Genomic DNA, 142,732 nt, shown 5'->3' on the forward strand with positions numbered 1-142,732 from the left:
GCGATAAAGGAAGAGAAAAAACAGCTTCTCATGTCCTAAGTGTTTCGTTTCTCACACACGGGCCATCTCGTCGCTCAGCTGCATGAGACGACTTATTAAACAGCCCCAAAAGGCTGACGGGAAACAATGTCATTCATTATGAAAGAAAGAAAATTAGATTTAATGAGATTCTCTCGCAAAACATCTGCTCAGGCTGTGATTAGGCATCCCCATACCACTGCATTTTTAATGTCGGTGTAAAATATTGACGCTTTCAGAAAAAGCTGTGAGTTGACGAAGCAATTAGATATTGAACAGATCGACGAGGGTGGGTGCATTTGGTATTCTTCATGGCTCGCCCCTCTCCCCTGAGACTCGTTTTTTTCAGGTGGAACCGAGGGGAGTTATGAGGGGGTGAGGGTGCAGATCCATCTGAATCAATGGGTGCTTGAAGAGAGTCACGACGAGGAGGAGTTCTGGAGGGAAAAAGTTTGCATCGTTTGCAGCAGGTCACCCAAAGTGCGAGACAGAGCCGCCGTTATTCCGTAAAATACATTTAAGGGGAAGGTTCTCTGTCAAAGCCGATCAAAGCGCACATCAGGAGACCAGTAGCCTACGTGTAGACTGAGGACGTGCACTTCAACACCAATGTGTTTCACGCCGTTGCTCGAACGGGCCCGGAGGTGTGTGAAGCTCATTGAGGGGCGCACCTGCAAAAGGTCAAAGCCAAAAGTGACACGCAAACTGAATCGGAGACGATGGGTGTGTGAGCGGGCGTGCTACAAGAGCTAACTCTGTAACTAGAAAGAAATGAAAGAAACGACAGAGGGGGAAAATGAGCACCTTTGTAAAACTATTTAAACTCAGCACCTCACAAAATCGCTCGTATAACTTTTATAGTTTTGTACAGTATATAACTAATAACTATGGAGACACTGGCAGATACCCAAATTACACAAATACATCCGCTAAAATTGCGTTTTAATTGCTTGTGTGCTGGCGGATTCTAATTCATTTAACGTCCGAAAGTGCACTCAGCCGTTAGAACGGCACAGAGAGGGAACACACAGAGACCAGGCTCCCCTTGTGCTTCTTTAATTCCGTCCACACTTTTATGTATGCACCAGACAAACCCTTACTCTCCAGAAGGCCACATCAGTTCACCATCGGTCAATGATACCGACATCCTTTCGAAGGAAGATGAATGATGTCGGGGCGAGGGGGGAGGGGAGGAGGGGGAGGAGGGGGGGGTGGAAGCAATTAACTTGGCTGCACTCCAAATTTCGGCTCGCTCTGGAAATTACAGTGAAGTGTCATCCCCTTTATCACCCTGGCAATAAGGAGCCTGAAGTGGGGGGGGGGGGGGGGGGGGGGGGTTAGAATGGAGAAATAGCATGGGAGCGACGGGAAGACGATACGGGCGGCTATTCTCCGTCTCTCTCCCCTCTCGCCGTGGAGCTCCGAGGAGAAGAAAGACAGACACTGCCCGACAATGGGGGGCGTTTAACCCCGGCTCAGCTGCGTCTGAGATGGGATCAGGAGGAGGAAGGCAGCTCAGGGCGGGTCCATTACAGACCTATTACACCTGGGTTCTACAATTTTCTTTTTTTAATGAATACACGATTCCTTACTTGGGAAGGGGAGGGGGGGAGGTGTTCGACTAGACCTTTGAAAAAAGTTTCCTTTGTCAGTTAAACCCATGCAAGCATGTGGATTTGGTTCAGCAATAGCTTGAAATAATTTTCCTTTTCGGCTTTGAATTTTTTCAGCCAACCCTACACCTTGCACCTTGCAGCTCTAGGCCGCGTGATCTATATGTAGGTATCCATTTTTATTTATGCTTCCCACTATAACACTTACGTGCACTCGCTAGGCAACAGCAGAAAAGGCCAGTGACACCGGTGGCTAATTAGTAGCTCGCCTCATTACCCGCTTGCTCTCCATATCTGGCCCTTGCAATTATCCTTCTGCCTCCTTCACCCTCCGCACCCTGCCACCCCCCCCCCCCCCCCCCCCCCCCATCGCCTAAACACCTCAACCGCCCACACACTACAGCACCCACTACCACAATCACATTCAATTCTGATCCGTTGCCCTTCTATTCTGAATCTCTCTCTTTCTCGTTCTCTCGTTCTCTCTCTCTCTCTACCTCCCGCTCTGTACCTCTCTCTCTCTGTACCGCTCTCTCAATCTAACATAGCACAGATATTTAGGTGGATTTATGGTGGATTTGTTTGTTTTGGTTTTTCTCTGAGTCTGTTTAATATTAACTCAATTAGAAAACACAACACAAAAGTGTGTTGTTCTTAAATAAATCGTTGTTTTACTGTATTTAATACATTTTGCACCTCTGCAGACTTATGGATAATAGTGGATTTGGTTAAACCTGTGTGGGAGGGCAGTGAGCCATCAAATCTTTTTGTTATTTTTGCTTTATGTTTTATGTTGAGCCTTTAATCAAACTCCAAAGTCCTGTAAATCGTTCTTTGAACAAGGCTTGTCTGGCAGGTTTTAATATTTACCGTCTACGATAAGACCTGACAATCTAACAAGTGTATTTGCAGCACTCCAACTTTTGCATTAGTTATAACAGTGCAGCAGTTGCTATAATAGGCTTACTATGTCTCTCCATATTGATTGACAGCAAGCTCAGTGTCTGCATTAAAGTTGTAAATTCATATTTGATGTTGCTATTCCTTTTCTATTGATCTACTTCATATGGTTTGGAGCAGATCAATATCGGTGCAATACGTAAATGCTTTTTGGTTGCATACATTTTAATGTTGTATTGACAACAATTATATTCCCAGTCCATATCTATATTAAAAGTATACTAGACTAGTGTGTGTGTGTGTGTGTGTGTGTGTGTGTGTGCTTCTGGTGTGTGTGTGTGTGTGTGTTTGTGGGTATGCATGCGTGTGTGTTTGTTTGTGTTCTGATTAGTTGAACATATGCATACAAGCATAAATCCAATCATTCATATAGATTATTACATGTTTAGAGGTTTTGTTTGGAGTGAATATTCACATTTGCACACAGTGGTCTGACTCACTCTCATCATTTCACTGCAGTTCACAAGCCCTTGCATGCATGTCAGAGTGCTGATTTATCACAGATACACCAAAACCACCCCGCACATCAGGAGATATCTGATAGCCTTAGCCAGGTTGCATGCATGCTTGGGGGCCTGTGTGTGTGTGTGTGTGTGTGTGTGTGTGTGTGTGTGTGTGTGTGTGTGTGTGTGTGTGTGTGTGTGTGTGTGTGTTCACTGAGTTTTTAAAGGCTCTGGGGAGTCCATCTCAAAGAATTTTGACGAAAAACTAAAACTAGGTTTTAGGTTTTTAGTTGTATTTTTTAACTGCCATCTTATCTGCCATTTCTATCTGCCTCCTTTCAGTTAACATGCGTCAAAATAACAAAACAGTCAGTTCAAATAGAATGCGCATCATCACACATCTTCATAAGTGGGGGGGGGGGGGGGGGTACAAAAAAATCAAATTCAATGAAATAAAAACAAAACACAAACATGTTAGATGTACAAAATGGTGTGAGATTGATGAAATACAACGCAAAGCGTCGCCGCAGCTACGTGGGTAATTGCTATTTTGTAGGAAGAGATTTCCCTATAAGGCAGTGATCACTGGGAGGAATCCCAGCTGTGCCATTACATATGTGGGCTGTCACTTTATAGGAAGATGATTAATCGCTTCAACAGTTTACTCGCTTTTAAATGCATCCCTAATGCCTTATTCTCCCTCTGAGGCTATACATCAACTTACTATGCTTCTCATGCTTGTTGATAAAATAAACTTTCTTTCACACCCCCCCACTCCCACACACACACCACAACATCAGGCCAAGCATGCCCCATGGATCAAGTAACTGGGGGTCCGGGGGGTGTGCATGTCATCGTGTTGGGGGGTCCGACTAACAGGCTTGATGATGACCAAGGGGTCAGTGTTGGACCTGGAGATCACCGCCCAGCATGCAGTCAACGTCCCGACGCAGTGTGCGTCGTCAACAAGCTGCCTCCTCTACACACACACACACACACACACACACACACACACACACACAGATACACACGTAACTCTGACTTCTCTATTCTCTTTCATAATTCAGAGACAACTTTGCACTCCTTTCCTGTTCCCCTTTATTTCTTGGAAGGTGGAGGACGTACTTTTCCTGCCACTCACTTTCACTCCCTTGCCTTGGTGAGCTGTGTATTGCTCTCTGCAGCTCATAAAACCCCAAAACCAAGAAAACAATATCATCCCATTTGCCTCTCCAGCTCTCTCCATCTCTCTCTCTATGACAAGGTGGATTAAGGTGAACACTAAGCTTCACTTGCACACATACATACACCCACTCACACTTTGATACACACACACACACACACACACACACACTTTGACACACACACACACACACACACACACACACACACACACACACACACACACACACTCACTTGGGATCACGGCTGCTTATGTGGGCTTGTTGGAGATTAGGGGAAGTCCCGGTGCCATCCCTGGGCTCCGACATGGAGGAAATGAGAAAAGCGTCCGAGCCGCCGCCGATGTCAGCCCGTGTTTACACAGGTGTTGTGTTCACTACTGCATTGAGTTACTCATACATGAGTAACTCATTTATGTTCAGTTGAATTGTACAGCCTCTAGGTGGCGTAGTAACGCAGACTGTATGAGATAGATGCTAGAAGAGGAGAGAAGAAGAATGTAATGGAGGTTGATACAAGAACGGAGATAAAGATGTTTGCTGGAAAGTAACGCGTTCGTGTTGGTTATTACTACACACCGACATAACAAGTGGCGACGAGGATAAAGAAACAAAAATGGCTTTACTCGGCTTACAACCACCCTCTGCATTCCTGGAGTGCCCGGGAGAACCGAAGATTACGTTTGAGGCTTGGAGAAAGCTATTTGACAACTACTTGCTAGCAATCGGAGGTCAAGAATTTTCCGCGAAGAGGAAAAGAGCACTGCTGATTCACTGTCTGGGAACAGAAGGACAAAGGTTGTACAATACCTTGCCACTTACTGAGGATACCTATGGTGGTAGCTTGCTGGATTTGCAAACCTTTTTCACCCCGAAAGTCAACGAGCTATGGGTGAGTCAATGGATCACTATGTGGCAGCGCTGCGTGAACTAGTGAAAACGTGCAATTTCAGTGCAATGGAAAATTATATGCTACGTGATCAGATAGTAGAGAAAACGTGTTTGTCTCGTATACGTGAAAGACTGTTGTTGGAACCTGAACTAACTCTTGACAAGGCACTTACCTGAGCCAGACGAATTGAAATCGCTGTTGCTGACGCAAAAACGTTCACTGAGAGTGGAACGAAACTAGTCTCTGCAGTCTACAGACAGGGAAATAAGAAGGCAGGAAACCCCAAAATGAAGCATAAGCAAAAAACGGAAAAACTGAATGATTCCAGTCAACAATGCTACAGATGTGGCTCTGCTGATCACCTTGCTAATGACCAGTCATGCCCAGCTAAAGAAGGTAAATGCAAAACATGTGGGAAGATAGGCCACTATTCCAGAGTGTGCAAATCCTCTGCTAAGTCAGTCAATGAAGTGAGTTTGCCTGAAGTGACTGTCCTCAATGTTGGCAAGAAGACTGATGTGCAAGGAAAACTAATTGGAACCTTCACTCTGGCTACATCACCTACAAGTACACATACAAGTGACATGTTAGTTGACACAGGATCTGGTGTTTCAATACTACCTGAAAAACTGTACAGAGAAAACTTCAGCACAAGTAAATTAAGCCCACCTACAGTAAAACTGTTGACATACTCAAGACAGAACCTAAAAGTATTTGGACGTCTTAAAACGACAGTAACATACCAACAGAGGACTGCAACTGGATTTTTCAACATTGTGAAGTCTGGTACACCTCTCATTGGGCTGGATCTATGTGAAGACCTCAACATAGAGATTAAAGGAGGAAAGTTGGTGGAACCAACAGTGGACTGTGCCATGCTTTCACAGTCACCTAAGCCCCCTGAAACTACAACCACTTTGACATTGGACATGCCAAAGGCTTTGTGCATAAAGTGCAGATACGCACAGATGTTAAACCAGTGCAACAAAAACTCAGATGCCTGCCGCTTTCTGTACGTGATACCGTCACTGCAGAGCTGAACGGACTGGAAAAGCAGGGAATCATAGAGGGAGTTGATTCATCTGAATGGGTTTCCCCTATTGTAGTCACTAGGAGGAAGAACGGAAAAATCTTCATGTGTGTGGATATGAGAGAACATAACAAGGCAGTGGTCCCCGACAGCCACCCATTACCACTGATCGAGGACGTACTAGCTGAGCTGCGTGGGTCAAAGATGTACTCTACCTCGGATCTGAAAAGCGCCTACCATCAACTGGAACTGCATGAGGAGAGCAGAGGTCTCACTGCTTTCATTACACATGAAGGATTGTACAGATACCGCAGAGTTCCTCATGGACTAAGTTCAGCCCCTGCAGCATTCCAGAAAATTATGACAAAAATACTCTATGGGCCCTCACAGGAAGAACATGACACTAACCTGAAAGCTGTAATGAAGCATATCCAGGAAGCAGGTCTGCAGCTCAACAAGGAAAAATGCCTCTTCAGTCAGACTACACTGACATTCCTGGGCCACAGACTCTCACCTGAAGGCTTACGCCTCGTACCCACTGTACACGTCCGTCGAAGGATCTCATTGACTTTACATGGGACGCTCCCGAAATGCATTGTGGGTCCATCCATCAAATCGGCTCCGTCTCTTGTGTCCAAAAGTTGAGAAAAGTTTAACTTTTCAGGCAGCGATGGATCCGTTGGCCAATCAGATCGCGTTGTACGCATGTTATACGCAGATCGTGTTTTACCCCATGCGTCGGACACGCCCACTCTCTTCCGTCGACAGACGTGTACAGTGGGTAAGAGGTGTTACAGCCAAGCAATGGCCATGTGACTGCAATCCTGAATGCGCCTGCTCCTACTGATGCAGCCACCCCGCGTTCATTCCTGGGCTTAAGTGCATGGTATAGCAAATTCATACCTAACTACGCCAGCCTGGTCGAGTCAATGAGAGCTCTGTTGCGGAAGAATACGACGTTCAAGTGGAATGATGCAGCACAAGAGAGCTTTGATCAAGTCAAAAACATGGTGGTCAACAGCCCAGCACTGAAACTGTTTGACCCAAACAAACCAACAGTGGTCTCAACTGACGCTTCTGATTACGGACTTGGAGCTGTTTTGACACAGGTGAATGAGGCCCGGAGAGGAAGACACAATCGCTTTCACCTCCCGCAGTTTATCAGATGCTGAAAGAAAGTACTCGATAGTTGAAAAAGAGGCTCTTGCATGCGTCTGGGCTGCTGAAAAGTGGCGTGTGTGGCTCTGGGGAAGGAAGTTCCTGTTACGCACCAATCATCGAGCTCTAACTACACTCCTGACTACCAAGGGAAATAATCGAGCTGGACTTCGGGTAGCCCGGTGGTCTGCTCGCCTAATGGAGTTTGATTATGAGGTCCAGTACAGAGCTGGAACACTGAACAACATTGCCGACTGCTTATCCAGACTACCACTTCCTGCGACAGACATGGATTATACTGAGACCGTGGAGTCAGTCGCAACAATACTGGACGACATTCAAGCTCAGTCACTCAGGCAGACTTCAAAGTGGAGAGTAACTCCTGCCCTGTGCTGACCAAACTTCGCACACAGCTACAAAAGCCTTGGCCAAAACAAAAAAAAGTGCTTGACCATGACTTACAGCCATATTACCTGATATGTGATGAACTGGCAATTTTGGATGACTGTGTGGTCAGAGGCACTCACCGTCTTGTGGTTCCAGGGTCACTGCAGAAAAGGCTCATAGACATTGCACATGAGACTCATCAGGGCATTGTCAGAACAAAACAACGCCTCAGAGAACTTTACTGGTGGCCTAAAATGGACGCACAAGTTGAATCACTCATCAAAGACTGTACTACATGCAGACAAAATGACAAGTCAGTTACTACCTACAATGCTCCACTCCAACCTGTGCCTTTGCCTGACGCCGTGTGGGAAAAAGTGTCAATCAACATAGTTGATCCTTTTGAATCTGCACCAAGAGACTGCAGATATGCCATAACGCTTGTGGACTACTTCAGCAAATGGCCGAAAGTAGCTTTTGTGGCATAGATTGATACTGCAACAATCATTCAGTTCCTCATAGCAACCTTTTCACGGGAAGGTAATCCAAAAGAGTTAGTGAGTGACAATGGTACTCAGTTCACATCAGCTGAATTCAGAAATTTCCTAAAACAAAGAGGAATCGTGCACCTGAAATCATCTCTATATTATCCCAGTGCAAATGGAGAAGTTGAAAGGTTCAACAGAGTGCTTAAAGACTGCCTCCAGACTGCTTCAATCCAAGGGACACCCTGGAAGCCATTCAAAAGGTCCTGCCTTATGGATTACAGAGCTACTCCACACTCAACCACTGGAGTGAGCCCCTCACAGCTGCTTCATGGAAGACAAATGAGAACAAAACTCCAAATCATGGATATGACTCCTGTCCACGTAAACGAGAATGTGGTGCGTGAACGAGTTAGAAAGATACAGGAAAACTCAAAACAGTACACAGACAGGAAGAGGAGTGCAAGGAAGACATCCTTCAACCCCAGTGATCAGGTTAGGATTCGGAAGCCATGGAAGGTAAAGAAAGGGGAACAAAAGTTCACAAAGCCAAGAACTGTGGTGCGGAAGAAAAGCCCATACACCTACCTGTTGGATGATGTTAGAATCTGGAACGCATCACATCTTTCTGTACTACCATAAATGAACACTATGGACAATGACTCTGAACAAACCAAACCTCAACGAGAGACAAATGTGGACAGTAGACCTGAGAGGTTTAGGCAACTGCCTACCTGGGCTAAGGACTATGTCCTGTACTAAAGAAGCTGCATAAATATGCCTTTTGTTGGTTGTTAAAGAAAAGAAAAGTAACACGTTCATGTTGGTTATTACCATAGATATATATAGAACACTAGATGTCTCGTCCGCGCTGCTGGCCAATGAAGTCGAACGTCCGCACTGGCGGCCATCTTGCCCTGGTAAGCTCGCTCACCCATAACGTGTTGGTAGTGGTACATGTACTTTTTAAATAACCATAACTTGCTCAATTTTCAACCGATTTTCAAATGGTTTGGTTAGTTATAAACGTCAGAGATGTAGTTATGACACTGCATACTTATTAATAATTATGTTATGTCTAAGTAGTAGTTTGTAAGAAACCAAACCGTTTGAAAATCGGTTGAAAATTTAACAAGTTATGGTTATTTAAAAAGTAGGCAACATGTAGCACTACCAACACAATGTTATGGGTGAGCGAGCTTACAGGGGCAAGATGGCCGCCAGTGCGGACGTTCTAGACTCCGCCGTAAGAAAAAAAAAAATAATAATCTAGTGTTCTATATATATCTATGGTTATTACTGCACACCCGACATAACAACAGGCTGCAGCTTGGCTGTGCCACACCTGCCGACAGTGCGATGCAAGCTCGGTTCACTTGTTATCCCAATGATCTCCAGTTCAGGCACATCAGTGAAGTGGCTCTCGGAAATAAAGTTTGGGTGTCAGGGTTATTAATATGCCCGCATCGGCATCCCATCTCAATTTGTGGTTATAGATGTCTGCGCACGTATACAAGTATAGTGACCGCATTAGCCGCAGGCATTTAGGCGTACGAATGCGTGATTGTTTTTATTTTTTATTTTTTTACATCCATCCATCAATGAATCAATCCTTTTTGTCTTACATCCATCTGCGTGTGCACGTGCATCACCTACATTCCTCAGCGGACACATCCCATCATTGAACTCTCATTTGCATAAACCATTACTCCGTGCCTTCGCCGACCAGCCGATAAATCCTGGAAAGTATTCGTGCATGGCTGCAAGTTTGCAAATGGTCTGGCAATTTATACGAGGGGAGGGGGGAGGGAGGATTTATGTGTTTGACAAATGCAGATTGAGCGAACGATGGAGGGACTTCTGATTGGTTAAACCCAATGCTGCAAAGCCGCAAGGCTTTTTTGTTGTTGATAAGTCGCTGTGTCAGAGTGTGCTTTTTGGGGAGCGCCCCTCGCTCGCACCTTATTCATCTCAACAAGCCAACATTTAATATTGATGACTTGGTACGTCATCGTTTGCACCATTGTTTTCCTACTTTTTATTTTTTTATGACAGTGAGTGTTCTGCGTTAAATGTTAAACTATATAATTGACATCCTCCATGTCGTCCCGCCGAACAATGGTGTGTTATTGAACACATCCTCCCATCTGCCAGTTCCAATTACAGCCAAATGTTTGCTCTGCAGAAGCACATGGGCATCATCAATAAACACAAAGAAATGGGGGGGGGGGAGACATAGATTTCCCTACACTTGCTGAAGTTTGTGTTCCCACACAGCTGGAGCTGGGCCATGCTAATTTACACTGTGTGTGCGTGAGAGTGTGTGCGTGTTTGCATGCCGCATCAGGCAGCTGAGTTGACATTCTCGGGTGATAGATTCCAAGGAAAGGACAACACAGGCGGGGGAGTGAAAACGTCCGGTTTCTCTCAGAATAAAACACAGGTGAGACAAATGAAAACCGAAGCATGCTGCCATCTGCACAGCAGCACCTTGACGATGGCCAGGATAGGAACCATGCCAAGTCCTCTCCCGTAATGAAACGAGGATACTGTGCATTCTGCCACCTCCCCCCCCCCTGAGGAAACAACATGATAGTAACCGTTTGTCTTAACGGCCATGAGTAATATCACTGACTAGAGTCATAAATCTTTTAAAAACTCCCACCTCGCTTGTGCGCCTACTTAATGATATCGCCTGACAAATCAAGCTCCCCAGGTGGGTCTCCTTACCGCCAAAGGTCACGCGATGTTATCAAAGCCCCCCACCCCGCACCACCCCGGGTATTTGCCATTTGAACCCCCTCTTGTCACCAAGAAGTGAATTTGCCTCGCATTCCAAGTTTGGATTTAGCTTCCACACCACAGGGGCTCTCTATCTGTAACTGGCAGCTTTGTTTGAATAGTCGGGCAAATCCTGCCAGAGCTGAGCCAAACGAATTGCATAAATCGTCAAGCCGTCTAATTAAGGAGCACTCAGCGGCGCATGCCGATGAGAAGGAGGAGCGGCGTGTACATGTCTGGATTGACAGTCATTATCGCTCCCGCTGCAGCGGAGGCGCACACATAGACACAGACAGACGCACACAGACAGACAGACGCACATAGACAGATGCGCACACACAGACAAAGACAGACAGATGCGCACACTGACACAGAAGGCACACAGACAGACACACACACACACACACACACACACACACACACACACACACACACACCCCATGTAGTAGCAGGCCTTCTCTACTCAAGGTTTCACACCATCATGTACAAACTTGATTGGGACTTAGAACAGCATCCCTCCATTTAGGAGACTAACCCCTCTCTCTGCTGATCCCCCTCTCAACACTTCTATAATGAAGGCTATTATCTCCAGCACACATCTTTCTGCTTAATTTAAGACACCTCTCTGGGTATCCATCACTGAGCCACCTCTGCTGCGGTCTTCTTGGTGAAACCCAGCCTTCCCCTCTTGCACACACCGGTGATTTATTTCAATACCGAGTCGCGTATAGTCCGCGTCTCCTCGCTGTAGCTGCAGGATAAGAAGGCACCTTGAACATTTTCTATCCCCCACCTTTTCATTTTAATTAAGGCGCCACCGTTTGAAAGTTCATCAGTCCAGAGTGCCTGTCAGCCGGCGTGATTGGACAGAAGTTGAAGAGGGGGGGGGGAGGCTCTGTGGTTAGAGGGAGGGAAGGGGGTGGTGGGGTTCATTATTTAGATTTCATGAGGGCATGTTAATAGGCTACAAAAATAAGGTCAACGTGTGTGTGTGTGTGTGTGTGTGTGTGTGTGTGTATGTGTGTGTGTGTGTGTGTGTGTGAGGGAGAGAGAGAGAGTGCGTGTGATACATTTCCTTCCACCGGTCTAAAGAATGAAAAATAACTCTTCTGCACTAATTGTGTTCAGCAGGGTCTGGTTGTCCGGACGACACTCATCGCTTGTGTTGCGGCACACTTCCTAATTCCCATCATTCATCTCGTGGACACGAGCGACAAAGTAGAGCGCAGTAGTTCCGGGCTAAGTGGGAGCCATGCGTCTTGATGAGGTGACACAGGGCTAACAACATCCACCAATCTCTATCACCTCTTCGGATCGCTCTGGGGGCAACCGGCGCTGTTCCCCAAGACCTGGGGAGGAAAGCGAACGACAAAGAGAGATTGAGGGTAAAAGCAGCAAGGGCAAAGGGTGTGAGAGAGCAGCCCGTTGTGGAACGACCAGGTTATTCATTCTCAGCTGGTACGTGTGCGCCGTTCAGTTGGACCACCGGCCGGGTTAGGGGGGGATCCATCCCCCCCCATAGACCTCTGAAGAATAAGTCCCGCCTCCGAGGCTCCGGTTCCCTCGGTCAAATGTCAATGGGAAATAACATGGGGTTTATGAATGATCGTACATAACAAACTCTGTAGGTGGCGAAGAAGTAAAAGCTGCGTCACGTTTTGAACTACACACCTGGGTGAGTCATGACGTCCTGCGCAGATCCGCATTAGCATAATGCTTCTTCATAATAGATTACTACTTTAACGGCACAACAGTCCAAAGCTTCAGTGGAAACTAGATGGGAAAAGTGTGTAGTTCAAAACGTGATGCAGTTTTTATTTCTTCGCCACCTACAGAGCTTGTTATGTACAATCATTCATAAACCCCATGTTATTTCCCATTGACATTTGACCGAGGGAACCGGGAGCCTTGGAGGCGGGACTTCAGAGGTCTATGCTAAGAATATATATGCGTACACTCGTGGTATTCACGGTGATGTTGAGCCTTTTTTGGATAGAAGTGCTGAACAAATGCTGTGTGTTATATATTACATGTAGGCCTACTGCAGTCAATGGTTCTCTCTGACTTTAAGAGGTTTGGTTGTCCGTCAGGAGCAGTGTATTGAGTAAAACATCATTCACAGCCCTGTTGGATGACAGGGTAAAGCGTGTTTTTCTCTCACTCCTTCTTACAAGAAGACCTTCTAAATGCTGAATGAGATTCCAGGAAGGGGCTGTCCGGGACTCTGTGTACTGCAGCGGCGGAGAGAGAGCAAGCCTGCCACGGCTTTCTCTGGCGACCAAGGTCACCTTGAACAACACGATGATCTCCAAACTGATTTAGGCTGCTAAAGTGATGCTTGATGGCAGGTTATTAATCCTAAATATCAGCCTTGTTTCTTTTAGCACGCTTCGGAGGGGAAATAGTCGGAGGGGAAAAAAAAAATTATAGCAGACGTTGAAATCCAGGGGAACAGACCTTTTACTTACTCTCAATTTATATTTATTTAGACCAATCACGATGCTGGCAGCAGGTAATTGGCTAACCGCAAACACAAACTTGGCCGGCAGTAGTTTACTTTAGTGGGTGGTTAGACAAACTAAAACATTGTCAGGACTCCAACGTTGAGGAACAGGAAACAAGGCGTAACGCCACTGTGGCGTGTGGGCTGTGTTCCAAAACACTTTTTATTTTTACTTTAGTACATACCGCATACTGTGTGCAACAGTACGTACTTTGTAAGGGTAGCTGCAGCACAAGTACGTAACGTCGACACCCTTACAAAGTGTGTACTGTTGCACACAGTATGCATATAATTGGGACAAACTACAGGGGAGTTCACTGATCAACACACCTGTCGTGGCCATCTCCTGCTGCACAGAGGATTGGGGGGAAGAATAGCCCAAAGAGCATGCTGGCTTACATACTGCGATATGCGACCAGATGTAGTACAAAATCCTGGTCATCTTTGGCATATTCCAGGTTCCCATACTAATGTATTGGGACATACTAAAATAGATTTCTGGCATACTGAATAGTACGGCAGCATGGGAATTGGAATGCAGCCTCACCTGGCCGAGTCTGGTTGGACTCTGGGGCTGGGTGAGGCTGCCCACCTGTTGCTCATCGAGTGCACAGGCTGAACCAGCCGTCACCACACACATGCAGTCCGAGAGAGATCTCCTGCGTGGCAACATGGAGCACCAGTGCAATGAATCATTATCTGCAAACCGTACAATAAACAGACTTCGTACGTCACCAGCCTGTGCCCTTTGTCTGGGGGAGCCCATTAAAAGCCAACGAGATGGAGTGTAGCAATCGACAGCTCTACATCCACACCTTGCAGTCTTAAGTTTCCAAACTCTGCGCTCTCCCCCCCCCAGAAGTTCAGCTGTATAGTAGGACGGCTGGTTCTGAGAATATTGGAGAAACAACACACTTTTTTTCATATGATCATCATTCCGTTTACAAAGACACAGCAGGGCACAGTTGCATTTCATTACACTGGTTTATTTGCTGGTGTGGAGAGGTTAGTTTGAGAAAACACCCATTGTTTCCATAGCAGCTCCCTGCAGTAACGGAACCTAAAGTAATAAACTGTTATATTAATAGTCCTGATATCACTTCTGTCCACACTGACAACAATGTAATAATGTAAAATTAAAACATGCATTTCATTTAAAGTGAGATAGTATTGGGATTGTATTGTTGGTACAAATAGACTTCACATCAAGTTCAGTGTTATACCAAATACTGAGATGTAGCTTGCTGTTAGTGTGGCAGTGATGCATAGAAAAAAATTAAGTAAAGAGAAAATAGACTGCTGATAACCTAAAAATGTGACGTAATTCGATACCGGTAAGTAACAACTTCCAACATTTTCTTTTGGTGGTGTTGGTAAAGGAGCCACAGATTGGGGAGATGGGGGGGGGCTGTTCACCATCCAAACCACCAGCAAAATCCACTTTCAGTCTACTCCTCACAATGAGAAGGCGAGATTGGGCTGGAGTAAATGCCTTTCCCCAGAACAGAGAAAAGTGTGGGGGCCTCATCATCCACACTAAAAGCCTTTTATAGGCCTGGCACGGCGGAACCAGCACCCAAGGTCATTCCTTCCTCCCAGCGTACGGACCGAGGTGGCCTGGTGGAGAGATGTCTCTGGGCCAGTGCACAACATACTCCCATACCAGAAAAAAAGTGAAACAATAAGTAACGGCACTACTTTTTTTTTATTTACCCCCCACAATTGCCATGGTTACGTCTGGACTCAATTATGGGGGGGGACAGAGGGAAAGAAGGGGTTCCAAGCGCTCTCTCCCTGAAACTCCCCTTCCCATCACCATCACCATCAACTCCTCCCCCTCCTCCCCCTCCTGATCCTCCTCCACCTCCTCCGTCCCGGTCAGCCCCAGATGTCCTGCAGGTAGCGTTTCTGCTCCCTCAGGGTGGCCAGTGTCTTCATGGCGTCCAGCTGGTCCAGCTGAAGCTCCGCCCTGATCATCTCCATCAGCGTGTCGTTCACGTCCTTCGCCATGTTCTTTGCATCGCTGATGAACAACGGAGAGGTGAGGTCATCGTAGGTGGGGAGGTCTTATAGCACTTGCTTACCTTTTTACGTCTGGAAACGCCAATGCTGTTTTTTTTTCTCTTTTAGTTTTCCTTGAAGTGGTACATCGGAGCCTCCGATGTACCACTCACTTTCAGGTCCAAAAAAAAAAAAAACATTGGTTTTTCCTGATCTAAAAAGGTAAGTGAGTGTGGTAAATGTACCCCTAGAGAAAATAACAGGTCAAAATGTTCCCCGATATAATCCCCCCATTCCATTTCCTCACCATGGACATCATCATGATCCAGATAATCAGAAGCTCACTATCACCTCCACCTCTTCATTGCCATCATCATCCTCCTCCACACGTTCATCGTCATCAGCTTCATCTTCCTCCTCCATATCTTCATTATCTTCATCCTCCTCCACACATCTATCATCATCAGCCATATCTTCCTCCTCATCTGTACCACTATCTTCGTCCCCCTCCACATCTTTATAAACCTCATCCTCCTCATCACAATCATCACCCCCCCTCCACCACTCTATCACTATTCTCACCGGCATCCTCCTCCTCCACACCTTTATCACCATCATCATCATCCTCCTCCTCCACACCTTTATCACCATCATCATCATCCTCCTCCTCCACACCTTTATCACCATCATCACCCTCCTCCTCCACATCTTTATCACCATCATCATCCTCCTCCTCCACACCTTTATCACCATCATCACCCTCCTCCTCCACACCTTTATCACCATCCTCCTCCTCCACATCTTTATCACCATCATCATCCTCCTCCTCCACACCTTTATCACCATCATCATCATCATCCTCCTCCTCCTCCACACCTTTATCACCATCATCATCCTCCTCCTCCACATCTTTATCACCATCATCATCCTCCTCCTCCACACCTTTATCACCATCATCATCCTCCTCCTCCACATCTTTATCACCATCCTCCTCCTCCACACCTTTATCACCATCATCATCCTCCTCCTCCACACCTTTATCACCATCATCATCCTCCTCCTCCACATCTTTATCACCATCACCATCCTCCTCCTCCACACCTTTATCACATCTACATCCTCCTCCACCATACCTTTATCACCATCATCATCATCCTCCTCCTCCACACCTTTATCACCATCATCATCATCATCCTCCTCCTCCTCCACACCTTTTCCACCTTCATCATCATCATCATCCTCCTTGTGATGCCGCGGCTATTGGTGCATCCTCACACGTCCGTATTGTGGCCGCACCAAACATTTCCCTAGTCTTTCCCTAGCTCTAAAATATGGATCAAAGCTAAAGTCGTATGGCCGCTGTATAATGTCTGTTTAGGAGATATGTGATGGCCGCAATGTGTTTGCTTATTCACTGTTATACAGTATAAACTTCTCACTGCTGTATCAGCTGCTCTTTCCCAGCTGCTCCTAGGGAGCGCGCTCCCGCCCACAGACAGCTATATGGTCCCGGGTGCGCGCAAACGAAGCAGTCGCGTCTCCGGCAAATCAATTATATTTATTTTGACATTTACTTTGTATGTAGTGGCATGTGTCCATGCATGAATGTTCACTGTAAGGCTTGATGAAGCGATATTTGTTATAGGTACCTTTTTATCACTGTTTGACGCATATTTATAGGTTGATAGGTAAACATTCCCGTGTGTGTTCAGTATATTGGTATGTACCAATTTGGGGTGGGTCTGGCCAACATATATAAGTGATGTGTGATAGTTGGGCGAGGGGAACGAGAGGGACCGAAACTATGATGTACTGTCCTAGTCCCTCAGTTGCGTGAGGTATGGTGTCGGCCATTATTACCAAAGGCCTTTGGTTTGGCTGAATTGTAGCCTAGCCTTTGCTTCTTGTAATTTTTTCTAGTATTTTCCTTTCCCTTTTTGCCGTTTTCCTTTATTTTTGGATTGAAGACCTCCTTATGCCTGGTGATGTAAAAATAAAAATATCACCGCGTCATTTTTGCCTCTCTGCTGCTTATTGTGCCGACACTTAAGACCCTCGACACTCTACCCTTAACACTCCTCCTCCACACCTTTATCACAATCATCATCATCCTCCACACCTTTATCACCATCATCATCCTTCTCTTCTCCTTAACACCATCATCATCATCATCATCACTCTTCTCCACAGCTTCACCACCGTCATCATCATCCTCCTCCTCTACTCCTCGGGTCCGGCCGTGCTCACCCGCAGACGTAGAGACAGGCGTTGTGCTGCAGCAGGAGCTGGCTGACACGCTGGCTGTGGAGCAGCAGGTTGTGTTGGACGTATCTGGGGCACGCCGGTGGCGGCTGCGAGACGGTGGGCACCGCCTCCTCCTCCGCCGCCGCGGCATCTCTGGAGAAGCACAGCTTGAGATGCGTCAGAGTCCCGCTGGACACAAAGCCCTCCAGCTCCTCTCTGGGGGCCCGGGGAAAAGGGAAGGGAAGGCACAACGAGACAAGCAGGGAAAGGTGTTCAGCGGTTGAGGCAACAGCATCCACAACACGTACACATTTTTTGTTACAATCATGACCATGAGTGGGACTGAAGTGAGCGAACGTGGGTGAGGAGGTGCTTTAATTAAGGCTGCGCCGTCGGCCTTAAGTGCCGCTCACTTTGTCTGGAGCGCTGCTTTGACGACGTCGTTACGCATCATCAATCTGTAAGCTCTACTTTCCTGGTGAGACGCAGTCTGCGACGGAAGCATTTGGCTATCAAGCGAGGTTCGTGGAGATGCCCCGCAGCGCATTTGAAGGTACTTGAAGGTACATAACCGCCCCACCGCCCCCCCCCCCCCCCCGCCCCCCCCATCAAAAAAAAAAAGGGTCAAAGCAAACTGCTCCGGCACCCACCGACGTTTCGTTATAAAACACAACGGAGGGTTGCAATCACTTAAATACGAAAATACAAAATCAAACCAGGTTGCGTCACAGTAACATTTTTTTAATCGTTCCAGGCCTGTAACCTTTAGTGCCCAGCGGGGTGCTGGTCTGCCAACATGAACTCCCTGGTGGGTGTTCACCAGCGCTTTGCTTGCTGCTGATTCAGAAGTGGGGAGGAAACGACAAAGGAGGAGAGCGAGAGAGCAAAGTTTGTGGAGCCTTAGTTAAAGAAGCAGCTGGGAACGACACACACACACACACACACACGCACGCACTCATCTCAGAGTGCCGACAGACAGACAGACAGACAGACACCAAGGATTCGCCTTAGGAGTATGTTTTGAAGCAATCCTCAGACACTTTTGTTTTAGCACTGTTTGGAGGCCGCAGTCTAAACACCGGGTTGCGTTTGCTCTCCAACAGGTCTTTATGTCGGCAGAGAGAAACACTGAACAAGAGATAACTTGAAAATCTAAAGTTTTTGAGTCACCTCACGTTTCACTGCACGAAAAAAAACACAAGATGAGTGTCGAATGAAGAGGATTAGGAGAGACAGGCGCCGTGAACCACCAGCACGAGAGGAGTGGAGTGGGGTCGCCGACGCCAGCCTTCCCTGAGAGGGACACGGTGGGACTAATGATGCGCTTTTACAAAACCATAACAGTTTCAGGGGGAGCTCTGGAAGGGAGCCTGCCAGGTATCCCGGTGATGTGTTTATACAGAGAACAGCGCTTGGCAATATGGCTAGACTGCTAATGAAGGAGATCTCATGCCGCCTCATTTTCCTGGCAGCCTGAAAATACAAGTCCATGGAGCGAGGGAGGAAAAACTAGAAATAAACCCTGCACAGGGGAGAGGGTCACAGAGAGACGGAGGGACATGGAGACTATTTTGGAGCGGAGGGTAATATTTGAGCAAGCTTTCAACTACAGATGTTAAATACAGAGGGAGGTGGGGGTGAATGGGGTTGATTTTAACTTGACACTTTTTTACTTTTGGTTTGGAAACACAAGAGGGTTCATTACATCCTGTCTCACGAGTCCGTCTTGGCGACTGCACCCTATTTATAACCTGGTTGAAATTCAACGGCCGACTTATTCCCCACTGGTGAGTTTTTTATTTGTAAGGATATGGATATGGGGACAATGAATAATGGCACACAAGTATGCAGGAACGTACGCATACACAACCCCACCCCTCCACCCCCCCCGGATGATGTCTTCCTGGAAGTTGGAAGCTGGAACTTCTCACAGCATGGGCATTACAATGTCTTTGGTCAACACTGGGATGGGGGTGTGCGTTTGATGGGACAACATTTGTGTGGTGGTGGGTGAGGCCCTAAAGAACAATTAACAGGAAACGTACTGAAATGTTGTGGTGTTTCAGCCGTTCAGTTTAATTCAAGGCCTGATTTGATTGCAGCAAATGTGGTGATTGGGTTGGGGCGGTGCCCGCCGTGTGTCAAGCTGTTCCTTATTATTAATGCCAAATCACAATAATGGCATTTGATTGTGTCTTCTGCCAAACAATCAGGAACCTACTTTGCTCTACCAAGGTCATGCAAGGCGTATTAACACCCAGTCATGAATAAAAACTTATTTGGAGGCAAATCCAAGTGGCTTATGACCACATTGTGGATGCACAGCGTGAATTAAAACATGTCCCTGAGCAGACTTCGGGGCACAAACTTCAGTGACATCATCTTCTGAATGTCCCTCCTCGCCATAGAAATACACAACATCACTCTCCCCAACATATCCAACAACAATGCCTGTGTTTGTACAAAGCCTGAACCAAGCAATCCTTCATTCTGAAAGTAAAGTCCCATTTGTACGCGTCTGTGTTGATAAATGAGGCAATGTGTAACAATTTGGAGGAGGCATTGTTACGTACATGGAGTGAAAAGTGCTGTGAGGCGTGCGGTGTCATTAAAAAGATGAGGTCTAGATGTAATCCCCATAATCACCACCAAACCCAATTTGTCACTACTTAACATCTTTACTCATGGAAACATAAGCGTGCCTTGCGCACTCGAGGCAGGAGAACCATTTATTACTTATGTAGAAGTATAAATACCTTTATAAGAAAACAGCACTGCTTCAGTTAGGTAAAAGCTAACCCACACCGGAACCAGTGTACAGTGGTCCAGTTAGAATTGTCCCATTTCAAACTAGTTTCCACTTCAAACTTAATGCATGCATGTCGTTCATAAACTACATACATTACAACGAATGAATGTGTCAAGAAAATATATTAGGAAATACATCAATTTTCAGAGGAATGCTGTGGGAAAGTCAAAAATGTCCAGCAACGAAAAAAGAATAAATATAAAAAAAGTATCGCAGCAGGATTCTCCCCCTGCAGCCTTTGCCCTGGCAGGAGGAATTCCACTCCGCCGAGCACACATCGGTTGATTTCGGCGTTTCATCAAAAATGGAAATAAAAGGAAAAAGATCAAAACTCTTTGGCCGCTTTACGAGGGCTGCCACAATGAATAAATCCATAAAGAGACAGGGCATTACAGCTTTGTCCACACCCCACCCCCCGCCCACCAAAATACTCTCATCGCTATGTGTATGTCGTAGGCTCTATGCAAATGTGTGTGGGTCCCAAACAGCCCGTTTAAAACACTGTGCCAATCAATCTCACCTGAATAGGTAATCTCCGTCTTTGTGGCGGCAGCCAAAGAAGAGCCAGGTCTCGCCAAACGCAGCGTCGGGGCTGTCTCGCCTCTCAATTTCCCTAGGAAAAAGATAGGTATAACTATAAGGAACAATGGGTTCTAGGGGATAATCAATGCAGACAGAGGGGCTGTAGAGAGTAAACGGGAGCAGCGCTGCCATTAATTGTCTGTAATAAGAATGAAGGGAACGCTGGCAATTAGCAGATGAATCACGCTCGCTGTGTGTGTGTGGGGCAATGAGAACATTAACACCACGTCGTTAACGCGCACCCAAACAACAACAACAAAGGAGGCTGTCCCCCGCCAGCGGCTTGAGGGAGATGACACTTGGGAGGCCAGTCCACAGTGTGTGTGTACGTGCACGTGTGTGTCTGTGTGTGTGGTGCACGTGTGTGTGTGTGTGCATGCCTGTGTGTGTGTGCACATGTGCATACACGTACCTGTGTGTGTGTGTGTGTGTGTGTGTGTGTGCCCGAGTTTGTGCATGCACGTTTGTGTGCACGCGTGAAGCCGAACACTTGAAAAAAAGAGGGAAAAAAGGACGACTCAAATGTCGAATGGAAACGTGATTCCTTCCGTCATTGTGTGAGGATGCGTGTGTGAATTTGGCAACTCTCCCAGAGTGCTTTGCAGCAAGTAACGCCGGCGTGATGACACAGTGGGGCCTTTTATGAAGCAATCAGTCACATGACCCTTTAATGGTGGGATGGCTTTAACTGATACCCTATATCTGGGGAGGAGGATGGAGGGGGGAAAGAGAGGGAGCTGATGGGAGGAGAGACTAAGGCGGGGGGATCTGCCTCCCTGGAGAGACATGGAGATTAGGCTCCTTATGTTGGGCCGCTGCGTCTCCTGAATAAGCTACTGCGCCCTCCGTCGGGGGTGGCGCCCGGGGCCGCTCACCCGGAGATAGAGCACCACTTTGTTTGCTTTTTACTTCAACAGCGCTTTCTTTGCGCTCATAAAAACACCCAAACGGATATTGTTTAGAATGGAGCTGTATGCGCCCCCTCATCCCCGCCCCCGCTGTAAATAAAACCACCACCGCTGATCCACTGGTAATAGTGAAGAGTAGATGAGACTGAATCATTTGATTAGTAGGAATGTTAAGGCAGAGGAAGTTTGTTATTCACCTAGGGGTGGGGAAAGGTGAGAGGGGGGTAGGGGGGGGGACAGGGGGTATGGGGGGCAGAGCTCACTCCAGTCCAGACCCCTCCAACCATTAGCATCAGGGAAGAGTTGCCTCTGATCTACAAACAGCCTGGAGTAAACTAATTTCTGTTAGGCACCTCTGCCCCATCACCCCCCCCCCCCCCCCCCCACTCCCTCTCTCTCTCTCTACCCGACTCCCTCTCTTCAACTCTCTCGCCTGCCCTGGAGGGATCAATACCAATATGAAAAACCTGGATCCCATTCTGAGCAGACCACTCTGGCCTCCCTCCCTGCATACAAATCAGATCGCGATGCAAACCCATGGTGGAAATACAAAACACACACACACAGACACACTAAATTAGAATGTACCAGCGACACCAGGGGAAGAGCCGAATATGCGGTGGAACTCTATTTGGTGTCAGGTCCCGGGGGGCGTTTGCCTCTCAGCATCATTCAGATGAACGCCGGGCGGTACAGGGAAGGGAGAGCGGGATGCATGCTGGGCCCCGAGGACGAGGCAAACGCAGTGATTATCGCGTGTGATCTCGCGTCCACCATGAGTGGCATGAAAGAAGCTTCCAGCTCAGCGTGAAGAAGATTCACTCTTCGAAGGCACGGAGGAAGAAAAACAACAACTACTGAACCGAAGGCAAACGAAAAAACAACGCAAGTTGCCAAACAACGCTACTCCGGGCTTAATCAGCGGCTTGTGTTACCGCAAAATGATTACTCCCATTTACAAGCTTTTGCTCCCGCATGTTGAAATTCAATCACATTCAGCCGAATACAGGCGCAGCAACACGGGCTACAATTGTAATCAGCTGTCTGGTTGGAATGATAAATGGAGACCTGGTGTTTGTTTATGCTGATTCACACTGCGATATTGAACGTGCTAAGCCCTGCACCTGAGCTGACTTAAACAATGTTATGCAAGAGTCACGTTTCTTAGGAAGCTTGTTAGTAAGACAGTGCAACGCCTTACCCCCTTTTTTTTTATCTGTTCCCAGATTTCTACATCTGGGCCTTAAAAAAATGATCACTAGGATATTATTTTCTGCACGTTCCATTCCTCAGCCTTCGATAGAGGCTATACCAAAGTAATCGATGCCAGACGGTCCCAGAGTGCACTAAAAGCATCACAGGTGCCACCAAGGGTGGCTCTGATCACATGCCAAGCCTCCTATTGCACTTGATGCCGGTGGTACGACAGAGTTTTGAAAACAGCGGCATCGATTAGCAGAGGGAGATGGTGGAGGCTGTGCTACGGGTTTCTAGAGGACAGGATCGAAACCGTGCCGCGTGTTGTCCTCTTGCTGACCAGCCTTGAGGCGTGTGTACAGCATCCCACTGACAAGATGGCGATTGTTCTTGTCCCCCAGTGACAGGTCCTCACTGACAGCCATTGCTACAAGAGCGAGAGCGAGAGAGAGAGAGAGAGAGAGAGAGAGAGAGAGAGAGAGAGAGAGAGAGAGAGAGAGAGAGAGAGAGAGAGAGAGAGAGAGAGAGAGAGAGAAAAGCTGCTTTCACATATGACCTCCGTCTTTTCTCCGCATTTGTGGAGCAGGAGGTTCGACCGTGAGGGTCATTCACACTTATTCACACTTGATGCCCGATATGCGGAGATCGGTGTCAGTAGAATCTCCGGCTGCTTAAGGGGGGGGCGGGCTTGCAAGGGACGGCATATGACGTAAGGTCGCAAGAGGCGGGATCGGGTTTGTTTTGGTTTGACCGCAGACAGCACGCAGGCATAACGGGCAGAACTCATCGCGATCATGTTAAATGTTGCTGCAGCGATGCATATATTCCGTTGCATCCACAACATCCGCATCGATCGATGAAAGATTGGAGCATGAGTTACAGACAAATAGAAGAAATGGCGAACAAGAAAGGTGTCACAAACGACTGCGTTACCGGAGGAAGAGAGCGTCTTTTTTGGCTTCATTTCACATCTAACCAACACTGGGACAAATGTAGTTGATTTCTGTGTTTAACTGAGAAAACAGGGAGTGGAAGGACGGGACCCTATAATGTTCAGCTAACTTGTCAATAATAATTGTTACGAGAGTAGCGCATGTGTGTGCGCAAGAATGGCAGTGTGTGTGTGTGTCAGTGCACGAGTGAGGAGAGCGAGCGGTAGCGTGTGACTGTAAAGTTAGTGAAACTAAGAATAAAGTACACAGCCTGTCAATAATCGGTGGCCGCTTCATTCCGACCATATTCAAACCTATAAGCAGACCCACTGCCGGTCAAAGTCAAGGGTGTTACTCCCGAGAGAATCGACATAGCGGAACGTCACGTCTGTGCTCCTCGACTATGGTCTGGGAGCCGACAGCAGGAAAGGTGTAACATAATAATAAAAATATTTTTTAACTCGACACGTCGTCATCAACACGCCCACTCAACTGATGCAAAATGCCGACATCCTACTGCTCATTCACATATAAGGTAATTAGCATTTCCTCCGGAGAACATACTACTTCGGGGATAGCATTTTTTCAGGAGGTAGGTCCAATGTCAGGATATGTCATTCACATACACGGCACATCCGTAGAATAGATGGAGAACAGACGGATGCACGTCCATATATGAAAGCAGCGAGAGAGAGAGAGAGAGAGAGAGAGAGAGAGAGAGAGAGAGAGAGAGAGAGAGAGAGAGAGAGAGAGAGAGAGAGAGAGAGAGAGAGAGAGAGAGAGAGAGAGAGAGAGAGAGAGAGAGAGAGAGAGAGAGAGAGAGAGAGAGATACAGACCCGCTTTAAGTGGGCCTGTATAGCATAGCGGAGAACCCTTATTACATTGCCTGCATATGCTCAAGCTTGATGTACCTCTCTCCATCAAGCCTACCTGTTGTTCAGCATGTGCCAACTGTGTAGCAGCTTGCATTTTATGACCAAGAAATTGTTGATTTTTTGCCAGTATAATACCTTCTGTTAGACAACAATATAGATCAGCAGCTGCAAGCATTAAATGCTACAGGACATTTGGTTTATTTAAATACAACAACTCATCTTTATGTTTGCATCGGAAAAACATCTCACCCCTCCCTTCAGGCATATCCCATACGCTATCTATCATATATGCGGTTTCAGGAACAGTACACTGCGTAAACACACGTGAACACGTGTTCATACATACTCAAATGCCCCAGCTTCCCTGTGATGTGCCACTGAAGATGTCATTGTGAATTAAATCAGTCATTGTAGATAAGGAACAAACCGAATCTTCTGGATTTCACCAACAGGATATATCACAGCCAAAGTGTCATATACAAAGTGTCATATACCTTTATTTCAGTCTCTCCATCATCCCTAGTGCTAACCAACAAGGCAGAGCAACTGCAGTGCTGTGGGCATTGAGTACCGTGCGTCTGATCCGCTCAAAGCCACAGCTGGCCTCGCCGCCAGCTCAGCCTGCCAGCCCGGCTTCACCATAGGAGCCGCCTGCACACTGCACCAGATGCCCTAGCCTACAGTCAAGCTCCAGTAGACAGCCACCACTCCCACCACTCCTCCCCTGCTGGTCAGCCACTAGCATCACACCAGCAAGACTCGGCTCAGCTTCTGCCTATATTCCCCCTGACCGGGCCACAGACAGTTCTAGCTCCGGCTGCAGGCTACCGGCAACCCATTAGGAAATCTGGGCCACAGCCAGCTGTCCCCCTTGCCCGGTTTAACCACCAAGTAATGGCAACAGCCTCTATTTCTGCTCCCCGACAATGGTTGCTGGAGCAGCAACAACCAGCCAGAGTTGCTGTCAAGCAGTGTCTCCTGCTTGACAGCAACTCCATCCTATGACCCTGCATCAGCTTTCCCCCCAGTCTGCACCTTGCTACCCTCAGGTCAGACAACCAAATTGTCCACTGGGACCAGGTAACCTTACCATTCCCAGCATGGAAAGGGCTTTTGACATCAGCCTACGGTATTACTTTGCCTAAACAACTTCAGCTTCAGGAAGGAGAACAGGACGATGCTTAAGAAAGGATTAGACAGCCTTCTTAGCCCATATAGGGATTTATTGGAGGACTACAAATACCAGTTATTGTTTGATTACCTTAGGCCAGGCCTATTCAACTGGCAGATGATTTATTAGAACAATCAGAATACATTTCCCCTGAAAAAAGCGGTTTCTGAGCAAGATGGAGCGCCTGTTAAATTTCCTCCAACAGGAAAGTGTTTTATCTGCTTTGTCCCTCCCCTATGACCCGCCCTTTGTTATCCACGTTGAAAAGGTGCAAAGTAGACGTAGGTATGGATTTGACTTCAAAATATATATTTTTGTAAATTGGGACCAAAGACCATATGTTTGATCTGCAATGAGGCCATCGCAGTAACACAATAATATACTGAGGAGCGCAGCATCACTCAACTTCAAGGGAACTTATCCAAAGGGTTCAGATGCTCTTTGAATCAAAGTGCAGAGCCTCGCTGTGAATTACCAACAGAGAGTACAGGTCGTGTTCGCAACAAGAGGTGTAACATAGCATCCCTCCGTGATGCAGGGATTCTTGGTTAGAAAAAGAAACCCTTTTTTTGTCCCATTCTGAAACAGTGCTGTCCTTGAAGATGTAGTGACTGATAAAGTGAAGAACATAATTCTGTCTAAGGAATACAAATGTCTGATCACACTTGTTACTGAATTGATTTATGGCTGATTCCATTTATTTTGATTGTTCAATTGAATAATATGAATTGAATTAACAATTGACAATGATTTTTACAATGATAAAATAGGTTCAATGTATTTCGATTTCAGGCACGTTTCATCGTGACCAGGGTGTCACACATAGCACATCGATTGCAGGTACTTAATAATAGGTTGGCTTTGTTATGGCATCTTCCTCTCTACTAGTATTTTTTTTTTTTTTTTTTTAATAAAGCCCAAAAATAGTTTTTCAATGTTATTCCACCACCAAGGACATACATAATTACTGGCCTTTGTTAAGAAAAAAAGTTACACTTGGCTAGGTTGGAATATTTTATCCATGCTAAAATGAGAAAAATTCAAAAAACTTTTAATGAGAAAAGTCGGTCTATCAGATTTGGACAGTAATATATGGGTACCGGTGTGATGACCAAGAGCTATACCGGTATCAGTCCGCACCACTCCCATGTCCACCCAGGTACAGTGTCCCTGTGGCACATCTTTGATCTCTGCCACAGATTGTGGCTGATAGGTACTCCAGCAGCATGACCGGGTCACTTCCTGATCGTGTCAGCGGTGGCACAGGATATTGCCCGGCAGCCACGGCTCCAAGCGCTCTCTCCTGACCCTGAGATGACCAGACAGCTCCTACTGGTAAGTGAGCAAGTGAGTGAGTGGAGAGCTTTCCGCCGTGTGCAATTCCCTGCTGGCGTCACGGTCGTCACCAGGTAGGCATGATCGCTCTTTCGATGACATGCGCAAACACGTGTCAAGAGCTTCACAACGGGGTCACAAGAATTCACTTTTTAGAAGCGAAGAGGATTTTTTTCTCGGAGAGAAAAAAGTGGTCAAGCTACCTGACCTCATGCGATACTGGCCGATATCAGTTTCCAACACGGTCTGTGGTTAAGATGTCAACCTCTGCACACGTTATGAAACAATATGAAGTAATCCAACGTACTGGAACACATATCAAGTCATCCAACAGCCGACATCTCAGTCAGATGAGGCCGCGACCTAGTTAAATAGGAGGTGGGGGGGGGGGGGGGGGGGTGCAGCCCACAGTCGATACGCTCGCTCAAACTCCTCCACAATTACTGGTAATGATTTACATTAACCGCTTGCCTCGCCGCCTGCTGAAGTCTTTACGTTAGAATCAATATTCATCTGTGCTCAAGTTTGACCCGCGCTCCGACCACTGCTCTGAAGCCCCAACACCGGAATTGATGGAGGAGGTGATCCTGGGTTTATTCCCATAGAGGAGAAGCGGAGCTTCTGAAACCATCCCTGACGTGATCGTAGCCGCGGCGGGCAGATTAACCGGTGGAACCTACTTGACCTAGACGTGTTTGCTTTTTTGTACTCGCCGCTATGCAAGACTGCCTGTGATGGAAGAAGGCTTAAGAACAACAATCTGCACTTAAGGGCCCGCTTCAGTGTTTGGATGTTCAAGTTGTCATCCAATGATATTGGATTTCACGCTGGAATAATTTGCTTTCATTCTGGTGCTTGCTCACCGTCCACCCTCACACGGTAAACTTTTGAATGCCTGCTCTCAGCTGAAAATGTTGTCTACTGCGTCGGTTCATTATAAAGAAAACCAAACCTACCAGATCGGCAGCTAACTATCGTATCCTTCTGTTAATTAAGTGGACAACTTTTCATGTACTTAATGTGGAACAAAAATAAGCCCACACAGACTTAAAAAAAAAAAAGGAGAGACTGAGAAATTAACAAACATAACAACCCTCACCACAGGGTTGTTATGTTTGTGTGCAACTACTTCTATCTTCTGGGACAGCATTATTTTTGTCGAGCCATTTTATTTGATGGTTTTGTTGATTTGCACATTGCCCGTGTGCTTATGTGTGCTGCTGTTATGCCTTCATTTCCCCTGGGGGATAGAAAAATAACCTCTATCCATTGATCGAGTGTGTAGTGTGTAGAGTGGGGAGTGAGTTGAGGTACCTTTGCTGCAGGAAGCCGATGAAGGGGGCTACCCCTGTCCCTGGTCCCACCATGATGAGGGGCGCGCTGGGGTCCGTGGGGGCGTGGAAGGTCCCGCTCGGTCGTATTCTCATGTGGATCTACGGTCGGAGGTCATTGGAGAGTGTTTAGACTAATGAGACCCATTACCGTGATCTTCCAGAATCCATACTATTCCATTAATGCAAAGCCTTTACTAATGGTTTAGCTGACCAACATCGACGGCAAACCTAGAACCAAAACGTTTGGTTCACACTGCTTTTTATTATTCAACCATGCAAACAACAACTTAGATTCCCCTTTGGAATGATGGGTGAGGAGAAAATCTTGAGGGTTTTTCTTCACAAAGAAAGTTAAGCCGCTGAAATGAAGGCAAAGACAAAAGCGATGGCATTTTCCTTATTCTTTTGCCATTTGCTTAGGCATTTCGTTAGACGTTTTTGGGTTGATGACATGTATTTGGGTTCACTAGAAATACCACTAACCACCCAATGTTGGCTATTCTGCAGACATACTTCACCAGAGGGCCTCTTAAGAATGGCATTAATGGAAGACAACACAATCTAAAAACTGCTTGTATTTGTATTTTTCCGACCTGGCCGGTAGACTAGAGCTAGGGCTGAAGAGAAAGTGAGAGAGATGGAGAAAAGAACAATGTCCAGAATCTGCCAGCCAAGGCTCTGCAGTAAAAGCAACCAAGCGTCTGGTTTTAGATTGCATGGGGCTTTAAAGGGATAGTTCAGGATTTTGGACATCGGGTTTCATTTCCAAGTGAGCCAGTGTGTTATTTATCATTGGAGACCGTTTTCAACACTTTTCATTCAGTCCTTCTAGTTGCAGAAATCGCTGGTGCTAGGCTAGCGCAACTCGAGGGGAACTGCTAGCCTGCCAATAAAAACAGTTTTACCCACTCCCAAGGCAAACCAATTATAATGCCAGACTATCAATGTAAATGTCTGTGTTGATAGAATAGTGTTAGAATAGTATAGTGTTAGTGTTATGTTTCGCATTGCATTTAGTTTATAATCCCTGTAGTTGGAAGCAAGCTACGGCAGCGGCGGACTGATATTACCTGGAGTGTGCTTCTCTGTTTACCTTCTGCTGTAGTGAATTGGTTGCTACACCGGAGCAAAGTGAAATTCCGCCGCTGCTGAGAAAGTAGTCCCCCAAAATGTAATGTGATCATTGCGATACAAGGATAGTTTTATTTCTAATATTATTCTATCAACACAGACATTTACATTGATAGTCAGGCATTATAATTGGTTTGCATCGGGTGTACTTTGGAGTGGGTAAAACTGTTTTTATTGGCAGCCTAGCAGTTCCCCTCGACTTGCGCTAGCCTAGCACCAGCGATTTCTGCAACTAGAAGGACTGAATGAAAAGTGTTGAAAATGGTCTCCAATGATAAATAACACACTGGCTCACTTGGAAATGAGACCCGATGTCCAAAATCCTGAACTATCCCTTTAAGCCAAAAGCCCCACTGACGTTAACAACCTCTCTGGGCCCTCTGCATCCACCCAATCTGCCTACATGGAAATAAGGTCCCGGGCCGGTGATGTGTCATGCACTGAATGCCAATGAACACGCTCAGTCCTACGCGCTTCTGCCTCTGTCGTTTCGCTACCTTTGGTGGCAGGGCTTGGCCGCGCGATGACTCGGCGGTCCCCGGACGCACCGGGAGAGGGGTGACCAGGTCCGACAGCCAGCCGCTGCACAGACCCTGGCGCCCCTCGGGTCGCCCCGGACATGCTGGGAGCTCCACCACGGTGAAGATGAAACGCAGCCTCCCGGGGTGCCTGAGAGTGGAGCTAAATCAGACAGAGAGAATCGATGTCACCAGGTGTGTGTTATAGGTGACATGTACACATTTAAAAGAATCACACACATACACAAGTGACATCACCTAGCTGAGCCGTACAGAAGGTAGCCAAGAGATTCTGTCGTCCAGTGAGGAACGACAGACAACAGGATGGCGGCCGGCACCAGACGATACTTCCAAAACAAACGCCTGTCGATTTGTTCCCACTTAAGAGATACAACTGGTCCGGCCCTCCCGCTCTCCTCCCCACCTTCCTTCTCTGTCTCTCCCAACGTCTCCCTGCCTCTCTCGCCCAGGTTCTCATTACAAGAGGAAGCACTCACGAGCACCCTCATCCCTCACTCTCAGAGTTCCACTGGGGGCGTCCATTGACCACAGCATCAATAATGCAGGCCCAGTGTCTCACCATCTGATCTGATAAACTACGAGTCACCACCATCCCTCCCCTTGAATCTCTGCTACCGCTCTCTAAAATACGAGAGCGAGCTAATGAGCAGCGCTGGGAGAATTTTGACAGTGCTTTGGATGCACTTAAGATGCGCGTGATGCGATACTTTTTTCAAAGCCAACGTAAAAGGTGGAACCGGTGTACCACAACCGCTGCACCGCAAATCAAAGCAGACCCCCTCGTATTCATAGTGCCTTCAATCATGCTTAGTTTTGGAAAGCATAAAATCAAAAAAAGAAAACACGGCATTACAAATGGATGCCCATCATCAACTTACCTGGCTGCTGAATACGGTCTAGACTGCAGTTTTGGAAGATGCTCTGAAATATGAAGCACAAGCCCCGCATACATCATCATGAGTCGTTAGGCTACATCAAATAATTAATAACAGACAGAGAGCACCAAGAACAAATTCAACCTCACTCCCGACCAGCAGCCATCACCCTGAGGTGCATTTGGAGGACACACTTCTATATTTACAACAGGGCTACTGAATCCCAAGTGTTCATATGTCCGTCCCCTGGGTAATAGACCTTTTTGCAATGTCGAACCGTGTAGGTGGCCTGTTTCTCAGCAGCATTCAGTCGGTGCTGCATACATATAGAAATGGCAGCACACGAGAACTTTGTATAATCCCCGCACCGCTCGCTCCCCTGCATTAAAGACACATTCAAGGGAGTCAAAGTCAATTGCGAGAAAAACTGTCTTATCCAATTTGTTATGCTCTGTCTGCTAATAATTACTCAATGATAAACAAAACTGTTTATAGTAAAGTCATGCCATATGTTTAAAGCTAGCTCTTTTTCGGTTCGCTAAGGCCTTTAGGAAGACTGCCAGCTGCATTAAATCACTTCTCTCTTTCACTGACACCTAAACAGTTCAGGGCTTTACAGGGGGAGATACCCACTTTGACACGTGAAGCCCACATTCTTTCTTGCCCTCTTGCAAGATGTGTTTAATAAATGGTGGATTTGGGCCACATTTTAGGGGAAGGTTTTAAACGAAAGGTGTATAATGGTAGGCAAGATAAGAGTTCCCAGGGGGGGGTCGTAGGATACAGGATAGTTCATTTTACACTACAGGAGAAAGTGTCAAAAGTTCACAGCAGTGTGATGCTTCTGTATTTTTACTTGAACTTTCATTCCCTAATTGGACAAGTTCCCTGGTGGGTGACTAACCCATCCGTCTCTCACTTTTGGAAAGGGAGGGCTTCAACTGTTTATACCAAGATCCAAGGTAACATAAGAGTGTAGAAAAACACACAGAAGGTCATCGGCTCCGAAGGCCCGCAAGGTATGGATCAACAACAAGCGAAAAAAACATTCTTTGTATTTCTAATCCAACTTTCAAGACCACTCATTTACTTATAATGTGTGATCAATGTTTTGTTATAAAAACACAAACAGGGCATCAAGGCATCTTGAAAGTAACAAAATCTCTCTGGACAACCAAACCCACCATCGTCCAGAATAGTGCTACAGGGTAAAAACACACACTTCTGCAGAGCAGCTGGCCACGTGGCGTGCATGTTAACTTAATACACAGAATGTAAACCAGCAACTCCATTTCACTGAGCAACGCAAAGTAATGGCGAGCCATCCATCACCAGTTCACATCACCGAAACAGGGATCAGTAGGATGAAACCGCCGGTAAGCGCAACGCAGGCCCCCGAAGAACACTAGTTATAGACGCTGGTCACAGAGTCAGACTATATTCCAAGACATAAAGTGGCAATCATTTGAAATCACCCATTTGGGACATTCCACGTGGTATTCATTTTGACTGCAAAACATGAGCACGGTTTTTCGTTCTACAACTGAATACCTACGATTTAGTAATAACTTCACGCTGACGAATCTACACATCTATCTATCTCTATATATATAGATTTATATCTTTATTTTCACACACACACACACACACACACACACACACACACACACACACACACACACACACACACACACACACACACACACACACACACACACACACTTTCCAGATGGTGCATTATTCCTTCATCTAAAAAGAATAGTACTATAAAGGATTTGAACTAGTCCAAAGGCAGTGTCATCAAAGCCTCTGTTGGGAGAAGAAGTGAAAAGCATGAGCTTGAAAGAATACTTGGTTCCCCAGCGATGGGTACGTGAACACTGACCACATTTTTATGTGACAAAACTCCATGAAACATCACAACGCGGCGGTGGGTGCAGATCCCGGGCAAAGCAGATATTTAATCCCTATCTCACACCTAACGCTTTTCCCGTTCACACCTGACTGGCATCTGGCCGTGGACATCTGGATGTGCACACCTCCTCCCCCTCACTATTTACGGTTGGGTTGGGATTGGAGGTGAGGGTGGGGGGGGCGGGGGGGGGGGCATATACCTGAGTGAACACTAGTGAGCGAAAATACCCTGTGCCTTACGGCTCAGGCTAATGAAGCACAAATGCACCCGGTGACGCGCTAATGTACCGCAATGGTGACACGCAGGGTCAGGCCTGGCCATTAACCTACGCCGCCTGGACGACCCTCCGTGCTTGGTGTCCTTGGGAAAGCGAGCCTGCCGCCCGAGGAGAAGTCAGCCCGGCTCGGGCGCCACCCGCTATACCCCGACGTCAGCCTTGCACCCAACAGCTGTTGCCCTGCGGAGCCCTGCAGCAGAGGATGAGGATGTCCTGAACGCGACTTCTGCATCGGTTCACCTCTGTGATAGGACAATGGAAAGGGGGGAGGGTGGAGGAGGGGGGGGTTGGAGGAAGGCGCTGCAGTGTGCAAGTGAGGTGACAGAGGTCATCCAGCATCGGGAAGGCCTAGTAGTGTGACACGGCTCTTTTTTTTGTTTTTTTAATAATTGAACTTCTACATAGAAGTATCCAGCTAATTTCACTGTCTAGTAGTTCTCGGTCTGAGCGTATTAGATCCATACTGGATGACTGGCCAACTATCCAATGAAGTGATGGAAACCTTTGTCGCCCCGTACATAAATATTTGAGTTGGAGGGTTGAAGTTGCGATGAGACTAATGATGCACGGTACCGAGGTAAGCTCAAGAGTCCAACCATATGTACTAGCTTGAAGTGGCGACAAGAACAAACTCCCCTCATACTATACAGCGCTTTTCAAACCACCGGGACACGGAGAGTGCTTTGCCAGCTCTGCTTTACAATCCCACTATACATACTCAGCCACCCACAGTGGTATCAACCACCCAACAAGGTGCCAATAGACACAGCATCGTCAGCATTGTCGGGAGATAGTGGAGCATAGAACGAGCAATCGTGTTGATGGTTGAAGGGTTTCAACTCCCCTCTGCAGTCTGTGATCAAACTTTACATGGGGAGGGGTTTAAATACTGAATACAATGTTTTAAGCCCTTTATTACAACTATCTCATTATAGATCCCTAATAAAAGATAGGCCCAAGAGTCAAACAAACATAAAACTCTTAAGTCCAACACTAAAACCGGCATTGATCTGCAAGTGACATTTCTTTGAAACCACTGACATAAAAATGGTCCATGAATTTTATGTAACAAAATGCCCATAAACACACACACACACACACACACACACACACACACACACACACACACACACACACACACACACACACACACACACACACACACACACACACACACACACACACACACACACACACACACACACACACACACAACTAGAGATAGGCTGACCCCTAGTGGACACAGACAGTATTAAATAATGTGCGCTAGGACTTAATTGACATAACCTGGGGGACATGCAAGGTACATCATGATGTATAACTAACACCATCAATACCCTACACCCAGGCGTCCTCCTGGCCAAAAGCCATTATCGATGACACCTTCCACCCATGTCAATCATAATTATCAGTAAAGACACTTGCGTTCGACAAACTGCGTGTTATAAGCTTAAGGCAGGAACCCTGACTATAAATAAGACTGGTCACTAAATAATTCAAGAACTTCCTGATGCTGTGCGGTGCTGGCTCGTCCTTCCCAAATCCACTACCAGCTCCGTAAAGCCTGAACTGAGATGTTTTCCAGAGCAAGGTATTCGGGAAAGGCCCTCTGTGTTGCTTTCATTTGTTCCCACTACTGCTGTACAAGAGTGGAGGTGGAACAGCCGCGACTACACCGGATGAAGACAAAGAGCGGGGAGGCGAGGAAACTCCGCCGAAAAATTACAAACTGACTGAGTATTAATCCATCAAATTCGCTTTCTAAAGAAACCATGGCAGTTTCATCCACATTGAGTCTACTTTCTTGTTGTAATCATCTCAGCGGGTGGGTTGGGTTAATTAAATTAACTTTCCAGTATCACATCTTTCCCCATCAACATGCATAATGTATTATGTATTCACCACACACACACACACACACACACACACACACACACACACACACACACACACACACACACACACACACACACACACACACACACACACACACACACACACACACACACACACACCTTAAATCCCTATTGGGAGACTATCAAACATGACAATGTTTAATATGGTACGAGGGGACTGATGGAGGGCTATCTCACCTATGAGGAGGCTCAGAGGCGGCGTGCAGCAGGAGAACTCCTTCAGCAGCTCCACCAGACACAGGGATGAGTCTCTGATGAACCTGTTGTAGTCTGCAGAGCCCTGCTTGCTGCATAGCTCCTGTAGCCTCCTCTTCTGCACACTGTCCCCTGTGCAGTCCACCAGGGCCCGCAGAAATGCCTATTCATAGGCAGTCAAGCATTAAATTGAATATATTTAGATGGAGATATGTTTTAGATTACAAATATATTCTGTTTTCTAAAGATAAACTGACATTCAGCACATTGAAGGTACAAAATAGATAAAAATCACTACATACAATTACAAAATGTGTAGAAAATTAGCTATAGAATTCAGTAAGGCCTAAAAGTAACGATATTTTGGCCATTGAAATCTTATCCCAAAATCAAGCTCCTGCTTGATTAAAGCAAGCGAACAATTTCTCCCCATTCATTGGGATATAAGATATTTTACTATATCTGACAAATCTTTCAATTTGTGCGATTCAGCATTTAACCATTTCAAAGCAAAAGCATATTGTATATCATGATCAGTTTTGAACATGAAGGTTGGATGAATATTTACATTGTTAAGAACCAAAACTAAATAATATGAGTAACATAATCGTTGAAATTGAAAGTAGCTATGTGTTTGGCCAAAGAAGGGAGCTTAACTAACCTTCTTGGGAACACTTCTGATTTCCAGGCACCACATGAGCAGGTATTGCACAGTACAGTTATCAGGAATGTGCGGTGGTAGCTGAGCACCTGCAGCCAAGGAATGAAGAAGTAAAAAAAGATGCAGCACAAGATAGAAGCTAATGTTCACCGGCATATGAATATATAAACCACAAGGTTGGACATTCATTTGAATGCAGTTTGAATTCAAGATGTGGTCACTGGGAGGAAGGCATGTATTAAAAATCTTGAAAAGCCAGCGGCTGGTGCATGAGATGGGGATGAGAGATTTGGAGCAGGACAAGATAAGTGTCAGAGGACACATGGAATGGAACCCAGAGCCCATCTCGCCTCCTTAATGGGCCACAGTTCCAAGAACTGGACATTGGGGCTGGGGAAAATTATGTGATTGGATGGCTGGTGGGAGTTGCTTACTGCTTAGTTTCAAAATAGAGCAGGCCCCAGCAGTTTAACGATTGGTCATAATGTTAGGCTGGCACACTTAGTTATACAATAGCTTTAATTAAAGAGATGGTAAAAGCGAATAACAAACAACAAAAATATGACATTTCATTTTTGTGTTGTCTTAAACCACAGAACAGGAGGTGTTAATTCTGTGCGACATGATTGGCACTAAGAGAATAACCCAGACCCAGATTATACTGTCAGACAGAAAATATTAAACCAAAAGCGTTATTTTCACAAGATATTAAATTGATGGGGGGGGGGGGAGGAATATGTGTGACATTTTATGAATCAAGTCAATACATTCATCCACCAATTTTCCAATTACATACACTTTAATAAAAAGGCTGTGATTTACCTCTTTTCTTGGTGTCTCTCCGCACAGCTAGCTGAACGCGGTGCTGTCTCTGGTCTTGCATGCCCAACCTGAGGAGGACTGCGTCCACCTCAGAAGCTCTGTTTGGACATAGGACGTCAAACGAGTCCCCCGGCATGTAGGACATCGTCGAATGGGCCTTAAGAAAATATAAAAAAATTACTATTAATGTTTTAAAAACACACTTAGCCTTTATTCCTGTAAAGTTTCTCTCTATTTTTAAGGGAATCGTCTTTTTTGAAGTAAGAATACACATTTGTGCATACTAGTGCACTTCCTTCATTATACAACTTGATGACATTATCAGAGTTCACTCAAGTTAACGAAATAAACAAAACTTCATGATGGGGGTGGAGGAGGTGCAGCAGTTGCCATGCAACAGCTGTAGAGTGTCGGCTTGACAGCTCAAAAGGAAAACGTACCAACACTTATTAGTAATTGGAATATGATTGAATATGACTGAGTAGGTACAGGCAATCATTCTTTGTTTCAAACCGCTACACCGTTTTTAATTACCTCCAAAAATGTTGTCACTTTACTTTAATGAAGCCACACCATAATAATAAAAAAAAAACATCTGCACACAAAAAAAGGAGCCAGATACATCATTTGCATATATTTAGCACTACTTTAGGAACAGAGTTATACTTACAGAGATGTCCAACTCTAGCAATAGAGCCTTCTTAACTGAATTTCCTCTGGTCATCTGAACGGCGTTGGTTACAGGCACTTCATAAAACGTCTCGGTATGCAACGATGAATTAAACTGTAAGGTTTAAACGAAAAAAGGACAGGTAAACGATGAGACAGGGGAGACCTCGTTTGTTCAAGGCTTGTGAAATGCCTAAAAGACTAGAACAGAAAGAAAGAAGAAAGAAAGAAAGATAGAAAGAACAATCTGAAGGACAGATCACCTGGTAGTCGGACAGTTTATTGAACAGAACTACTTACCGTCTCTTCTGTGTCTTCCGGCAGCAATGTGACCTCCAGGTAGGGAGGGGGCAGAGCGGGAACGTTGAGGGAGGACTGTGAGAGTGGCGGCAGGGAACATGTCAACGAGGGTTCAGCTACCACATGCTCCTCTCCGGCCTGGTCGGTCTGTGCTTCCTGCGCCGATTTAGCAGCAGCCACGTCCGACTCAGAGCTCAACCCTGTGACCTCCATGGACGGCAAACCGCCTAATGTCAATTTAGAGTCTGAGTCCAACGGCGCTTTGATTGAGTCAGAGGTCTGGTTGTCAGCAAGACTCAGGCGATTCAGTTCCACATCTGGTGGAGATGTGGGGGTGGGGTTTTCCTTTGCCATGTCTCTGAGGCTTTCTTTGAGTGGCGGATGAGTGGTGGATGACATCTTTGATACGGCTGCTTTGATCGCGTCCCACACTCCTTCTATCCAGGGATCCAACACAACCTCCAGCCTTTAACAGACGCCACAAGCAGCGACAACTAATCAAAACATGCAGAGGCCGGCTTGGCCACTAGAGCCGGTGGACTTGTAACCAGAAGGTTGCTAGTGCGACCCCCAGCACCCCCTAGCTGTGTCAAGGTGTCCCTAAGTATGGTTGACTCCCGCTGTTGGTGTCCCGCTGTATGGTTGACTCCGCTGTCAATGTGTGAATGTGTGTATGACCCGTTGTAAGTCACTTTGAATAACAGTGTATGCTAAATGCCCTGAATGTAGATGTAGAGACGTGACCAGGAATCAGCGGTATACATAAGTAATCAGTCACTTGCCCTTTTCTCCACAACTTACCCTGTGCCGTCATCTGCGTGTCCAGTTGCATAGAAATGATTGGCTCCGAGTTCCTGTAGCCGCTTGTCAATGGTCTTCCCGCAGTTGCAGAAATTTGCATAGTTTGTGTCTCCTAAAGCTACAGTGGGCAGGGGCAAAAAATAGGAGACTTAAACATGGAGAGGGATACACATGTGTAGAGTGGTTTTTGATAGATACATGATGGCAGTGAACAGAATTTGCCACATACATTTGAGGGAACACTATTTTATAACTTAATCTGATGGCTACTGAAACCTAATGTATAAAGTATGTGTAAACATTTGCTTGTTAAAGACGGGCATAATCTCTGGTAATGGCAATAACTCACAATTACATTCATGTGGTCCTGTGAGCCAAATATTAGATTGAAAGTGCATCTATCTATCTATCTATCTATCTATCTAGATAGATAACCACATACACTTGAATTAACATAGTGAAGGTAGAAATTTCAGCTCTGCATATATTTGTCTTTACCTAAGAGTGCATAGTGAAGGTTTTTAAGGTAGTCACTGGGCAGGGTCTTCGTCCTGATGGTCTTCACAAATTTAAGTGTGGTGTCAGGTGGCTCTCCATCTCCTGTAGTAGACACTATGAAGACCACAGGAGCACTCTCCCTCTCCAAACTGTACTGTCAAAAGGATGTATCTGATCAGTGATCAGGTGAACTTGTAAATGCAGCTGTATTGTCATACACTATGTTTGGCTCAGTAGGGCAGATTGTGACCGATTGATATTTTCTCTTGGGATGGTATGCTTACACACTCTAAGGCCATTGCATCTTTCAACACAAACCATATCCAATGTGTTTTTGTTGTTGTTTTTAGATTTCCTTGCATGTGTATGCTTGAGTATTACAAAAAAAGTTTCACACATTAATACATGAATTTCATTGCATTATATTTTCATATTCAAGATATGCTAGTAACATTAAGGAAAGCATGCATGCAGAGGGAGGCAGGCAGTGTGTTGGTTACTTACCTTTTCATGCTGACTTAAGCAGCTGATTTCAGCCACCAGCCCATGCTCAGCTGCCTCATCGGCTATCCCCTCAGCAATGGACTGAGCTTGCCCCTTCTGAGAACCGTAAAGAATCAAGAACCGGGGCTTCTTTTCACATGGCATTCTGGGAAAAAAGATAAAGACAAACCTTGTTAGCCTTTTTTGAAGTTTGCTTTGCATTTTAGCCTATGGTCCAATTCCTTGTAGGGTTTAACGTGTGGTCCGTTGGAATGCGTTCCGTTGCTACGTTTGGCTCACAAAATATACTAAAATACAATACTAAGATACTATTTACACTACTAAAGCTATTATAAACTCCTAATCCATCCGAGCTGTTAACCACATCAGTTGAGTGTTATTTCCAGGTAAAGGGGTAGTAGGCTACTAGAAAGATCAAACAAATTTACACAAATACTATAATAATGTGTGAAATTATAACGAAGGAATAAATTAAATCTTGACGTTCAGAGTCGATGTCAACGTTACACGTGATTGTTGCTTGAAGGGGCTGGACTTAGCAGCATAAACTGTCCAAAATAAAAACATACATAATAAAAATGTAGAGATATATACACACATGTAGTCCCCTCACCAAAATAATGTTCAAACCAGAAAGTCATCTAAAAAACGAGTTGATAACGTTGCAAAGCATCCTTGTTTGACATCACAGCCACTCTCTGCCCGGATATTACATCAGTCGCAGAACACGTGAGCTCGGAGAGCCGAGAAACTTGTCTACATTAATTAGTATTGGAGGACTTAATAAAAGTCACGTTTTCTAGAGTATAATGGTTAACCTGACAAAATAAAAATGTATGGCTTAAAAAAGAAAATGGAAGTGTCGAAGGCAATACCGATCTACACTATCCGCTAATGGGATCATCATTGATCTGAGGCGAAATGCATTTGTAAACATCGATTACGATACGTTTATCCACAGAAGGTTCAAAGCAAATAGGAAAATGTGACAATGTACCTGTCAAAGGATACTGCCGGTTTTCAGTAACTTTCAGTCAATTCCAGAATTCCCAGGGAGTTGTTTAGATGTTGATAGGTTTGCGAGACTGTGATTAAAGATCGCGATAGCACGATATTGGACGCAACCACATTGTACAAATACAATATTACAATATATTTACCGAACGGGTTTCAAAATAAACACATAATTAATTAATATCCGGAAATACATCACATACAATTTCAATTCAGACATAGGTATTTTAAAAGTCCAATCTTTTTACATGTCTTAGGGATTTGTCTCCACGAATCCACTTGGTCTCGCCCTCCCCGCCCCTAGATCCTTCCAGAAGTCGCCGGCAAACCCGTGTGACTTGCAGCCAAGCCACGCTCTACTTTTTCCTCTTAAAAATCATAATCTGTATTTTCCACGACTCCATCGGGGTCTCAGTCCTTCAGCAACATGTCGAGCTTAGGGACTCTGGCGTTTGATGACTATGGAAGGCCATTTATCATCATCAAGGACCAGGACAAGAAGACGCGGCTCTCGGGCCTTGACGCGTTGAAGGTACAATGGGCTAGCTAGCTTTACACACTGGGCTATGTCGTTCTCTGCTTCTTAGGGTTATTTGCGGAAAGTAGCCTAGTTCGTTTCATGACATATCCGTTTATATGATTCATCTCAAGTAATACGCAAACCCCGGCCATCTACATGGTTTCAGCCAGCTCCAGCGAATGTTAGTTCGGGGATTAATGGATGCTAACCCATCCGCCCATGTGCTTTTCAAGATGCTTTCCCCCACGTCTGGACCGTGCTGCTCTGCGGCGTTGCGTGTTTCTTGGTCTTAAAATGCATATTTAATTCACTTGCTGACATGATTCAGCCCAATGCATTCCGACTTTGTTGGTACCCAACCACAAACTGCCATGACCATGCAGGATGTCAAGTCTTTGGGGTACCGCTAATGCTAATTGACACATTGGCGTTGTTTTGCAGTCTCACATCATGGCAGCCAAGGCTGTGGCTTCCACCCTCAAGACGTCCCTTGGCCCCAACGGTGAGTACAACTTGAGGCCTATTTATATTAAGAAAGAAGATACTTATTCCTGTGGATATTTGCAAGAAACCAGGCTCGTTACAATGGCCGCGCCTAATTCAATGCAGACGCATTGACATTAAACATTTTCTCTATCAAACATAAATAATCCCTTACACAATTTACACATGATTAAACAATCTGCTTCGATTAGGACTTGACAAGATGATGGTCGACCGTGATGGAGAAGTGACTGTGACCAACGACGGCGCCACCATTCTCGGCATGATGGATGTAGACCACCAGATCGCCAAGCTCATGGTTGAGCTATCCAAATCACAGGATGATGAGATTGGTGATGGAACAACTGGAGTTGTTGGTAAGGGATACAAATGTGTAAAAAATTCAGGCCCCTCAAATTTCTAGTAGAACATTTCGCAGTAGAACACCTCCAATATGTACAAAGCATCTGACATTAGGACGATAATTCCATGTTTTTGATGGATATGCTTAGAAGAAAAAAATGTTTCAGTAAGTGAATAAAAAAAACTTACTTCAGCTCACTTGCCAGTAGCAAATAAAGGTGACATATTATGCCACCAGGTGTGATTAGCTGTTACAAGACATTTTACCGGCTCATCACTCATACCTGATGGTACAATATGTCACCTTTAACAATGCATGCGACACTAGCCAGCATTCGCATGACCAGCAGATAGCAATACATTTAGGGGCCTGCCACCTGATCTCAGCCAATGCAGGAGCCAGTAGTCCTCCATACTGGGGTATTGATTCATATATGTCCCTGACCTACACAGTGCTGGCTGGGGCTCTCCTTGAGCAGGCTGAGCTTCTCCTGGACCGGGGGATCCACCCCATTCGTATCTCCGATGGATACGATCAGGCGGCAGCCATTGCAATTAAGCAGCTGGAAAAGATTGGCGAGACCTTCCCCTTTGATCCCAACAACAGAGAACCACTCATCCAGACTGCCATGACCACTCTAGGATCTAAAGTGTGAGTTCCCTGTACATGGTGGATTTGGCCATTTGCTTGATTTAAAAAAAAAAAAAGATATGATTTGCGGGCTTTGAAAAGGGTTCCTAGATTTGTTTTTTCTTAATAATATGAAATATATATATATGTGAAATGACAGGATAATGATCTGCTGTTGTATTCCAGGATCAATCGGTGCCACAGACAGATGGCTGAGATTGCAGTGAATGCCGTCCTCACTGTGGCCAGCATGGACAGAAAGGATGTCGACTTTGAGCTCATTAAGATGGAGGGCAAAGTGGGAGGGAAACTAGAGGACACGCAGCTCATCAAGGGGGTCATTATGGACAAAGAGTTCAGCCACCCGCAGATGCCAAAGGTACAAAGAATCACCCATGCTGACTGAGATGCCGTTTCCATCATGTGACTAAAATGATAATTGCTGGTCATCTCTGCTTTCAGGTTCTGAACGACACAAAAATCGCTATCCTCACCTGTCCGTTTGAACCCCCAAAGCCCAAGACTAAGCATAAGTTGGATGTTACCTCTGTGGAGGACTACAGAGCACTTCAGAAGTATGAGAAGGAGAAGTTCTTGGAGATGATCAAGCAGGTCAGTGTGGCTACATCGACGACCTCCCAACATAAGTGTATAATGGAGTGACTGCTACGTTTGGCTGAGCGTCCCACCATCTGAACTGACTTTGAATGTTTTGGGGTTGTATAGGTGAAGGATAATGGCGCCACCTTGGCTATCTGTCAGTGGGGCTTTGATGACGAGGCGAACCATCTGCTACTGCAGAATGAGCTGCCTGCGGTGCGCTGGGTCGGAGGGCCTGAGATTGAGGTAAAGGAAAAGATCCAACTTTGTTGTTTTTTTTACCTGCTTAAAGGGGCTGAAACCGAGTACCCGTATTGTGCCCCAGTCTTAACTATTATCGAGTCACAATCCTTTAATTGTTTTTGTTTCTGCAGCTCATTGCCATCGCCACCGGTGGGCGTATCGTTCCGCGTTTCAGTGAGTTGACACCCGAGAAGCTAGGAGCGGCCGGTGTGGTGAAGGAGATCTGCTTCGGCACCACCAAGGACCGCATGCTGGTCATCGAGGAGTGCAAGAACTCCCGGGCAGTGACCATCTTCATTCGCGGGGGCAACAAGATGGTGGGCATTTTTTAATTTTGTTCCTTATTTCTTTACTTGGGGATCGTGAAACAAAGCATTTATACTTCCACTGTGTGGATTTTTCTATTTTTCCCCTATCAGATCATCGAGGAAGCCAAGCGCGCACTCCACGATGCTCTGTGCGTGATCCGCAACTTGGTCAGAGACAACCGCATCGTGTATGGAGGTGGAGCATCCGAAATTGCATGTGCCCTGGCCGTCAACAAGGCTGCTGATAAGGTATTGCATTGTGTTGCACATTAATTAATCCCAATGCTTTTTTGGTATATTGCAATCAAGTGTTAAAAGTCCAGTGTGGTTTATCCGGAGGCACCACACCCTCTAACTTGTGTGCCAAACCTCTGCCCCTCAGTGTCCGTCTTTGGAGCAGTATGCCATGAGGGCCTTTGCGGATGCCCTCGAGGTCATCCCTATGGCCCTAGCAGAGAACAGTGGGATGAACCCCATCCAGACCATGACAGAGGTCCGAGCCAAACAGGTCTCCGAGAACAAGCCCCACCTTGGCATTGACTGCATGCACGTTAACACCAACGGTAAGATAGCCGGTTCATCCGTCTTATTTTTTTCACAATTGCCAATTATAGATGACACAAACTGAAACTAAATCCAAACTTGTTCCTCCTCAGACATGAAGCAGCAACACGTGATTGAGACACTGATTGGCAAGAAGCAGCAGATCTCTCTGGCCACTCAGGTGGTTAAGATGATCCTGAAGATTGATGACATCCGAAGCCCAGGCGAGGTTGAGGAATAAAGGCCAGGCCCAGGGGTGCGAGAAGTCTTGGCAGGTTTCTAGATCCCCCCCCCCCCCCCACACCACCACTCACCACCGTTCTAAGATGCTCTAGAACTGTCTCTGGCACTTCCCGAGCACTATGTTCAAACCGTACTGCGTACCGCTATTTATCATTTGATATGAAATACTGTTGTCGCTCTGCAGTCACCATTAAAGTTTGTTTCCAAAATCTTATGGATGATTGTGATTGTCCCTTGATTTTAAAATAAAAACACAAATAAAAGAAAATCATTATGCCTAGATCGCTCAATACATGGTAAGTACAACAGTACACAATTATACTAGTTTTAGACATGCATGGCTGTGCTTTTAAGCCTGATCATGTAGAATGCATTTTCAGCATCCCTACTGTCCATCTCAAAGCATGTATTAGCCATTTGCTGTTATCTTACAAATTACCAGTTGTATAGCTCACTTTAATTTGGATTTACTATGGGATGGTTGAGGGAATTTAGCCACATTGTGTAGCAAGAAATATTGCTGGCCAACAGTGGAATTTTAACATGGTGGCAAAATGTTTTCAAATAAACAAACCAATGTTAGTGGTTCAGCCATTCATGCATTGAATTAGCACTAGTGGTGAACCCTTAAGATGGGGAGTTGATGCAGAGTTGCTCTGAATTGCCACCTCTTTGCGGCAAAGGGTCCCAAGAGTTACCCCAAGCCTGGCCTGACAAGCGATTGATATACTGACACCATTGAATCATTTTGCCGGTGTCATCTTATTTTTGGTGCAAAAAAATGCTTGTTGGTATAATGCTGGTTTTGAGCAGCTGTGACCATGTTAGTTTGAGGGTTTTTCTCATTTGAAAGCTTCAAAGTTGGCTCTATATATAAATGAGCTGGGATGAGTCAAATCAAATGTATGGGGAACTTTTATTACAGCCAGGTAAAAACACATTAGATCCATAATAAATACATACCAGACAGGATACACTACAATGCAGGATAAATTCACATTTAAAATACAAGACCAAAACACAATCAAAACAACTAACAACAAAAATCAAATCAACAACAAAAATCACTTTGGGGTGGTCCACAGTGGGCTCAGAGCAGCAGCCCTTGGGGTAGTCCACAATGGGCTCAGGGCCCTTGGGGTGGTCTACAGTGGACTCAGGGCCCTTGGGGTGGTCTACAGTGGGCTCAGGGCAGCAGCCCTTGGGGTAGTCCACAGTGGGCTCAGGGCCCTTGGGGTAGTCCACAGTGGGCTCAGGGCCCTTGGGGTAGTCCACAATGGGCTCAGGGCCCTTGGGGTAGTCCACAGTGGGCTCAGGGCCCTTGGGGTGGTCTACAGTGGGCTCAGGGCCCTTGGGGTAGTCTACAGTGGGCTCAGGGCCCTTGGGGTGGTCCACAGTGGGCTCAGGGCAGCTGCTGGTCCAGGCTGCGTTCAGGGCAGCAACTGTTGGGGTGGTCCACACTTGGCTCAGGCCAGCAGCTGCTGTTGGGCTGGTCCATGTGTGAACCAGGTAGTTAGTAGTTAGTTAGTCCAGGTCCCCATGGGCAAAGCAACAGCAGCAGAAGGACGTCAACACTGACTTGAAGAACCTCTTTACTCTGCCCTGTTTCTTCTTCTGCTTTTGGGTGACATCTAAAAATTACACCAAAACAGGAAATTGACGTCTTAGTTTAAAATACAAACATGCGTAGACTAAGGCTTTAGACTTCTGACAAACCTAGTGGGATGTCTGCTATGGCTGGCAGGACCCCCAGTCTCCGTGGCAACCCCATAGGAAGCGGAAGGTATGGATGCAGTGCTGTCAAATCAAAAATCAAGAGAAAATATTTTGAATATATCGTAATTTCATCAACAAATCCTGATAAAAAAGACAATAAAGCAGTGCATGAGCCCAGGGCCCCGTTTCCCGATAACGATGGATCCACGCTCGTACGATCCATCGTACGATGGATCTCACGCAGCATCGTTAATTTTAGGGGAGCGTTTCCCGAAACTCATCTTAACAAGAACGCGCGTGCTCTGCTCTTACGACGTCGTAGGATTGTAGCTGTCTACTCACACGGTGCTGAAATTGGCTCCGTAGGAGGGGGACACGCAGGAATGTTGTTGGATTAAACTATATTTTGTGGCAGCAAAAAAATATCTCCCCATCAAGGCCAACAGCAGAGTAGCCTACGAAAAGAATAGACTAATATGAATACTACAAATATTAAAACACAATTGATTTGGTCTAGGCCGACATATGCTATATCAGTCCTAATCCCGAACGCACCGTGCGTACATTGTTTCACGGCATTTTCTCCCCTGAAATAATTCCATATTAAAAAAATATATATATATCATGTGTCTGTGTGACAACTAGGCCTATAGCATTTATTTAAATGTGCTGATTTCTGAAACATGCTTTGCGCCGCAAAGAGGGCAGACTTTCTCTGATTCCTGCATTCCGTTTCATTCAGTCATTCATTCAGTGATTGACGCGCCGCGCACTCTCCAGAAACTTTGAGTTAACATTAAAAATGCAACGTTCCATTCATTCATTATCATTCAAACGCAGCAGTCTACGTACAGAAAACCACGCTCTCAACTTGGCGATTGTGCACTCCACTAAGGTCAGGGAGTTCGTAACTGTCTAGACACGGTCCAATAAATAGTGAACTTCATCACAGCCTCACCGACGCGCCTACAGTGCTTTATGTCAAACAATCGCAACAAAAAACGCCTGCAGAAATTATCCGACACCCGCTGGTTTCAGCATGATTCATATACAGTATGTCTTCTGTCATTGATCAATATGAGGACATTTTAACCAGGATGGTTGAATTAAAATCAGAGGGAGACAGCAAGTGCCGCTCGCAAGCGACCTCCCACACAAGCAACGGAATCATTTGATTTTATTATATGCCTTGTGATAGGGTGCCTTGTGACGTGGCGTTTCATCGGTACATTTATTTTTGGAATTTTAAATTGCTGCAATAAATTATATTTGTGTTGACTTCTAACATGTCTCTGTCTTTGCTGTTTAAATCTAACAGTAGTCTACGAGTAATATATATGCGGGAACCACTGTTTTTGGGCTATTGCGAAATAGCGCCAGCTGGATAATCAGTGGTATTGGATGACGTGTTTTAATAAAACACATCCAATACACGGAATGTCCAGCTGGTGACTCCACTGAGGCTATAGTAACGATGCATCCTAGTGCTTAACGAGTACCCCTGTAGGCGTCGTTAGCTACGAGGGTTTTAACGACGTCGTTACGTAACGATGCTTTCGGGAAACGGTCCGAAAATTCTGCGATGATCGTACGACGGTGTTAACGACGTCGTTAGGCTAACGATGCTTTCGGGAAACGGGGCCCAGGACCACATGAATGTTGACAAGTACAATATTAGGAAGCAACTCAATAGCGGATCTAGGAAGCATTAGAGAGCGAATGGCACACCTACCCTTTGCCACTGTCTGTGGTGTCTACTGGGGCCTCCTTCTGTTCCTCTGACACAGAAGGTGTGTGGCTCCCAGGTAGGCTGCAGGGCTGGTCCACAACGGGCTCAGTCCAGCTTCTGCAGGACTGGGCCACAATGGGCTCAGGGCAGCTGCTGTGAGGCTGGACCACATTGGGCTCATGGCAGCTGCTGTGAGGCTGGACCACATTGGGCTCATGGCAGCTGCTGTGAGGCTGGACCACATTGGGCTCATGGCAGCTGCTGCAGGGCTGGACCACATTGGGCTCATGGCAGCTGCTGCAGGGCTGGATCACACTGGGCTCAGGCCAGCTGCTGTGAGGCTGGACCACACCGGGCTCAGGGCAGCTGCTGCAGGGCTGGACCATAGCTGGACCTTCATCGGGGAATCTAATGAAGGGATTCTCCAGCAGTGAGCATGGTGTGAGGCGCTGGTTACAATCCAGATGGAGCATCCTTTCCAACAGGTCTGTGAGGTCCTTTGGTTATTTTGCAAACTAACTCAGGCTTTGTTCTTACTTGTTTGCGAGTGATAATAAAGTCTTTATCTTTCATACTTCAGACTTCTAGAACTCTCTTATTTTGTTAAAGTGTTTAATACGGTTTACAGGGGTGCAAACTGGTGATGGCCCCCAAAAAAGTTGACGGAAGTGTGTAGCTCCACCTTTTCGGCACCCTTTCACCCGACTTGGTACCCGGTAAGGAGCATCCTTTAACCCTCCTTTAGCATAGGTCACTCCTGACCAACCTTTACGAAAGGAAAGTAGATATTGGTATCCCATAATCCTTTACGGTGGCAATATTTAAATAAACAGGCCACAGACAAAGTTTACAGACTCTACGCAAATATGCATTAGAGACGCGGTAAAGCAAAAGAAGAAAAGAGAAGAAAATACAATTGATAATAATGGATACCGATTCCAGAAACGTATTATTTGAATCAAAATGAATTTATTGATTGCTGGTTTGTAAGCACACAATATACACCATAAGAAAATAAAATAAAATATTCCCGTTGGCCAAATCTGATGTGTGATTCTCACTGTTGGCGATAACCTTATTGAAATCAATTCAAGAAGAACGCATGGATCAAAAGAGCACTTGTAGTCCCATCTTTGGAAAATTGTAATTCCATGCTAGAGACGCTAGAGGTCAGCAATACCCGCCGTCACGCAATGACGTTGGTTAGGAAAAGGGGAGTCGAATTCATTTTAAAGGTCTCATTCCACCGTTTTTTCATTAATTTTGCTGTGGTCAATAAATGCCCTGTGAGTCGGTTTTGCTGAAAATAATGCTCTGGTGCTCCTGTTTCACACTGTTCTAGTGTGGTAGTGGAGGTGGGCGGGGAAGAACGACCCGATTTTGGCTCTTATTCATGAGATGCAAATGCTGACGTCAGTTGGTGAGGCTTTTTGTGTGTCTATTTTCTTACATTTGCTAATGCAGGCAATCGAGGTAGGAGAACGTTTTCACGTTCAGCATGCATATCTAACTCCGAGTGACCTATCGTATTTCAAAAGGAGGAGTAATAAACGGTTTTCGGTGGAATGAGACCTTTAAGCAGTGTGATGGGAAAATCTACATGTTGTTTGTTTTTATAACTTAAGCCTTGTTCTTTCCTTTCGCGTATTGTCTTGCCAACCTGCCTTTCTCCAGAGTCGACTATTCATTGACCTTTGTGCTTGAGTAAACGGGTCACAAAGGAGAAGACATCCCCTTAGGCACTCTCCTTGATAAAAACACAGGCACCTCTGTGTCTTGGGTAAACATCACTTGAGTTGATTATTGACATCTACAATATGGGGAGGGGTATGCATGCATTAAACCTAGGATAGTTGCTTTTCAATGAAAAAAAAGAAAAGAAAAATAGTTGCTTTCCAATGTATTGTGTGCTTTTTTGCAGTGGGTATCTCATCTGGCCTAGACGCAATCTCTGTTAAAGGGAAATGCCATGGCAGCAGCAACTACGTACATGTATTAGCACTAGCTCAATAATCTCGACTCTAGTGATGGGTCGTTCGCGAATGAGTCGGCTCAAAGAGCCGGCTCTTTTAAGTGAACGATGGGAGTCGGCTCCTGAACGCGAGCCGTTGTCTTTTTTGTTCTCCCGCTCTACGGGTGCTACATGCATTCATTATACTATGTGCTATGCGTGTCACGGCGCATGCATGGCAGCCATGTCAATCATGAGAACAAGCAGCGAGGGGCGGGGGATTTCGATGCGCGATACACGTTGCCTGTGACTGACAGGAGGAAAAGAGGAGAGAGCGTGTGAGTACAAGATGAATGAGACAAGGAAAAGAAGCAGCATTTGGATGCATTTTGATCAGTGTGAGAGCACAAAGGTCAACACGCGCGCACGTGTCAAAATGAGTGTCGGAATTACGGCATGGCACCATTATAAAAGGTATACAGTAAGCGTTAATATGAAGAGCCGCTTGGGAGCCAAAAGAGCTCTTTTGAGAGCCAAGAGCCAGCTCTTTTGGCTCAGCTCTTTTTCCAGCTCTCTCAGTTGGTGAGCCGTTCCAAGAGATCTGGCTCACTAAAAAGAGCTGAAATTCCCATCACTACTCGACTCCTTCAGAATTTCTGTGGGTGGTTACGAACCAACCAAGTGGGCAGGCCCATGAATAATAATTTGACAACGCTACGTAGCAGTGTCACCTTATCCAGATTGGCTAATTTTTTCAGCCTTTTTCCTTTCATTGGCTATTGCATACAGCAGACAAACTGCATAGATTTCAAACTTACCACAGGTCACAAACTTATTCTGACCTATTTTATTTAACCAACAATAGGAAAAATGGGATTTTAATGGCATGGGCTCTTTAAGTGCGGTCTTTTCCTATGTTCGGAAGGAAGCGCCTTTCCATCTCTCCTTGACCCGATGACGTTTTCCACAAAGGTTAAGGAAAGGAGGCATGAAGGTTAGGAGATTTGACTATTCGTAAAGGCCCCAGGTCTCCTTTGGACACTAGAGAGAGAGAGAGAGAGAGAGAGAGAGAGAGAGAGAGAGAGAGAGAGAGAGAGAGAGAGAGAGAGAGAGAGGAATTAGAAAAGCCTATATTTACATGATCGTCTTCTGATCGTCTTTTCTTGTAAACATAATAACATAATAACATAATGCGAATGGAAGCCCATTCCCGCTAGTAAAAAAATAAATTAAAAATATGAAAAAAATCCCCATTGTATGTCATAATTATGAGATAATAAAGTCAAAAGAATGAGATAAAAAGTCATAATTATGAGATAGAAAGTCGAAATGATGAGATAAAAAGTCATAATAATTAGATAAAAATGTATAATTCTGAGATTAAAAGTCATAATTATGAGATAAAAAGTCGCAATTATGAGATAAAAAGTCATAATAATGTGACATGCGCTCCAGTAGCGCTGCATGTTTTCAAAGGTCCCTTCATCGTCACCATCATCGCTGGCATTCCCAACCATGCTTAAATTAACTAAACAAATTAGATCTCTGTTCGTGTAGCTTTGACTACACGAACAGAGATCTAATTTGTTTAGTTGTAATGGTGTGGCTACTTATTGAAAGATTTTAACAAAAGTAACCATAGCTGTAATTCTTACCTTATTCAGGGTTGCTTGTCTTTTGCATGGTTCGGGATGCCAGCGATGATGTAGTGACGCACTTTATATCTCATAATTATGATTTTTTTTATCTCACCATTTCGACTTTTTATCTCATAATTATGACTTTTTATCTCATCATTTCGACTTTTTATCTCATAATGATGACTCACAATGGGGATTTTTTTCATCTTTTCATCTTTTTTTTTTTTTACTGGCGGGAATGGGCTTGCATACGCATTAGTGTTTCACTCCCATTGTAAAATATCTCGGCAATTTGAAAACATTCCGTTTAACGTTCCGGTTTAAACGCCAATTCATCATACCGGGATAACACTAAAATGGTTCTAGGAGGTTCTTCCAAGGGAACACACATTTCGACGATTTGTGTCTTAGCAGAGCCACCATCGGGTGAGAAAAAGACACGCATGTTCAATGTCGAGACGAGCTCCCTGTTGTGAGGGAATATCTCTGTCATCCAGAAAGGATGCCGAGTTTTGAAACACAAACTATTTCTTTCGATTCATTTATCTACTGCAACTCATATCGAAATTGAACGCGTCTTTCTCTGACCTGAAAGTGTTCAGCCGAAAGCGCTCTCGGAAGACCCAAGCGTTCACAGCGGTACACCAAAAATATAGCCTACTGTTCTGCACAGAGCTGGGAACTCTTGTCCATATTCTCACTACGAAAAAGTTGAAAGTTGGTTTGCAATATCTCTCTTTTTCAAGAATGCTGCTCTCTCTCTCTCAAATGTTTTCTCTGCACAGCACAAGATATCGCTTAGGAAACAAATTGTGACGTCATAATTGGAAATGCATCATTCAATGCATGTTGATTGGTTGCCAAGAAAACTACTATCAATAGAAAAAACTGCCAACTGATGAACAAAAAGGCCCCAGGCCCCATCATTCTCCCACAGTCTTGGATTATTCATGCAAGACATGCGATGTGAAATGTAAAATAAAATACATTTTACATAATATTGAATGAGCTATGGGGATGATTTGAACATTAACTATGTTGGTTTTCTGTCAGATTGACTAATTCTCAACTGTTTTATACATCATTGAATTTTGGGATTCCAGACATTTTAAACCCCATATATAATATAAACCATGTTATGTACAGAGGGATCATGGTACCCGTTTTTTCATTCACAAGGGGGATTCTGTTCTACATCAGTTCAAAAAGCGAATAATAATACAAAAAAAAAGAAAGCACGCGAAAATACATTTCTTGACAAGAAAATAAACACATCCAACAATTCAAAAATGTTTATCACCACAAATATGATTAGGGAATGGGAACGTCACCCAACAGTCTCTGATGGAGTTAATGTGTTCTGTAATATACATTTTGTATATACCTAACAAAGTCTTGGAGAAATGGGGAAGTTTGTAATAACATTCTGTAACGGGAATGCACTTGTAGTGGGACTGCATTGTAACAACACACATAAAAACAGAAGTATCCTCTCTATTCAATAAGGGTCCAAGGATCCATATCTGGGTCGGGCCATTAACCAGCTTACCGGAAGGTTGCAGACAATATTCCACTCTCCTGTCTTTCCTCTGCAGTCAGACCAATGTGTTTTACATCTGAAGGCTACTAATCTCACCTCCAAGCAGTTAATTGGTATCCAACTGTTTGAGTCATACGGTCAGGGCACATCAAACAGTCGAGGGGGGTCTCCTGGTTGCATTATTTATAATAATAATAATAATAATAATAATAATACATCTTATTTTCATCCGAAGACCTCAAAGGGCTACAGGTTTAAAAAGAAAAAACAAAGAGAAAAAAAAACATCTCATTTTAGGGAAAGCAAAATAAAAAAATAACTAGTTTTGTTAAAAATAAAAAGGTTTAAAAAAAAACATCTAAGAGGGGGAATCAAAAGTTTTGCTAAAAAGAATTGTCTTAAGATCTTTTTTAAAGAGTCAGTGGATTGTGGTGCCCTGTGTGTGTGTGTCAGGGAGGGCATTCCACAGGTGTGGTCCTGAGTTGTGTCTTGGGTATGTGGAGGAGGTTTGAGTGAGTGGAGCGGAGGGGGCGAGTTGTGTTTTGTGGGTTGAGATTGAAGTTCTTCAAGGTAGGGGGGCATGTCCATTGATACATTGCTGTGTGAGGAGGGAAACCTTATTCTCAATCCTGGTGGAAACGGGAAGCCAGTGGAGTGAGTGGAGGATGGGGGTCATTTGGTCATGTTTGCAGGACCAGGATCAGGATCCTAGCTGCAGAGTTTTGGATGTATTGGAGCCTCTGCAGGCTCTTGGGATCCCAATGAGAAGTGTGTTGCAATAGTCCAGTCTGGAGGAGATAAAGGCATGGACCAGTTTTATTATATATACTTATGGGTGGACCACTTAGTGGCCACTAGATGGAGCCTGAGGGCAGGCATGGCAATCCTCTGATTCCATGAACCATCCCTCAATTATTTTACCATGTCCCCACCATCCATCAAAAATAGTCCGATGTGTTTTGCTGTTGAAACCAAAGTATTGGGAAAAAACACCTTACTTGACTAACTAGTTCCCAGAGATGTAATTCGTACGGTTGCAGTACCAAAAGCACTGTTTCGTGGGCTCAAATTGGGGCAGATACCTGGACTACGGCGTCTGCGGGGAGACAAAAAGGAACCATGCAAGCCATTGGCAGTTCTGTGACGGGGCGGAGTGAATGCTTGAGCAAAATACAAAAAGCAAGTGTCCGACATCTCTATGGTTCCAAGTCGCGAATAGTTTGCATGCAAGGACTGACTGTATAGTGGAAGGGTCGAATTGAGGTTGAGATTGTTTTTTGGAAAGAACCTCCTGCATTCACAAAAAAAAACGGGCAGAGAGGTACGTGTGACAAACCAGGCAAAATACTGTCTTATGATGATTCTGGAGTTGTAAGAGTGTCTTATGCTAAATACAAGCTACAGATATGACCAGCCTGAGTTAACAGGGTTTGAACCCCAACACAATCCTATGAATGTACGTATTGCATTTCTGGTTAATTATAGCTGTCCTGCACCGTAACACTTTAACACGTGAACCTTGCTCGCAGCCCTTTTTCGCTTTAATTTACGATAAACAACCACTTATATGTTGTGTCTCGACTCTCAACTCTTTGGTTTGGAACATTACGGGATTTTAATTGCCTGAGGAAAAAACACCGGTTGAAGGTCAGGAAGTGTAGGCTTACAATTGCAGAATGAAATTGTATCCTTCAAAGGTGAAGAACGGCATGTCCCTTCTGTTTTATACATCTCCCGCTCTGACTCTTTCTATTTGAAACCCAACATTTTTAGAGTTTTATCATTCAGAGCTTGAAATATCTACATCCACAACTTCATATATAACTACTACTTTATATCAGCTCTTCATCAGGGCCCCATACACCCTGTAAATATATATATATATATATATATATATAATAACTGCTTTTTATGTTTTAACATTATTTGTGATTGTGCCTGAATATAGTTAGATTTGCGTTGCAGTTGTGTAGTTTATATGTTTGCATAAATTTATACTTGCAAAACACAAAATGAGTGCCATTAAACAATAGTATTTCAAACTGTCATGTAATTTCCATTCAATATGCATTTTATAACCACCGGAACTGCATGTGTTTCAGCTTGGATCCAGCTTTTCACTCATTTAGGAACAGCGTTCCCTGTCGAGTCAAGATGGCTGAAACTGAAGGGAAGTTCGACTTTGCCATTGACCGAGGTGGCACCTTCACCGATGTGTTTGCCAGGCTTCCAGATGGTCGCGAGCGGGTCCTCAAACTTCTGTCTCGTGACCCCCAGAACTACAAGGATGCTCCCACAGAGGGGATTCGCAGAGTATTGGAGGAGGTGAGCTGAACAAGAAGCTGTACTAGTATGGGTGTGTGAGTAGTGGAAATGGCTTAGATTTGACCCTCTTGGCAGTGATTCTTGTTTGTCAGAGCCGTGAATAACCTGTAAACCAATAGAGGATACAAGGACATAAGCATGGCATGTTAAGGTGCGTGTGTGTGTGTGTGTGTGTGTGTGTGTGTGTGTGTGTGTGTGTGTCTGTGTCTGTGTCAGTGGGTCTATCCCTGTCTGTCTATTGAACCTTTTAAAATGTGCTTGCATGCTTAAACCTGCATATATTTAAAAATTTTCAATTCTCAATTGGACTGTTACCATACTTTTTACGTTTTTGTTGTTGTTTTGGTGTCTGTTTTGGACAGGAAACTGGCAAGCTTTTCCCACGGGAGCAGCCAGTGGACACCTCTCTGATTGGCTGGATCAGAATGGGCACCACAGTGGCGACCAATGCGCTGCTGGAAAGAGAAGGAGAAAGGACCGCCCTCCTGGTTACGAAGGGCTTTAAGGATCTGCTGCACATCGGCACACAGGCCAGGCCCAAGCTTTTTGATCTGGTTAGCAGTAACTGCTCATTTTCTCTCTTATTTCTCTCTTAGTCAAGTTTTCAACAGGAAGCATTCAAGCAATCCATACATGCTAGCATCATCATCGATTACTACAGATCTTTTATCAGTACTGATAAATAAGGTTATGGCACTGTGTTGTTAGGAAACACTGTGTTGAAACCATTTGACATCAATCATTCACTTCATAATCTTATGATTTATTATGAAAATCACTTCCATGGGACACAATCAGAGATAATTCATGGATAGGTTACTACCGATCTGGGACAGGGCCAATGATTATCAGCAGGGTGTTATAAATTGTATAATAAAGTGAAGTTAAGAATGTAAAGATTACATAACATACGTTGTCCAAAAAACAATATTAAGTTATTATCCCTTTTTATTATGCCGCAGTAATGTAGTACTATGAGTTCAGCATTGGGGCCGACAATTATTTATGTTTACAGACTGACTCAAACCAAAGGAATGCAGGGTTTGGACTGTTTTCTCAGTAGGCATGCTGGTGTGGTCCAATAGCTAATGTGTTGAAGAGAGTTGAAGTGCTGCTGGAGTTTGCTCCCAAGACCGGTTTTCCATTAGTGGATTCTGTGGTCACTTATCAATCCTGGTCTCAGCTGTTATATCTGTAAATGATGTATTGTCTATGCAGCTAAAGCATTGACCCCCTGTGGAAACATGTACACATTACTCTGAATGTGTACATTCAGAGTATGAATTTGTTTGTCAGAGCACAAGATACCGTCCACAATAGTTGTTTTTTTACACTACAACTGTAAAGAAATGTACATCCTTAATCTATTCTTAGAACTCCCGCTAACACTGTTCTGGTCGCGTGTGTAAGTCCTTTTAAGCCACATTTCATAACATTTAAACAGCGCTTAACATTCTCAGGGGGATGTGAATGTAAGCATACGAACAGTGCGTGCAGCTTTAAACCTGTGTTTTAAACATGACATAACAGGAGATGTCCATGCCTGACGTGCTCTACGAGGAAGTCATCGAGGTGGACGAGCGGGTCGTCCTCAAACAGGATGGCTGCCAGCTCCCTAGGAAAGACCCCAAGCGTACCGTCACAGGTATACTACCTGTGCTTAGCTGCTTCTGATCGGAAAACATTTATACTAGTCCCCGACCGATTTATTTTTACCCAATATATAGTGTAAAGGCCAATATTGGCCTATCACAGATATATCGGTATCGGTGTGTGTTTATGTGTTTACCGATATAAAAGGAGTGGTGTCAATTTATTAACGCAATCACCGCTTTATAAATCCTCTAAAACCCCTGAACAGAGATCATCCGTGGAAACACTCCAAACACTAACAGTTTTACATTATGTTCTGTGTGAAGGTTAAAGGCCGATATATCTATATTTAGATATCGGCAGATATATTGATATCGGCATCGATATCGGCCCCTAAAAAACAGTATTGCTTTAATTTCTGCCTTTAGTGAATGGCGCTCACTGTGTTCTCTGTGCTGTGTTCTCTTCAGGCAGCACAGGGGATTCTCTGGAGGTGTGGAGAGAGCTGGATTTGAAGAGCGTTGAAAAGGCCCTGAAAGGAGTTTTGTCTCGTGGTATCACCAGCCTGGCCGTCCTCCTGTTACACTCGTATACGTCAGTATGACTTGCATATAACTTGTATATAAACATTGAAAAATGTGCTTTCTTCCCTGCGTTTCACTCCTGGACGCTGTATCTCACTCTCACTCACTCTATTCCTATCACTTTCTCTTACGCACAATTTTTGACATGCACACCTTTATACCTTTCTCTTATCTACCTTTGAGCCTTATCGATGAGAAATATATTTTCCTTATCATGCTACTGAGTTACTTGAGTAACTGGTTCCCTCTCGCCCTATCTCTTGCACTCACACTGGTATTTTTTTTTGTCTATATCTTTTGCTGTTGCATAGAATTGTTGAGTGCTGTGTGTTAATTTGTGAACTATTTCTCATCATATAGTTCACAGGCAGGCGGAGGCTCATGGAAAAATACCTGATCATTTTCAGCCTGCTGTGTTTGCTCACAAAAAACCCATTCACCTTTCACCTGTTTCACAATGTTTTAAGAAGCTTCAAAGTATGAAGGAGAAGTATCAAAAGTATTGAAAATGCTTCTTGGGATAAAGGCTCAGCTTACCATTAATACTTGGCCACATTATATAGACAAGTGAAAGGTTGGATACAAGCATCTATAGATAACGTGAAAAGGTGGATGGGGGCAGTGGGAAAGATAACCGGTACGCCCCCCTATGGGGAGCAGGCCGTGTACGTCAACACTGTTACATAAGAATCACATGTTTGACAGGCAAGCACACATCTCTCTGAACCACTTTTCCTTTGTTTGTTTGTTTGTTTGTTTCCTTCTTTCCTTCTTTCTTTCTTTTTTCTTTCTCTCTTACTTACTTACTTTCTTTCTTTCTCTCTTTCTTTCTCTCTTTCTCTCTTTCTTTCTTTCTCTCTTTCTTTCTTTCTCTCTTTCTTTCTTTCCCCCGGTCCTCCCCCCTCTCCCTCCCTCTCTCCCCCACCAGATGGTCGGCCCATGAGAAGGCGGTGGGGGGGTTGGCGCGGCGGCTGGGCTTCTCCCAGGTGTCCCTGTCCAGTGAGGTCATGCCCATGGTGCGGGCCGTGCCCCGCGGCTACACCGTGTGCGCCGACGCCTACCTCACGCCCAAGATCCGCCAGTACCTCAAGGGCTTCACGTCGGGCTTCCAGGGAGGCCTGAAGGTCAGCTTGACCTCTGCTTGTAGACCTGTGTGTGTGTGTGTGTGTGTGTGTGTGTGTGTGTGTGTGTGTGTGTGTGTGTGTGTGTGTGTGTGTGTGTGTGTGTGTGTGTGTGTGTGTGTGTGTGTGGCGCTCTTGCGGGACAAATGTCAAACAACGATAAGGTTCATGCTCACACCTGACATTGCCTGCCCTTCAGCTATAATGACCCTGCAATTCAACCTTTTAATTCGCTTGTATAAAATAAAAGGTTTTTATACATAAGGTTATAAAAACCTTATGTATAATAAGGTTTAAGGTTTAAGAAGTACCTAAACTATGTACAAATAATGCTGGAAATCATTTTGATTCAAAGTGTACCCAAACTGAAATTCAGCATTTAAAAAGCTTTACACAAGTTAACCTTTGACCCCCCCCCCCCCCCCCCCCCCACCCGGCAGGACGTGGACGTGCTGTTCATGCAGTCCGACGGGGGCCTGACCCCCATGGAGCAGTTCTGCGGCTCGCGGGCCGTGCTGTCGGGCCCCGCGGGGGGCGTGGTGGGTTACGCCATCACCTCGTACAGCCAGGCGGAGCAGAAGGCCGTCATCGGGTTCGACATGGGAGGTGGGTGGGAGGGGAGACCGTTAGTGAAAAACATTCTCTACCACTTCACAGAACCATTGATCTGAAAATGGGAAACCTAAAGGCATCCCTGCCACATAAATATACAGATTGTGTGGTCATATACTGAACATATGATTCGAGTTAAATACAGCAGATATAAACCATTATTGAAAGAGGTTGAGGTAAAAAAAATTCTTTGCTACTTATATCTATTTTTATATATATTTTTGACTATGGACAAAAGTAAATATGTCAACACGTGCAGTCCTATGCTGCATATCATTCCCCTCTCTCTTTCATCCCTTACCTATCTGTCCTCATTGTCTCCACAGTAAAAGCAAGTTTAAAGAAAAGACTGATACAGATCCGCCAAATCTAAGCATGAAAAACCAATTATAATGTAATTCCTTCTCTCTGTTTCGTCGGACTTTCCTCTCCTTCTTCACCATCCTGCCCATAATATCAAACAAGTCAAATGAGCAGTAATACGGCGCGTAACAACCAGGCAGAACCAGGTCCCCCTCGGACCCCAGTGTGAACCCCCTTCATGTGGGCCCCCTCCAGGCACATCCACGGACGTGAGTCGCTACGCGGGGCAGTACGAGCACGTGTTCGAGGCCACCACGGCGGGCGTGACGCTGCAGGCGCCCCAGCTGGACATCAACACGGTGGCGGCCGGCGGTGGATCCCGCCTCTTCTTTAGGTCAGCCGAGCTGAACGCAGAGGACAAGACGCTCGGACACGGAGCTAACCCTATCCTGAGGAGCATGTCGTTATGGCATCGTGTCCCGTCGCAGGCCTTTCTGTTTGTAGTGATGTGTTATATTAATACAGTGACAGGTGTTGTTTTATTAGTTGTGGTGGGAGTCTGACATTCACAAATATGCTTTATGTAATTCAAGAACATGTGATGCATGTTTAATTGTAAAAGCCAAAGGGTGTGAGATGACAAGATTTAATGGGCTTTGTTGGCATGGAAAATGACATTGCAAAAGCATTAAAAGTTAAAACAATAATAAAATACAAAAATGCAATTATCTCTCTACAAGATAGTGAAATACTCTCTCTCTCTCAGGTCAGGGATGTTTGTGGTGGGGCCAGAGTCTGCAGGGGCGCATCCCGGGCCCTCCTGCTACAGAAAAGGTAACCTTTGACCTTTTATCTCTTACCTTGGTTCTTCATTCAACCTCCCTCCCTCCCTCCCTGTTCAGCTCTTGAACAGGGAGGGAGGGAGCTTTCACAGTTAAACGTATTCTTCTGTTTTGCAGAAGTTCTCCCAACTAGAATCTATAAACTATTAGTTTACCGGTACTGGGAAATGTTTGGAAAGTTTTAGTACTTGGACAGCTCCAAGTTACCAGTACTGGGACAGCATTTCCCAGTAGCGGTAATATTAATAGTCTAGATGTGCTCTTGTGGTTCTCCTAGGCGGTCCTTTAACTGTGACAGACGCTAATCTGGTCCTGGGCCGTTTGATGCCAAGCTTCTTCCCCCGGATCTTCGGCCCGGGGGAGGATCAGCCCCTGTCCCTGGAGGAGTCCCTGAAGCACTTCCGTAGCCTTGCCAAGGACATCAACCACTTCCTGTCTTCCAGCCAATCACAGGTGTCTTGATTGATTTTTTGTTAGTTTCTTAACACATTATTTTCTGCCCATGTGTACTAATCACATGGGCAGAAAATTAAGACTCAAGAATAATCCACGGGTCAATCCACCTAGGGAATCTTTCTCTGTAAACTGTTTTATTCTGATCCACTTTTGCCACCCCACTAAAATTGTAAAGCTGTAACTGTAGTTACAAATCAAACCACTAGAGGCTGCTAATGAGACACTTTTAAAGTGTTCTCACTTCATAGTATTAATGAGAACATTTATAAAGTGTTGTCATTAGGCTGATAATGAGTTACACACTTACAAATTAATTACATTTATTAAAAGAAATAAATTATTTATTCAATGAAAAATGATTGAATGAATAATTATTTAATGTTTAAATGTGTAATAATATCCCATTTCAGTCCAATAGCAGTGAGAGCGGCAAAAGAAAGTGTCCAGATAGCAAGTCTGTGATGACGGTGGAGGAGGTCGCCATGGGATTCATCCGAGTGGCTAATGAGGCAATGTGCCGGCCAATCAGAGCCCTGACGCAGGTAGAGGGGGTGTTCTTTTATGCATTTGCTAGTCGAGAGAATGTTCATTGTGATTGTCGAAAAAGTCAAATTTTTAGTGTATTGAAGCATCTGTGTGTCTTTGCTTGAATTTTTGGTGTATTTATTCGCACAATACAATCAAATATTAGCTGATTGACATCTGACTGTCCCATCACAGGCTAAAGGTCACGACACGTCCCAACACGTCCTGGCGTGTTTCGGCGGTGCGGGCGGGCAGCACGCCTGTGCCATCGCCAGAGCGCTTGGCATGAAGAGGGTCTTCATACACAAGTAAGGCCAGAGACTAGTTTGTGTATGAGTGTGTAGAAACTGTTGTATAGTAGGGACGGTTTTCCTGGGAAAATGAAACGCGACCCTCAAAACCAAACTTCAAGCACACACGGATGATAAATGGATGATTCCATTCATAAATGAACAGAAGACCCCTATTTCTGCACTCAGAGTACACCTAAACTAAAGAAGAATGCATAGATATTGGTTTGTTTTACATTTTTGAACAAACCATGTTCTATTTACTCTTCAGGGGGCTGGGGTTGTGTGTTTATTTCTGCGTTTTTGTTTCTCCTGTACAAATCCCACACGCGACAGTGCAGCAATAGGTCGCCCCGTGTCTGACCCCCCCCGCCCCCCCCCCGCCCCCCTGTGTGTCCCAGATACAGCGGGGTGCTCTCGGCCTACGGCCTGGCCCTGGCCGACGTGGTGGAGGAGGTGCAGGAGCCCTGCTCGCTGCAGTACAGCCAGGCCTCCTACAAGGAGCTGGACCGCAGGGTGGAGCAACTCACCCGGCGCTGCAGAGACACACTCGGCTCACGGAGCTTTGGCAGGTCAGCCTCCACGTGGTTTACAGTAAACACACACCCGCATGGCCCGCACATATGAAGAGATGTGTACGTCACGCATGATGGAGATCAGAACAAACGTTGAGCTGCAGGTAGTGGGAGAATGCAATGCATTGATTTACCGTTTTAATACTGCTTTATATGTATACCTCATTAAGCTCTGAGGGGGAATTGAACCTGTGAGATTAGATAAATATTTGATTGGATAAAACAGGAGATATTTATAAAATAAATGAGTGAAAAGTATTAAACACAAAAACAAATGAAGGCAATTGGGAAATATCTCTGAAATGTATGTATGTGTGTGTTTTGACCTGAATTGTATTCATTGAGTATTTCTCTCTGGATTGGATTGTTGATTGACACTCACATTGTGTTGAGTTGAAGGCGCCGTTCTCCTCTCCTCCCCTCCAGCGGTCAGATCGACATGGAGGTGTTCCTCCACCTGCGCTACCAGGGCACCGACTGCGCACTCATGGTGTCCGCCGACGGTTACCCTGGCAACGCCCAGTCCTGTCGCTCGGGCGACTTCCGAAGTGGCTTCACCAAGCGGTACTTTATTCACCAGTGTTGTGTTTCATGTTTGGATGAATTTCAATGAACTCATCGGGGAGCAGTAGGGGTTGGGCATCTTGCTCGTGACTAGGACATGGATCGGGGGAACCGAATGTTGTACCTTCCGGCGGCAGTAGCTGAGGAGGTAGAGTGGGGTGACCGTAGGGTTGCTAGTTCGATCCCCAGCGTGTCGAGGTGTCCCTGAGCCTCAAGCCTCACCCTGACTGCTCCTGACGAGTTGGCTGCTGTCGCCCTGCATTGTTGACTCCGTCGTCAGTGTGTGAATGTGTGTATGAATGGTTGTAAGTCGCTTTGGACAAAAAAATCGCCTAAATGTACCTTTCGGCTAGGAGTCAAACACTCTAGCCACGAGTCACGACCCTATCCTCTTTTAATAATGTCGCTAAACTATCGCACCTGGTCTCTCTCTCGTTTTCTCTCTCTCTGTCTCTCTCTCTGAAGCTATCTGAAGGAGTTTGGCTTCACGATCCCAGACCGACCAATCATGGTCGACGACATCAGAGTGAGGGGTTCTGGGAAATCGGGCATCCAATCTGTGGTCAGGACGAAGACGGGCGACGGAAAAGCGAAGCCTGTCACGGTACACAAACGTGCACACTCAACATTCATTCACAAAAATATGTGTGAATGAAATCAATTATTTATGAATGAAACAAGGAAAATGTCAACATATTAGGACTCTGAAAACAATAAGGAGGCTGTTTAAAAGAGGTCAGAAGACAGCTATATTTACCGTAGTGACTTGATCAATAGATGTATTTGCTGATGTATTTACCATTACTATTCACTTAGCAAAACATGTCCTGTGTTTTGTGTGTCCAATCAGACGGCCAAGTGCTACTTTGAGGGCGGTTACCTGGACACCAGCGTGTATCTGTGGGAGGAGCTACCGTGCAGCCACAGTATCCAGGGACCAGCCGTCATCATTGACAAGAACAGGTGGGCCTGAGTGTTGTTTGTTGTTGTCTTTGTTTTTCACCATGGTTCAACTTGGAGCCATCGTGCACGGCTGTCTCTGACACGGCTCTGAGTTCACAGGGTTTTCAAAATCACTGAAAATAATGTGTAATATGTGATAGCCGTTGTGTTGTGTAATATGTTTGTATCCTTCGTGTGTGTGTGTGTGTGTGTGTGTGTGTGTGTGTGTGTGTGTGTGTGTGTGTGTGTGTGTGTGTGTGTGTGTGTGTGTGTGTGTGTGTGTGTGCGTGTGCTCCAGTACCATCCTGGTGGAGCCCTGCTGCGAGGCCCAGCTGACCGAGGGGGGAGATGTGTGTGTAACGGTGGGCTCAGACCCCCACTGTGCGCTGGGAACCGAACTGAACACGGTGCAGCTCTCCATCTTCTCCCATCGCTTCATGAGCATCGCTGGTGAGCCAGGGTCAAGGAAGGAGAGCAGTCTTAATGGTTGGGTTGGTTGACTCCCAGCCAAAAGGTTCTGGGTTTGAATCCCACTGTCCATAGTCTACATGTAGGCTTCCTTGAGCAAGAGAACCTAACCCCTTACCTGCACGGATGTACTGCATGTATCTGGAATTCACTGTAAGTTGCTCTGGATAAAAATGGCTGCAGAGTGAGCGAATAGTGTGGAGGAAGATTTAAAAAAAAAAAACGTGTCTTTCTTCGCTGAATCTCGTCCCCCTGACGAACGCTCCGTTACCCGCAGAGCAAATGGGCCGGGTCCTCCAGAGAACCTCCATCTCCACCAACATCAAGGAGCGCCTGGACTTCTCCTGCGCCGTGTTCGGGCCCGACGGGGGGCTGGTGTCCAACGCCCCCCACATCCCCGTGCACCTGGGGGCCATGCAGGAGACGGTCCAGTACCAGGTGAGCTGTGTGTGTCGGTGTGTGTGTTTTTCCCCAATGAGGCCGTCCAAGCTAAGAGTGTATGCATCCACAGTATGGGAAGAGGCTGAAATAAAACAAACACATGGGGTAGATATTGTTCCATGTCAGATGTTGCGTGTCCGTGTAAAAGACCCTGAAACCCAGAAAAGTACCGGCTCTCTCTGGATCCACAGATCCGAGCGCTGGGTGATGACCTTAAAGAAGGAGATGTGATCCTGAGTAACAACCCCTGTGCCGGGGGCAGCCATCTTCCCGACCTCACCGTCATCACCCCAGTCAGTGCATCGCTTCACCACTTGTTTATTTGTTCTCTCTGTCTGTTGTTGTCTGTTTGTTCCTTTTGTTTGTCTGCCATTTTGTTGTTATACCCCATTTTCTTTCCTGATGTTGTCTCCTCTCCTCCGCCCCAGGTGTTTAGGAGAGGCGTGAGCGGGCCGGTGTTCTTTGTGGCCAGCAGGGGGCACCACGCAGACATCGGAGGCATCACCCCAGGCTCCATGCCCCCCAACTCCACCTCCCTCCAGCAGGAAGGGGCCGTCTTCACCTCCTTCAAACTGGTCACCGGGGGGGTCTTCCAAGAAGAGGGTAAGGGAGGGAGAGAGAGAGCGGGGGAGAGAGATAGTGTGGTAACTGGAAGAAGAAAAACATCGGAGGCTACTAAAATATTTGAGGGGGGGGAGGGTCTGTTAAAGAAACACATCATGAAATGAATAATATTAGTGTAGTAGGTTACTCAAAGTTATACTTGAGACCATGGGGTAGCAAGGTTGAAAAACCACAGGAAAGGTTCTGTATGTTCCACCGTCAATACGTCAAACCTTATTGACCCTTATCGTCAATAAGGTTTTTATCTCTTTAGGCATTTTGGAATACAATGATTATATTTTTAATTGGTGGAGTTACAGGAATTTCTGGCATTTATCAGGAATGCCTCCAAAACATAGCACATTCCAACAACCAGATACAGGACAAAAACATGGAGACAATACCTTTTATAAATGCCATCTTACTGTGTTACTCCCTTTTATTTCCATCCTGTTTTTGCATTTTTTCCCACCAGCCGTGACTGAAGCGCTCATGGCTCCAGCCAAGTACCCAGACTGCTCTGGGACTCGTAATCTCCATGACAACCTGTCGGATCTGCGCGCTCAGGTGGCGGCCAATCAGAGAGGCAGCCAGCTGGTGGCCGAGTTGATTGACGGCTACGGGCTAGCTGTGGTCCAGGCCTACATGGGCTACATCCAGGTAGCGTGATCAGCAACACTGCCTAGATCACACACACACACACACACACACACACACACACACACACACACACACACACACCCCTCTTACCGTGTCAGTAGCTGTACTGCCATGTTAAACAACTTATAAATGACTGAAATAGTCGAGGAATAAAACAGTTGTTGTGGCGTGTGTGTGTGTGTGTGTGTGTGTGTGTCACAGAGTAACGCCGAGCTGGCGGTCAGAGACATGCTGAAGGAGTTTGCGCTGAAGAGGCGGCAGGAGACGGGCTGCCTGGAGGTGGAGGCAGAGGACTTCATGGACGACGGAACGCCCATCATGCTGCGGGTCCAGATCAACGAGGAAGAGGTGACCCACGCTGAGGGTTTACTCTCTGCCCATGGACATGTTCTACTGTCCATGGTTCTACGTTCTTTTGTCTCTGTGGGCAAGAAAGATGGCTTGATCTCATACTCTTGCTAGCTGGCGAAAAAGTACAAATGAAGGATTTTTTCCATTAACGTATAAAGGATAATTGGGGTAAATGTTACTTCTACCATCTATATAATTATTAGATTATAACTTGGATATGATAACAATAGTAGGTAGATATGTATAGAATTTGAACTGGAATATAATTGTTATGCCTCATTTTCATAACACTGTGATTCCCTTAATCCCTGATGGTATTCCAGACGTACCCCTGATGTTCACTATAGTGATAAATCACCAAGGTCTACTTTAAACGTTTCACACTCACATGGTGTTAATAAACTGCTCCCCCCCCCCACCTGCAGGGCAGTGCCGTGTTTGACTTCACGGGCACGGGGACAGAGGTGTGGGGGAACTGCAACGCCCCGCGCGCCATCACCCTCTCAGCCCTCATCTACTGTCTGCGCTGCATGGTGGGCCAGGACATCCCCCTCAATCAGGTACGGCCACCTCCTCTTCACCCTGGCTTCATTTCTTCAAGACTTCATTTATCCCCATTTGCTTCTCCTCTTCATCTTCTTTCTCTTCATTGTTCCTCCTCCTCCACTTCATCTTCTTCCATCTCCTCCTCCTCCTCCTCCTCCTCCTCCTCCTCCTCACCTCAGCTCTTCTGGACTTTATTATTTTATCTCCCCAGAGTTGACAATGCTTTGAAAATAATTGGCAAGAGCCGCTGAGCGACATGTTGGTTGAGCATAACAGCTTTATTCACCCCGTCGGTTATTATATTGTCTTTTTATTCCTTTTGCTTTGCCTTTTCCATTGAAGGGAAAATTACAGGTTTCTAAACAAGGATAGAAATAATTGGGACCCTTTTTAGATTCCAGTCTTCCCATTGATGTTGTTGGTTTCAGGACTGCTGCATTTGTGTTCCCTGTTTACACAGCCTTTTGTGCTGCTTGCTCTGACATTTTCGACAAGATGTAGGAGTCATCAAACGGTGGTCCAAATGTAAAATAATCAAGTTTGAATGGTCCACTTACGGAGAGTGTGTGCAAGAAGAAATGAATAGAACAAAATCTGTAGACTGCAACAGAATTGAGACTCTGTTCAACTGTTTCCTCCTCCCCTTCCTCCTCCTCTTCCTCCCCTGCTGCAGGGCTGCCTGACGCCCATCAGCGTGGTCATCCCACCCGGGTCCATCCTGCAGCCTTCCCAGAATGCAGCTGTGGTGGGGGGGAACGTCCTCACGTCACAGCGGGTCGTTGACGTCATCTTCAGAGCGTTTGAGGTGTGCGCCGCCTCACAGGTGAGTGCCATGACAACATCCTGATGACCTGTGTGTGTGTGTGTGTGTGTCCTCTCAGAGATCTGTCTCACACACCCCTATGAGTCACTCCTCTGTCCCCATCAAAGGGCTGCATGAACAACATCTCTTTCGGCAACGAGACGAGTGGTTACTACGAGACGGTTGCCGGGGGAGCGGGGGCGGGGCCCAGCTGGAATGGGCGGAGCGGGGTCCACAGTCACATGACCAACACAAGGATCACCGACCCGGAGATTCTGGAGAAGAGGTGGGCGGGTGATGTCACTTCCTTTGTAGAAATCATGGACCAAAATCTTTTAAATGTCAATTTAAACTATTTGTAATTAATTGTTGTAAATACCAACAAAAATACATACATATGTATAAATATATATGAATATGTAGGACTAACACGTTTGTTAGTCTGTTCTGTTTAGTTGAACGTGTGAAATTTATAAATGAATGGCTTTTGATTTTGTAAACCATAGAATTTGAATTTCATATCAACGTACTTATTGTAAGTCGCTTTGGATAAAAGCTTCTGATAAAATCCCATTAACACATTTTTTAAATTCCAAACATTCGAACCCCCATTTTTCCAACCGTGCTGTGCCCGCCTGCTCCGGGCCCAGGTACCCCGTGGTGTTGGAGCAGTTCTCCCTGCGCGCCGGTTCGGGCGGAGCGGGGAAGCACAGCGGTGGGGAGGGGGTGATCCGCAAGCTGCTCTTCAGGGAGAGGGTGGTGCTGTCGGTGCTGACGGAGAGACGCTCCACCCGGCCGTACGGGATCATGGGTAACCTTTCACCTTGCTCCACCACGACAACAGAATCACTGAGCTTTTAATTCAGCACTTCATGGTTCTCACCTGAATGTATTTTGTTTAAAATACAAACCGCTGTCCCCACTTTCACTATGAAAGCTTAGGGGTTTACTCTTATTATGTATTTGTGATGGTATAGTATACAAAACAACAGACTAATAAACCTAGATGATGCGATATTCCTCCTCCTCTTCATCTTCCTCCTCCTCCATCTTTTTCTTGTTCTTCTTCTTCTTCTTCCTCTTCATCTTGCTGAACTGGCTAATAGACCTAGATGGTTTACTAGCTACAACGTTCTTGCTTAACTCATAACCTAGCAAACTAAATACAAGGTAGGTGTGTTTTCTACACCAACTGTGTTTTTTGTTCGGCTTATTTGCCTTGTTTGTAGTGAATCCTGTCTTGTGTGTGTTCTGGTTGCGCTCCAGGGGGGAAGAGTGCGGCTTCTGGGCTGAACCAGCTCCACAGAGCTGACGGCAGAGTGCTCAACCTGGGGGCCAAGACCTCCGTGGCGCTAGAACCTGGGGTGAGGCTTCACATTTTAATTTGACATATCTTCATAATATTCTTCATTTCTGTTCAAAGTTATATTGTATTTGATGTTATATTATTTGATTCTATTTTTATTTGATTCTATTTTTATTTTTTTAAGCACAGAAAATACAGAGTATGTCACACAAACATTTCACTGCACATCCTGTATAAGTATGTGACAAATAAAAACATTTGAATGTTGAATCTTGAATCTAATGACGCTATCAAGTAGTGTTATCCAGTAGGCACACAGTGTACTGGTCTTGAAGGACTTATCAACTGAGGCCTTGGATTAACCTCACTCTGTCTCCCCCTACAGGACATGTTCTGCCTCTACACGCCTGGGGGAGGGGGCTATGGGGAGGAGGAAGACGGGCAGGAAGACGGTGCAAAGTCTGAGAGCAAGCGCAGACGCTTGAACAAAACCTTCCCAGAGAGAGGCAGTGTGTTTGAGTATCGGATGGCCCAGGAAGGCGTGTGAAAAGGACAATTGGATGCATTAATTTCCATGGATTGGAAGATAAATAGAAAAAGTTAATGAAACAATCATTCCAACCAATGTTCATGTAGAAGTCAGCTACCTCTTACATTTGCCACCACTATTAGAAGAAGAATAGGAATTGTTGTCCACAGTTTAAGATTAGTGTGTTTTCAGTTTTACATCTTCATGTAATACCACCAATTTGCATGCATTGACTTAAATAAATAAGGTGGTATATGTCTAACAGTACAAACTGGAAATACTTGAAATCTGACTTTTTGGGCCAAGCAATGATGTTTCATGTCTGTTCTGCAAGATAAGCTTAGTTCTGATATGACTGAGTATTTAAAGGAATTCAACATTTACTTCAATCAATCATGTTGTTAGGGCTGTGAGTACACATTACGGTAGACGTTTTGACTTTAGGGACTTATTCATAACCCAGAGTATATTTTATAACCAAACAAATAAAACTCCTTTCAAATATATACAGTATAAGTGAATATTATTTATTTTCTAGTTAGTAAATGAAAATATTACCTTTTTAATGATTCATTATTACTCTTAAAATAAAAGAGCAGCAATATTGGACATTATATTGGCAACTAGAGGGATTGTAGTAGTCAAAACAATTATTTTCAGCTTTCAACTAGCTTAATGTAAGCAAAACATAATTTCACTTGAAAATCTGTTTCTCCAAGTGCTTGGGAGTTTTGGTCTAGCCTACGAAATTGGCCATGCAAATAGTTTCTTCCACCAATATTTTGGGCAGGATGTTTTGTCCCCTCTGTTTTACAAAGTGAATACTAACCCTGTATCTACCCCTTCAAGCTTACACCAGCGGGCCGTCATGTGTGCAAAAAGCCCTGTGTTGTACCACCAAACCTTTCTGTCGGTCATCTCTAATCATGATATTGATTAGACGGCAAACCTTATACCCAGTTCATATAAATTCCTGAGTTTACACTAAAGGCCGGTTTAAAGATAGAGCCCAGCAGGGGGGTATGTGCAGGCATGCATGAGTCTTGATTGCACGTGGGGGGGGGGGGTGGGTAGGGTGGGGTGACGGCTCTGGTGAAAGGGTGCCCTCCCAGCCCATCAGGAATGAGGGGGGGTGGGGGGGAGAAGGAGTGCAGGCATGCAAGGGGCAGCTGATAAAGAGATAGGGGTCTTTGCAGCGGACACAGCAGGAGGCTGACGGCTGGGGAACTGGTGATGTAAATCAGCTTTGCACGCCTGTGTGTGTGTGTGTGTGTGTGTGTGTGTGTGTGTGTGTGTGTGTGTGTGTGTGTGTGTGTGTGTGTGTGTGTGTGTGTGTGTGTGTGTGTGTCCATGAAAACAAAGCTTACATCTTTTTAAAATTGTTTGTTTAAACCATTTTTCGGATTGGAATGGAAGTGAAATCATCAGTAGATAATTTGTCTTTATTCACGGAATATTTAAGACTTAATACACTTCAAATGTATGCCACCAAATGATAATGTATCATTTTTCAACATTAACATTACAATTTGTGTGCTGTGGCACACTGATCAATCCAAATTAATACAACGTGGCCAGGAGCCAACGTAATTTTTAAAAGCCTGGGTGGAACAACTGTAAAACTTCAGGAATACAAATGTGCCATCATTCATAGTCAAGTATAAAAAAAGACAAAAAGGGATAGAAAACAGCAGTACCATCGATTCACTGCCAAGCACAACCACCCTTGGCATAGCCTGATATGTGTGCGAGGATTTGAAAACTGAACAAACATGGGGGAAAACATTATGTAGGACGATAATACATGAACTGTAAACATTAAAATAGTGCAAAAACCATGAACACTTGCAGTGTATATTGTCCAAACTAACATAGTCCTTTCCGTTCAGAGACTGAGGTAGATATTGATTAAATTGTATATAAAGTGTCTCCAATGATTGCGACTTTATTTTTCGGACATGCAAGGTAAGATTTGAGTAAAAGAATTACCCCCATATATTTATCTTTTCCTCCTGCCTAATGTAAAAAAGGACACCTCTTTATGATGTCTCTTTGTGTGAAAGATCAGAATTTAAACATTCACCCGTCAGAGGTAGGTTCGACAACAGAAACACACAGACACATTCTCTCATTACAATACCCTGATTTAAAATAATAGTGCAAATAACAGCCCCAGTGCAACTGTAGGTTTAACTCCCAGGGTCTTGACCAGTCCCCCAGTTGTTCTTCAGACTAATACTGACACAAACAAGTCTTTTAATTCTCAGAAGAAACACATGCTCCTCTCCGGATGATAACACTCCTCTTCCCAACTCGTCACATCCTGTGTCCATAAAACGTCTCTTTGAGTGGCATCACATACGAGTACAGGCCTGTCAGTACTGGGGGTACCTGTTGAGAGGAGGTCTGTTCTGTAGTGTGTACTGACCCAGCGGTGGGTGGTGCGGGTGCATGTGCGGGTGCGGGTGCGGGTGTGGGTGCGAGCTCTGACTCGCCGGCACCAGCACGTCGAACACGCTCTTGTTGGGGGGCACCGACTGCAGCATGCTGTCCAGGTCCATGAGGATGGCAGGGGGCTGGATGGAGATGCGGCCGCTGGGCAGGATGGGCCAGTAGGTGTGTCCCAGGAAGTGACCGGGCCCCATGGGCGACGCCCCGTAGCTGTACAGAGGCAGCCCTCCGTGCAGCGGGATGAGCGGGCCCCCGTTGAAACGCATGCTGGGCGGGGCCACTGTGTTGGGAGGGGTGTACTTGGCGTAGGAGGTGGGCAGCTCCCAGGGTGCCGGTGCCCCGTCCCGCCGCGCCGACTTGTGCTGCGGGGGCCGGCAGTCGTCGCAGTCATCTGAGCCGGCCTCGCCCCCCGCCGACGTGCGCTGCCCGCCCCGGGCCGGCGGCGGTCGCCAGTCCTCCTCCGACAGGGAGGAGGCAGGGCTGGCCGAGCTGGCCGAGGCGCTGCGCACGGAGGAGGTGTAGCGTGGCCGTGGGGAGGGCCGGAGGTGGAGGTGGTGCTGCTGCTGCTGCTGCTGCTGCTTGGCTTCCCCCCCCCAGCCGTCTCCGGCGTGGGCCCGGCCGTCCGCCTCGCCCGTGCTCGGGGGCCGCAGGCTGTGCAGCAGGGAGTCGATGGCGAAGGAGGAGTCCAGCTTGGGGCGGTACAGGTCCTCCCGTGGGGGAGAGGGGTAGGAGGAGGCGGAGGAGGAGGAGGAGGAGGAGGAGGTGGAAGAGGAGGGCAGGGATGTGACGTTGTTTTCCCGTTGAGGGGGAGGGGATGGCTCGTCTGCGGGCTTGTGGGTGTGGCTGTGGAGGATGTAGGGGGCCAGGTCCTTGGCGAAGATGGTCTCGTCCTGCCGCGACACGGCCGTGTTCTGCCTCTTGAGGAGCTCCAGGGGCACGCGGCACAGCTCCACGGCCCAGAAGTTGCCCTTGCCCTGGGGCTTCCCGGGGTCCTTCAGCACCTACACGCAGAGAACGGAGGAGAGGGTGTAGTGAGTCTCAAGAGAAATACAACCCGGCTTCGCTTTGCACCAAGCAAACACCGCCACAGAGTAAACAAACACACACTTATTTGATGAATGCTTCCGCCCAACCCCGCCCCGCCCCCCACTCCCCTTCCCTCTCTTACAGTGTACCCACAGTATATAAAGCAACAGTGGGTGCGAAGACAAGTCTAAAAGACACCAACCTTCACAAAGCAGTCGTATGAGGAGAGGTTGTGTCTCACTGAGTCCCGCCATCCCTTGTAGTTTCCTTTGAAGAATGGGAAGAGAGTACTGATCTCCTTCAGGATCTAGACAACAAAAAGGAGAAGATAAATGATTATGCTGTTACTTTTAGAACTAGGAAATATGCTTCAAGCATTTGAAAACTTAGGCTGACACAAACATACACATAAACACTCGTTAAACATAAACATAAACACTTTTCATTTGTAATCTGTTACCTATAATATACAATATAATAGTTACTAAATACAACCAAATGTCCTAGACAATGGTTTAATTTAGATTATCTACACTCCTTATCAGAACACAAACCGGTGCCTGGTTTATCTAAAGGTACGGTCTTATCAAACTTAATCGGTGTCATTGAAATGTCACCCAGTTACTGTTCAGTGTCACCACAGGAAAAGCATAGTGATGCGTCATTGGTCTATAATAGTTAAACCAAACAAAAAACAACAACTGTCCATCCCGAAAAAAATATAACATTTTAAATATTTTAGGACTTAATACGATGTGAGCGGCTTTTGGAGTCAAAAACGCCATGCGTAAAATCATGATCGCAGGGCGCAACTCCAATGCGTAACCGTGTCCACCTTGCCCGGTATTAATGTTTACGCAAACACCCATATGGACCTAGTGTTTGACATTTACCTCTGATAACGTCAGTTTCTTCTCCGGGGAGTTTTGAATCACCATGGAGATCATAGCGAGGTATGAGTATGGAGGTTTCGGATACCGCTGATAGTTCTTCTTCCTACTGCACCCGGAGTTCTTCTCCACGTCAACATCCATCGCTTCACGCCTTGCGTCTGTGACCTCCATCCTGGCGTGAGGCGTCAGGTACGGAGGGGACCCAGACAGTAAACAGTTCTCAGGTAGCATAGTTGTATCCATAGTGGCTGTCGCACCGGTAGACCTACGTGGCTTGGGGTTTCCTCCTAGCGACTCCAACCGGTGCGCCTCTTTGTCAAACACATGGGACGAGCGGTATCCTCCAAAGCCGTGTTTGGATGAAGAAGAGCTGCGGGCTACACTGCGGTGTGAAGGGTTATCATTCCTCGTGTACTCGTTCACACTGTGGGAGTCAAGGTGAGGGTCTCGGTGTGTCTGGAGGTAGGGCCGCGCGGTGGGTGCTAAGCCCCTCTGTTCCATCCACGGCTGCTTTGTCATGCTGATCAGCAGTCCGTGGTTGGACGGGTTGTCGGGGAGGGGGTGGGTGGGTGGTGGTGGTGGTCAAACAGGACAACTGAGGGGGGTAGGGCGAGAGAGGGAGAGTCGGTCCTTAACTTCTGGCTGGCAGACTAGCCTACTGGCTCCAAGCGGACTCTATTTGAAGAGCAAACAATTAACGGTTTCATGTAAATCCCGCTGCGTAATCGAGGAGAGAATGGAGCATTTAGAATGACTGGTCGCCACGGGGGGTGGGAGTGGGGTGGAGGTGGGTGAATGAGTGTGTGGGGGGGGGGGGGGGGGGGGGATTTATGATTTTAAAAAAAATCAACAGCACTCCTACATGTTTGCTATAGGGAGATTTTATATGGGAGAATTTGAAAAGAGTATAAAATAAAATCCAAGTTAAATCCAACTGCTTCCGACTTTAATTGCCAAGTTAGGCCTACACATTCCAACAAAATTGGAATAATTGTCAACCAAAACGGTACACATTTGTGTAGAATAGTATGCATTTGTAAACGTAACCCATTAAAAGAAGTCGGGTGGAGTAGGCTATAATGCATTTGAAAAAACTATTAGTCAAACACGCAATCAACACTTTTTAAGGTAGCAAAGCAATATACATTAGGTATGCTAATATACAAAACTGATGTGGGTTGAACATGTAGTGAGAGAATGCAAGACCCTTTTGCACGAATAAGGACGCATTTATCTCCAAATCATGCTTCTCTTTTGAGTCCTAATGACACGTCTATTTGTGTGTGTACGTCTTAACTCTCTGGAGACAGGCCTTCTATTATAACCCATATAAAAAAAAATGCATTAAAGTGGACAGGGCATTACAGCTCAAGCATGTGTGGCGCCATTAGGAAACTGTGAATATTCCTATTTAAATATGAGATGTACGTCTAAGTGCCCACGACAGCCAACATCAGCTGGGGGTGCATTACGCACACCGGGGTCTCCACGCCACTATACAGAACTTCATTCACAGTGAAATAATAAGTTTCGGGAATGCACGTCGTTCTTTGTTCGGGTTAATGTAGTGCTAATGTCTAAACCCTTGCTTCCCAGCAAGATAGTGAAAACAAGTTGGATTAGAATGACTCCCATTGGCAAACCAGAGACAAGTTTCTTCCAGAGAGGTACCGTTTAGCATATGCGGGAAACACAGGGGCAATTAAACAACATGTGTGGCTTGTATACCGACAAGCTTCTACATGTCCTGGTTGGGACTTGATTAATCCGATCAACCAAAAGAGATATATATGTGCTAAATTATCAATGTGGGAATTAGCCTCCATCCACATCCAATAAACATAGCACTTGACTTCACACAATCCACATAAACATGCTGCTGTTTCAACTAGTGCAAACAACGCTATAAGCCCTTGGCATTGAGTTGAAACAAGTGTGTATCATGTAAATTAAAGTGAATGCATCTGCGATTCTTTTTTAGGTCGTTTGTTGTTAAGGAACAAACTTGCAGTTCATCAAGTAGCCCACATTTCTTCCTTAACCCCAATTTGATCTTACCATGAACAGGGCAGCCAATGCGGTTGAGATGGGGTTTCACTCCTAACGAATCTGCGTTTTAATAAACGAATGTGTGTTTATACGACGACCTTTCAGGAAGTCTGAACGAACTTGGAAGTGGCCCACCTCCTCCACTTGCAGTTTCGGTAGTGAGTTGAGATAAAGGTAATCGTTTCGCCCTCTGTGTGTTACATTTTAGCATCATTCAAAAAACGTTGGTATAAATGTGTTAAAGGCTGTGTGCAAAAAGTGTTCAAATATGCAAGGTCAATTAAACGTGTTTAAGATCAACTATTATGCTGCATAAACCGAGGTAGGCCATTGGATCGCATGTAAAAATCTGCACACACCTATTAGATATATCCAGGACATGTTTCCTTAATATGTAGCTTAGGCCATTCCCTTTTAACAACCAACCTAATACACATTCCCATGTTATCAGCAAAGAGAAGGCCAATGCACCCCCAGTCGCTGCTTCTGGTTTCAGTGAAGCTCCAAAACATAATTTGTATCTGTGCTATATTGCTCAAGATAAGGGTTTCAGTAGATTGCTTTACCTGCCTTTATTGCCTATATGCATTTGATATTCATATATATTTATGAATAGGAAGTATCTTGTCACGTTAACCCCTCAATGAGGCCAAAGGTATGGTGACAATGATCTCCAAACAACCCTTATCAGAAATGTCCACATATATCAGTAGGCCTACCTTTAGAAAAGCCATGTGTGCAACTTGTCCTAACACTTGATTAGACCCTATTTGTGCGGCCTGTAAACACAGTGACAACGACCCATGCAAAACAAATGATTTGAATACCACCACACAGTCTATCCCTTCCTCTCTACCATAGAGCTGGTTAATAGATTTTGGGTGGATTAGTGACATGAATGGTGGACCAAATGAATAGGATGCCATCACAGGACATGTGTACTGATTGTGTCTGGTCAAATCCTACTTCCTAAGCTGTCTTAAGATGTCACCCGGACTAGAGGAAAGTCAAGCTGAGAAGGTGAAAAGAAGATCACTCACTCGTTGGCCCAATCTCTCTCTCTCTCTCTCTCTCTCTCTCTCTCTCTCTCTCTCTCTCTCTCTCTCTCTCTCTCTCTCTCTCTCTCTCTCTCTCTCACACACCCAGCCAACCACCCACAGACACACAGACGCTCAGACGCTCAAAACATCCGTTTTCACATTCACACACACACACACACACACACACACACACAACGATATCTTAAAGCTTCCAAAATCAGCTACAATAACATGACCATAGCTAATGTTGTTTCTTCTGCCTTTATACTTCCAACTAGAACATGTCTGCATAGACTGACTTTTATTAATGAATATTTAATATTTCCATCCACCATCCAATCAACTGGAAAGTCAATAAGTGCTGTGTTATTCTTTCATGGTAGCAAATGTACAGTATTATGTCTCCTCTCCCTATATAGTTACTCTATGTTGCTCACCCAGAGGAAAAGATGGACTGCACTAGATGCTCACTGATGGTGTGGCTTTTCCTCTGGCCATCAGGGCTCTGTCGAGTGTCACTGCTGCGTTGACTTGCCAGGTCATTGAAGGGGTCAACAGATTAAGGAGTCAAATCATTGTCTAACTGGGAATTGTGTGTGTGTGTGTGTGTGTGTGTGTGTGTGTGTGTGTGTGTGTGTGTGTGTGTGTGTGTGTGTGTGTGTGTGTGTGTGTGTGTGTGTGTGTGTGTGTGTGTGTGTGTGTGTGTGTGAAAATGTGAAAACGGATGTTGTTTGGTGTTTCTGGCGAATTTCAAAAACAGTTTCCTGACTTTGCAAATTGATTGCAGGATAGCACTTTTTGTTGTTGCAACTTATCATCACGGCCAAACATGTTCCTATATTACTCATCCATTGCACAATGTGGCCCTCTAGTGGACGTGGGAGCGGCAGAACGCGGTGGCCGAGCGGCGGCGGTTGTTATGGTGAAGCGTTTCCCCTGAGGGTCGGCGACGGCAGCACCTGATTCAGTTTCAGAGAACCACCAGCCTACGAAGGAGGGTGACAGTCAACACGAACTCCACAGGTACGTTGAAATGTGACCTTCGTTTCATGGTTCATTCCCGTACGCGACGGGTACTGTTTCCACATTGAACAAAGTATTTCGTTTAGTTTAGTACCACGGCTTTTATAATGTTTGTTATCCATTTCACTCAAGGAGTGCAACGCGATTTGCTCCTCCGACGGAGGCTAGCTGTGAAGCCAAGCTAATCCGGCGCCCGCCACACCACACAATAACGCACTTTTACGGAAGAAATACGTCTCAATTCGACGGTTCGTTTATTTGGGGCAGTTCTTTACTTAGTTACTATTAGTTTGGTGGGTTTACAACACTTGTCAGAGAGCGCGTGGCTCCTCCAGAGAGACGCCGTGTGGATGAATGGATCCAGGTGGTGGCGGCGGCGGCTACCTGTCAGATCACCGACCACCTGTCGGTGCTGCTGGTCCATCGCCTCGGTGTCACCCCTACACACACTACACCGTGAAGGGGACGAGGGGGCTACGATGACATTCACACCAGGTCCAGACTATTAGGGGGTTGATCAGGACGGCCGAGGGTCGTATGTAAAGGATCATTTCCCGTAGGGTTTCACCTTTTCATTACCAACCCTGTTAGAGGGGATGCAGAATACAGGGTTGTGGACGGCGTTTATATTAGTACCGTGTTATTCCGGTCCCGAATGGTTAGATGTCGTGTGCGTGTTGATTTGGACACAATGGAGTTGTAGGCCTATCCAATGTAGGCCAAAAACAAAAGAAGATCAGATAAAAAGCGTGTCATGCTTTCTTGGTAGATCTGTGGTCAAAGTGCTTCTTGATCGTATGGACGCTGTAAAAGGTTGGGGGACTTTAGCTCTTTAAATCTCCTTGTGTATAGGCTTCTACGCCCTACACATGATTTCTTCCAATAGATTATCATTAGCCGATTGCCTATTGCCTATGGTACATAGACCAAAGTCCGTTTGTAAACAGCTCACTCCCATTATGACAATCCCAGATGTGTTTCAATGAGCGTTTTGGTAAAAATAGAAATGCATATCTACTAGCTCTAACGTTAATACGTACACAATAAAAATAAATAAATGAAAATGGAAGATAATTCTAAATGTTTATCTACTAGTACAGAGTTTCAAATGAGTCATTGTAACTCACACCTATCACAAAAACGTAAACTCACACATCTAATTCTCGGGTCAAGGCAAAAAAAGAAAATCTGAGTAGGCGTTGTCAAAGATTTTTTCAAATCCTAGGCCTTGAACTTGGTCAACAGCAGTGTTTCGGTCTTTTGGATCAAGAGCAAAAGCAACAGTTTATTCGTCATGTCATCCTCTTAAAGAATCAGCCGCCCTATTTTTCTCTGTGGCTCTGTGCTTGTACAGGACATGGCCCAGGCTTCCTGCGTAGACACAGTACGTAGAGCCGTAGTACTCACTCTGTCACCTCCCCATCCTTCCTCCCACGTCTTTACACTCTATCTTGGGTGCAGTCTTGCCTCCACATCCTCTTCCCCCCCCTTTATTTATATATATATATATATATATATATATATAAGCATGCCTTCTACTAAAAATGTGTTTCTCTACTAGAGTTCCTGTATCTTCCTCCTCTGTTGCTCTGGCCTTGTGTTGTGGCTTTACATTTTTCTGTGATTACTAAGGCAGGCTAGCTCTACCTACTGGCAACAGGATTTAGGGCCATTTTTGCAGTTTCTGATTGACCTCCCACTTCACAAAACAAGATGTTTTGTTGAAGCCCCCCCCCACCCCCCCCGGGGTGTCTCACACTGGTATTTCAGATAAAGATTGAGGAGAGGGAGCTTGTTACATATTTGGCTTGTTGTGCTGATTCAGTTTGGCAAGCAGGATCATTCTCGATTCACAGCTCTGCATCGAGTCAGCAGGGAAATTGCTCATTGTTTAATGGCTCATGGCTCATGCAGGTCATGTCAAATGGCCCAGTGGACTGAAACAGTGTTTTCGCAGTTTGGTTTCCTGAGTCACTGAAACTGTTTTTCTACTCATTCTTTCCCACTTAAAATGTTGTTTTATGGGTTTTTTGAATCTAGATATCCAGAATCCTTGTCTGGTATCACTCCAGTAGTGTCTAACTGTACGTTATCTTTTGAATATACATGTGTTCCTTAGGTTTATGTACAACCGGGCCGGTGAATGTACAACCATGTGTAAACATATGGGTCCACAGTCATCCGTAGATGACTGTGGACGAAGTACCTGACAGCTGAAAGGTGTGGTTCAGGTGGTAATTTGCAGTTTCTTGCCTTAAAGGTCCAATGTGTGTGAGTTAGTAGCAACCTCACCCCTCCATTTCCAAACACTACGATGGCCTGTGGCTTCATTGGTGCCACTGCCAACAGGTATTGCTGTTTTGTGGAGAAAAAAAGTGTTTTTATTCACACAGCTCTAGCCTGTGTATAAATCAGGTTAACCAATCGCATTCTGGTATCTTTGTCATAGTTACCGTGTTCAGTGTACATATTGTGGGATAGGGCTGATGTAGCAGCCTATTTACATTTCTCCCACTCACTCCTCCTATTGCCTCCACAGTAGTAAACTAGCACAATGCCACAGTGTGTGTGGGGCTCTATCTCACCTGTCCGTGTCAAAAAGAGGGTTAAGCTTCTAGGACTTCTAGGATGTATATATCTAAACACAATAAATAATGTATAAATTAATACCGTAGCTTACATTTACACCTTTACCTTAGTTAACATGAACAACATTTGTAAACACAACATTAGTAAATGATGACTAGACCATTAGTTCACTGCTATTTAACTGTTTAACGCAGTAATAACCATTTAGTAATAATTGAGTAATGTTGATTAATAGTTAATGATGGTTTCTTTATTGTTAAGTGTTCCCACCAGTACGATGATCTGCTATTGGCCAGACTTGACTCGACTTTTTCTGCATCTGAGCAGTGCGCACATCCAGCAAGCTAGCTTTGGCAACTTTGGCATAACTCATCAAATCAAATTCCTCTCAGGATTTCTCCAGTGCTAATTGCTTGTTTAACTTGGAAATCAGAAGTAACATGCACTATGTCACATTGACTTTAGCCTTATGGGAAAGACAGATAACTGCTTCATTAGGATTATCCCATGACTGGTGAGTCAGAGAGTTGACAGCGGGCCGTGCTGTCTCCATGACTCATCGTCCTGTGGTCTGATAGGACAAAATAGCTTATAGGTGTATAATGCAACTCCCATTCATGTATATTTTGATAACTTGCAGGCCTTTTGAAGTCAGTTAGATGTTCTGCTGCATTTGATTTGAAATACTTTTGTCTGAAAACAGGTTAGTCTGGTCCACTAATATTGACTCTGTAATAAAACTCTGACTGATGTTGTGCAAGCTTAGCTTAAGCTATGTTCACAATCATAGGAGTTAATGCTTGTGTGGCCTTGGCTTGCCTGCGATTTCACAGGTCTCCCGGGAGTGTGAACCTACGGCCTGAATCTGAGGAAATCCTTACATTGTGGGCAAGGAAAGATATATGAATAGCAAGAAGATAATACAACAGCAGTTTTGGCTCGTCTAGTCTACTTATTTTAATTAAATACATGACTTATGATACAAAATTATAATAAAGAGAATAGGATAATGTCATCCTTGATCCCTGTCTAGTTTTATCTCTTCCATCAACTCCCTAAAATAGTTTCTATAAAAGCCCCCCCCCCCCCCAAAACAATAGCTTTGAATCTTGAGAAGAACTCTCCCCTCCACCACATCCTATTAGTAGTCACACACACACACGCATACACTAGGGGTGTAATGATACACAAAAGACACGATTCGGTACGTACCTCAGTTTTTAAGTCACTGTTCGCTATGTTTTTCGGTACAGCAGTTTTTATTATTTTAGATTTATTAAACAACGTGTCTGTGACACACACGAGTGTGTGATAATCAATAAAATAAACAAAACAAAACAAAAAATATATATATATATATATAATTTTTTGTTTTGTCTTTCGGTACCAGAATTGAAACGTGCATCGAACCGTTAGACCCGTACCGAAAACTTTTGGTGCGTATCGTTACACACACACACACACACACACACACACACACACACACACACACACACACACACACACACACACACACACCGCCCCCCCCCCCCCCCCCCCCCTTCCGTCAACGTGGCGCGAGCATGCTAATGCTGCAGCGCACCGCGTTCACTCTCCCTATCTGTGTGAGTGCCTCCAGTTGACCTTCCTCCCTGCGCTCGCTCCACTAAATAATGGAAGAGGTGCATGGAAGGAGCAGAGCCCGCGAGACGTGTAACCCCGTACCGGTGGAGGACTGCCCCATGCCGACAGAGGGGCCGACCGTCACGCTTGGATCCTCCCCCAAACATAAAACCCATCATTGCAGGCTAGAATGCTGGGCTATTAGGCTGCTCCTTGTAGCTGACTCCCCACGCCACTCACCCGCAGCTGCTGTGTACACTCAAAGGTGAACATGGCCGCCATGCAGCAGGAGCGTGTCTTGGACGGCGGGGTGTGTCAATCATTAATGAAAAACGTCCCCGTGTCTCGGGTTTCCTCAGGGATAGAGGCGGGAGAGGATGGGAGCGGGAGGGGAGGGTTGGAGGGAGCTCAGGGGTTAAAGATAACAGGAATAGGAGTGCTGAGCGTGTACGGGCGATGGTAACCTACACTCAACAACACACACTCCCCTTCTTCCTATCCCACTCACCGTCGCTCTCGTTCTCTCCATCCACAGGTGAACACACCCAAAGGCGAAGGCCACTGTGGTGAAGCGGCCCCTGGCTTAGCCGTGGTCTGCCGGGGCGACCCGTTAGACGTTCACAGTGGGCCACAAACACAAACACTCACCCTGGGATTACAACCTCCCCTGCTCCACTCCGACAACACCGACTCCCTCACCTTGTGGTTGTATGAGGCCTTGTGCAATGTTAAACCCCCCCGTGAATGTGCCTTTTCATTCTCTGGCGGCTGGAAACCTTTTTTTTCCCTTCTGACTCCTAGGAATGTGTGAGCCGGTTCCTCAGCTGTAGCTTTATTTTGCAACCATGGCCTCCTATGACGCCCCCGTTGGATGTACACGCTGCCCTGGCCCGTCTCTCTCTGAGCGGGTTGGAGGGTAACCTCGCCGACTCCCCTCGTTGCAGAGAGCTAGCCTGACTCTGGTCGTGTTTCACTCTCACTCTACATCGTGTTTTCTACGTGCCCGTGCTCTCCCCCCTGTTTTTTCTTCCGATTTTTGGACAGCCGCATGGACTACGATCTTTTGAACTTGACCCTACTGGGAGTTACGCTGATGTTGGAACTGTTGGATTGTTTATTTTTTGTATGACTTGGAGGTGAATAAAGAGGACCCGGGGTTAAAGAAGATGGTGAGCCCGACCTGGCTGCCGTCAGCATGTCTCTGACGTCATGAAGCCACCTTAAATCCACCTTGCTCGCCTGATTCTGGTTTGGGATTCTGGAGTTTGGATGGAAACAAGCAATTGTGCTTACCGGTATTTCAACCAGAGCTAAACCTCACCTCCGCATCGCAGGAAGGCCCGTTTCCATGGGGCCAACCGGATAGGGCTCGGAGCAGGTAGACACTGGAATCAACCATAAAAGTATCTTTAAACCCCAGCAACAACAAAGACAACAACAACAACAACAACAGGAAGAGGCCAGGGTAGGGTAGGGGAGAGGGGCCGGGCCAGGGGGCGGTGGCGGTGGCATGGCAGCAGAGCACGGCGAGCTGCTGGGAGAGATGGCCACGGTGGTCCGCCTGAGCGCCACGGAGCGGCTGAAGCACGCCCAGAAGCGCCGCGCGCAGCAGCTAAAGGGCTGGGCGCAGATGGAGAAGGACTCTACCCGGGGCTCCCGGGCTAAGGCGGACAGGAAGAAGGCCCGCACCAGGAGGGTGACGTTCCCCGACACCATCACCCTGCTGGAGGCCGCCTCGCGCAACGATGTGGAGGAGGGTAGGTGACACGCACATGAACAAATGCATTGACAGACAGACACACACACAGGCATACACAGACACACACGCGCACAAGCACAAAAACAAATGCATTGGCAGACAGACAGACAGACACACACAGATGGACAGAGATGCACACGCACACACAGACAGGGACAGATGGACGTACAGATAGAAAGAAACAGACAAATACACACACGTACATAGACACACAGACAAAAAAAACACACACACACACATGGAACCCAAAGCAGTTTGTTAGTGGTATTTGACTCCCAGCCATATATAGCAGGCAGGACAGCCTGGTAGTTATGGGGTTCTACTCCAAAAAAAAGTGTGCTGGGTCGATCCCCATGTCGAAGCTGCTTCCTTCATTCCTTCACCCCTACCTGCTCTTGTATTGACCTGCATCTCAATTCACTAAGTTATTATGGGTAAGAATGTCTGCTAAATGACTAAATTGTGAATCGTAATACAAAATCGTAAAGCATATATATTTATATATATAAATGACAGCAAAATGCATACATTACTTTCCACTGTTAAAAGCGTAGTTTGTGCCACTGCAAGGTAAGGGCTTGAAGGGATAGGTCAGTTTTCATTTAACTACAGGGAAATGATGTAGATTTGATTGGAATTGCCAAAGACACTGCCTAGGAAACTCTTACAAGCACTTGAAGTCGATGCCACCATAGAGTCACTGCAATGTAAGACCGCAATAAGGGAAGGGGACCACTTGACTATCTCAGACTGTAGGACCTTGTGAGCAAGCTTCTCTAAAATGGAGGGTTAATTACTAGGGGTCAGGATATTCGCCCTAGTGAGTCAGAAGAAGCATGACCCACTATAAAGTTCAGGCTGATGAATATTGAATACTTGGTTATTTTTAAAGGCAAGGCATGCTCTCTCTCTCATTTGTTTGTTTTTTATTTATTTATTGAGACACACACACACACACACACACACACACACAAACCTGATATCCTGATATCCCTAAATGCCGGGACTAATTATGTTTCTACCAAAGGGACTCTGTCAAGTGAGTCAGTCATTGTGTGTGTGTGTGTCTCTGCAGTCAGGGAGCTGGTGAAGAGTGGAGTCAGTCCGGACCTGTTCAACGAGGATGGACTCACAGCCATGCATCAGGTGAACACACACACGCACACCTCCAATGTCCCCAATGAACTCATTTATTTATTAACAGCAAGTTGACTCACCGTAGTTATGGCATGTACAATGGACTTATTGTGGAGGCACGACAGATTTTATCAGAGGGCCTTTGAGGTTCAAACACCTGCCTAGTGCCTACACATTACACCTGGCTTGCTTATGTATTTGCACATACGCACGGATGCACAACCTCTACCTCCTGGCAGTGGCTCAGGAGGTAGAGCAAGTTGCCTGGGAACTGGAAGGTTGCTGCTTCGAGGTATGAGACATGGTTTGAGAAGTGAGACACCTCGTACGTGTAAAGACACCTAACCCTAACTGCTCCTGACGAGCTGGCCTTTAGCTTGCATGGTTGACACCGCCGTTGGTGTATGAATGTGTGAATGAATGAATGAATGAATGAATGAGGTAATAATTGTAAAGCGCTGGCCAAAGGTATGTAAGCGCCATATAAATGCAGTCTCTTCACCATATACATTCACACTATGGTTGCAGTTTTTTGTGGCTTACTCTATAATCATTTCCTAACAGCGAGGTCGGTCTCCTCTTCGGTCTGTTTGTTAACGTTTTGCTCAGTCCCAAGCAGCTCACCAGCCACGGTTTGCATTCTATTTAGTCTGGCCTGTAACATTTCTGCTAGTGTACTCAGTAAAGGTTGGCTTATGTTTAAAAAAAATCTGACATTAACTCTAAAAATCCCAGATTCTGACTCAGCCACTGGATGTGGAGATAAGGCCAAAGATAGAATGTAGCATCAAGCCTGGGATCCTTTTTTGGACCTTTTTTAAGGAGTAGTTTGAGGCATATCTGTCTGGTATGTTGGTGTTTGGCAACATGCAGCCAAAATACAGACACTGGATCTAGAAATAATAATAATGACATCCAGCTAAGCAGAGCCCTATGTCTTTTCCCTTATTGTTGTTCTCTCTCTACCGGTCTTCGGATTCTAGCGCAAGCAATCATGTCCACTGATTTATTGTTTGACTTCATTGAACAAAGCCATTAAACAATAAACTGAGTTATAATAGTTTTCGATAATGGATGATCAAAGAAATAAAAGTATGTTCTCCACCGTGGTTTGACTGGTTACAGTGGGGGCGATAATCCACGCTACACGACTGGAATACATTTAAAACCAAATGGCCCACTGGGCTAACAACCTCATTAGTTATATAAACACACCTATCTCTACAATCTTTATCTGCTACAAGCTGCTTTGGCACAGCAGTGGGCACACCATTGATTTACAATGGTGCAGTCAAGATTATTAATAAGTTAATAAACCCCTCTCTGTTCCTCCCCCCTGCAGTGCTGCATTGACGACTTCACCGACATGGTGCAGTGTCTGCTGGACGCGGGCGCCAGCGTCAACGCGTGCGACAGCGAGCTGTGGACACCATTGCACGCCGCCGCCACCTGTGGCCATACGGGGCTGGTGCAGCTCCTGGTGCAGGCGTGAGTCTCACTCGCTGTTTGCATCGTGGGTTTTTATGTGGTGCATGTTTTCCCTTTTAATGCACACCTAGATCACCAGGTCTCCATAGGCAAACACACATGAACACACACACAAACAAACGCGTAGAAACACACGCATAAAGAGAGAGACACACAAAACAAACGCGTAGAATCTCAAACACACACACACACACACACACACAGCTCTTTGTGTCACTCTCACTCTCTCTGTCAGTAGGACGGGGAGACATTGGAGAGTAACTAGGCCAGTAGAGACCACACACACACAAAGACAAACAACAAGACACTCTGAGTGCAAAACCGTAGCAATTGAGAGACACACGCCAAGCTTCCCTCTGCCCCTGAGTCACAGCGTTGTTTAGATGGATTTAACTGCAAGGCTCACAATTTCCTTCCAGCGAGTTTCCCATCTTGAATGATCCTTCCATTGATATAATGTTGTGCTGAAAACATCTGGGTTTGACAAGTGTTTTTACTGAACTAGTTACTGTGGTAACTCCTCCTGAATGCAATACATACAATGCATCACTTCTATTGTTATTTTGTCTTAATGTGCATCTATTATTTTCATGGCAAATAGTTTCAAACGCGCCATGCTTTCAATCCAGACAGTCCAATACAGATCATTGCCTGTGGTGTTGAATTGTAAACAGCTGAGTGCGGGAATTTTTTCTAATTAATTTGTGCCTCAAAAGTAGTTGGAAGGATTCCCTGAGATCCAAAAAACTGATTTATGAACCATAAATTCAAGACGCATTTCAAAGCAAGTTAAAAGCGAGCTGTCACAACAAAGCGAGCTGTCACAACAGTGTCTGCTGAGACAGAATAAAAGCCTTGTGTGACTCAGTCGCTCTATTTAGAAACGTCTACTGTGGCCTGGCATCTCCTGTAAACACAGTCTAAGTCTTCCTGGAGAGAATCTCATTTACATAAACAAAGCAAGCTATGCAGATGCTCAACCTATGATTCCCTTGGACTGCTGTGTGTGTGTGTGTGTGTGTGTGTGTGTGTGTGTGTGTGTGTGTGTGTGTGTGTGTGTGTGTGTGTGTGTGTGTGTGTGTGTGTGTGCGTGTGCGCATTAATCTAATCGTATACTGTGTTTTATTGTCTGCTGTGTGTGTGTTTCCAGAGGTGCGAATTTGCTGGCTGTCAACGCCGACGGCAACATGCCCTATGACCTCTGTGAGGACGAGGCCACCCTGGAGCTCCTGGAAGTGATTATGGCCGAAAAGGGTTAGTAGGAGCAGGATTAGTAGACATAGGATTAGTAGTAGCAGTTGTAGTATAATACATAGTTGTAGTAGTGATAGGTTGGGTAGTAATAGTAGGAATAGTAAGAGTAACGACTGTAAAGTGATGCATCTTAAGATTGTCTTACAGCCACAGCCCTTTCGGTATAACAACAAAAAAGGATGCCTCAGGACCTCCAGGCTATTTAGCAAACAGGAGAGGACCAACATCACTGGGTTCTTGATCATCATGCCATCATACGTGTGTGCCGGCCTGTCTCTAGGGATAACCCAGGAGCGCATAGACGAGTGTCGGGGGGCGAAAGAGACGGCGATGCTGAAGGACATTCAGGCTCTGGTGCAGAGCAAAGCCGACCTGAACTCACAGGACGACAGCGGAGCCACAGTGGTGAGCCATCGCACCAGTCAAACCCGGCCTACGTGTCCTACACTTGGCTAGCTATGTGATCACAATCTGGTATGGAGCGTTGCCTGGTATATTTAGCTTATTCAAACTGCTAGCCACACTAGCACACTAGGGAGGACTGGGTGTGTCCTAAATCCACAGAGAAGTTGTACACAGAAAACCCCATTTTTTAATTATGCTCTTTTCTGCCAAAATGTGTGGGGAGGAGAAGGAGGGGGTGAGGTAATTTGGCTTGGGAACACAAGCTCTTGGCACAGAGCTTGTTCTGTAGGAGTAAGGTGGGGCTCCGGACAGGTCTGTTTTGGTTGCTATTTCTACTCACTGCATTGACACTGTCTCTGTTCACAGCTGCACATAGTGTCCGCTAACGGCTACCTGTCTGTGGCCGAGCTGTTGCTGGAGAACAAGGCCCAGGTGGAGGTGAAGGATCTGGACGGCTGGACGCCCTTGCACGCCGCCGCCTGCTGGGGACAGGTGAGCGCTGCAGCCACACCAACTGTGTGGATCCCACTGGGAGACCCCGCTAGACCTGGACCTAGAGTGGACCGGATTTGACCTGGCAGAGTGGACCGGATTTGTAGATTTGATTGTGTGATAGAGTTACGCCTAAACCGGAACACTGCATTAAGCAAAGGATTGTGTGAATGCTTTAAAGCAGTATAGAACAGCTTTAGGAACAGTCACCCCTTTGTTTTGGTATTTATTATTATTTATTTATTTTTGGTTACTTTCTAGCGATGATCTGACAACAATGTAAAAAGTAGCCCTATGGCCCTGGCACCATACACTGCGTTCACACAGTGAACTGCGTTCTCTCTGTTCTGAGCCACCTGACGATGGCTCCCCTCCGTCTGTCCTGTCCCAGCTCCAGATGGTGGAGCTGCTGGTGGCCCATGGGGCAAGTCTGGACATCAAGTCGGTCCTGGAGGAGACACCCTTAGGTGAGCCCTTCACCCAGACCCGGTGACTGAAGGTTCACACCCTCACCCGCCATGGCCACTTTCCACTACTCTCCTACTACTATAAACTAAACGCTCTCTAGATTACATCAGTATGTCTCTAAATTGTGATATGGGTTTGAGTTATTTCCCAGAGTTGCACTTAAACTTTGCTTGCCCTGGGTTTATAAATATTTAATTTCTCTCTCTCTCTCTCTCTCTCTCTCTCTCTCTCTCTCTCTCTCTCTCTCTCTCTCTCTCTCTCTCTCTCTCTCTCTCTCTCTTAATGATCAATACTTATTTCTATTTTCCTAAATGATTCCTAAATGTTGGCTTGTAATAGTATTATGTATCTAAATAATGTCACCCATTGCACTATTGTGTTAATTAATGGAGTTTTCTTCCCCCCCCCCCCCCCACCAGACGTGTGTTCAGACGAGGAGGTGCGCGGCAAGATCCTGGAGCTCAAGCACAAGCATGACGCCATCATGAAGAACCAGGGCCGCCACAAGAACACGCTGCAGAGACGGGCCTCCAGCACGGCCAGCAGGGGGTGAGACCACGGGCCCTGGCGCTGCTGGGTCGCTTTTAGACCTGGTTCAATCTCACATAACATTCATACACATTCACACATTCAAACCAAAAACAGAAACCAAGAGAGAAACAAGTTATGAAAAAAGGAACGAGTGCCAGCCCAAAAGTAAGGTATTTAAATATGTTTGCTGGCAGTAATTTAAAACATGCATTTAAAAAATATGTATACGAGCAAGTGTCTGATATTATATTGTTATAATATGAGATAATATGTTATACATATTATATCTCATATTATGTAGTTCCCACTGGTGTTTTTTTTCACTGCGACAATGTCCTGAGTTTTGTATGGCGCTGCAGACTGTGATTCGGTTTTTCTAACCACATTTAGTTTGGCATTAAAATTACCCCTAGATGCTCCATCTAGTGAAGTAGTGGACTGGAGCTCGACTGGTTTCATTCTCGCTGTTTTTGGAAGTCAAACCATTACGTGACTCACCTCAACCTACCACCTGTGCTTCTTAATCTCCTGCTCTCTCTGTGCTTGATGAGGTCAAACACCTGGATCAGGATAAGGAATCAGTTGAGGCAGAGTCAGATGTTCCAGTTACTTCAAAGTATTTACCTCTCACCAGCTGGTCTACTCTTATACCCGAACAAACACAGCCATGTTCCTACAACAAGAGCATGACTTTAGCGAAGGAGACTTTAATCCAAAGCGACTTACTAAGGGATCGAGCGATCGAGCGATAGAGCGATTGAAGCTACTACAAACATTTCAAGCGAAAGTTAAAAACGTAGCAAAAACGGGTCGTTTAAAGGGGTGATATTAGGCCACCAGGTGTGAGTGTGATCAGCCATTACAAGCCCTTTGAAAATCTGCCATTTCCTGTGATTCAGTGACATCATAAGTGATTGTTCACCTAGATGATTTTAATGATGGATAGATAAGCAACATTTGATACAGCTGACTGAGTGTCCACCTAGAGGAGGTTGTGATGGATAGATGAGCAACATGTGCTACATCTGGCTCATCTATCCAGCACACATCTAGGTGGACACTTCCACTTGTGATGTCACTAAAACACAGGAAAAGGCAGATTTTCAAACGGCTCGCAGCAGCTCATCACACTCACACCCGCTGGCAAATATCACCGCTTTAAGACGACAAAAGCATCAGAGGACGACGGAGGTCAAAACGGAAAAAAAAAAGGAGCCGTGGCGGTGCATCACTAACCCCCGTCTCCTGCGCCCGCAGGAAGGTGGTGCGGCGCGTGAGCGTGAACGAGCGCTCCAGCCTGTACCGCCGTGAGCACCACAAGGAGGCCATGGTGTGGCAGGAGAGGGGCCGGCAGCCCGAGGGCCCCGACGACGACGACGACAAGCAGACCGACAACGAGCTCAACCAGCACGCCGCCATGGTAACGCTGGAGGGAGGGAGGGAGGGAGGGAGGGAGTGATAGATGGAGAATAACTCTTACATGCACATTTGTAAAAACTAAACTAAAGTGAGATTGAGATTAAAGAACTGAGCATTTTAGGTTGTATTTATTTTTATTTATTTTCATCCTTAATTTCTACTACTACATCGTCGTCTACATCTGGGATTATGTATTTCCTAATTCCAGAAGTTTGATTGTACAGGATTGGTGCCTGGTTTAGTCTTTCACCCACACTCAACAAAATAGTACTGACTTGACCTACTTGACCTACTAACCCTAACCCTACACACAGCGATTGTCCGACCATCCACCAGTTACCTGATTGATCGCCACAAACTGTGAAGCCACTGACGGACATGACTGACCTGTGAGCGGGTTCACCAGCCAGCATCAGAGCCTCCTCACCACCTCTCTCCTCCCGTGTCTCCCCCAGGTGGCGGGCAGCAGCGCCAGCGTCTCACCCCCCCCTCAGAACGGAGACTCGTCCGAGCCCCAGGAGGAGCCGTCCTCCAGCCTGGAGAACGGCGGGCCGCCCGTCTCGCTCGCCGCCTCCGTCCCGGGGGAGCAGTGGGTCGGCGGGGGCCTCATGGACCGCAGCGCCTCCTACCAGCTCAGCCCCGCCGCTCCGGAGGCGGGCGCCAACGGCCACGGCGAGGCGGCGGCGGCGGCGGCCAACGGCAACGGCATGACCCGAGAGAAGTCCTACCAGACCCTGGCCGACCTCAAGCGCCAGCGCGCCGCCGCCAAGCTCAACAAGTACCCGGCCCCGCCGCCGCCCCTCCTCCCCTCCCCCGTGGAGGAGGAGCCCCCCGGGACGGAGGAGGAGGGCGGCGGCGGCGGCGGCGGTGACAGTGGTGACGCTCCAGGGGAGGTGGTCCGCAGTGAGCCCACCGGGGACCAGACGACGATCACCATGACGACGGTGGTGTCCACGTCGAGCCAAGTGTACTTCACCCCCGCCAGCGGGGACCCTCCCTTGCTCAAGCTCCGTGCCCCCGAAGAGGAGCAGTCCACCGCGAAGGAGCCCTGCTGTAGACTCATGTAGACACCCCCCCCCTGGGCGCAACACACACACACACACATTAAACACACATACATGAGCAGCCGTGTCCTTTGATGTATGGCAGAACATTACCCGCGTGAACGTTCCTTTAAGGATTCTTCTGGAGTTGGTTTTCTAAAGGGGCTATTTTGTTTTTGTTTTCTAGTATATGGCCTTACGCTCCAAGAAACAAATGTACATTATTAGTGGTGGTTCTTGTTCCCCCATGTCTGTTGTCATGGGGAGCGTATCACCACCTGCCCTTGGCATTAAGGGTCTCACCATTCCAAGAAGCAACAGCAGCCTGCCTAGCAATAAGGCGCCTGAATGTAGTGCATTGGGATCGCGACCAAGACTTCATATTTTAACGTTAGGACGCCATCTAGTGGCCGATATGAAATGTCTCCAGCGTTATCCACCTAATCTAATGTGGCCTCCTGCTTTCGTTGCTATTATTTATACACCCTATTTGTTTCCTTTTATAGGCACAGTCAATACTGACATTACTTTAAAACTATCTAAATCATCACGGTGTGCTAGCAAGTTTAATCACTTTTCTTGATTTGTTAACATTTCAAACTTGGATTTGATGGGGGGGGGAAGAATTAAGGATTTGATTGACTGGTTTTGATCTTCTACAAGGTGTTTTTGTTGTGATTATGAATGTTACCTATTGTACATCGATTCTTGTTCTGTATAAGAAGCCTGTGAATGTCAAAACAAGTCTTGACATTTCAGTTTTCAGACTTACAATGGAGGAGTTTATTCCCTTCAGAGCACTAAGGAATAAGCACCATGCCTGCTCGGTTTCGTTAACCATGATAAAAGTCTACATTTCTATTTTATTTTTCCAAATGGAACCAAATTATTTATTCTCTAATATATATATAGCTGTGTGCACAGCACAAATACTGACTGATCTTTGTGAGCTTGAGATTTCTGTTGTCTTGATTCTATTAGAATTTTATTTAAAAAGATGATATGAAGTCAAGTCCATAATTGAGAATACTAGTGCCTTTTTGGAGGTTTATAATGCGATTGATAATCATTTGGTCCGATATGGATCCCTGCTGAAAGTTACTGTGCAGAAGGATAATCCAAGCCATTCATACAATAGTGTAGTTGGCCGGTAGCTTAATGCACAGTTACCACCTCTAACTGACTGGAGACGCTGGGTTTCTCATAGATTTATACTCCAATGTACATTGCCTTTTCACCAAATTATTTTGTATTTTTAATGTCACTGTAGTTGATCTAATGTACCACCAAGTGATGGTGGGATTTACACCCTGTTTGCATACGAAGCAAAACAAAACGCAAAAAAAATGTATTTAATGTAAAGAATTAAGAATTCCTATATTTTGCACGGAGACGTCATCAAAGGACAAAACACGGGTCCCATATACTTTAGCTAGCATGGCTTGGGTGGAATATACTAGAGCGGAGTCCACCACCTGCAGCCATGGTACATACTCAGCAGGCTCATAAGGGTAATGAAAGAAGCCTGTGGTCCTACGATGACGGAAAAGGTCTGTTCTACTGTACAAACTGAACAGAAACATTCCACCCGTGCAAATGTATGATCGTCTCCCATTAGGAGGGAGAGGCTGTGGCCTTGACAGACAACTGAATGCGTTTCATGTTTTAACCTCTCTGCCGAGGTGCCCTGGGGCATGGCATGCCCTCCCACCGCTGGTTAATTCCTGTCATTGTTTTTTTTAATGGGTGTATTTATTTATTGAATGCCAGTTTTCAAATTGAACAAATATATAAATAAATGATGCTTTTATTCCAAAAAGTAAAACGTAAGGCGGCTTTTGTATCAGTTATCCTCAAAGAAGGAAGGGACAGGTGAGACTGTTAGGAATATAGGCCTATCCGCGTCCTAAATACAGACTATAAACTGTATGCCACCATCTAAACAAAGAGGATGGAGGTTGCAATGCCTTTGTTAATAGACAACCAAACAGGATTCATAAAAAACACACAAACTCATGACAATTTGAGGAGAGCCCTACATATCTAACAGATTAATAGGGAACTAATTAGCTCTATTGTTCTCAGTTTGGATGCTGAAAAAGCTTTTGACTCAGTTGGGGGGCAATTTCTCTATTTAGAATTGAACAGATTTGGCTTGAGCGAAGATTTTATACGTTGTATAAAATGTATATGTATATGTATGCCTTTATACGTCACTTTACTCCTCTCCTACTGGAAGAATAAAGGTGAATGGTAGTGTTTCTAACTCAATAACTCCGTGGCTGCAGGCAGGGCTACCCGCTAGTCCCAGTCATTTCCATTTATTCATTGAACCTCTGGCCCAAGGAATACGACACGAGTCAGATCTGGAGGGTATATCTATAGGAGTTGGGAGTGTGGAGTATGTCTGTATGCAGATGATGTAGCGGTCACAATCATGGACCCAGGTTCTGGCCTATACCTTTGCTAATTAAAATGTTGGAAATACATGGGGTATGTCCTTAAAGTACAGAAAACTCAGGTTGTGATATTCAATTACACGCAATAACTCACTGCAAATTATAATTTCAATGGTACTCACCCCATATCAAAATTCACTATAACTGCATAAATAAAAATATATATGTTCAGAATGAGATCAGTTCAAATGAACATCCTCCCCAGGTTATGGGGAAGAGGTGTCATGTTTTCTGGGCTTGCCCCTCTATTCAGACTCTATTCTTTCTGGAAGGATGTAGTGAAAATCATTTAAAAAACCCTGGGTTTTGGCATCAGTTCAACATTCACATCGCTGTATCTTCGACATATCCCTAATGGGCTAAGTAACGATGATACTTACCTCCTAAAGATCTTGTTGGCAGCAAGCAAAAAGGACATTACAAAATACTGGCTTCAGAAAAACTGCCCTACTGCTGGCTCCTTTGTCAATATTGTTAATCACCTACTGTACATCTCTTAGAACAGATGACCCACTACGGCTCCAACTTAAAGAGCTGGGAGAAAGACTCTGGCTGACCACATGTTTGTTTACTATTTGTATTTTTCCTGTTAGTGCTTTGTTTTGTCCCCTATGTTGAATGTGGAAAATGTTAATGTTTATACACGTTTATTTTCGCCTGCTGTTTGCCAGTCCGTTAATACAATAGCTTTTTATTAGGGCACATTTGTTTACAAGCCTAGATGGCTGATAAGATGTGTGATGACAGCTGGAGTTTAACATCTACAACACTAATCATTGTGCTTTTACTAGTAGGCTATATTCGTATCAAACAAATAGTTGGTCACTGTTCACTAGTTCTGCAATAGGCCTAGAAGGACTGAGGTATGCACTAAGTAAAACACCTAAATAGCCCAGAATCTGCACACCATACTTACAAATACTTGGAAGATGTCTTTTTTTTTTCTTTTTTTTTCTTTTATTTCCCCAAGTTAAATAATATAATAATAACATTATATGTTTTGCGTTGGATTGTGAAGGCCGCTCGGCCCTTGCGTGACTGATGTGCCCTTTGGTACTGGGTCATATAACTGCCGTGTAAATACGGCTGATCTAGAGTTACAGCACGATGAGAGAGAGAGTGAGAGAGAGAGAGAGAGAGAGAGAGAGAGAGAGAGAGAGAGAGAGAGAGAGAGAGAGAGAGAGAGAGAGAGAGAGAGAGAGAGGGGGGGGGGGGGGGAGCAGCTTTTAAAGCACGCCCTGTACTTTGACAACTTCAGCCCGTTTTGGCACTGCGCCAACCACAACGCATACGCTGCTGTCACTCACCCACGCAGCTGTCACTCACACACGCTCCTTTCACCAACCCACCCAGAGGATCTTTCTACTTTAGCACGATCCCAAATGCACCGCTGGAGATCCCATTGCTAGTTATCACTGGGATAATTGACGACATGAGGCAGGTCAGGCGACCTACGAGCTGAAACCCTGGTACCCTAACCCCATACAATATTATAACTTACAACGCAAAGTGCAACTTATAGGCTACGCCAGCGCCGTCGTATAGGGGGGAAAGGTTTTGACAATTATAAGGGCCCACAGCCCACTAGGGCCCACACACAGCCCCCAGTAGCCTCTATGACAAAATGATTATGCATACACTGAACTAATATATATTGATATGAATGAATCTGAATTAAAACAAAGCCACAAATCATACAATATTGTAATTTTAATAATTTCAATAATCCCCTTGGCCCCTTCTTTAAAAATGGGTTGGTCCACACCGCGGTTCGTTCTTCCCAGGGACGTGCACAGGAGTTTTGAGGGGCAGGTGCCGGGGGGGTGGGGTGGGGGGGGGGGGTTGGATCGCGGACGAGCGCTATTGCGGGCGTGATTGTTGACGGGGAGGGGGGGGTGGGGGGTTGGATCGCGGACAAGCGCTATTGTTAACGGGGGGTTGGATCGCGGACGAGCGCTATTGCGGGCGTGATTGTTGACGGGGAGGGGGGGGGTGGGGGGTTGGATCGCGGACGAGCGCTATTGTTAACGGGGGGTTGGATCGCGGACGAGCGCTATTGCGGGCGCGATTGTTGAAGAACACTCAGAGCTAAGTCAGAGGGCACTTTTGAATACAAGGCAAAAAGGGCAAGGGCTCAAGCCAGTGGCGTAACATCATGATGATGGCCCCGGTGCAAATATTTTTTTTGTGCCCCCCCAAAGATTCAGTCAATGACTGCGTTTACATGGATATTAATACTCCGATATTAATCAGAATAAGGTCTTAATCAGAATATGACGCTGCCATGTAAACACCATTCTCCGATTGCCTTAATTAGATTATGGTCATATTCGGAATAAGCATAAGCTGAATAAGGTATGTGGAGTATTCCAATCATATTCTGATTATTGAGGCACATTCTAGACATGTATACACCTTAATCGCATTATAATGTCCTTTCAGAATATTCGCAGCATTTTGCGACAAGCCGACAACTGTGTCACATTATGGCAACAAACTGACTTCAGAGCTGCCAACTCTCACGGTTTCACCGTGTGACACACGCTTTTGCCTGTTTACACACGCACACACGCCACACATCCAAATTCTCACGGCAAAAAAAAAAAAGCAGAGACACGTTCGTTCCTTTCCAAACTCCCCGACGGTAGAGTGAGACAGCGGGAGAAACCTCAAGACCCACCCCCCCCCCCCCCCCCCCCCCGGTCAACAATCCTGATCGCCTGCAATCCAACACTCCCCCCCGTCAACAATGCCGATCTCCCGCAATCCAACACTCCCCCCCCCCGTCAACAATGCCGATCTCCCGCAATCCAACACTCCCCCCCCCCTCAACAATGCCGATCTCCCGCAATCCAACACCCCTCCACCCCTCCAAATAAATAAAAAATATATTTTTTTATTTTTTTATTCCTCCATGGGCCCCTGACGGCGTCTGGGCCCCGGACAGCTGCACCGGTTGCACTGTCGATATTTACGCCACTGGCTCAAGCACCCCTAGGGCCCTATGTGTGCACGTGCCTGGTTCTTCCCATGGTTCTTCCTCATCGGAAGTGAGTGAGCGATGAGACTTACAGTGAACAAACAAGCCAATTTAAACTTTAATTGAGATTAGATGAGGCTTGTTGTTGTTTTTGATATTTGTTTTACAACAACGTATTCCATGTGCTCTTTGTTTCACTTGCACATTTAAGTTAAATGCTACATATTTACCTGTGGACTATCTTGAGCCAGGACACTTTGTTTTTTGCATATCAGTGCTTGATTGTTAAATACAATAAAATACCCACACCTATTTGTTGAGTGGTTAATTGAAAATGTATTTGCAATCAGAGGTGTAATAACGTGTTGCAAATCAGGGAAATGAGAATAAGACAATTAATAATACATAATAATACTCTGACTTGTTAAGTCGTTAAATGTAAAAAAGGAAACAAATTGGGTGTATTACACCAGGCACCGTCAAGAACACTGAAAAACAAGAACATTTAAGGTGGCAATGAATGGGGTAGAGAGGGGCCCACACCAATATTCTTTCAGGGGGCCCAGAATTCCTAGCAACTGCCCTGGGCTACGCTACCACATGGTTACACGCAGAATGTAAACAACGTCGCGCAATTTAATGCAATTTCATATCGAAAGCTACCTACCGTCTATATGTTGTTTTGGGGCGTGTGTGTGTGTGTGTGTGTGTGTGTGTGTGTGTGTGTGTGTGTGTGTGTGTGTGTGTGTGCAGTATTCGGTAATATTTGACTACGCTAGTGGAACAATATACGAAGCCTGTCCAATATATTGTTTGCCAGGGGGAGGCGTTGGGCTCAACGTTGGTTTTCGTAAGAGCTCAAAGGGGGAAGAAGACAGGAACACACACACACAAGTCGTAAAGAGAGTCGAGGGACGCAAGCTTCACCGGACTACACATCAGCCATACAGAACCCAGCGGCAGTGGACTGGTAAGGGATCACTGCGATCACACTGGCATGCGAGTATAGCCTATACCTATTTCTCTGCATTCGTTATGTTGTTGTTGTATTCATGTCAGATATACTATCATTCTGCAGCAACGTGGAACATCGGCAGAAAACATGTCACAGAAAGAAGTGAACGGGTCTTCCCATCGAGGGAAGGTCCTCACGCTGGAGAGCATGAACCAGAACGTGAGGCAGGTCGAGTACGCGGTCCGGGGTCCGATGGTCCTGCGCGCTGTGCAGATACAAGAGGAGCTGAAAAAGGTACACAAAGTTTGGATTGCTGCAACTCCACTGTCTGGTTCCTATAAGACGCGCTGTGATTCCGACCAAAACCTTCATAAAGTTATTGAAATAGTAAAAATAGGCTACATGTGTGAATTAAAAGTGCAGTGTGAGTTACTGTACTCCCCACAAGTAGAAACTGTACAGCCTACAGTAGCATGACATTACCACAGGCACGGAGCACTTAATAATGATTAAGTTAAATCTGAGCGGGTGACACAACAGTTTGCTTCTGTGATGAAAAAACTGAAAGGAAGTAAACTGTCAACAACAGCAACCTTGTATTTGAACTCTGACACAAGACCTCTCTGACATTTGCATCTCAGAAGCGCAGAGCAAAGAATAGACACATGGGATTTCAGGGTTGGGTTGAAAGGAGGGAGGACACGTTGCACAACCACGCAGCTCACTAACTGGACCTCTTCCCAGTCTCTGTGTGTGTAACCATCGGTGCATCGGGTTAGTCTGCTGACGCTGGTCGTTGATGGCTCTCCGGGTTCTCCAGCAGCCTGGAGGGGCTTCTTTCACAGGACCCCCCTCCCCCTCCATGACCGAGAGAGCAGGGAGTGTAGTCTGTAGGCTGTAAGGGTATTGCGTAAGAGAGGGTAACGTTTTCTTTCTTTTCTTCTCTTTGGTGTCCCTTCCCTTCCCTCCCTTATCACAGAGAGGCAGAGAGACAGAATGAGAGAGATACTGTCATTCACGTGCCCCGGGCACATGTGCTTCGGGGTCAGGAATTTTAAACTTTGAACCGCAACATTCTTGCAGAAAGACGATATTGATATGTCACTCGTCCCTTTGAACATGTCACTATTTTGAAAATTTTGAAACTTCTTGGGAATAGGACATGCAGAAGATCTTGAGGCAGATGTACCCAGCCTGGTCAAAACTAAAAGTGTGTGTGTGTGTGTGTGTGTGTGTGTGTGTGTGTGTGTGTGTGTGTGTGTGTGTGTGTGTGTGTGTGTGTGTGTGTGTGTGTGTGTGTGTGTGTGTGTGTGTGTGTGTGTGTAAAACAATGGGATGACATGCCTGCATTTTCCCCTGGAAAATCGGACGAGTTAAACAGGACTTGTTGGAGCTCAGTGGCTCCTCGAGTTTTACGCAGGCGATGCTGTGCTGCACCTTGAGTTAAAAAGAACACACCACAGTTATGGCACATTATGCCACATTAAGCAAGGGAACAATCTTAACTGTCGGCCTTTACCAAGTGCCCTTGAGGTGGTTTGTGTTTGACTCAGGAATCAGGGTGACAGCAACCAAACTCCACCCAGCCTATCTCCACACCCGTATCCATATCAGGCTGCAGAATTACATAACATTCAACTCTTTTCGGACTGTGGATTGTAACAGTGGGTGGTGGGTCTGCCAATCAGCGCTGGTGCTTTTTAAACAACCGGGGCTGTCCCCCCACTCCCTCCCCCTCCAAGGCTTGAGTGGGCCTCAGCCGGTGTAATCAGTGACTGATGGGGGGGCTGCAGGGGGGGGCTGTGTAGCCGTGTACTGGGGCCGCCACTCTCCCACACAGAACAGCAGCCTCTTTGTTAAACACTAACAAAGCAGGGATGAGAACCGAAAAAAAAAACGTTTCACTGCCAGGATTTAACCCAGGGGAAGGTCTGAAGTCCCGGGTGCCAGCGCTAGAGTTTCTTCAGGCCCTGACTCTATTATTTTTTCTCTGAAAGTGACACGTACCGTAGTACACAGAAAACAAATATTGGCTCAGTGTGAACTCTACGGGTGATCTGCAAACACTTATCCCGGCGGTTAGGCTGTGGATTTCCATGTACTATGCAAAACGCAGAGAAACAATCTTGAATTGGAAAATAATGACGCTTACACAGGGACCCTTATCATTACTGGGGGGGCGGGGGCTTGTACACACGTTGCCATTGGTTGCTTGCTAGGGAGCAGGGTGTACTGCAGTTGAGGTTTGATATGCCTCCAGGAATGTGGAGGTTTATATGCCAGGGAACTAGAAGAGAAGCTCCTTAGGCGCCCCGCTAATGGAGCTCTCCCAACGTCACCCTACTCTGCTCGCGTAGGATGAGACTAAGTGCACTGAGTGGCACAAATAAAGAAGGGTTTGGGGTTGTTGTCCTTCTTAAAAAGTAGATGATATTTGTTGCATTGTTATGATATGTTATTTCTTCCTTGGGATATTTCTGGTTATGGATGGTTGGATTCTGATCTCTAGGTCTGCATGCAACGTTTGGCGAAGAGTACTTAGTCGGTAGTTAGTCAATAGTCATTCGAGACTGGTTTATGACCATGTATTAATGATTTGCTTGTCCCCTTGTATCTTTGCATCTTATGCTAATGGCTGCAATACTGCAAAGCTGTTATACATGTTTATCTTGTATACATAGTTTCCTTAAGTATATTTTATTGGTATCTTCCATTTGATCTTTTTTCTTATGTATACATTTTTATTTGTATTTTATTTTCTGTAAAAGAGGCTCCCAGCCAAAAAACTTCACACGGGTGTACTTTTTAAACCGAAGGGCCAATCAAAACACATGGTGTTTAACGATTTGTTGTAGGCTCTTAAAAAACAGATCTTCCCCCTGTCCTCATCTGACCTGAAAATGTGAGCACAGGCCATATGTGTCTCACTAGAGCCAACCCGGAAATGGGCTGGAACCAACAGGAGTCCAAAAGCCATACTGACACATGTTAAACTCGTGTTTGTCTCTTTCCTTCGAAATAGTTTTTTGCTCCGAGACATTACTATGTCAAAAACCCTACATAGAGCTTTGTATATATTTAAAATATAACTTATACCTTCATCATCAGAAATAAGCTGTAGCCTCCCAACTGCTTGAGCATACAACACAATACTGATATTAGAAAGAGTAGCTTAGCTTAATGTAGTGCGTACACACTACATGCACAGAACCATGGGAAATGGAAAAATCTCACATGTGTGATTGAACCGTCAATCAGACAACTAGGTTGTGAATTCTGTCCTGCGAGAGTTCACAAAAACAGGCACAGACGTGCTCAAATATGGCTCTTTGTCAAGAGTATTTACCCAATATGCACCACTGAGATACACCCACCATTAAGCAGGCTTTTAATCCTTTTCAAAAAAATAATAATACAGTGACAACACTTTAATCAGTCAAAACCTTTTGTTCTCTCTTTCCTTTCCTTAGGGAGTGAAGAAGCCTTTCACAGAAGTCATCAAGGCTAACGTTGGCGACGCCCACGCTATGGGCCAGAAACCAATCACATTCATCCGACAGGTGGAACCCCTCCCTTTTGTTTATAGACTCCTAAAAATAACTTTCTTTGATTAGATGAAATTTGACATTATTATGACAGTTACATCAATGAATTTGCCCTGGTAATTACGAGTGTGAAATCGATCGTATGATGATTGAACAGGCCTATCATCCACTCTCACTAGAATTCGTTTGTAAAGGTTGAGTCTTGTGGGTTTATGGTAGAAGAAGTTTGCGTTAAACTTAAGCTCTGCTCTGCTCCCTCCCAGGTCTTGGCCCTCTGTGCCTATCCTGCGCTCCTTGAAGACGACAAGTTCCCAGAAGACGCCAAGAAGAGAGCCCGGTGCATCCTAGCCGGCTGCGGTGGAGAGAGCATCGGTCAGACCAGAGCCTTTCTTCCGTAGCACGTCACAGCGTCATTAGATTAGCAGGGGCCAAACGTCCGTGTTCAGGCTTAGAGTCGGGGTTAGTCCAAGCTCCCCATGACACTTTTCAGGGGCAGCCCTCCTGGATCTGTGTGTTAACTTAACCGAGACTCCAAGTGCAAACACTGACTAAAAAAACTTTATTTTTATTATATTTATTAGTATAGGATTTGAATGCCTTAATAAACAGGAGGGGGGTTGGAGAAGGGATGGGATGACACACAGGATGGAATTAATGGTCTGCACATTAGCCGGTGTTGCTGGAGTGCCCCTTTACTCTCTCTTTGTTCATGTAGACATAGGCTTTTTTTTTTTTTTTCAGTCACAAATTGAGGTGAATGCCTAGAGCTATGAATGCAAAAAAAAGGGTAATTAAAGGACTAAAGTTGAAACCCATTGAACTGCATTCCGTGGGATAAGGCTTAACTAACCCCATTGCGCAATAAGTGACACAATACCTCAATGTGAAGCAGTACACAGAAATAGAGTTTGCCTTCTTCATCATGACATACAGGGTTAGTTTTTCACTTAACACCAATCAAATCCTGTAAATGTAGAGCTTAGGTGTGACTGTTTCTTTAAGGCAATCAAATAGTTGATCATTGAAGGTCTTATCTGAAATGATTAAGCAGACTATCAACTACTTGCCCTTGGGGGAAATTGTTGATTGAGCCAAATAGTAATTTAATAAAACAAATATACATTTTATTAATAATTGCTCAAATTGTACTCTCAGGTGCCTATAGTGCCAGCCAGGGTATCGAATGCATCCGAAAGGACGTGGCCAGCTACATCGAGAAGAGGGACGGAGGCATCCCCTCCAACCATGAGAACATCTACCTCTCTACCGGCGCCAGCGACGCCATCGTGGTAGGTGTCCCGCGTGGCGCTGAGCGTGATATACGGTGAAACGAAAAGAATTAGAATTGTGTAAAAGTTTTTTTATTTTTTATTTCAGTAATTAAACTTAAAAGCTGAAACGAATGTATTATATAGACTCATTACATGCAGAGTGAGATATTTCAAGCCTTTATTTGTTATAATTTTCTTACAGCTTATGTAAAGCCCAAAATCAAAATCATTTTTCGAGTTTCACCTGTATATGCATAATAAACGCCTGAAAGCAGGTGCGACATATGTTTACTAGGATCCAAAATATATACAGGGACCACTAGCAAACACAGCATAGACAGACAAAAGAAGTGAATAACGGGGGTCGAATTGGGGTAATGGGAACAGACACAGGTGTAAAGAATGAGTAATTAACACAGGTGGCACTGATTTGACTAACGAGGCCCAGGGCCGCAGTACCTCGTTAGTGCGGCGTCAGGATCGTGTATGCGCCTGTATGTCGGTTCCTTCCCCTTCGTTATCACTAGTGCTGTTTTAAACAGCACTTACAGACAAAGTGTGTTAGTCTGTAATACGTTGGGGAATCAACCCTGGTGCATTTCCCGATAGATCACACATGATCCACTGCCACTATTTTTTCATATTTATTCCCTTCATATTTTATATATTCTTGAAGGTTAAAGTAAAAGCCCTCCACAGTATGATGAATGAAGTCGTCCTAGATTTGCTGATGCAGTTCAAAACCAAGGCATCACAACATAAATCAAATGGCTCAGTATAAATATCATTCAAAATAATGTTTTATTTTCTGAACCTTGATCCCTTCATATATCTAAGGAACTGTTTCCACTTCTCCCCATTTTGACTCGCTAGTTCACCATTTTCCACTAGGTCCATAACCAAATGTAAAAGTGTATCCTCATTTATCAGTGAGTGAACTGCTCTGTGAGGCAGGCCCAGGTCTAGTTGACCGGGCCTGCCTCTGTATGAGACCAGCTTGATTTAATTTGGCGGAGAAATGTAGCCCAGGTGGGAGCAGAGAGGAAGGGGAATTCCTCTGGCTGTTGTTAATTTCCTACTCTTCTTCTCTTTTCTGCTCTCTTCCTCTCTTCATGCCTCTCAAATCTTCCCCTCACAGCTAGGGCTGCTCGATTATGGAAATAATCATAATCACGATTATTGTGGTCAATATTGAAATCCCGATTATTCAAACGATTATTTTTGAGTTAGTATTTATTCAGTGGCGGAGCTAGACTTTTATACAAGGGGTGGCCAGATATATATATATATCCTATATAATATACATATATAATATAACATATAAGGGGGTCCATATACCGGGCATAATAGAGGAATTATGCCCCGTCAACAGAATTGTTGACGGGGGGGGGGGGGGAGGTGGACGGGATTGTTGACAGGGGGGGGGCGACGGGATTGTTGATGGGGGGGGGGGGGGGGGGGCGTTAACAGGTAGACCGAGAGCCTGCGATTGCGAGACCATAAATCGCGCTGTCAACGACACATGCAGTGAACTGTCAATCAACTAGGGTGGCACCTAGGGTGGCCAATCAGGTTCCAGGGGTGGCCAGTGCCACCCCGGCCCCCCCTCTGGCTCCGCCCCTGTATTTATTGTGTATTTATTCAGCATTCTCTCCAAAAAAAGACTTTGTAACTGAGCGCTTAACTGAGAAATTTCCCTCTTAAAAAAATACACAAAATGTTCAAATAGAAAATAATGTACAAATATGTATCCAGCTAATAAAAAAAATAATAATAACAATCATTTCAACTCGATTATATTAGTTTGGAGATCGTTTGACCCAGAAATGGTGTATCTCCTCCCCAGACCATGCTGAAGCTGCTGATGTGTGGGCAGGGCCGCACGCGCACGGGCGTCATGATCTCCATCCCCCAGTACCCCCTGTACTCGGCCGCCCTGACGGAGCTGGAGGGCGTGCAGATCAACTACTACCTGGACGAGGACAAGTGCTGGGGCCTGGACGTGGCCGAGCTACGGCGCTCGCTCACCGCCGCCCGGGAGCACTGTAACCCCCGGGCGATCTGCATCATCAACCCCGGGAACCCTACGGGTACACGGGGACACGCGGCCCACACACGCGCGCGCACACACACACACACACACACACACACACACACACACACACACACACACACACACACACACACACACACACACACACACACACACACACACACACACACACACACACACACACACACACATGCACTCAAGTCTAGGGCCCAACGTACTCAAACACACATATGCACACACATACGCACGCATGCACACACACTACAATTCCAATATACAGTGTGCCTCCCCCCCCACAATATAACAATTTCCATATATTTTTGAAATGTATATATTGCACATATCCAAAGCGATATAGATTAACTAGCTGGTAGGGGTTCTGTGTCTTGCTCAAGGATGCGTGTGTGTGTGTGACAGCGAATACCAACAACATTTTTCTGTATTTTGTATAAAAAAAAAAAAATTATATACATATTAACTACATAGGCCTATATTTAATGGACACCATCAAAACTATGAGCATTTCTAAAGTTCATTATGGTCCACCTCGGCGTCCCTCTGTTCGTGGGCTAGGTCAGGTCCAGAGCCGGCAGTGCATCGAAGACGTCATTCGGTTCGCTAAAGAGGAGGGGCTGCTTCTCATGGCCGACGAGGTGAGCATTGTTTTGTGTTCGTTGAGTCTTTTGAATTATGTATTTGTAAATGTGCAGTCCACTCATTGAGAAAATCACAAGCATAGCAAGCATATCTATGAGTCTCAGTGGAACATCTTTGTTTCACTAAGCGTTTCTGCCGCTTGGACGCAGACTCCTGTGGGTGTATGAGGTTGAGATTAATGCAATTATATCTGAACCAGAGTTCCATTTACCACCTCTTATTTTGATCAAATATAGTTTTACCATGGCATATGGCTAAACTGGGTCGCTAGCTAACTACAAACACACCCGGCATTTGTACAACATCTGGTCATTCGAAATATCACTTAAACTATCCTAAATCCGGTTTATTCTATGGTCTGCAGACGTGTGTGTGTGTGTGTGTGTGTGTGTGTGTGTGTGTGTGTGTGTGTGTGTGGTTAACATTGATTTCTAAATTTCTAAATGCACAGGTGTGCAGCCTCACCCAGCTCCAGAGTCCAATCAGTGTCTGACTCTGGCCAGGTGAGGCTGCTTAAACCAGCCATCATCCACACACCCACGACTCACTAATTGATTTAATGAATAATTCTATAGTTAACGTTGAATAGGACTCTGTACGTGTATGGCTTGGTTTGGCTCCGTGCCCATGAGCATACTTATGTTCTGGCCTAAACCAGGTGTACCAGGACAACGTGTATGCAGATGGCTGTGCATTCCACTCCTTCAAGAAGGTGCTGTTTGAGATGGGGCCCGAGTTCTCCAGCGTGGTGGAGCTGGTCTCCTTCCACTCCACCTCCAAGTGCTACATGGGAGAGTGAGTTGGCTGTTTCTTTTTCTTTTCTTTTTTTTACAAGGAAAATTTGCATAAGGGTTAACGTCGGCATGCAAAGCTCTACGATCTAAATCAGCCTACGCACACGAGACGCATGCACCCATGTGCAAGGCTTTGGTATTGTTCACATTTGAACCGATAGCAGAACCTGGAATTTAGTACTGGTACCCTTTCTTGGTACTTTACTCAAAAACGTAATTTCAGTTGTTAAAAAAAATATTTTCAACATTGTTATTTATTTAGAACATTTTACACCACACACAACACAAATCCCCTCCCTATCTCCCTCTCCCCTCTCCAACACATACCAGCCCTAGCCCGCCACCCTAGCATAAGAATGCTGTCGTGTGTGTCTCCTTCCATAAGCGAGTAGTCGTAGCAGTGAAGGACTCCGGCTGGGGGGGTTGAAGGCTGTAGGCCGTGGAGCTCAGACTGTCACACGAGGGTGGGACTGGCTGACCTGTCAATGACAGGAAGAACCTGACTGGCAAGCGGATCACTGCCAATAATATAAACTACAACAATATGAATATATACGTGTAATTACACATATATTTATTTGTATGTACGTTATTTGTAAACATAATTTGTATATTTCGGTCTGTAACCATTTTTAAAGTACTGATTTCGGAACCACACACACACACACACACACACACACACACACACACACACACACACACACACACACTCAAATATGCACACCGCACACACACTCAAACTCAAATACGCGCACACACACACTCAAATACGCACGCACACACACACACTCAAATACGCGCAGACACACTCAAATACATGGACACATTCAAATACATCTCACTAAAATGGAAGACGTGTATGTATTGTGGCGAATGTCAAAAGCATAGGTGTGATATTCTTTCAGTGACTTTATTGTATCGCTACAAGAGTAAACCAAGACTTAACTTACCCAAGAACCTGACATCGACTAACCAAAATCACTAACCGTCTCCTCCACCGTTGGACTCTCAATCCTTTTTAAAGCAAAGCATGCTAGGAACACATCAGTAACCAATAGCAGTGGTATAAACAATACAACGAACATAGCCCCGGCGCTACAGTATGTTTCTGTATATTTTCAGATCCCTTTCACCCTTGGCAAGTGTATGGCAGAGGACCCAAGTGACGCAGTGACGGCTGTGAAGTTGTGGGACACTGCTTGACGGTGTGTTTGTGTGCACACACAGGTGTGGCTTCCGCGGGGGCTACATGGAGGTGGTGAACCTGGACCCTGAGGTGAAGGCCCAGCTAACCAAGCTGGTGTCAGTGCGCCTCTGCTCCCCCGTGTCTGGACAGGCCCTCATGGATGTGGTGGTCAACCCCCCCCAGCCTGACGAGCCCTCCTACGCCACCTTCACCAAGGTGAGAGAGAGAGAGAGAGAGAGAGAGAGAGAGAGAGAGAGAGAGAGAGAGAGAGAGAGAGAGAGAGAGAGAGAGAGAGAGAGAGAGAGAGAGAGAGAGAGAGAGAGAGAGAGAGAGAGAGAGAGAGAGAGAGAGAGAGAGAGAGAACCCAAATTGCTCTATTATTCAAATTATATCAAGGTTGCTGTAATTAGGTCCAGTCAAATAAAAAATTAAGTAAAGGCTAACTAAAGTATATTTTAGATTTTTCAGCCCTTTTAACAACGGTTACATTATCACAGTGCTACACAGGCCCACCTTTTATAAATGAGAAGTAGTTGCAAGAAATAGAAAGGGCATGCATAGAATCCTCTTCATATGTCAGCGGAAGCAGCCAGCAGTGAACTTGTGCTAGTCTGTTAGGGTAAGCCTCTCACATCAGACTCTGGGAGGTTTCAAATCCACACAGTGTGGACAGTCTGTAGCAAAACACTCACTCACACTTAAAATCCCCTTCTGAAAGCTTCATGAATGAGATTGATCGATAGCTATAAAATTAGAGAATAGCTCTGTAACAAAACACAAGGTTTAACTCCACGGCAGGCAGTTTCTGGTTTTCCCAGAAATGGCCCAGGCTCTGAACCTTCTCCCCCCAGTTTCTCTGCTATAACACGATAGATCTGCTGTATCAGAGTAGGTCCGTCTCGAGGAGCTGAGTGCTGCCGTTCACCTGACAGGGGTCTCTTTTAGGAGCGGGCGGCGGTGCTTGCCAACCTGGCGGAGAAGGCCAAGCTGACGGAGGAGAGCTTCAACAACGTGCCCGGGTTCCACTGCAACCCTGTCCAGGGAGCCATGTACACCTTCCCCCGCATCACCATTCCTCAGAAGGCCATCGACCAGGCTAAGGTGCTGCCATCAACACCGCTTTGATACTCCTTTACCTTTAATCCTTACTCTCTGAGTTATTTTGGGACTTTTGTTTACTGTTGTGAACGTTACTTTTATTGGCCAGTTTGAGGTTCCCGACTGACTTTCGTGTGTGTGTCTCTGTGTGTCACTGTGTGTCTGTGTCTGTGTGTAGGTGGAAGGCCAAGCCCCAGACCAGTTATATTGCATGAAGCTCCTGGAGACCACTGGAATCTGCTTAGTGCCAGGGAGTGGCTTCGGCCAGAGAGAGGGAACCTTCCACTTCAGGTAAGTCAGTCTGTGTGATACACTGACGTTTTTACTCCGTTATCATCCTTGTCTCTGAACACTCTCCCTTTCATTGTCCGTCTGTCTGTCCGTCCAGGATGACCATCCTGCCCCCCAAAGAGAAGCTGAAGTATGTGCTGGAGAAGATTGCAGAGTTCAACGCACAGTTCCTGCAGGACTATTCCTAACGCCTTTCAGTAACCGCCAAAGCCATACGTTCGAAGCCGCATCCTCACCGTCCAGGATCAAAAACAGTGTAAACAGTTTATGTCAAAAGTTAACCGTCCCTGGTAGTGTTAGTAGGGACGGGTAACTTTCCAAATCCGCACAAACAGCGCGTCCCCATTGGTTGACTACCCTAGGGAACGCCTAGAACGCTACAACACCCTGGGCATTACCTTTATGCAAACGGTTGTGTTGTTTTGCATTGTGATAACTGCCAGCTACTTGAATTTTCAATGTTTCAACCAATTGTATACTTGAAAAACACGTTAGCTCACACATAGTAAATTGTTCTGTTTTTTATGTTCAGAACACTTAAGCCAATCATTGTCAGGTTGACGCTTTTAATACTGGAAAATGACTTAGTTGAAGGCCATAACACAGAAATTTACATTTATTTTGAGTGACATTGCGTCACAAAATATTAACAGGCCCGGAAAAATGTCAATGTGCTTCCTACAGGTTAACTCTTCCTTTGTGGTCGTGCCAACACTTATGTTTTTCTTGAGTCATTCAAAGAAATGTTTTACAAAATGTATCAAATGATCAGTGTGCGAGTGTGACCTTCAAATGCAGTGGTGGGTCTCTGGAATGATTGCTACCTTTAAGAATTTTTAACGAGAAACTTCCAGTGGCCAGCTGTTAAAATGAGCTTGAAAAGCAGTACAATAATCATTGGGTTCAAGCCATCCTTTGAGGTCATTTTGACACTTTTACGTCTTGGTAAAAGTACAGGGTATTTAGATTGCATGGCCTCTTCTATAATGGCCTTTTTCAGTAGATTAACTATTCAAATGGAAACATTTGGCAATATCTTCTTGTAAAAATGTAATTTAAATAGAAAAAAATTAAAGGATTTAATGAAACTTTCATCATTCATTCATCTTTTATGTAGCATTGGCAATCATCGAATGTTATTCTAAAAAAACATATTTACATATTTCACTGCAAATACGGAAAGTATTTTTTAGAATTTTATTTAAAAAGACCAATCCTCCTACAGTGCATTAACATGCTTTTAGAAATGGATCAAAGTAAAAATCTCTTGTGGTTCAAAACGAAAATTATAAATGGTCCAACACTGTCATAGCAACACAGTAACACGGTGTCCTCGGCAACCCCTCATCCTAGCGAGGGCTGCGTTTTGCGCCCCTGGAAGACTCTGCGCTAGCATCATAAAGAGTTCTCAGCTACTTTGGTCGGAGAAAAGCGCTCTCAAAGTTCGTCTTTCTTCGACAGCTTCGTGGCGTGCTCCTCCAGGAACTTACTGAAGCCGTCGAGTGTCCTGTCCCCGCCCTCAAATTTGATTGGCTTCTGTTTGCCGTTGCTGGGGGCCAAGTATATCGTCGGGAAGCCCTCCACTTTGTAGCTGTCGTGCGGCACGTCGTTGGCCGTGGCGTCCATCTTGGCGATGACGATGCCCTTGTCTCCCTTGTACTTCTTGCCAAGGGCGATGTAGTCGGGCTCCAGCTTCTTGCAGTGGCCGCACCACGGCGCGTAGAACTCGATCAGCACGTCCTTCTTAGTGTCCATGACGATGTCGTCAAAGTTCTTGCCAACCACCACCTTCACGGGCCCCTTGTTGTTCTTGGGCAGCGGCTGGGACTTGATGATGGGCTTCACCTTGCCTGGAGACACACAGGAAACAAACAAACCGTTTATTATCTGAGATCAAGAACGGTCCGGTTCCGATTTTTTTTTTGATTAAGCAAGGCACCAACCTTGAGATGGAAAAATAACTTAAAATATGTATGAAAAATATATATATTTTATTTGTATAGCTCTTAATCACAGCTATAGTCTCATAGGGCTTAACAGGCCGTATATTTATGACACCCCCCTGACCCTAGCCCCCCAGAGGGCAACAAAAAAAAACACCCTTACTTAGCAAGGAAGGAATCTTGGGAAGGATCGCAAGGTGGGGGATCCCTCCTTATTAAACTTTTTATTTTTTTTTACATGCAACCATGAAGTATGTACCAGCCAAATCTTCTAATCTATCCACCATGTTCTTTTGGAGGTTAAGGGTAAGGTTAAGGAACGTACCTTTCTTGAAGGCCATGACAAAGTCCCTGAGCACCTCCGCGTCAAACTCCTCGGGCTCCATGGCAAACTTCTTCCCGTCCTCTCCCAGGATCCCCACATTGACCTCCTCGCCGCTGTCGCTCAGCTCCAGGCTCTTCAGCTCCTCGGCGTAGTCCTCCTCATCCGCGATGGCAAAGGTGTACTCGGGGAAGTCCTTGGCCACCTCCAGCACCTTTGACCTCCAGAACTGCGTCGCTGCAGATTGGAGAGAGGTTTAGCAGACAGGTTAACTTTATAAAATACCATTTGGTTTATCATACAGCTTTATAACCATGTTTTCCTCTTCAGTGATTTTTATGGGCATTACAAAATGTGATTTACAAGACTTCTGTCCTGTACTTATGTACAAGTCATATAGGAGGTGAAATAACAAACCTAAGATTCCACAATTGGTATAAACTAAATACTGTGCGAGACAATTGCCTATAAGAAGAACTTCACCACTACTAGTTTGTCCACTGCCAAGTACTGACTTTGCATGAGCACAGATCATCAATCCAAGCCACTAGGATTTCTGAACATCCTGAGCGAAGAAACAAAGAAACGAAGAACCAATCCAAGCACTAGGATCTCTGATCATGAAACGATGAATCATTTACTTACGAAGCAGGTTAAAAAACAACAGCAGCATAATATCTGGCTGTCCAGGTGAAGAACCATCATTTGTATTCACCAGGGGCAGGAGGCCTTCCCACTCACCCTTCCTGTAGTCAAAGCTGAAGTCCACGCCGTAGTACACTACCACCAGGGGCCTCTTGGCGTATCGCTTCGCGTCGTTGCTCTGCTTCCTGTGGCCCACCAGCGGCACCGCATGCTTCTTGAAGAAGTCCTGCACATCTGAAACGGGCGTGGACTCCTACAGGCATCGATAAGGAGGGTCAGGGTCAAAATGATGGGCTGGTTTATCTTTTTTTTTTTACGTTAAAAGTTATATTGAGTTGTGGTTCATTTTATATTGGGTTTGGAGAGTAAGATAAAATAACTACGGTTTTAGCATATAGTACACTTAAAATTGCCAAAGAAATAAAACATTTAATGATGCAATTATAGTTAAACAAGGCGAAAAATAATCATGAAAAGGGAAATTATTTTGTCACAATTAGTCACAAATCTGTTAAAATGTAATTATTCAATTTTATTTTGAAAGACATACCTTGACTGGGAATGTACGCGAGGCTGGTTCATGCTTGGAGCGGAACTTCTCAGGCTGAACCAGTATCACCTGGCCAGGGGACGCCTTTAGTAGCTTGGCCACGTCGGAGCTGAAGGAGTGGAGGAACTTGTAGTCTTCCCTCAGGGAGTTACCTGGGAGGACAAACAGCAGTGAGCACAAAAGCTACATTTGGCGAAAACTCTAATCCCCAGAGATAGGGCTCCCCCTGTTGTCATATATGAGGAATGACAACAGCATCAAGTATTTGATGTTAGTCAGTTACTTATGGAGGGAAAATATTTAAAAAGAGGCGATATTATGCCATCTGGTGAGAGTGTGATAAGCCATTACATGCCGTTTGAAAATCAGCCTTTTCGTCTTGTAATGGCTAATTACACTCACATCCTTGGCATAATATCACCCCATTAAAAGACTATCATGAATATATAACATGGCTCATAAATGTCTTTCGTATGTTGCATCTTTTTTATACTACATCTTATGAATCAAATTAAGGTATGCCAATAGTTATAATGTGCTTTGGTCCCAAACAGCATTTACATTTAGGGCATTTAGCATTTTATCCAAAGCGACTTACATAAGTACATTTGTCATAAGAAGTGAAACAATATATCGCTGTCGGTACAGTAAAGATGTTCATAGAACCAAGTGCAGTACTAACAATCGCCAGGCTAACCCCATTCCCCGCATACAGCAGTGATAGCTAGCTACTGCAGATGCTACACAATTAAGTACATGCTACACAATTAAGTACAATAAATGAATACAACGTGCATTAAGTGCGTTCATTGAGTGCCAGGACGTACAACAGACAAATTAAAAGGGACTGAATAGCTATGCAGAGTCTAGGTGAACTCACGCATGCAGTTCATCCAACTAGTATATATAATATACAACTAACGAATGAAAACACAATTCCTGTAGAAAAAAAAACGACTACAAAACATATCCACATATACTAACAGGCCTCCATGTAGATCTCAAAGGCGGGGTCCTGGTCGCCCGAAAACACTCCCACGATGACGACGTCGTCCCCGTCCTTCACCAGCTCCTGCACCTGCTTGGCGGCCTGCACCGGCTTGGAGGGCGGGCCCGACTGCTCTCCCATGTGCTCCACGATACCTGGAGGAGGAGGCACACAAACAAAGAGCAGAGCAACGTCAACGAGTGGCCATGGCCCAAGACAAAGCGGGAAGGACAAAAGTCGAAACGAAAACGCCTGAAGCGTCAAATGATTTAGAATGACGGGTCTGAAAGAGCAGCCTATGGGCGTCCCGGTGGCTCACCGGGGTAGAGCGCGTACCATTAAGGCTTAGTCCTCGTCGCAGCGACCGTGGTGCTTTGCTGCATGTCCTCCCCCTCCATCTACCATACCTTCCTAATTATCTCGCTCTATACAAAAGAAAAAAAAAAATAGCAAAACTAAATCGCAGCCTACCGAACTTCTCCCGGGGTCCGGTGTAGTCGTAGGCCTTCCCCCTCCTGAAGATCTTGAGGTCGGGGTAGCCCGTGACGCCGAAGCGCTGGGCCACCTCGCTCTCCACCGTGGCGTCCACCTTGGCCAGAGGGATGGGGGGCGTGCGCTTGCTCAGCTCCTGCGCCGCCTTCTCGTACTCTGGGGCCAGGGACTTGCAGTGTCCGCACCTGCAGGGGGGGGGGGGGGGGGTGTTGAGGTTGCAGTATAAACGGCTAGCCAAGCGACAAGAGATAAGGTTCCTACATTTATGAGTTTTATTATTACTACTTAGTCCGGAGGTCCTTTTACATTCAACTTGATTGGGATCCATTTTGTGCAAAAACATCATTATATTAGCCTGTGAATAAATCAGTTTAACCAATCACAATCTGTATCTATGTCAAAGTAATCATGGACACTGTGCATAGTGTATGACATGGCGTAGGGAAAGGCCTATTGAAGTTTCTCAACACAGTCTTATTGCATCCTTGATTTTGATGGACACCAATATATATATATATAATGTCACGGTGTGGCTAACTGCTTCTGTACATTCCCCCTTCTCTAATAGGTGCATTTGTCATCGGTGTGGACTGACCATGGAGCGTAGAACTCCACCAGGATGATGTCAGCATTGTTCACCGTCTCGTCAAAGTTGTCCTTGGTGAGCACCAGCACGGCCTCCGGGGGGGGCGCCCAGTCAGGCTGAGCCACCTCCAGGACTTTTGCCACCATGGCTGCAACCAAAACAGTCAATCAGGAGTTAAAAAGGGAGCACCTCCATATGCAAATTATCTAAATGTGTTCGGTCGGCCGTATTTCTTACCCTCTTCTGTCCTGGCGCCATCGTAGTCCACGGGTTTCCCGTTCTTCAGGATCTTGAAGGTAGGATACCCAGACACGTCGAAGCGGCCTGCCACCTCGCTGGCCTTGGTGGCATCCACCTTGGCCACAGGGATCGGGGGATCACTCTCCTTCAGGGCTTTTGCTATTTTCTCATACGTGGGGGTAAACGACTTACAATGTCCACACCTGAGTAGGAGGAGAACAACACCACCCATTGTGAACTCTGAGCAAGTAATCCAACGTCAATGTTTATATTTTGAAGATGGAAGAACAATGTGGTATATATATAGATGTACCATGGCGCATAGAACTCCACCAGCACGGTGTCCTTCCCCTCGATGAAGGTGTCGAAGTTGCCGTCAGTGAGCACCAGCACCCCATCCTCCTCCTTTACTTCAGTCCCAGTATCTTCATCCTCTTCCTCCTCGTCATCACTGTCCTCTCCCTCGTCGTCGCTGGCCTCGTCTTTCGCCCCTGTATCGTCTTCAACAAGGACATCAACTCAGCAACCCCACTACGAAGTTCATCATTTAGAGACGCAACACACAAAAGGGGGGACTTGGGTTGTCCCCTATATTTGCATTAGCGTGGGTTAGGCATGAATGCAGCAACAACCAAAGCCACTGCAATCCTAGCCATGCTAGTGGAAGCTCACCATGCTAACATGAACAGGAAACGTATACCAAGGCATGCATTAGCGATTGGGTCTTTTTTAATATATATATATAATCGCAGAAAATAGCCAACCCTTACCATTTTCACACCTGACGACCGTAGCAAAGTGGGCGATCCCGAGCAACACAATCAGAAGCAGTGCAATCTTCCTCATTGTTGAAACGTTTCGGGGGGGCTGGGGGGTCTTTATAGTCCGCTTAATGAAGCACAGGCTGCTTCTGCTGCTAGTCAGGCTCACCTAGATAATACAACTGATGAATGTCATCAAGTAAGTGTCACCAAAGTGGACAGATCAAGTTCAATCCGATCGTTTGATGATGTATGCGCTGGGTTTGTCAATTCATACAAACTCGCACGCTAGACACCGCCTCCTGAACTTCTCTGACTTGCCACGTTCTGATTGGTCCTCGTCGTCGACTGTCGTCCAATCGGATTTCGCCACTCAAGTCCAGGGTCCTGTACGTTTGAGGATGTGATTGGATGATCCACCACTTATTGTTTCCTGCTGCATGGGGGAATTTTCCATATATCTCAGTTTGAGGTTTTTAGGTTTTCCACTTTGGTGAAACTCGGATTTGTGCTAATTTAAAGTGTGAAAGCACATGTACAAAGAAGCTTGCTGGGTTGTTCTCTGAAAAAATTATGTTCTTGTGGTTTATTTCAATGCAATGAGGTTTTTGACCTCAAAATGTCAATCGTGCGTCATTTTAGATTCACGATAACGTCCCGTGGATTAGTGCATTCACGTCATCCTCTTCACTGATTTTACTACTTCACTAGTAGAAAGGGTAGAATGCATCCTTGTGATAAATTGTGGATGTTGGCCATGAACAGCACTCAAAGGATATGGATGGATGGTTACCCATATATTTGCATGTGCATTTCATTTGTATGTGTTTTCTCAGTGTGTGTGTGTGTGTGTGTGTGTGTGTGTGTGTGTGTGTGTGTGTGTGTGTGTGTGTGTGTGTGTGTGTGTGTGTGTGTGTGTGTGTGTGTGTGTGTGTGTGTGTGTGTGTGTGTGTGTGTGTGTGTGAGTGTGAGAGAGAGAGAGAGAGTGTGACTGGCGTGAAGAAGGTGGGTGTTGGTTCTTTTAAATACACACGGAACAGGATATGCACTAGATCTGTTTCTGAAGTGCAAATATGTGTGGTTTTATACACTCTACGTCTTGACACACACACATACACACAGCCCCCTTGGTGGCGTGTGGCACCTAGGTGGTTAACCTGCTAAATTGACTGAACCAGAGAAATTGAGTGCTGTATGGACTTCATGTTGCTGCGTTGTGTTTGCTTGACACAGAAAGGTGAGCTTGCCCTTGCAGTGTGGTCTCTGGGATTGTTTTAAGTGTATTTGGCAAGCTCTCTTTCTCTCTCTCCCTCACTCTCTAACGCACAAGAGCACACACACACACACACACACACACACACACACACATGCAAATACCTCTCTCTCTCTCACACACACACACACACACACACACACACACAGACTCACACAAAATCAAAATTTTGCACCTGTGTATGTTCTCACTTGAAATATAACAGCTAACTTTCCAATGTAATTGGCTTGCAGCATGAGCAGGGAAGATGCAGAACAAATTACTAACAGAAGCGTTTTCCAATTGAAGGAATCATGCATTGTGTCATTCATTATTCTTTATTTTTTTTAAAAGGACCAGCATTGGCCCTTGGCCCTAATCACCTGTTGGCTGTTGCCATGGGCAACCACATGGGTCACCAGGCTTTGCTGGGAGGTATTCTGTACAACATTCTGACGTTCAATGTTTTTCCTCCACAAGCTGCAAAGGATTTCATCACTTTTCCTTTTTTGGTATTGATAATGTAAAATAAACCAATAAAACATTGACTAGTAAATATGCTTTGATGATTAATACCTCATCTATGAAGTCTTACGACTTTACAAATGAATTTCTTTGACGAAGGCTGCTTGTCTTTACAATCAGTAAAACAAAGGACTTGCCACTTATTGACAGCGACAATGTTGATAAATCATAGCCACAACCACAGTAAAAACAGCTAAAAACGACCTCTATCCCTTACTGGGGATTGCCTCTTATAATTCCTCTGCATTTATTTATCATATTTCAGGTGGATGAACACACACACACACACACACACACACACACACACACACACACACACACACACACACACACACACACACACACACACACACACACATATTCTGAAAGAACACACAAACACAATATCAATATCACGTGTTTATATAAAAAAAACACTTAATAAATGAATAATAAAGTGCAAGCTTTTACAAAAAAGATTGTCGCGCCACTAGATGTCGCCCTTGGCTAACGCACCACTAATTACTCTCGCCCCCAGTAATCCCCTTCACCTGTTTTCAGTTGAATTATACCCCTTCGTGTCCTTTGTTCTTTTTTGTTTTTAGTTTGAAGTTAGCTATAAAACCCAGTTTGTAGAAAGAAAATTCTAAACGTATGTCCACCTCTCCCTCAGCCACACACAAATTATTTCTTTATTTTTATCATACGATTAGATTTTGAGATTATTTGGCTTTTCAGAGTTTAAACATGTCGAGATAAGACAGTTAAATAACCACCAGTAGGCCTACAATTTATGTTTCACTTAGGCAATCTCCTAAATGATATTGACAAGAACACGTCGGCAGGTGGTGTTCGGACACACTGAGCAGTATGCTCACGCCCTATTTGCACGTCTGTCAAAAGACGACCCCGCCCCATTTTGACCTCCCTGACCCCATGTGACATCTACCTACTTTTTCAAAAAGGTCTTTAATGGTTTACTTGTGGAGATAAGGAAACCGTACAATCTTCAATTTGAAGAATAACTTTTTTTTTGTAACGATGGTGACTATTTCCTTCCCATTATTCCCCCTTCCACCCTTTGAGCGATTTTCTCCCATCCCCAACTATTAATACCTGTATCAGTTTTTTTGAAATGAAGAATATTTGATTTAAAGAAAAAAATCTTTATATTATTAAAAATATTTTTTTGCATTGTTATTATCCTTCCATTGACATCATTTAATTTAGATACAATATAGTTAACTTGCAATGTTATTTTATTACTTATTTTTATTCATTTTCGAAAATGAAATACCAGGTTCAACATTTACACCTTATCACAGATAGTATAATCAAACAAATGCCTCCCTTTTAATCCTTCTGTCCTCCTCTAATGCTCAAGATGGACAGAGAAGGGCAGCTTGTCCGTCCCAGAGTTGTAATGCCATCGTCTTCATCTACCTGTTATACGTAAGAGATCCATTGATTGCGATTGACTGTGGGCCGTAGCAGGTGATGTTTCCCTTACAGATTTAGGCTGAGCAAGGCTACACTTCCACTATATATGAACTATGCATCTAGAAATCTAGCTAAATGACAGATCATATGTTTACTATAGAAATACTATGTACAAGCAAGTTGGGATGATATCAACAAATTTAACAAGTATTCAATATAAGGTTGTTTAGCCAAGAGGTTACAACTGTTGAAAAAGGGGTCTTAATCAGAAGAATGTAATTCATGTTTTCTCAACTTCCATAAAATAAAAAAATAAAAAATATTATTGATAGCTGTCGTAGATGACTGCAGACATACGAAGCAGTCATTTTCTGTCATTATGGATCTAACACTCAGGTTTAGTGAGCACCACTAGCTGATTAAAACAGAAAGATGAGAAAGAAAGGCCATTTTCTTTCTCATCTTTTGGTATTAAGAACTTGGTGTTAAGCATTATTTGGTCAATAATTAACTTGAAAATCTGTTCTGACTCATGCTGTGCCATGTTTACCTATCTTTATGTGTAAATGACTACTATAATGAGTAACTACTGTAAATGAGTACTATTATTTTAATGTTCAATCATTTAAATGCATGGCTGATTTATAACAAGATTCTTTGCCTTATCATCTGATCTTTTAATGAAGAAATAGCAACAGTGTATTTAACATTTTTTAATAAACCTCCACAGAAACTTTTCAAAAGAAGTTTGAAGTTAATGTACAATTCAAAGCATATTTTGCTTTCCATAATTTCCTGCTTTACAAGTAACAGCAGATATTATTACAGGACAAAGATAGAAGGGGTCTTAGGTCGAAAGGCCTATCAGGCTTTAAACCAAGTTTAGTTGAGTGAATTTCTATGTTTCAATTGTTTTCATTGTCTTTAAAAAGCCAACATAACCAAATGAAAGAAGAAGAGAGAAGGTTAATTTGGATTTCACACAGATTTCTGCTTTTCTTGCCAAGTGGCCAAAGAAGGTAACCCAGTAGGCACTTTATCTGTTTAGGAGCTCACTGACCAGAAGTTCTGACTGCAAAGCTTTCCTTAAATGCACTTTGGCTATATTTTTGACAGATTTGACAGACAGCCAAATCAGCTCAGAGGGAAACTATAGAATTAGACACTGTAAGACCTACCTGCCCTACCTGCCTAAAGCTGAATCAGGATTGTACAATGTTTTCTACAACAGCCAAGTCCTGCTTAAACTTAGTAATCATCAACTAGACATAATTTGTGTAGGCTACATGAGTTGATGCTATAAATGTCTTGCGATCTGCTTTGTAATTTTTGTATGCTGTCATGGATGAATGCTGTTCTGTCTTGTTTTCAGATTTTAAACTGTAACGTGTAAGTGTAATGATTGTTTAACAGTTGCAGAAGCAGTGTCCATTGTATTTTACACAATGTCTGTAGCCGAAGCAAATTTCAATGTTTCTTGTCCCATACAAATACAAATAATGTTTAGAAATTCAACCAAAGTCACAAAAATGTAACAAAATGTCACATTTTTGTGACAAAAGTCACAAAAATGAAATTTGTATTCATCATGACAAGATACATTTCACTAACAATAACTTACTGTCGGGGAAATCCTTCAGGAATGTGAGGGTCACAGGTTGGATTGTGTAAAAATAATACATTTGTATTAGTATTTGCAAAACAGAAATACAATTTAAAAAATAAATATATACTGACACACAGCAATCTATAAATACATACAATACATGCGTTGTAGGTAAGATTTTATATTTATCGTATAGCAAATAGAGAGAGCAGAAACAAGAAGAGTAGAGTAAGATAAATAAAATGTCCCACGTTACCTGGGAAGTGTTGCATTGACTGTAATTGACAGACTATATGAAATCCCCAAACCAATGAAGAGAGGCCCTGATTGGTCAGAAATTATCAGGGAGCGGTCAAAAATCGAAGCTTTCTCAAGCAGAGGCAGGGTTTATTAAATTGGCACAGATATTCTCACAGAGTCATTCACTCACTCACCCTTGTTCATGGCTTATCTTACAAAGTGATCTCTTAAATCTGACATACAGCATCTGTAAGAAACATTTTGTTTCATTCGGTTTTATTATATTCTATTATAGGAACCTATTGTTCAGTAGGCCTTATATATTTATAAATTAATGAAGAAAATGAACAAAGCTTTGTATTTAACTTAAAGACATCGATTTAGTTTACGCATGAATTTTGGTGCTCTTTTTTCATGTACGCAAGGGCTACGCAAAGCGACGTTTGCAGCCAAAACACCGCATTGGAAACGCATGGCCGTGCGTCTTCCGCCTCCGTGAAGACGGTAGACGGCGGTGCCAGAGAGGATCAAAGGTAAGGCCTTACCTCATCTTCCATACTGCTCGCTTATCCGCTTGTTCCTTTGTCTAACCGTTCGCATAGACTATCTTGCTTTGAATCTCCGTCAGTTCTTCAATTAAACGGACCGCACAGACAGTGTCTGTTTATAGAGCAAAAGAAGGTATTATCCATTTTTTACAGTCTGAGTAAGACCATTTATTTATTATATTATATATATATTTTTAGACATAATTTAATGTCTCATTTTTTAAAACGAAATGTACACACAAAGGCAATCTATTCCCAGTGTGCTGAAAGGGGCATTACCACAATACGCCACCAGGTGTAGCAGTTTCGACGATTCAGTAAAAATGTAAAATTGTTAAGGCATTAATTGATTAAGCGACATACTTTATACCATCTTATTAAAACCATTAGGCTTACATTTCCCTGTGGAATCTCGAAAGAAAGGAGGATTCGTTTTAGTGGACTAAATGTACACTTGTAAATATGGCATATTCATTAATTATTTGTAGAAGTAGAAATGTACCTATTTGGATGACAAAACCAAATATTTATATTTAGTGATTTAGCACGACCTTGTTTGTGTGAAAATAAAATAGTACAGTATATGCCAATAAAACTATAGCCTGTCTAATTATCTAGCAAAAATAAATAAGTCATAATTACAATAAATTGCCTTTGCCCCAATAAATGCAATCGATCAACTTTTGTCTTGCCACCTAAATAATATGTCTTAATGTACAATTAAGCATTCATAAAGCCTGGCCTACTTAACAAGCATGGGTTAAAACGTTTGGGCTATACGTAAAGCCGTTTTTCGAAGTTAGAAAATGTAGAAATATGAACGTTATGAATAGCCTAACCATTGCATTTACACGGAAAAAGGAATGAAACTACCAAAGTAAGGTGATAATAAGGGGTTGATGTCCAGGTATTCAAGTGGATCTGCAATTAAAGGATTCTGAGTATACTTAACATTTGAGTATTATTGGATCATTCTGCCTTAAGCAAACAACACACAAACCCATAAGCAATGGAATACGTTATTTTATAAACTATATTGACAGCGTTGAGAAAAATGTCACTGACAGCCATGCGAATAATTCACTTACAAAGGCCATGACATGTATCGATGTTGTTTTTATTAATTTCATTGGTTTATATAAGTCTAGTTAGTTTGGATTAAATCTTGCATTGAATTTCAGATGGTGAAATTTAATCACAGATAATAGATAATGCAGTGTAAACCCCATATATTATTTTATACTCCCGAATAATAGCCTTCAATGAGGTGCAATGCATGCTCTCTGCGTTAAACTCTCATTCTTCTCATTCTCTCATTTGAGTAGCATGTCGCTACCAGCCTCAGACACACGCGCACTGAAAGAATATAGTATAGGACTCACAGGATTAGGAACAGGTATAGTAGCTCCTCTAGATAAGGCATCAACATGTAAGTTAATGAGTTAAAGGCTCTATAAATGTTTCAACCTTTGCAGGATTTCATTGAATTAAGTATAACCCATTTCATAACACCACTAGGCGCACGATCTCATTATGTCAAGCGTCTCCGTGGCTTCACCTCCTTAATGCTGGATTGCGGGGCAGGTTGTAGCCTACATTTTATCTTTGGCCAAGCTGTAGAGAAACAATACAAAAAATCGCCCTTCTCGCGACACTGGAATCAACTGTTGACCTACTTGAACAAAAGTTCAGAACAAATACTGAATTCAGGGAAATTATGACATTGCTAAGGATTGGCATATCTCAGTTATGTTATGCGTTTTTTCCACCCTTTTTTTCCATCCTTTTTTTTTTTGTGTGTGTGTGTGTGTGTGTTTATTTGTTTGTTTGTTTGTTTGTTTTTTGTCTGTGTGTGTGTGTGTGTGTGTGTGTGTGTGTGTGTGTGTGTGTGTGTGTGTGTGTGTGAGAGAGAGAGAGAGCGAGAGAGAGAGAGTGTGTTTTACACGTAAGAACAGCAAAGAGGCTTCATAAACAATACAAGAATAAATTATATAATTATAATAACAAACAAAACAATGATACTATAATAGGACTTTTATAATAGTTGCATAAGAACCTAATAAATATAACGAATATAATAATATTATATTGTGTTTTCCTTAACGAGTATAAATGGATCATATGCAGCCTGTTCGATTATATTAGGCCTACTATTAATTATTTTTGTAAGGCTATTTATTCATATGCAGATACAAAATAACATCAACAATTGTAGCCCTATTTTATTGAGCGGAAAGGTCCAATTAATTGAAAATTATGCAACAGAACTGAAAGATATTTGTTGGTTTAATTTGATGTAGGCCTATGTCCCTTTCCTAATTACTTATTAAAAACGGTAACAGTCAAATAGGATTTGAGGCACAGGCTAGGCCTATTTGATACAAGCCGAAAAAGATCCACGTGATATAGGCAAAATTCGTAGTATAGGGTTATATTAGATATGCCCACTCGTTAATGAATCCAAGATGTGGATGTTAAGGCTAAAATATTTATTTTTTAGAATCCTGTTATTATCTTTGGGCAACATAATGCAGCTATATTTTTAATCGCTTCGGCACAGAATTATATGCGTTTCAGATATTTAAATAATCAAACAATCACGCCCGATAGTTTTCTAAAGAAAAATGTAGTAGGCCTATTCCAAACGTCAATGGAATGAAATAAATGCAATGTCATCAGTTTTGGCGAACTTGTCCTGCGCAGATTGTAGGTTTGTGTGAGCAGAGCCTCTTCAGTATGTTCAAGGCTTAAACAAAAGTTTGCAAAATCTGCTACAAGTGTAAAATGTTTTATTTAGATGTTTTTATACTGTGCAACAGTAACAATACAATAGTTGTCCATACAATCAAGCGATACAAATACGGAGAAAACACAGGAGACAACAGAACATCAGTCGTTGAGCATGAAATGCAGGTGAGGTGCTTATTCGTGTAAGAACCTGTCATTCCCAAGGAATAAAAGGAACAGAAAAAACAAAATCGTCGATGATTAAATATGCATTTTTCTATTTACAGATTTTTCTAAAAACCGCGTACGTTTTAAAAGTTGCGGATGAAAGCGTTTGGATTCAACTGCAGCTACAAGGAGGCTTAACGTGTCCGTTTCCAGTAAAAAGGCAAATGAAGAGAACTCTCTTGAAGTTTTTCTTCTGCACAGAGCAGTAAACCACCAGCCTACATTAACCAAAGTCAGCCTATAGTTCTCCCAAAGAGGCTAAACTTGAACGTTGAAACTCTTCTAAAAAATATATAGATTATAAAAAAAATGACAATTTTAGAGGGGGGGACGGGGGGGGCGGGACGAGCATATAGACTAACCCTTCTGATATAGGCTATATAGATTTTTCTGAGAAGAAAATAAGTGTTAGGCTATAATAGGCATGCTTAACTGACATTTTCAAATAGGTTAACCCGGCACACCTAAAATAGTCATATCAATATGTTTGACTCGACAACAAAAAAGTTAAAAGGAAATCAAACGTCAAATAAAAAAAAAGACAAAAGACAACCATCAGTCACATCCGTAAAATAAAACATAGCTTATGGGGAATAGGCCTACAGGTTAAATGCAGTTTTCCTGTCTACACTTTGACACAAAACATTTCCCATGGATAATCTCCATTAAAAAAAAGGAACAGGCCAAATGTTTAATTTTCTACTAGGCCTACTCCTCATTAGAATATGTCGAACAACAACGGCCGTTTGAGACGGCGAGAGTGACGTAAGAGAGAGACTACACGATGGAACTACGTTGGCGTGAAAACATCAGAGGAGCCCGTCTTTCGCGGACTGCGAAAAGCCTGCGTCATTACGCGCGGTCATCCGGAGGACGCGGACGATCCGTTGACAGACATCTTCCGTGATTTGATGCCGAATGGGTACGGCCGACTCTGGGAGAGGGGGGTTAAACTGGGAGCGCCGTTCTGGTTGTTGGGAGCGTTGGGGGTGAACTGTGGGTGCGGCGACTGCGCAGGCGTACTCGGGCTCGGTAACGACGAGGACGTGGAGGGGACGCCGGCGGGACTGCTGGCTTTGTCGCTCGCAAAGTCGCTTTCCGGGCCGGATCGGCCGGTGCTGTTCGGGGCCTCTGGTTGTGTGGGACTCAGCTTCATCTTCTTGCAGTTGGGTCTGACTCGATATTTCAAAGGTAACGGGCCATTCTTTAAAAGAAAAAAAGGGTGAGGGTTAAAACATTCAACATAGGGGAAATAAATACACGGATAAAAAGGATCATTTTAAAAAGTGTAATAATATTTACTTTCACGGTTTTTAGACGTGGTTTAAAATCAATGAGGGGCATACCATATATTATATTCGTCAATTCACAGGGACCTGGATTTGATTCGTTGTCACCAACGTTTAGGTCATATAGGCCTACCTAAAATCCTACCACCAATATGCTAAAACAAGCTATTTTCAAATAAGTTTAGTTCATCTTTTATGAATGTCCACCACATGTAGACTATTCAATTACATAATAATGCTTAGTAGCCCATAGTTTTACCGACACCAACATATATGAGAAACGATTTAGCCCAATTGTTTTTAGAGGAAGAACTTTGCATGTATTGTATACAGTTAGACAATATTTTTTTCCCACTAAACTAAATCCACAAAGTTGTAGTTAAGGAGAAAAACATGCTTACCCGTCTCCAAGTGTAGATATAGGCTATATCCATTAGTGTGTAGTAATCTTTTAGTGGTTCATCTTCATACATGACTTCAACCTACAAATATAAATGTAGAAATACAGACTTAGGATTCATCTGTCTATGAGTAAAACATGTTCTGCTTGTTACTTAGAAAGCAACCATGAATAGGCTGTACTCACATGTTCAGAGAGGAGATAGGAATGACTTATTATCAGGTTCTGTTTGCACAGATGAATTGGACTCATATTTTACCTGGTAGGTGTTGGGGATATCCATTTTACTGCGCAGGAACTTCCTTAAGTGCATGACTGTCATGGCGGCTGGACACTGAAGGTACCTCTTGTTGGCCACCTGCAGTTCAACACACACACACACATATACATATATATATATATTACATTTTTTATTTTATTTAACAAAAATACTATGGGAACATAAAAATGAATGCATGTAGATTACAGCGGTCAGTTTTTACAACTTGTTTACAAAATATGTCTTTGTATTTGTTCTAAATTAAAACCCAAAATATTAGTTGTTGAGATACTATTAAATTGACAAGCAAATTGTCAACCTTACAACCAAACACACAAATGTAACCTTTTTCTTTACCAGAGAGGATGATCTAAATATTCAAGTATGTTTTGAAGAAGATAAAATTACAAATATAGATAGGCTACACAAAATATTTACACAAAATATTTACCTGATCTTTAGTCGGCTTGTCATCTGGTACAACACCAAGTTTAACCCTAAATAAATGAAAAGGGTAATTCACAAAATAAGATGTGAGCCAACTTATTCATTACACTTGATTAGATTAAAACAAATGACTAATTACCTTTCCCCTAAATGTAATACATTATTTCTGTACAAATAGTCTTAAATATTTAAATTGCCTAAATCTCAGCAAAGCATTTAGTGTTTCTGTGGGGTGGGTACTTTAATTTAGTACTTCAATTAAACAACTAAATTAATATATTTTAGGTTCACTCTTGTGGTTCTGTATCTGTAATTTCCAGTCCAAAACTCTCAATGCAGTGTAATCCTCTGTGAGACAAAAGCTCCAACAATACATCCCTGCAATACATTGTTCTGCTCTAAAAAAAATGACACACCAGGAGTTTCTAAAGTAGCTAGGTTTTTATTAGAAAGCAAAAATGTCCTTAAAACAATCAACTTCCATTGGATGTTTCTGAAGGCTTTAAAGTAATAAAAGGATCCTACCTGTTCTGGTCAAAGAACTCAATAGAGAGACTGATGATCTCATCGTCTGTGATGATTCGCTTGTCTTCATCGGCCACCTCTCCACGGTCCTCATTCGATCCATTTGTAGCTTTATTAAATACACAAACATACACACAATGAAACAACAACCACGAAAACAACAGTCTTGTGTGTACATTCAAAATGGAGATAATTATATTATATTACAACCCAGTTTGCCAATGTCATACACCAGCTTTGAATACAACATTTCTCATGCACACAGACCAGACCATTACTCACCGTCTACAGAGGGGTGTGCTGCATAGAAATCTCTCCTCCTCTTCATCTCATCTACAGAAAGGAGAAAACAAACAGGAACAGTCATTAAAACAGACACACTAACATTCAGTGGACACACCAATCCTATTGGGCAATAAGACATTTGGTTTGTTCTAAACATGTTCAGTTAGGTTCATTAGGTTTGGTTTCCACTAGAACCAAAACAACCCATGCAATGGTGCTTTGAGTCGTTGAGTAAAGCATCATCATCGTTTGAGCTGAATTGTTTTGTCTGCGGACAGCATATAAGAGTTTGTCTGAGGTCTATGTGAAGTTGGCAGATCTCCTATTCTGCAGTGTCCTGGTTCTGCTTACTTTTGAAGAGGCCTGGAACCAGCTTATAGACAATGTCCTGCAGTGTCTTGTCAGACCTAGCGAGAGAGAGAGACATTAACTCCAGGAGAGTGAGAGCGCAAGAGAGAAAGACATTAACTCCAGGAGAGCGAGATAGCGACATTAACTCCAGGAGAGCTTGAGAGAGACATTAACTCCAGGAGAGCGAGAGAGCGACATTAACTCCAGGAGAGCGAGAGCACGAGAGAGAGACATTAATTCCAGGTTATGTGGTTGGGAGGAAGGAGAATTCACACACACTATTGGGCATGTACAAATATCAGAGGCCTCGTAGCAGAGATAGGAGGAAAAAGACAGAAAGAATAGACCCTATTTGCCTCGTAATCACATAGAAGGTACATTTTATCTCTGCTGGTGGCAAATATGTGGTACATTACAAAAGACTTGAGCCATCATCTTTTTATTTTCTCTTTCTGTGCAAGCCCATTTGGCGAGCATAGATTCCAACAGATTTGCCACAGCCACGCCTTACAACAGAGTCTCTTTGACCCATTCTGATCCAGACCAACTAGAACTAATCAAACTAATCCCAGTAAGTGGAATGTGGTTAAGAGCAAGAAAGCGGACAGCAAAAAACTTTAGAAGCAGGCACTTCCATACAATATATTTTGCATACAAACAACACAACTAAATAACAAAAGGAGCCTCAACAGATGAGTGTAACAGGATTGTGTATAAAAAGGGATGAGTACAATAACATTATCCATCCTGCTAACAGCTAGTGCTGCTTAAGGTAAAGAAATGGCTGTGGTCTCACCTAATGTTGAGAAGAGGCTTAGTTTTGTGCACTTGCACGTCACAGATTGGACAATATTTGCTGGTCTCCAGGTACCGCACAATACACATCTTGCAGACTGAAAGAAAACAGTTAAATTAGAGAACATGTATTTTCCCTCACTGCATAAATAACGTGATGTAAATGATACATCCTCATCCAATTAGTCCATGTAATTGTTTCCCCATGCAAGAAGCTCACAGTTGTATTACATTAAAACAGTATTAATATCATGTTTACTACAACCATGCACTTCTTGTCTTCTGCTTTTTACACATTATGACATTTAGCTTGCAAATGACAGAATTGTAAGAATTTGCCCTCACATGAATGCAGGCATTCGATGATGGTGGTCGCGTCTATGAAATATCCCCCGCACAGGACGCACATGAGGTGAGGGTTCAGCTCCGTGATCTTTATTCTGGTGGTTCGATGCATGGCAAAAGACCCAAACAGACCTGCGGAGAAGACACAAAACGGGGGAAAGATTTAATATATTGTCACTCAAAAAATAAATAAAGCGACCGCAGGGAGGGACATCTTGGGTCTCTTTTTTTTCGGTTTGCAAAGAACCAATACAACCATTTGGGCTCTTCAATTGTTGGTCTGACTGCGCTAAAGCAACACCATTGTTGACGCTACAATACGGAAAGGCAACAATCGCTGGTTGATGAAGGGCTACCGACTGACCTGGGGGCCAATAATCATAAACGAATCACCTCTGTGACAGACGGGGGGATAGATAAATAAACATAGGTGTGTAGGCTACTATATAAAAAAAAACACGACTGGATGACGCCGAGGTCACAAGGTGGCAAATGAAAACACAAACGAACACGTTGCGTGCAGCGGAGATCCGACATGGGGAAATCATGTCGTGGTTTCCTCACGTCAGAGAACCCTACATTTTCGATCGTTTCATTTCGTTTGATATCGCCGCCTGCGTCATATAGCCTAAAACAAGTAACGACGCGATACATCTGGAGCGGGGGACGCGAGAGGAGACGCTCGTTCACTGTCAGGTGTGTGACACACATAAGGGGGGGGGGGGGGGGGGGGTCTTTGCGTTTCTATGGCAACTTCCGTCGCTTTAAAAGCGCACGGTGTCTGGCGTGGAGCCAGTCGCCAGGAGAGGCTGTGTGTGCACCGCGACTCGACTCGCGCGGAAAAGCCATCGCACCATAACCAGCGGAGGGGTGGCGAGCACGAGCACGGTGGGAGTGGATGTTTCCCCCCGCCGTCCCTCCACCAGCGCGCAGTCCGCCAGGGCTACCAGCATGGCTGCCATTTTGTGGGGGGGGGGGGGGAAGCACGTATCTTCCGAATAGACCGATAGGCTTCTTTCAAAGCGGGGAGCTGAAATGCATGCATGTGTGCTCGTCGTTTGGTGAAACGTTGATGACGGACGCGTTCTGAAACAAAGCCATCCTCACCACGCGGAGGATCTCGAACGTTTTCGCCAGCATGTGTGCATTACTTATCACACACACACACACACACACACACACACACACACACACACACACACACACACACACACACACACACACACACACACACACACACACACACACACACACACACACACACACACCTTTAGAACTTTTATGAAACATTCGTTTCATCCATCCATCCCCTCCCGAAATTTCTGCACGTGCACAATGAGCCAATGCAACTGCCCTCAAATGACCGTCGGAGTGAAGTTGCATTGTGAAGGGGGTAAGTAACGGTAGCCTACATTGAGTCAAGCTGTCGACCGATGTGTGCTTTGTTTGGCAGGAGTCCAACAGTCCTCACAATGCCCATCAACAACATCCATCGTCCAGTGGATTCAAAAGGGGAAACTTATCACAAAACTATATCTGAGGTAGGCTTCACAAACCCAACGAGAGGTTGTCTCACTGGCCACCAATAATATAACAATCAACTCGCCCCTCGGTAATGTTCAATTTCGATGGACGATTTATCAACACGTTTCCAAGGAAGCCTATTGCATATATGCACCCTAACAGTGACGCCATTAATCGATGCATTTGTTGACACAACTGCTGTCGCTCTGGGGCCCACTGTAGGGGACGTCCTCACGGTGCTACAGGTCCCCCATACAACTTTTTTAATTTAGGTTTTTAAATGGACGCTTTCAATGAAAACTCATGGTGGAAACCTACATGGCATGGCCGTTTAACGAGGGCGTATAATAAAAAATATTTGAGCATGGTGTCACCTCTGTTAGGCCCACGGAACGCAGAGCCAATAAGCTGGGGTCCGTTTGTAAATCAAATGCATGTCGTGGTGGGTTCGCCGTGTCGGTTTTTGTTGAAATACTGGCAGACGTGACGGTGGTGGCAGAAGAATAAATACCGCTTCAAAAAAGTGGGCTCAATGCATAGACTCTAGTCTGTAGTCTATGTGCAATGTCCACCGAAGTACTCTACATTGGCAGAGGCAGCCCGTGTATGATCCCGGTGCTCTTTTAAATGGCTTAATCGCAGTAGGAAATATCCATGCCATCATTTATAGGCTACTCTGTTCCGCAAACAGCCGCACTCACTGTCTTCCGCCTACCAAAAAGGCAGGCTGTTAAAGATCCATATTATGATGATCCGTCACTGCTCTGTGTCACCCCTGCCTTCGCGTTCCCTCGACGTCGGAAGTCAATTTAGACTATGGCTTATGGATTTCATTATTTTTATATTTTTATTTGACTAATGACCAGCCACGATGGTGGACGGTTGGATTTGACTTGTCTCCAGAGCTAGACGTTTTCCACAACAATGTGATAGCCTACATTTTTTAAATGTTGAAGAACGAAAGGTTGTCTTGGCGGAGCTTGGGTTATTTTGTAAAAATACATTAAACAAATAAAATTTAAAAAAAATAATAATAATGCACACGTAAAAAAACCTTTACGATGACTCCAAATAATAGTGTGCACAATCAGTCAGCTTTTAGCCAATGCATTATAAGTGAGGTCTTGGATGCTTGAGACACATTGTCTCAAGCAACAGACCTAAGCACATTTTTTATTTTGTAAAAAATGCGACCCAACAAACCAAGCTTCAATACACCAGGTGTGGGAAAGGTGAAAGAATAAATCAACATGTCCATTTCGAACCACGGGAATCTAAAAGCGTCAAAGATAATTGAAGATCAAATTTGAAATGGAGGACACTTGTCACGTCTGAGGCTTCCACCAAAACGGGAACACAAGTTAATAAAAACGAGACACGACGGAATATGCGTAAAAGCAACCCACCACCACCTCCACTACACTCTACAGATCTAAATTCTATAAAATCAGAAGCCAACGTGTCAATAAAAGTATTAAAACACCACTCGTCGGGTTGGTCGGTGCTTCAGACAGACCCGTCCGTGTCTTGATCGCAGCAGATTGCCCGGTTTAAAGAAATCCAAACGCCGTACCACACAGACTGGTCCAAAACTGACCCCAACAACACACTCTGTAAAAAGGCGCAGTGGTAACGTGATCATCGCGGATGAAACAGCGTGATCGCGTGCGCAATAAAATAACATTTCTTGGAACGGTGACACAAAGCGCACCGTCGGAGGAGCGCTGGAACCAGCAGCCAGTCGATACCCCGCATCCACTGCCGGATCGCTCCGACACAAACCCTCCGACACACCGCACGCTGTACCACAACATCATCATACCATTCGGTCCGTCGGTGAGACGCGCTATCGAACATTACGTACCCGGTGGCTCGATGGGATAATCCGTGAGATCGGAGCCAAATAGACAATGAAAGTTAGAAGGCGATCAGCAGAAAATGAATAGGAGCCGAGCCGCCATCTTGAAACCGACTGCAGACGCTGTCAATCGCGCAGAGCGCACATTTCAGACGCGTACTTTCTCGCTGTGCTCCGCGTCGCTGCGTTTTACGCGTGTCGAGAGGCACGGGTTCCGAAGACGTCACGCTCCCGGCGTCGCATTAAAGAGGAATCCCGGGTCCGTCGGGCGAGAACTTTGCCTCCAAATTCTGCTCCCTCCGTGGAAAACGCAGCACTGTGTGCTCTGTGGAAACTGACACCGTCCCCAAAATGGCTTGTAGTCCGACCGCCCCGCCGTGGTCACGTGCTCTCATTCCTTAAGGGTGCCTGGAAATTACTGTCGGTGTATTCTGGCCTCTGCTGCACGGCGTTGGGTTTGGTATAAAATACGTCTCACACACACACACACACATATATATATATATATATATATATATATATATATATATATATATATATATATATATATATACACACACACAGATCGTCGATCAGACATTTTACAAAGTGCAAACCCGTAGTTAATATTTCTGGTGTGTGTGTGTGTGTGTGTGTGTGTGTGTGTGTGTGTGTGTGTGTGTGTGTGTGTGTGTGTGTGTATAGACTGCACGAATCTGTGGCTTCTGTATTCGTGTTTTTGGAAAAACCGGCAAAAGCTGCGTGCTCTTGACTCTGTTCTGCAGCTGACGACCCGTTCAGACTTGGAGGTTAGGCGCGATGGGGCGCCCTCCTTCTGTTTTGGGCCATTCGACTCACCATCCCGTAGTTCACCGACATGAATTAATAATTTTAAATGTTGTAAAAGAGTGCAGGTCGCTTGGATGTGGAGCCACAAAAGCCGATGTTCTCGTTTTGATGCGAGTTAGAGTGTCATAGGGGATCCAAATACACCCCGTCCCGGTATTATATAGGCCTAGTTCGTTTATGCGCAACGTGTGAGGCTTTCGTGCACAGTGACTTGTGGAGGACGATAAGGTCATGCCCGCGTACAGGCCTACGCATTATTTTTTTAAACACAACAATAATGGTTTCACACAAATGAAAGGACAGCGTGCTCTGATAGACTTTTTTTTTATTTACATCACCTCTTGGAATGATAATTATTCAGCTGGGTTTCAGTGAAGCAGGGATACAGAATGATAATAGTACAAGCATCTCTAGGATTGAAACCATTCCACTTCAGTGTGTTCATGAGACACAACACAGCTCAGGCAAGGTCTCTCCCACCAGGTGCTGTAGGCACCTCACATTTGTGTCGCCTTCTCCAAACTCTTGGCTGCGTCTTTCATTTTCCCCACCAGATCCTGGGAATAAGAAGACACACTATACTGCATCACGTCTGAGCCAATCCAGGATAAGGCATCGTATTTTATGCGCAAAATAAATAAATATCTAAATAAATACCGAAGTACCGAATAAATGAGCCTGTATCACGACAAATAATCTTGACGAACGCGCTGACAACCAGAGAATACATTAAAAGTTAAATGATTTCCATTTTTCTATCGCGGGTATAACTTGGTTAAATAGGCCTATGTTTGACTATTTTAGATGTAGATAAGAGACACTTTGATAAGAGACTTTGATAGTGGGACAAAAAAAAATTGTCCCACTGAATATTCAGTTTTCACACACAAAGTTGTTCGTCTAGGCCTATTAACAACATGTTGGAGTTGAGCTTATGTTACACTCGACGCCTCCTGTTATTTATTTCCATTGGTAAACCGAATTGCGATGAATCTACAATTTCTGCATGTCACACTGTTCATGGGTCGTGGTGTGTGTGTGTGTGTGTGTGTGTGTGTGTGTGTGTGTGTGTGTGTGTGTGTGTTTAAGTTGAAGCAATATGCCTACAACGATATAGTGACCAATGCGTGCGAACTTTATTGGAGAGTCAGAGGAAAGACAACATGCTATAACAGGTCACATGTCATTAAGGGATCTTAATTATGTCGAAATAAGACAACATGACCCCAGTCTCACCTGTAGCTGCTCTACCGTACAGCTAAAGTTAATATCCTTCGCAGGTCCCTCGAGGCCAGCGTTCTGAATAAAGGTCACACACACACACACACACACACACACACACACACACACACACACACACACACACACACACACACACACACACACACACACACACACACACACGTTAACGTTAAGCCAGTAAATGATGGGTCTTTCTTTTCGCAATAAAACTCTGGGTAAGTCATACCTCCACGTTCAAGGAAAGGAGGTAGAATGGCTCGTTCACTTTATGGACGTGGCCGTTCTGCAATGGACACACACCTTCAGATATGGGAGGGGGGGCGGGGGGGGGGAGAGCTTGCCTTCTAGATAACACATCACTGCTCTACTCAACTCACCTTCATGTGGTACTGCAATCGCCACGACACGTCGTTGATATGGGGCAGTTGGCTCCCTATGCTGTAACGCAAGAGAGAATAATCCATTCAGATTGAAATCTATTTAAAAGTGACCACCAACCATTAAACCAGCGATTGCATTTTTGTTTTATTTGACATTTAGTATTTCAAATGGAATAGTCTACATTCAAAGAAAAGAAAAAAAAAAAAGTAGCGCTAGAGGAACACCATTGTAGGCCTACTTGTTGCCATTTATGAAGGCTTTTACGCGCGCAAGTCTATATTAAGCGGAGCATGGGTCAGTCAAGTGCACGAATACAAATGGAACTGATCAGCGAGGCTACTCCAAATTAACCGTGTTTTTGAAAAAAATTAAGCCACACTGTGTCTAATAATATGATATAAGGACCATATATAGTTCTCGAGTTTAAAGATGAATTAGCATGAACTCGAGCATGATCGTTTTTCCATTGCAACGACTTTCTAGTGACATAACAACCAACATGAGTTGGCTAATCGTAGAAATAAAACATTGTTATATAAACCAAGATTATATAATTATGAAGGAAACCGTTGGAGTTGGACATTTCTGTAATAGTCTTTAATATATAAAAATATAGTCCATATATTTAAATATATATATTGGCCAATAACCTACCTTGTCAGTACACCTTCCAGTTCTTCTTTATTATTCTGCAAAAACAAAATATGTGTCAGACATTTGTAACAAAGGAGTAAGGTATGAATGAATAAATAATTAGGGTCTGACCTGGTACGACTTTAAGAATATATTTATTCTCTCTGCGTCAAAGGTTAAATCTTCAAGGCATGAACTGTAATAACATAAGTAAAGCACATTGTACAAAAATAAAACACTTTATATGAAAAAAAGATCAATCAATCAACACAGAAGAAGCAACTTTCAACCAGATCAGTAAAACCGGTTGCATTCACAATTATTATCCAAATGTTTGACACAATATTTGTCATTCCGGGGGAAATAAACGAAAAGAATGGAACGAAGTAACAATGATACTTTAACACATTAACACACATGGTAGGCCTATATCATACCATACCCTTTCCCCAACCGCAGATATGTTTACCAAGCGCAAAAGTATGCCAATTAAACGTGCATGCATAGGTCACACCATGCTCTCAATCATTAACAAATAAGCATCTTCAAGCTCCTGCGGGTTTGTCTGATTAGGATTGTTGTAATTGATTTCCACAATTCCCACTACTCATGTAGAGCAGATCCCTTCACGAAAAGCATTCTTATCCCTTTATTAGATTAGACACGTCTTGTTTGATTAAACATTCATATACAACTATTCGTAGCTACATTTTTATTAAAGCAACTTATTGAAATACAATAATGTCTACACTTTCTGACATAGAACAAGAAGAATAGAAAATGAGTAAAACAGTATAGCCTACAACTTGACTCTTCTAATACCTTATTGTTGATTTGTCTGCGTTTTGTTTGACCATTTCAAGTATGCAAGTGGTCGCAGCGGCGTGACACCGTTTTACAAGAACCCGGTCAATGTTCTCCAGACCAGGATCCGCTGTAATCAGAAAAAAACACGTTAAAACCTGGCAGATACAAACTGCGCCGATTCTGCGCAGACCAACACGCAGCGACGCGCATATGCGCACGGCACGTAGACCAACAAATACATGTAAGCTACAACACATTTGATGTAGGCTACCATTAATTATTGGGACTCGCACAAACAAATGGAATTAGTAGTAGGCCTAATCGCCATTTCAATGGCTATCTGAGCATACGGAACAATTATAAAGATAACAGAATGTGTATGTTTTGTTGTCACTGTAGGTTAGGCTACTGGCATGTCTGGTCCGCCACATACAACGGATGTCAATCGAATAGGGGGACAATGTGTTAAGAATTGATTTCCTTTTTCCCATCAGGACACGCACAGGGCAGGGTTAGGACCCACCACGTTATCCCATATGCTAATTATGACATTTGCATATCAGCGTGTGTCCATTGTGGATCTTAACGCGTAAGCACAGGCTGCAGAACACATCGTGGCACGTCTGCACATCTACATGTTTCTAAAAGTGGACATTGTAGGAGGTGGGCATCACGAGCTCCTTTCACAGTAGCATAGACAGACAGACAGACAGACAGAGTTGCTATCGGCAGCTTAGCCTAGCCTTATTACAGCCATACTACAACCTCTCTCTCTCGAACCGCGAATAACACAAGACGAAAACGGATTCGGTCACCACAGATTTGAGATCGGGTGTTAAGTCGTCTCTTGCGACTTATTAAATGTAGGCGCTTGCTGCAGCATTGAGCGATCTGTGCTCTGAGTGTTCGACGTAGCAGAAAACAGGCTAGCAGAAAAAACACACCGGAAGTAGCGGTGAGAAGCAGCGCAGACAAAAGACGCCCGACTCGCCGTACCTAGAACCCCGGGGTCCACATGGACGGAGAGCAGGCTGCGGAAGGCAACGTCTGTCAGCACCGTGAAGCTCCTCAGGTCAAAGAGAGACGGGTCTGCTGCAGACTGCAGTCCTTTCTGTACCGACTCTGATAGCTCCATCTTGCATGAATGGAGTCGAGAGTAAAATCACGTGGAACATCAGCTGATGTGTGGTGAGAGAGAGAGAGAGAGAGAGAGAGAGAGAGAGAGAGAGAGAGAGAGAGAGAGAGAGAGAGAGAGAGAGAGAGAGAGAGAGAGAGAGAGAGAGAGAGAGAGAGAGAGAGAGAGAGAGAGAGAGAGAGAGAGAGAGAGAGAGAGAGAGAGAATAAAGCAAGGCGATGCCTGCCCTCGACCGGGAGTTGAGAATGCTCAAATGGACGATAATCGATGTGGATTGCAAGTATATTTCATTTAGGCCTAAGTGTAGCCGCCGTGTCCCACCCATACTGCATTTAAGACCAGTAACACCACATACCCAATAAAGCCAGTTGCTTACGCTACTGTGGGCATATTATCGATTAGGCTAAAGATTTTATTCGTTTATTGTCACATGGACCATTCCGCTATAGATATAGGTCAGTTACACACACAAATAATGCTAAACTGCTGTCATCCGTAATTGATAATAACTAGTGGGCAGGCGATAGAATACACTGTCTACACAAGACGCACACAGACAAGGGACAACCCCTTATCTGTATATCCAGGCTGTATCCAAAACATAGCCTACAAAATTAACTTAATATCATGGGGTTATTCAGTTTATTATATGCAACTTAACGATATAGGCATATCAATTCAGTAGAAAAGCCCTGCAGTCATGAACTAGGCTGTATTCAGACCAATGTATTTTTGAGAGTTTTAGTTTACATTCTGTAACGTAGTGTAAATATGTAGGCAGCTCCCCTTTTGTCTGTTTCTGTTTTATGCTTAAATGTTTATAATAGTGAACCGAGTCCTTTATCCGTCAATCTATTGCTTAATATCTTTGTCCTTCACTCTGAATCCGTCTTTTGTTCACCAGTCCACTCAGCATGTTGGCTTGTAAGTGCAATATGCGTCTCAAATCTGATCAGGCATCCGTTTGTGGTTTTTTTGTGCGGTTGGTGAGCTCCTGCAAGACTCGCCTGGTCTCTGCGAAATTTCCTTGCACTTCATCAAGCAGAATTCGTCCTGGAATTGAGTTTGAATCTGCACAAACTCTGAAGATAATGTAATAGCCTAGCCTACTTTTCGGCAGATCAACAGTTTCTTACATGTCAGAAGCTTTCATTGAAAACAAGTAGGCCTATGCTGCTGTTGTTATTGTTGTTTTCTGCTGCTTCAATGTGCTAAGTGATCAACTAGACTTTGATAGATAACGCTTCCCAGGGTGGATTAAATTAGTCCGTTTTTATGGAGATCATCCTTTATTTGAATACATGCTTTGGGTTATTAATTAATAGTAATAAATCATATAGGACATTAGAGTAGGCCTAGGCCTACATTAAAAACTCTTGAAATGGTAAAATCACGTAATATCAATCTGACGTTTTTAAGGGCAAAATGTAGCTTATACAACATCTTACGAAGCGAATGTCTATTCGAATATAAATATTTAGGCTGATCTTAAACTCTAAATCTTGAGACCTAAATAAGGTCAATCGTTTTCCATTCTCATTTAGGACGGTTGTTTTATTTATCACGTAGGCCTATATCATGAACTGGTGTACAAAAAAAATGGTTTCCTGAATTTATGCGCACACCTGTTGATCCTTAAGCCGATGACCATTTTAAATTAACGAATGAGACAAAACGATCGTCCTATTACCAAAAGCCAAAACAAAAAGTTTACGCTCACATGGAAACATATGCAACCTGTCATGTAAGCGAATAACATCGGTGTTCTTTTGACCCTCTTTGTCGTTTGGTTGATTTCTTAAGGTGGTATACTGTGTCATTAACACAGTTGGATGCTGGTAATCATGTCTATATTCACCAAGCTCTCTAAAAATGTTTTCCTTGCATTTTAATTTCACCATAAGCTTCTGAGGTCCAGCGTCGTTTGTAGCACCGCTGCGGTGACGCTCGTTGTGATGACGATGCTGATGGAGATTGTGTTACATGCCCGTATAAGAGTAAGTGGATTGTGTCACATAGGCATTAAGCAGCCTTATACATTGTTTCCATAAAATGAAACCCTAAACAGCCACATAAGCAGCAGCAGACGAGGACACAATGTATCATAGTGTTCCTCATTTGGAAAGCTTGCTTAAACACACAATGTATAGGCCTAGCCCATGTAGGTTAAACTAAGCATCCAACACACTACAGAGGATGTTCTGCACTGGCTACCATGTATATCTCAGTGCAAGCCGGAGACCGGTTGAACTAAAATGTTCAACCAAACGTCAGTGGCCGGTTCCTGCCTGGTTGTGTTGTCCAGGCCTATGTCGGGTTGTTTTGTTCCTTCCTTCTTTTTCATGCATGCCACTCTTCCCGCGAGCCGCAGGGTGTGCGACCTCCCCCTTAATCATATTCTCATGGCAGGACGTCTGCACAGCACCTACAGGCCGAGGAGACGGCATGGGCCGTGATGAAGCGTCCAGTGTGTTTTCAATGGCTCGCAACGAATCGTCCGCGCCATAGACCCGGACGCGCAGTAGCCTACCAGTTGGACTGTTGGTGTTAAAATTAAATGTATCCATGAAGCACCGCACGCCGTTCCAAGGTGTGTTTATGAGTGGTTTAAAGTGATCGCTCGGGTTACGCACAAACGAGCGTTTCAATGACGCCCACCAACTGTAATGGGACTTATATTTTACAGGCTGGGTGGCACCGTGCAAAACTTTCTGGAGTCCAGGAGGACAGGACAGGCGAACACCGTGGACGAATGTTTGCCAATGGAGATCTTTAGATAATAGCACACAGAAGTTTGCGTTTTATGGCTTCCGGTTATGTGTTTTAAGAGGGGCACCAGATTGTCACAATGATGTGTCCTTATTAAACAAACTGTCAAGGGTTCACAGAACAATTATTAAAGAGATTGTGTTAAAGGAGTTTATCATCTCATTATTAGGCTATAGGCGCCAGCACAGCCAACACATTAAGATACTGTATTGTTTAGAAAATAGTTATCGGAAATATTAAAGAGAGTGGCTTGAGCGTAGAGCTAAGGCAACTCTCTTTTAAATCCTATATGAACAAGACAGAGTTTTAAAATGTTTTGACCTTTGACCAAAGGCACAATTGGTAACATATTTGTATTTCTTTCTTTTTTCTGTTATTAAAGTCTGGTTTTGTGTCAAGAAACGTAGCCTACACTTTTAACTAAGTTTAGCACGTCTTGAATTCAATGACGTAATGTGCCAGAAAAACATTTTATTGAATTATCTTACTTTTACTTTTCGCTGACATTCTACGTACTGAAAACCCCAATAATTGAAAACTCAAATCCACCCAAATTGACCCAATAGATAGATAGATAGATGGATAGACTTATAGCAAAGCCACACACACACACACACACACACACACGCACGCACGCACGCACGCACGCACGCACACACACACACACACACACACACACACACACACACACACACACACACACACACACACACACACACACACACACACACACACACACACACACACACACACACACACGAAGAGAGAGAATATTGATCTTGGTTGAATTTGCAAGAAGGAGGGGGGTATTACAAGGAAGGGGGGTGGGGGGGACCTCCATAATACTCCCTTTTGTGCAGCGATTGTGCCCTCTATTGGAAAGACCAGCCTGTCTCGATCCTCTTTTCCATTTTCATTGTGATTGCGAATATACGGCTAAAGAACAGAGTTATTGTCATAAAATATATTTAGTTGACGTGGCAGATAAAACGCCAATGTTACATCGTTTAATCTCTGTCACCGAGAGACGCTAATTCTATGAGATAGAGCTGTAAATAACTGCTTGCGAACAACCTCCTTAAGACACTAGCTTTAAAAAAAATATTAAATCACTCCAACAGCCTTTATGATTGATAATTGCATTTTAATATGATGAATTTGCACGCTTTGTTCCGTGCGCCAAAAATGCAAGGTTCAGGAGACACTACTCCGTCCTGGCGAATGATATAGTGGCCATTTAACGGACATCATCGATGCGCGGCTAACAAAGAGCCCGATACCAAATGCACCCGGTGTGCAGGGACTCCGTTGACCGCTGGGTGGCAGTGGTACGGTGCGAGTGGTGCGGTTCTTAATTTCTTTCTCTCTTTTTTTCCCTTATGTCTCGAGGGAATCGTTGAGGGGGGAACAAAGAAAGGGAGGCTATGGCAGAGAGAAAGAAAAAGAAGCAGTGGTGGCGGTGGGGGGCTGGATATGAGGGGTGAGTCTTGGGGCTGAGTGTGTGTGTGTGTGTGTGTGTGTGTGTGTGCGTGCGTGCGTGCGTGCGTGCGTGCGTGCGTGCGTGCGTGCGTGCGTGCGTGCGTGCGTGTGTGTGTGTGTGTGTGTGTGTGTGTGTGTGTGTGTGTGTGTGTGTGCGTGCGTGCGTGCGTGCGTGCGTGTGTGTGTGTGTGTGTGTGTGTGTGTGTGCGTGCTTGTGTGTGAGAGTGCGTGCGTGTGTGTGTGTGTGCGCGCGCGCGCGTGTGTGTGTGTGTGTGTGTGTGTGTGTGTGTGTGTGTCGGGGGGGGGGGGGGGGGGGGGGGGAGTGTTCCCCTGCAGGACCTGCGGAAATTTGAATGGGTCGCATTCACTTCACTCGATCGCGCGCATGCCCAGTATGACTCTGTTTCTTTCAGTCATAGCTCTGCGCGAGGCAACATCACCACCA

The 142,732-nt window shown here is 44.7% G+C and overlaps 9 protein-coding genes across 10 annotated transcripts; 4 read left to right on the forward strand and 5 right to left on the reverse strand.

The window, feature by feature from the left end:
• Window positions 1-15,217: 15,217 nt before the first annotated feature.
• On the reverse strand, window positions 15,218-41,025 carry mtrr (5-methyltetrahydrofolate-homocysteine methyltransferase reductase). 2 transcript variants are annotated; one of them, XM_084475269.1, is made up of 15 exons: window positions 40,941-41,025; window positions 39,944-40,088; window positions 39,440-39,593; window positions 38,942-39,059; window positions 38,141-38,606; window positions 37,842-37,955; window positions 37,172-37,328; window positions 36,350-36,438; window positions 35,671-35,851; window positions 31,389-31,431; window positions 30,469-30,652; window positions 28,821-28,939; window positions 21,026-21,118; window positions 17,700-17,912; window positions 15,218-15,474 (listed from the first exon to the last, which is right to left on the reverse strand). In XM_084475269.1, exons 2-15 carry the CDS (start codon window positions 40,085-40,087, stop codon window positions 15,330-15,332), a joined length of 2,220 nt encoding a protein of 739 aa, XP_084331395.1. In that variant the 5' UTR covers window position 40,088; window positions 40,941-41,025; the 3' UTR covers window positions 15,218-15,329. The 2 variants fall into 2 exon arrangements, with proteins under 2 accessions (XP_084331395.1, XP_084331396.1); XM_084475270.1 differs by lacking the exon at window positions 40,941-41,025 and having other exon boundaries at window positions 39,440-39,588; window positions 39,944-40,085.
• Window positions 41,026-41,269: 244 nt separating this feature from the next.
• On the forward strand, window positions 41,270-45,105 carry cct5 (chaperonin containing TCP1, subunit 5 (epsilon)). The gene is made up of 11 exons (XM_084474858.1): window positions 41,270-41,489; window positions 41,919-41,979; window positions 42,173-42,337; window positions 42,777-42,975; window positions 43,141-43,333; window positions 43,417-43,566; window positions 43,681-43,800; window positions 43,929-44,114; window positions 44,217-44,354; window positions 44,488-44,668; window positions 44,762-45,105. Exons 1-11 carry the CDS (start codon window positions 41,385-41,387, stop codon window positions 44,887-44,889), a joined length of 1,626 nt encoding a protein of 541 aa, XP_084330984.1. The 5' UTR covers window positions 41,270-41,384; the 3' UTR covers window positions 44,890-45,105.
• A 9,542-nt stretch (window positions 45,106-54,647) lies between these two features.
• On the forward strand, window positions 54,648-70,385 carry oplah (5-oxoprolinase, ATP-hydrolysing). Its single transcript, XM_084475122.1, has 28 exons — window positions 54,648-54,788; window positions 55,570-55,792; window positions 56,155-56,346; window positions 57,323-57,437; window positions 57,856-57,979; window positions 58,898-59,093; window positions 59,531-59,696; window positions 60,261-60,399; window positions 60,772-60,839; window positions 61,125-61,300; window positions 61,714-61,845; window positions 62,024-62,136; window positions 62,520-62,690; window positions 63,120-63,257; window positions 63,723-63,861; window positions 64,108-64,220; window positions 64,498-64,649; window positions 64,945-65,105; window positions 65,300-65,401; window positions 65,537-65,711; window positions 66,187-66,371; window positions 66,573-66,719; window positions 67,148-67,282; window positions 67,942-68,091; window positions 68,199-68,356; window positions 68,721-68,881; window positions 69,337-69,434; window positions 69,762-70,385. Exons 2-28 carry the CDS (start codon window positions 55,622-55,624, stop codon window positions 69,921-69,923), a joined length of 3,939 nt encoding a protein of 1,312 aa, XP_084331248.1. The 5' UTR covers window positions 54,648-54,788; window positions 55,570-55,621; the 3' UTR covers window positions 69,924-70,385.
• Window positions 70,386-72,255: 1,870 nt separating this feature from the next.
• Window positions 72,256-74,794, reverse strand: foxh1 (forkhead box H1; the record flags this gene model as incomplete). The annotated part of the gene is made up of 3 exons (XM_084474878.1): window positions 72,256-73,357; window positions 73,585-73,689; window positions 74,276-74,794. The coding sequence occupies 3 exons, from the start codon at window positions 74,792-74,794 to the stop codon at window positions 72,281-72,283; spliced, it is 1,701 nt and encodes a 566-aa protein (XP_084331004.1). The 3' UTR covers window positions 72,256-72,280.
• Window positions 74,795-78,273: 3,479 nt separating this feature from the next.
• On the forward strand, window positions 78,274-94,382 carry ppp1r16a (protein phosphatase 1, regulatory subunit 16A). Its single transcript, XM_084474955.1, has 11 exons — window positions 78,274-78,387; window positions 83,114-84,335; window positions 85,413-85,483; window positions 86,817-86,962; window positions 88,113-88,216; window positions 88,497-88,621; window positions 88,988-89,113; window positions 89,505-89,580; window positions 90,001-90,130; window positions 91,370-91,532; window positions 91,987-94,382. Exons 2-11 carry the CDS (start codon window positions 84,089-84,091, stop codon window positions 92,596-92,598), a joined length of 1,800 nt encoding a protein of 599 aa, XP_084331081.1. The 5' UTR covers window positions 78,274-78,387; window positions 83,114-84,088; the 3' UTR covers window positions 92,599-94,382.
• Window positions 94,383-98,823: 4,441 nt separating this feature from the next.
• Window positions 98,824-110,957, forward strand: LOC311355682 (alanine aminotransferase 2-like). The gene is made up of 12 exons (XM_084475489.1): window positions 98,824-98,983; window positions 99,092-99,262; window positions 102,439-102,528; window positions 102,777-102,885; window positions 103,669-103,802; window positions 105,631-105,874; window positions 106,411-106,490; window positions 107,153-107,289; window positions 108,516-108,690; window positions 109,420-109,575; window positions 109,751-109,863; window positions 109,961-110,957. Exons 2-12 carry the CDS (start codon window positions 99,116-99,118, stop codon window positions 110,049-110,051), a joined length of 1,476 nt encoding a protein of 491 aa, XP_084331615.1. The 5' UTR covers window positions 98,824-98,983; window positions 99,092-99,115; the 3' UTR covers window positions 110,052-110,957.
• An 89-nt stretch (window positions 110,958-111,046) lies between these two features.
• pdia4 (protein disulfide isomerase family A, member 4) lies at window positions 111,047-116,659 on the reverse strand. The gene is made up of 10 exons (XM_084475488.1): window positions 116,400-116,659; window positions 115,943-116,129; window positions 115,627-115,832; window positions 115,399-115,537; window positions 114,783-114,988; window positions 114,308-114,466; window positions 113,324-113,475; window positions 112,870-113,026; window positions 112,132-112,365; window positions 111,047-111,713 (listed from the first exon to the last, which is right to left on the reverse strand). The coding sequence occupies exons 1-10, from the start codon at window positions 116,473-116,475 to the stop codon at window positions 111,301-111,303; spliced, it is 1,929 nt and encodes a 642-aa protein (XP_084331614.1). The 5' UTR covers window positions 116,476-116,659; the 3' UTR covers window positions 111,047-111,300.
• An 8,101-nt stretch (window positions 116,660-124,760) lies between these two features.
• Window positions 124,761-133,331, reverse strand: bmi1a (bmi1 polycomb ring finger oncogene 1a). Its single transcript, XM_084474996.1, has 10 exons — window positions 133,020-133,331; window positions 129,632-129,763; window positions 129,288-129,384; window positions 128,492-128,547; window positions 128,138-128,188; window positions 127,856-127,964; window positions 127,335-127,380; window positions 126,884-126,982; window positions 126,626-126,706; window positions 124,761-126,139 (listed from the first exon to the last, which is right to left on the reverse strand). Exons 2-10 carry the CDS (start codon window positions 129,741-129,743, stop codon window positions 125,798-125,800), a joined length of 993 nt encoding a protein of 330 aa, XP_084331122.1. The 5' UTR covers window positions 129,744-129,763; window positions 133,020-133,331; the 3' UTR covers window positions 124,761-125,797.
• An 818-nt stretch (window positions 133,332-134,149) lies between these two features.
• On the reverse strand, window positions 134,150-138,060 carry commd3 (COMM domain containing 3). The gene is made up of 8 exons (XM_084475173.1): window positions 137,901-138,060; window positions 136,920-137,031; window positions 136,230-136,293; window positions 136,119-136,153; window positions 135,461-135,521; window positions 135,310-135,366; window positions 135,078-135,140; window positions 134,150-134,398 (listed from the first exon to the last, which is right to left on the reverse strand). The coding sequence occupies exons 1-8, from the start codon at window positions 138,037-138,039 to the stop codon at window positions 134,339-134,341; spliced, it is 591 nt and encodes a 196-aa protein (XP_084331299.1). The 5' UTR covers window positions 138,040-138,060; the 3' UTR covers window positions 134,150-134,338.
• Between the last annotated feature and the right edge of the window lie 4,672 nt (window positions 138,061-142,732).

The sequence above is a fragment of the Micromesistius poutassou genome, assembly GCF_964030765.1.
Source record: "Micromesistius poutassou genome assembly, chromosome: 11".
NCBI classification, from domain to species: Eukaryota; Metazoa; Chordata; class Actinopteri; order Gadiformes; family Gadidae; genus Micromesistius; species Micromesistius poutassou.

Coding starts and splice junctions, on each gene's coding strand:
- mtrr (XM_084475269.1), bottom strand. CDS start 40,087: ATGCCATGTGAAAAGAAGCCCCGGTTCTTGATTCTTTACGGTTCTCAG. Junction 36,439..37,171: donor GAGAGACACCAAGAAAAGAG/GTAAATCACAGC, acceptor CCTTGGCTGCAG/GTGCTCAGCTACCACCGCAC. Junction 31,432..35,670: donor GCCTCTGAGCCTCCTCATAG/GTGAGATAGCCC, acceptor TTCATATTTCAG/AGCATCTTCCAAAACTGCAG.
- cct5 (XM_084474858.1), top strand. CDS start 41,385: ATGTCGAGCTTAGGGACTCTGGCGTTTGATGACTATGGAAGGCCATTT. Junction 43,567..43,680: donor TCTTGGAGATGATCAAGCAG/GTCAGTGTGGCT, acceptor GGGGTTGTATAG/GTGAAGGATAATGGCGCCAC. Junction 44,355..44,487: donor TCAACAAGGCTGCTGATAAG/GTATTGCATTGT, acceptor TCTGCCCCTCAG/TGTCCGTCTTTGGAGCAGTA.
- oplah (XM_084475122.1), top strand. CDS start 55,622: ATGGCTGAAACTGAAGGGAAGTTCGACTTTGCCATTGACCGAGGTGGC. Junction 57,438..57,855: donor CCCCAAGCGTACCGTCACAG/GTATACTACCTG, acceptor TGTTCTCTTCAG/GCAGCACAGGGGATTCTCTG. Junction 68,882..69,336: donor CCGGCCGTACGGGATCATGG/GTAACCTTTCAC, acceptor GTTGCGCTCCAG/GGGGGAAGAGTGCGGCTTCT.
- ppp1r16a (XM_084474955.1), top strand. CDS start 84,089: ATGGCAGCAGAGCACGGCGAGCTGCTGGGAGAGATGGCCACGGTGGTC. Junction 88,217..88,496: donor AGTGATTATGGCCGAAAAGG/GTTAGTAGGAGC, acceptor GCCTGTCTCTAG/GGATAACCCAGGAGCGCATA. Junction 91,533..91,986: donor TCAACCAGCACGCCGCCATG/GTAACGCTGGAG, acceptor TGTCTCCCCCAG/GTGGCGGGCAGCAGCGCCAG.
- LOC311355682 (XM_084475489.1), top strand. CDS start 99,116: ATGTCACAGAAAGAAGTGAACGGGTCTTCCCATCGAGGGAAGGTCCTC. Junction 102,529..102,776: donor CAATCACATTCATCCGACAG/GTGGAACCCCTC, acceptor GCTCCCTCCCAG/GTCTTGGCCCTCTGTGCCTA. Junction 105,875..106,410: donor CAACCCCGGGAACCCTACGG/GTACACGGGGAC, acceptor TTCGTGGGCTAG/GTCAGGTCCAGAGCCGGCAG.
- pdia4 (XM_084475488.1), bottom strand. CDS start 116,475: ATGAGGAAGATTGCACTGCTTCTGATTGTGTTGCTCGGGATCGCCCAC. Junction 116,130..116,399: donor GGTCGTCAGGTGTGAAAATG/GTAAGGGTTGGC, acceptor TCCTTGTTGAAG/ACGATACAGGGGCGAAAGAC. Junction 114,467..114,782: donor CGGACCCCGGGAGAAGTTCG/GTAGGCTGCGAT, acceptor CTCCTCCTCCAG/GTATCGTGGAGCACATGGGA.
- bmi1a (XM_084474996.1), bottom strand. CDS start 129,743: ATGCATCGAACCACCAGAATAAAGATCACGGAGCTGAACCCTCACCTC. Junction 128,189..128,491: donor GGTTCCAGGCCTCTTCAAAA/GTAAGCAGAACC, acceptor TCCTTTCTGTAG/ATGAGATGAAGAGGAGGAGA. Junction 127,381..127,855: donor GAGTTCTTTGACCAGAACAG/GTAGGATCCTTT, acceptor TCATTTATTTAG/GGTTAAACTTGGTGTTGTAC.
- commd3 (XM_084475173.1), bottom strand. CDS start 138,039: ATGGAGCTATCAGAGTCGGTACAGAAAGGACTGCAGTCTGCAGCAGAC. Junction 136,154..136,229: donor TATTCTTAAAGTCGTACCAG/GTCAGACCCTAA, acceptor TTGTTTTTGCAG/AATAATAAAGAAGAACTGGA. Junction 135,141..135,309: donor TCCTTTCCTTGAACGTGGAG/GTATGACTTACC, acceptor ACCTTTATTCAG/AACGCTGGCCTCGAGGGACC.